Source organism: Rhinolophus hipposideros (assembly GCF_964194185.1).
Source record: "Rhinolophus hipposideros genome assembly, chromosome: 8".
In the NCBI taxonomy this organism is placed as follows: Eukaryota; Metazoa; Chordata; class Mammalia; order Chiroptera; family Rhinolophidae; genus Rhinolophus; species Rhinolophus hipposideros.
In genome coordinates, this window is record NC_138054.1 from 55807307 (window position 1) to 55951485 (window position 144179).

The 144179-nt window shown below is 39.7% G+C and overlaps 2 pseudogenes across 2 annotated transcripts in view; one reads left to right on the forward strand and one right to left on the reverse strand.

Annotated features, from left to right (window-relative positions):
* Positions 1-8541: 8541 nt before the first annotated feature.
* Positions 8542-82497, forward strand: LOC308501509 (pre-mRNA-splicing factor RBM22-like; annotated as a pseudogene). The gene is made up of 4 exons: positions 8542-8660; positions 79628-79731; positions 80642-81678; positions 82256-82497. The product of its transcript is annotated as a pre-mRNA-splicing factor RBM22-like (transcript).
* Positions 82498-88045: 5548 nt separating this feature from the next.
* Positions 88046-144179, reverse strand: part of LOC308501510 (pre-mRNA-splicing factor RBM22-like) — a 98724-nt pseudogene continuing 42590 nt past the window's right edge. Inside the window, exons 2-4 of the transcript in view lie at positions 106435-106529; positions 105014-105108; positions 88046-89091 (exon numbers count right to left, since the gene is read on the reverse strand). The product of the transcript in view is annotated as a pre-mRNA-splicing factor RBM22-like (transcript). The remainder of the gene's footprint in view (positions 89092-105013; positions 105109-106434; positions 106530-144179) is intronic.

Below are 144179 nucleotides of genomic sequence, written 5' to 3' on the forward strand. Positions count from 1 at the left end.
TGCGGGTGTGTGTGTGTATGCGTGTGTGTGTGTTCTCGATATGCTCTATGATTGATTTGCAATCAGTTTATTTTTTGAGAGCATTGTATCCAAGAAGATTGTCCTCTAAGGAGTAGTGAATACGTTACTTTCGAAAAACACAAAGCATTGGTGTTGCTAAGGAAACAAGCCACCGTACAGTACATCTCTAGTGCAGTGAAATAAAACTCAACACAATAATGCTTTCAACCCCACGCTTGCTCTCAGGTATCAAGATGACAATTAATGGATATGTCACAACAATCCTGTCCTTCAGTGAGAAAGGAAGAGTCAAATGAACTTATTCACGTTGATTCTCAGGAGGCCTCAGATACTTCACTATTTCTAATGACATAGAATGAAATAATGTGATAAATAAAACAATGGAAATTGTTTTCAACAACATTAAACAAAAGCCAGAAGAAAAATACGTATATGTAACTTGGAGGAGTGACGATATTGGAAGGAAATTTTATTCAATGGTCTAAACACCATGTATGATGAAAACTAATTATAGTTTGGTGTGGATCTGTAACTTGGAGCACAGAACTAGGAAAGAAGCTTGTTGACCATAATGGGGACAGTGCACCAGTTGTGAAACTTGTTACATTGTCTAGATGAATTATGGTGAAGTGGTCCCAGCTCCCTGTTTTGAAATGTGTAAAGCTGGTAATAGAGAAGGACATGGGTTGCTGTAGAATGTACATCTCTTTCTAAACCCCTTGTAAGTGTGAAATGACTGGGGTTCATGAGAACTGGCCAGGACACTGCTACACAAAATAGTGTGTCGAACAAGGGAGAGTGGTGTGATAACCCTGATAGCTCACACTTATTAAGGTAGGACGGCTCTTGGCATTTAACATGTATTAATTCATGTAAATCTACAGCACTCGCTGAAGTAGTAATACTACTATTTCCATCTTACATGTAACAGTTTATATGTAATACTTAATCATGATTTCCTTCCTCCCCTATCTTTGAGTTCCCAATCAATTGAGAGATAAAACAGGGAATGAGAGAAGCAGAATTTAATATATCAGATTATTGTTAAATATTAATATGAAAGAATAGGTTGGTCTATGACAAGACTCAGACTCCCTATTATGATCCTCCGAGTTCAAATGTATATGTGAAGAATAATGTAAGAGATGAATGCATTCTACAAAGATTTAAAAAATATTCATGTTACTACCATTCTTTCTCTACTGATACGAACCACCATCTGTGTTACATATGTAGTTCCCATCAATTATTGGATCTGTTTCTGAGCTTTCTAATTTGTTCCATTGTTATGCTCATCTATTCCTGGGCATATTCCACACTGTTTTAATAGTGACAGCTTAAAATTTTGTCTTAATAGCTGGTAGGACAAATGCAATCACATTCTTCAAATTATCTTGGCTATCCTCTGTTCTTCTTCTTCCATCTGGTAATCTTACCAAGTTTCATTTTTTAAAAAAGCTATGAAATTTTTAACCAGTGTCATAATATATTTACAGATTAATTTTGAGAGAACTGCCAAGTATATGGATTTCTCCAATAATTCAGGACTTCTTTTGTGTCCACATTTTTTTCCAAAAAAATGTTTTGCCAATCTTTTGTTATATTCTCATATTCCTCAGATAAGTCCTTTCTTCTTGCAGAACAATATTTTTTACTACTTTTTATGATTTTTCAGAACTTTTTATTGAAGTATAACAGACATACAGAAAAGGATATATGTTGTAAATATATATCTGGATGTATTTTTACAAAATGAGCACATCTATGCAACTGGCACTCAAAAAACTGAAAAATATTAAACTCCTAGAAGCCTATTGTTGCTCTTTCTAAACCTTGATAATTATAATTTAAACTCAATTTTAATTTACATTAGTGTTTAAGTGGTATGAAAGAAGTCAGAAAACCTCTTCCCATAGATTCTTGCTTAGACATAACTTCTGCTCAAGCCAACTATTTCTCTAGCCATTACAATTGCCTCTCTAAGAGGTTTTCTTTCTTTCTTCCTTCCTTTCTTCCTTTCTTCCTTTCTTCCTTCCTTTCTTCCTTCTTTTCTTCCTGTTCTTTCTTTCTTTCTGTTCTTTTTTTCTTTCTTTCTTTCCTTCTTTCTTTCCTCCTTTCTTTCTTTCTTTCTTTCTTTCTTTCTTTCTTTCTTTCTTTCTTTCTTTCTTTCTTTCTTTCTTTCTTTTTCTTCCTTCCTTCCTTCCTTCCTTCCTTCCTTCCTTCCTTCCTTCCTTCCTTCCTTCCTTCCTTCCTTCCTTTCTTTCTTTTAAATATTTTTTCAATTATAGTTGATACACAATATTATATTAGTTTCAGATGTACAACATAGTGATTAGATATTTATATAACTTATGGAGTAATCAGCCCCATAAATCTAGTACCCATTTGACACCATACATATTATGAACAACAGAGGGTGCCAAAAAATGTATACACATTTTAAGAAAGGAAAACTGTATTAAAATTGTAATATTCGGTATACACCGATAACAAAAGATGAATACAAGTCACATTTGACTTCTGCAATTACAAGAGGTGCTCAAAGTGGTTACCATCAGCGTCCAGACACTTCTGATTATGGCGAACTACTGCTTGAGCAACACTGACCAAAGCGTCCACCTGTATACATTTTTTTGTATGCATGTGTGCCATGTGTTCCCTGATCCCTGATTAGTACAGTAGAGGTTCAGTATACATTTTTTGGTACCCCTGGTATATTCCTTATGCTGTACTTTACATACCCAAACTTGGGAGCTACCAAGATGTTCTTCAATAGATTAATGGATCAATAGATATATTTTCCATGTTGGAATTTCAAAATTAATTATTTATTTTCATATCCCCATCTTGATTTTTCTTCCTAGGTTTCTTTTAGTAATGCATTATTTATATGGATATCATTTCTTCTTTTACCTCTTTGGGGATCTTATTAGCCTCTTTGGAGTTATTTTATTTAAACCAAAGAAAGTTAACTCCCATATGTTAATTTTGTTGGCTATCTTTCTTAGTGTCATTTTTTTGCAGATTTTTGACATACAAATTCATCTTGAGTAGTAGTTACATTAGTCATGATATGTTAACTGTCATAAAAATCAATGTTCAAATATTAGAGGCTCAACACAATAGCCATGTATTTCTCATATAACCATTTAATAACAAAAGTTTTGATAGTAGCCCATCATATAGTGATTTGAAGATGCTTCTTCCTTCCATCCTATGGTTCTGCTCTTTGAATTTGTCCCTTCATTCACCATGTCAATTCTCTGACTTTTAGTCTCTTCAGACATAAAGTGGATTTAGTAATATTCCCTGCTTCACAGCTGTGAACATGAATAATGTCCCTGTTTTCAGTAAATAGTAGTTATTAATATTAATAATGATTATATAACTCTATATGCAATGGGTATATTGTCACTGAGATATTAGGTGGAAGAGTGACATGCCATATTCAAATTCAGCAAATGCTTGAGTACCCAACTGATGTCGTGTATAAGTACTGAGAATAAACAAAAGATGGACTTTACATTCTAGTGGGAGACACACAATAAACAAGATTAATTATGTTTTAGAAAACTCACTGTGGCAGCAATGTGGAGGATGAATTAGAGAGTGACAGGTGGCTTGTGCAATAAATCAGATAAAAGATGCAAATGCCTACAGTACGGCAATCATAGGGATATAGAGGAGAAGACAGATTTGAGATAATTATCAGAGTAAATTAGCAGTTCTTGGTGACACAACCAAGGATGAAAGGGAAAGAGCTAAGAGACAGAAGGAGTATAGAATGAAGCCCAAGCCTCCAGTGTTTCTGATTTGGGTGAGTTGGTAGATGATGGCATGACGATTGGTAATAGAAGGAGAATAGCAACTTTGTGGGAACAAAAGTGTTCAGTTTTCTACCAGTTGTGTTTGACATTCCTATAGGATACCTAACGATATTTGCTTGGGGAGCAGTTCAACATATTTTGGTTGTCACAAAGCAGGTGTGCAGATTTTGGCCCTCCAGATCCATTCTCTACAAAGCTCTGTCCCCCAAAAGGCTGACCTGTGTGGCTGGCATCAATAGGCTTCCTTTTGCCCTATTTCTCCATGAATTTTGTCAAGGGTGGACATGGCAATAGATTGGGAGGAGAGCAGAAAGAGAATAAAGTTGGAGTATTTATTCCCTAGGCTTCTTCCTGGCAGAAGGTATAGATTGACTTTATCCCTCGACCGGAGGCCAAGCTTTCTGTCTAGTCTCTCCCTCTCTTTGTCTCTCTCTGGTTTTAGTAACTCTCCCCACTTGCCCCTGTAGGCCTAGAAGTGGCAATGAATCCTGTTGTTACTATATCCAGGATTCTACACTAATTTTTCCTAGGTTTCCTATATCATCCCTATAGTAAATTTTTTGTACATCATCCCTATATTAACTGGTTTTCAAATCACCCAATTTGTATGTGTGTGTGTACCATGTGTTCCCTGGTCCCTGACTAGGACAGTAGATGTTCAGTACATAATGATTAAACAAAAATTTTACAGATGAATAGATAGCTAGATTAATGGATGGATCAGAACTTGAGAAAATAAATCTCGTTTATTTATTTGGGTAACAATAAGTGTCATGAAAGGCTTACAGAGTCATTGCGAGTAAGAGAAAAAGAAGAAGACACGATCTGGCTGGGGCTGAGTAAGAACTTGAATAGGCAGCACGTTTCGCAGAAGGAAATTCCAAGGTACTGTGGGTAACATTGGCAAAGTATGTTATTAAGTTATTTAGGAATTCCCCCTCACCTAGTATGAAAATATATTGCTACTCTGGGATGAGAGGTGAGGTGGGAGGAGAATCAATGGCAGAAGAAAGGAAGTTAAAAACAACCCACCCACATTTCTTAATTAGCTTCAAGGCGAAGGGGGTAGTGGGAAGGGGGGGATTATTGCCAAGTGTAATGATGCTGTAGTTGGAATGTCTTTATTCCTCAGGGAGAAAAAAAAAATTCCTCCTTCTGCCACATCTTTCATCCATTTTAATTGGCTTCTAATTGTCTGTCAGAAATCTAGGCAATTCCAAACCAAATAGCTTACTTTCCCTATAACGAGACCAAAATAGCTCCAAATGGCTGGATGTGCTTCCATCAAACAATCTTGGCAAGAAATATTTGCCACGTAAAACACAGGTTGCTCTCTTTTTCTGCTCAGAACTGTAGGCCACACCTTTGAAAACGCAATGAAAGTTTTGGAGTAGTTGAAATTGGCTCTATAAATACCCTTCTAGGTATTCCTAAAGTAAGCAGAGGAGGAAGGAAACCCACCATAACAGTTATATGGGATGGTCTCCAAGTTCCTGGCAAGAAGACAGAAAAAATGTCCTCTGCCTTTACCCAACACAACATCCACCCAACCCCACTTTTAAAGCAGCAACGGGGTGATGCAATTAGTAAAATAAAAACACACCATATGAGAAACTATGGGTGTAATGGATATTTCACTAGCTTAGATATGATGATGGTTTATATACATACCAAATCTTATCAATTTGTACACTTTAAATACATGCACTTTATTTTATGTCACTTATGCTCAGTAAAATTGTTTAAAACAAATCAAGCAAACAAAACTACACCATATAAAACGGAAGGGTGGTCCTGGTAGGGAGCTAGGGGCTGGGAACTTATGAATAAGCCGAGAATATGTATATGGATTCCAGTCATGTTCTCCACATGACTGCCGGTGTGGTCCTTTACAAATGTAAGTCAGATCATATCCTCTGCTCCTCAAGACCCTTCATGGGCCCCCATTCCTCCATGAATAAAAGTCAAAACATTCATAACCCTCCTATGACCTCCTAGCCCTCCTAACACTCTCGAGACCCTGTGATCCCTCTGGCTTTGGCATCTGTGGTAGTCCCCCCCCTTGTCTATTTCACTTTCTGAGATTTCATTTACGAATGGTCAACTGTGTTCTGAAAATATTTAACGGAAAATTCCAGAAATAAAGAATTTATACGTTTTAAATTGGGCACCGTTCTGAGGCGTGGGATGAGATCTCACGATGCTTGGCAGATCCCACCCATGCGTGAATCATCCCTTTGTTGGCTGTGTATGCTACCACACTGTATACGCTACCCGCCCGTTAGTCACTTGGTAGCTGTCCGGATTATCAGATTGACTGTGGTGGTATCTCAGTGCTTGTGTTCAAGTAACCCTTGTTTTACTTAACAATGGCCCCAAAGTGCAATTGGGGCGATGCTGGCAATTCGAATGTGCCAAAGAGAAGCTGTAAAGTGCTTGCTTGAAGTGTAAAGGTGAGCACAGTACAATAAGATACTTTGAGAGAGAGACCACATTCACATACCTATTTAAACAGTGTATTGTTATAATTGTTCTATTTTATCATAGCTGTTAATACTTAATCTCTTACTGTGCTAATTTATAAATTAAACTTTATCGTAAGAACAAGTATGTATGTACAAAAAAAAAAAACAGCATATGTAGGGTTCAGTACTATTCGTGGTTTCAGGTATCCACTGGGAGTCTTGGGAAGTATCCCCTGCAGATGAGGAGAGACTACTAGGATTTAGCCACTTTAGCCTCTTTGTTACTCTTGATGGAGCATGGTAAGCTTACCTCAGGGCCTTTGCACTTGCTATTTCTTCTGCCTGGAATGTTTCTTCTCCTCAACATGTAAATGACTTGCTCTGACTCCTATACTTCTAGATTTTGATTCAGATTTTATATCCTAATGAGGTTTTCCTTGACCTTTCTATTAAAAATGGCACTTTCCTGCTCCCGCCTTGGTCCCAATATTTCCTGTTTCGTTCCCTGCTTTATTTTCCTCCATAATACTTTATCATCATCTGACATGCTCTATAGTCTACTTAATTTTTGTCTTTCTCGTCACCCTCTCACTGTAATCTAAACTCTCCAAAGGTAGGGATTATTGTCTATTTTGTTTACAATAGCACCTAGGTACAGGTAGGCACTCAAAATATTGTTTAGAAAATAATTCATTCAGGAAAAGCAAAAAAAAAACCCACAAAATTGTTATGGATTCATGTGCAATAAATACATTGTATGAAAATTAGAAGACTAGCTTGGCTACCATTGAAATACTAAAATTATTTTCTCCTCTTCTAAAAATTCTCTGGTGAGCTATGCCATCCCTAGACTCATGAAGTACACAAAATAGAGAAACCTTATAAGTAATTTAATTCATTCAGATATTTGAATAGCATTACAACATTTCATCCTACCTTAACTTGAACATCTGCAGTGTTATATAACTTACTATTTATTTATTACTATTTATTTATTACTATTTATTTATTAATAAATAGTTACTGTGAGAGTGAATTTTACGTGTAAACCTAGCTAGGCTGTAATGCCAGATATATGGCCAAACATCAGTCCAGTTGCTGCTGTGAAGGTATTTTTAAGATATGATTAAATCAGCAGACTTTGGGTAAAGCAGATTATCTTCCATAATATGGGTGGGTCTCATCCAATCAGTAGAAGACCGTAAGGAGGTCCTCTGAAGAAGAAGGGATTCTGCCTCCAGTCTGTCTTCAAACTCTAGACTAAAACATCAACTCTTCCCTGGGTCTCCAACCTGTCAACCTGCTCTGCAGAGTTTGAATTTGCCAGCCCTCACAATTGTGTGAGTTAATTCCTTAAAATCTCTCCTCTTTCTCCCGCTCTCTTTCTCCCTCTGTCTCTCTTTCTGTTACACACACACACACACACACACACACACACACACACTCGTCCTGGTTCTGTTTCTCTGGATAACCCTGACTAATACTGAGCCCACGTTCTGAGCCAGGCACTAGTCTGGATATGATGATGAATGAGACAGCTTAGAGTCTAATGAGAAAGTCAAAAATTAACAATTAGTGCAAAATTTAATAAATGTTATAAAATGGAATAAACAGTGTATTATTATGGGAAACTCTAACAGGGACATCTTAAATCTAACAGGGACAACTAATCTAGGTCAAGGAAGGCCTCACTTTAGGAATAAAAGAACCTGGTGATGGCTTGAAGGAAGTTTTAGGCCCTGCTGAGTCATCGCATTACACCTTTGTATGGCTTATACAGCGGCAATGTTGTATAATTCTTAAAAGTGTAGTTCCAATCTCTGCTTTTCCATTTATTTCCTATTTGATTTGAGCGAGTCACCTAATATTCCTGTCTCAGTTTCCTTATCTATAAAACATGGATGATAACAGTATATAACCCATAGGGTTGTTATGATATTAAATGGAATAATTTCAGTAAAGCATCGAGGACAGTTTCTGAATATTGATTGTGTTTGGTAAAAGCTGACCATACTGTTACCTTTTAAAAATTGAGTTGAAATCCCTATCTGTGTAGTTTTCATCAATTCGTTCATTCCCCATCCCCGAAACCACACAAAACTGCTCTACTCCCCCTTTCACACGAGAGCCCTTCCCATAGTTAGGGTGGTGTGATATTCCTGGTAGCCTGTACTCCCCATCTCCCTCTCAGTTAAACATCCATGCTTTCTTGCTTCTCCTCTTGTGAAATGGCTTCCATCTCACCATCTGACGTGATCTCCTCCGAGTACAACTGGGGAGTCTCTGCTTCTCCCCCCACACTCCGAGAACTGACCCTGATGCCAAGTGCGCTGGAGCGAGCGGAGAGGTACGTGCGCAGCACTGCTGCCTTCCTTGCTCTGGGTCCAGCATCTCTGTGCATCATCAATGGCCTTCTTTGTAGACCTAAAATCAGGCTAAGGAAACTCTGTGAGATACGGTGTACACATTTTCTCTTGGCATCTAAGCGGATCCCATCTTTAAAGATGTATTTTTCTCTTCTACTTTAGGAAAATAACCATTTTATTTGTTTATTTATTATGTCTACTTGTTTATTATGGTTTCACTGATTTCTGGAATATAAAAAGTCTGATTATAGCATCCCCTGTTTGAATACCACTGTAGCTTTCTTTTTGTGTGTGTGTGCTTACATTGTAAAAGGCAAACATTTAATTATGACTGACACATAAATCCAGCCTACTCTGTGTGAGGCAGAGTTCTTAGCACTTTACACATATTTGTAATGTACTTACTCCTCACTGCCTGGTATGGGAGATGCTCTAAGAGTATATGCATTTTACAGATGAGGGAAGCAAGACTCAGAGAGCTGAGCAACTAGCCAAGCCCACTCAGTAGTGAGTCGGAGAGTTGGGATTCACCCCAGGCCATTTGGTTCTAGACTCAATGCTGTAGATCCACTGTGAGGTACTGCCTCTCCAGATATTGTTCACTGCCCTTCCCCCGCAGTCCCCAACCAAGCTTCCCAACATCATGGCCCGCCAGTGCAAGCCTCCGCCCCACACCTACCAGGCCACACTCATAAAACTATATATATATATATAACTATTCTAAGCACTTTACATATATCAACTCATTTAACCTCACAACAACTTTGTGAGGTAGGCACTATTATTGCTTTCATTTTACAGATGAAGAAATTGAGGCACAAGGAGACATACACAGCTAGTAAGTGGTAGAGACAAGATTCTTATCCAGGCAGCCTAATGCTCTAAATCATTCACCTTTATACTTCTGTCGAGTCGTTTTTTAAAAATGTCAGTTCTCTCAAGCAGAGAGACAGGTTTTTGTTTGTTTGTTTGTTTTGTTTTTAGCATTTTTAATTTTTGATTGTAATTATTTATGATTTTCCCTCAGTAAACTGTGCCATTTTAAGGGCCAGGCCTGTAGCACCTACAGCAGTGTCCAATGTTCAATATCTATTTGCTGAATGAATGTATGAATGAGATATTGAGTCAGTACCAAATGAAGCACAGCGGGCAATTGTCAATAAAGGTAAAGAATAAAGAAGAGAGATTTGTTCTTTAATCCTTTTCCAGAAAATCAACATACAGGAACTTCCAAGAATCAAGGAAGAAAAAAAAATGCAAAAGAAGACACCAAAACCAAACCACAGATAAAAGAGAAAAATCTCTTAGCTAATAAAGAACCTAGAAAGACTCTTAAAGACTTCAATTTTAGAACTTTGGTATAATATTTCTCATTGTAAGATGGAGCTCCGTAATAGCCCCTTTCTTACATCCGTTTTCTTACTTCATTTCCTTTGCTAATATTTCCATGACCCTCAGTTTGTGTAACTCCTTTCCTGGTGCCATGTGTGCATTTGGGGCTCTTAGCCAGTTGCAGAAATGCCCTGTTTTGAATATTTACACTGAAGTCAGCAGTACATTTTCTTTTTCTTTTAAATGGGGTAAGTACATGAGAACTTTGGTTATAATTTCCTGATCCAGGAAAGCCAGCCACCAGGGATGGAAATTCAGTAGTAAATCACTTACTTGTTAAGTATTCTATTTTGTAGAGTGACTTAATAAGCAAGCCACTACAGATATAGACGTTCTCAAAATTTAGTGCATAAAAAATCATCTGTGGAATTTGTTTATAGTGCAGAGCCCTAGGCCCAAAGACCTCAGAGATTCTGACTCAGTATATCTGGGGGACAGGCTTAGATATGATAAATTTTAATCAAATCCCCTAGGTGATTCTGCTCGAGGATTGTCAGACCACACACTGAGAAAAGCCACTGTGATGGGAAGAGCTTGAGTTGTGAATTTTTTTAAAAACCCAACTCCACAATAAATAGCTTTTAAACGTGGGCAGTTTTCTTAAACTCTCTGAGTCTTAAATTCTTTATTTGTTAAAAGGAGACAATAACATATATCTCTATGCCACTAGATCATCCGGCCATGTTTCCATAGGATGGAAATTTTAGTCTATGTAAAGATTTCACTGGGTTTGGCTGCTATGTTGTGGAGGAATGATGGTGGTGAATTCATTCTAACACCACATTCATGAAACAAATGTATAGACCCTCAAACCACTGTGAAAATATCCAAATATTCCTTACAAATATAATTTAGCATAAAGAATGAAGTGATTACAAAGAATAATTTTATGTGAATACATTTCAGAAAAAATATGAATGGCCAAAATTGACTCAAGAAAAAATGGAAATCTAAAATGAACCAATAGCCATTAAAGGAAGTCAGATAGCAATCAAAATGATCCTCCTATAAAGTAAAAACATGTCCAGACACAAAAATACTAAATAAAATATTTGCATGTAGATTACAGCTATTTTTTTAAAAAAAAGATGTCATGAGCAACTAATGTTTACTCAGGAAGCAGGGACAGGTCACCATCAGAAAATCTATTATGTAGTATACTTCACTGTGTAGTATACTTCGCCGATATAAGAGAAAAAAATACACCACCATCTTAATAGATGTAGAACAAACATTTAAAATATTCCACACACACTCAAAATGAAAAAAAACGAATCCTAATAAACTCTGATTAAAAGCAGTGTCCTCAATCTAATGAAAATATCACCAAAACCTACAAAACCTCATGTTTGATTTGAAACAGAACTATTTCTACTTCTAATCAATATTGCAGTAAGAGTGCTACAAAATGCAATTAAAAGGGATTTTTAAAAAAATGGGAACAGAAATTATAGAGATAACTATCCTTATTTGTAGACAATATAATTGTCTTATTTAAAAAATCTTAAGAGATCCATAGACACTATATTAGATATAATTAAATAATTCAGCAATGTTGGCAGATACAAGATAAATATACAAAAATACACTTCTATACAAGTGCAACAGTCAGAAAAATGTAATAGAAAATACAGATCCTATTCAAACAGTGATTAAAAACTTTAACTTATATAGAAATAAGTGTAATGAAAATATATCTATGCCCTTTATTAGGAAAATTTTAAAGAATTATTGAATGATATAAAGAAAACCTGAGTAAATGGAGATATATTAACACATTCATGGTTGGAGAGACTCAATAAAAATGTCAACTTGCCATATTAATATCTAAATTCAAAACAAAATTTTAATAGTACTAGCCAAAAAACGTTAAGAAAAATTTGGAGGAACAAAACAAAGTACATGGACTACCAGATATCAAGCTTTATCATGAAGCTCTAGAAATTAAAACTATGCAGCATTAGGACAAGCCCACATGGACAATCAGACCAATGCAAAGAGTACAGAGCTCAGAAACAGAACCATGCACATATGGAAACTAGATACATTACAAGTGTAACACTGTAGATCAATAGAGTAAAAAGGATTATCCCAGTAAATGGAACGGATGCTATTGGATTTACTTACAGGGGAAAAAAAAATCAAATTACTTTCCCACTGTACATCACCCACAAAAGTCATTTATAAGTGGATTGAAGCCATAAATATGAAAAGGGAAACTCTAAAACTTCTTGAAGAAACCAAACAATTATTCAATAAGAAAAAAACATAAAAATTGATAGTTATTCACATTTCAAACAAAATAAATTTCTATTAAACAAAATACATTGTAAAGTAGGAGACTAACAAGATATTTGCAGGCAAAATATTCAATAATGTAATTGGCAAGAATTAGTACCGGAATATTCTAAGAATTTATTTAATCAACAAGAAAAGACAATTGAATTTTTAAAAATAGGCCAAAGATATGAGTAGAAGCAGCAACACAAGTGGCCAACAAACTTTTAAAAAGATGTTTAATTTGATTAATAACCAGAGAAATGCAAAACAAAACCACATTGAGATAGTATTTTACAGCCAGATTGTCTAACATTTAAAGGCTTGGCATTTCTGAATACCTGCTTCTGGTGATGATGAAGTAACAGAAAACAGACTTACTTTCTCACAGCAAACAACTAGAAAAATAAAATTTTAAAAAAATGTTTTATATTTAGCAACTGTAAAACAACTGTTCCAACAGAGAAGGCTGAAAGTTGCAAAAAGAATCCCAGAGAGAAGAAAATTATGCAGAGGAAAAGCTCCAGAGATGCAGACAAAACTACACTAGATTACCTTTAATATTCTCCATACAAAGTTACTGATGTGTAGGATGAAATTCCATGAGTAAGGGTAAAGAACAACTGGGAATGTGTAAACAGAGAAATTTTCAAAGCTCATATTAAGCAGTCTTCAAGTACCAATCCAGAATGGAGAGACATAATGGAATACCTGGGTCATTTACTTGAGATCCAAGAAGAAACAAGCCTTAGTTGGACAACAAAATTATACCTAAGGAAAAAGATCCTTAGTCTTATCCTAGCAAAGTTAATAATAATAATAATAATAATAATAATAATAATGATGCAGCCTGAAAGTAAATTAACCACTTGCAGAATAAATCCCTACATTCTTTAAAAGAAGGCAACAAATCCAGACATTCAACAGTGCGACATTCACCATATCCAACAGCCAATCAAAAATTAGTACACAGGCTTCCAGTTGCCAGGAGCTTGGAAGTCTCCACTCCTTCCTAACAACAAGTAGAAATTTAAATAGACTGAAAGATCAAAAACCCTTCTTGGATCAATAATAGAGGAGAGGACCCTGGACAAACCATTACCCCTAAGATCAGAGTGACAGAAAAGTGGATAAAAGGAGTCACAGCTTATGGAGCAGAGACTGACAAGTGGGAATCACCTCAGGAACCAGTGCCTGGGTAGGAAAATCTTAACTGTGATTTACGAATTGCTGGAGGTTCAGCGTGGACAAGTCTGAGAGTTTAAACTCCAGGGGAATTTTAGGGGGTCCTCCCTCCATAATATTGTTAGATTTACCTCCAGGAACTTGACCAAATTCCCACAGTAAATACTGGGCAAAAATCCCCTCAGACTTCTGGTAGGAATAGGAGCAAAAGAACCATTTTTAAATGCTCCAGAGAACTCTATTCTTCTTACAAGGCATGCCCTCAGGGAAAACTTAGTTAACCAGAGCCTGAGTTAGGGGAAGGGAAATACCCAACTCTAGCCCTTGTTAACCATCCTGTCCCACCTAAGGGGGTGGAGGGGAAGGAGGAAACAAATGAAAAACACTTGTTTAGAGAGTCTAAAGGGAAGACTCTCTAAAACACTGAGGCCTAACCCTTGGATTATAGGATGTTCCCCTTCCCCCACATCTCACCACCACATTACTAAAGGCCTATTTCCTGCAGCTCCTTTTATGCAGTACATCATGTCTGGCTATCAAGAAAACAAAAATTACAAAGCAGTTCAAAAGGCAAAAACACAATGTGAAGAGACAAAGTAAGCATCAAAACCAGACATGGCAGGGATGTTGGAATGATCAGACCAAGAATTTAAAAGAACTGTGATTAATATGCTAAGGAATCTAAATGATCAAGTAGACAGCATGTAAGAGCAGATGGGCAATGTAAGCAGAGAGATGGAAATCCTAAGATAAAATGAAAAAGAAATGTTAGAGATTAACAACAACAACAACAACAAACACTATAACAAAAATGAAGAATGACTTAGATAGGTTTCTTAGTAAACTGGATACAGATAGACAAAAAGAATCTCTGAGTTAGAGGATCTATCAGTAGAATCCATGAAAACCAGAAAGTAACGAGAACAAAAACTAGAGAAAAACAAAACAAAATTCAAGGACTGTGTGACAACTACAAAAGGTGTCACATGCATTCAATGGGAATGCTAGAAAGAGAGAAAGGATAGAAAAACTATTTGAAATAATAATGATTGAGAATTTTCCCAAATTAGTGTTAGACAGCAAACCACAGACCCAGGAAGCTCGACAAACAACAAGCAGGATAAATGTCAAAAAAATTATACTTAGACATATCGTTTTCAAACTACTGAAAATTTAAGACAAAGAAAATATCCTGAAATAAGCCCGAATGAACAACAATAATAAAAAGAAAAACACCTTTCCTATAAAGAAAAAATATAATAATTACATCTACTTCTCTTCAGAAACCTTGCAAGTAAGAAGAGAGTGAAGTGAAATTGTTTAAAATATTAAGAGATTAAAATCACTAATCTAGCATTTGGTACACTGGTAATCTAGCATTTTGGTATCCTTCAAAAATGGAAGAAAAAGGAGGACTTTTTCAGACAAGCAACAATTAAAGAAATCTGTTGCCAGTAGACCTGCCTTGCAAGAAATGTTAAAAGAAGTTCTTTAGAAAAAAGGTAAATAATAGAGGTCAGAAACTCAGATCTACATATAGTAGAAAAAAAAAAAGAAAGAAAAAAAGAAAAAGAAAAAGCATCCTAAAAGGAATAAATCAAGGTAAAATAAAAACTTTCATTTTTCTCATTCATAATTGAGATAACATAGTAGTTTATTCAAAATAATGATAGCAACAATGTAGTCAATTATGTGGACTTCTGTATATATCTAATGTGTATATACATGCTTATGTATGTTAATATATAATTCAAATGCCTGACAGCAATGATACAAAAGACAGGGAATTTTGTTATTATAAGGTACTCACACTACCTGTGAATGGATCGAGTATTATTTGAAAATGAACTTGGATCAGCTGTAAGGTATATTGTAAATTCTAGAGCAACCACTAAAAAAAGTTTTAAAAAGAGAGGAGAGAAAATGGAATTACATAAAATGTTTAATTAAAACTACAAAAGGCAGAAAAAGAGTGGAAGACAAAAGTAGGAACAAAGAACAAGGGAAACACAGAAAACAGTAGTGATTATGGTAGATGATAATCCAAACATATCAATAATCACTAAGTCAGTGGTCTAAATGTACCAAATGAAAATCCAGAGATTGTCAGAGTAGATCAAAAAACAAGAACTAACCGTGTTTCCCCAAAAATAAGACCTAAGCAGACCATCAGCTCTAATGCATCTTTTGGAGTAAAAATTAATATAAGACCTGGTATTATATTATATAAGACCAGGTATTATATTATATTATATTATATTATATTATATTATATTATCCCTGGTATTATATATTACATTACATTGTATTATATTATTATTATATTACATGACCCGGTCTTATATTATATTAAAATAAGACCAGGTCTTACATTAATTTTTGCTCCAAAAGACGCATTAGAGTGGATGGTCTGGCTAGGTCTTATTTTGGGGGAAACACGGTATATGCTGTCTACAAGAAACCCACTTACATATAAAGACACATAGACATTAAAAGTAAACAGATGGAGAAAAAGATATTATGATGAAACTAATCAAAACAAAGCAGGAGTAGCTATATTACTTTCAGATAGAGCAGACTTCAAATCAAGGAAAGTTATCAGGGATAAAGAAAGGCATTACATAATGATAAAGGGGTTAATTCTCCAAGAAGACATAATAATCCTTAAAGTGAATGTACCTAATATTAGAGTGTCAAACCACATCAGCAGGATGGAGACTCAGCAGAGTCAATGTTTCAGTCTGAGCCTGAAGGCCAGGAGGCTACTGTTAAAGAGGAAGAGCTGAGGCCGACCCGGTGGCTCAGGCGGTTGGATCTCCATGCTCCTAACTCTGAAGGCTGCCGGTTCGATTCCCACATGGGCCAGTGGCCTCTCAACCACAAGGTTGCAGGTCGAGTCCTGCAAGGGATGGTGGACTCAGCCCCCTGCAACTAAGATTGAACACGGCACCTTGAGCTGAGCTGCCACTGAGCTCCCGGATGGCTCAGTTGGTTGGAGCGCGTCCTCTCAACCACAAGATTGCCAGTTCGACTCCTGCAAGGGATGGTAGGCTGCGTCCCCTGCAACTGGCAGTGGCAACTGAACCTGGAGCTGAGCTGCGCCCTCCACAACTAAGACTGAAAGGATAACAACTTGAAGCTGAATGGCCCCCTCCACAACTAAGATTGAAAGGACAACAACTTGACTTGGAAAAATGTTCTGGAAGTACATACTGTTCCCCAGTAAAAGTCCTGTTCCCCTTTCCCCCCCAAAAAAGAGGAAGAGCTGATGTGGCAAATGAAGTCCAAAGTCAGTCTTTTGGAGAATTATCTCTTGTTGAAGGGAAGCTGGCCCTTTTGTTCCCTTCAGGCCTTTGACTGACTGAATGGGGTTCACCCACATTGGGAAGGGCAAGCTACTTTACTCAAAATTCAGTGATTTAAATGTTAATTTTATCCTGAAATACTCTCACAGAAACCCAGAATACTATTTGACCAAATATCTGGGCACTTCTGATCCAGCTAAGTTGACATATAAAATGAACCATCACAAAATACTAAAAGTAACTAAATTCAAAGGATATCAGGAAAGGGGTAAAATGGAACAAATAACTAATAGGACCAAAACAACAAACAAACAAACAGTTAATAGTAAATTGAAGCCCAATATGCTAATAATTACACTAACTGTAATGGACTGGCCAACACAGTCAAATTAAAATGAAGAAATTATCAGGCTGGATATTATAGATCCAACTATATTTCTAATAAGAAACCCACTTTAAATATAAACACAGAGATAGATTGAAAGTAAAAGGAGATACCATGTAAACACTAAGCATAAGAAAGCTAGAGTGGAGACAGCCAGTTAGCTCAGTTGGTTAGAGCTCGGTGCTCTTAACAACAAGGTTGCTCAAAACAACAAGGTTTGATCCCCACATGGGCCACTGTGAGCTGCGCCCTCCACAACTAGATTGAAATAACTACTTGACTTGGAGGTGATGGGTCCTGAAAAAACACACTTAAAATAAATAAAAGTTTAAAGAAGGAAAGCTAGAGTGGTTATATTAATGACACAGACTTCAGAACAAGAAATGTTACCAGGGATAAATAAAACATTTAATTCCCCAATAAATCAACCATCAACAGTGTTAGTGAGGATGTGGAGAAAATGGAACCCTAGTGCTCTGTTGGTGGTTTTGTAAATTGGTGCAGCTATTATGGAAAACAATATGGAGGTTATTCCAAAAATTAAAAAAAGAACTACTATATGATCCAACATTTCACTTCTGGGTATTTATACAAAGAAATCCAAAACACTAATTCAAAAAAATATATGCACCCATATGTTCATAGCAACATTATTTATAATAGCCAAGATACGGAGTCAACCTAAATATCCATCAATAGACAAACAGATAAAGAATGAAATCTTACCATTTGTGACAACATAGATAAACCTAGAGGATATTATGTTAAGTGAAATAAGTCAGACAGAGAAAGACAAATACCATATGATTTCACTTATATGTGGAATCTAAAAAACAAAATAACCGAACAAACAAAACCGAAACAAACTCTTAGATACAGAGAACAAATTGATGGTTGCCAGATGGGAGGGGATTGGGCAGATGGTTGAAAAGGGTGAAAGGGATTAAGAAGTACAAATTGCCAGTTATAAAAATAGTCATGGGAGTTTAGAGTACAGCAAAGAGAATATAATCAATAACATTGTAATAACTATGTAAGGTGTCATATGGGTACTAGACTTATTGGGGTGATCACTTTGTAAGATATATAAATGTTTAATTACTATGTTGTACACCTGAAACTAATATAATGTTTTATATCAAATGTAATTGAAAATAAATCTTTTTAAAAAGAACAAAAACAATTGTACCAAAAAAGGGGTCACTTCCTGATGATAAAGGGGTTAATTCATTAAGAAAATAACTCTTAAATGTTTATGTACCTTATAAGAAAACTTCAAAATATATAAGCATGCACTGAGAAAACTTCCAAACTTCTCTCTTGGCAATTGATAATACAGAAAATTAGTAAGAATATAGAAGATTTGAAACATTTTTAACCTGTTTGAACTAATTTACATTTATTTGTAAAATATTCCACCGAACTACAACATAATGTACATTCTTTTCAAGTGTACATAAAAATTCAGCAAGATAGAACATATGCCAGACTACAGAACTATTCTTAAAAATTGTTTTTAAGAATTAAAATCATAGTTTTTTTCTTGTCTCCTAGAAATTGACTTAGACATAAGTCTAATAACATAAGATAGCCTTATAAATCCCCAAATATTTGGAAATTGAACAATGCACTTCTAAAACTATCCATGGATCAAGAGGAAATCAAAAGTGAAAGAAAAATGAACATTGAGCATAGAAGAAAAATGTTTTCTGCCCTTTAGGATCTCACAATCTAACAAGGCAAATAAACGAACCGTTGAAATAAATATGGAAACTACTATAATAGAGAAAAAGTGTTGTGCTGACATAGATAAGGGAGTGACGTACTTTACAAAGTAAATGTCATTCGAGTGAGTAATTACATGATAATTCAAGTTTACCCACGAAAGAGAACAGTGTGTTCAAAGACAAGGTGACATAAAATGGCATGGCATTTCATTTACTGAGGCTAAAGGGAGGGTGTGTGGAAAGATGGTGGTAAGAGATATGGCTGAGAATGTTGGGAATCAATTGAAAACCTAGTTGGACATCTTGGACTTCATCCTTAGGCTGCTGGCAGCCACAGGAGGCATTTAAAGCAAAAAATGCCAGGAGGTTGCGGGGGAGCATTAATAGACTTCTGTGTTAAAAACAGAACTATCAAGGACAGCTAAGCTTATGACATCTTTGAACTTTTATAACCAGCTCTAAATACCTGTTCTTTGCTTGGAAAGTTCTTCACCTGCATCTTTATAGGCTGACTCCTTGCTGTCTTTTAGATATGGAAAAATTTCATTTCTTGAGGGGGAATGTCTCCAGCCTCCTAATCAAAGTGGTTTCCACTGGAAGCCAATACAACACCCTATTTCACTTTCTCGGTAGCATTTATTAATCAGTAGTTAGCATTTATTAATATTCAACATTTTCTTATCTATTTGCTGCCTATTCGTTTGTCTGTACCTCACTAAAATGAAAGCTCTGTGAGAAAACAACTTGTCTTTTGTTTCTCTGCACCTCCAGCATCTAGAACCATGAACATAAAGAACACTCACCAAATATTCGTTGAGTGTGAGATGTGATAAAACCCATTTCTTTTTATAATTGTCATGAGAGTTGCCTAAGATCACCCAACTAATAAATAGTAGACATGAACATCCTTGTCTTCTGATTTCCCGGTTCACTGACCTTTCCATGCAAGACGTCTGGTCTCTCATGTCACAGGGCAATAGGGAGGATCAAAGGATATACAGGGAAGAGCTGTAAGGTTTCTCGGAAGACAAGACTTAGAAGTTACCCCAAAAGGAAACAATGAGGCCTCTAGAAGCTGAGACCAATTCACAAAAGACACCTTATGGGTGGTGTCAAACCTAGCATCAGGTGCTGCTGAAACGAAGATTTCAGTAGGGATATCTCATAGGAGAGAGGTGGATGGGGCAAAGGCAATAGATATGGATCTATCTCATTAAAACACTACCGAAGTCCTGAGGTGGGCAGGATTCCCAATAGCTCATATCTAACGTACCCCTTCCTCTTTGGGCTCACTGACTTAAAGCTTACATCCTCCTGCATTTCTTCCACTTATAGAGCTGAAGAGATAAAATCTATTTGTGACTGAAAACGAGAGAAGACATGCCCTAGGCAATGGATACCTAAGAATTTAAATTTGAATTGATAGACTATTATTTAATGCATTTATTGCTCACTCATCTAGTATTTATTGCATACCAAATGAATTAATTAATGAAACAATAAGTATTGCAGTATTTTAGTCCAGGTAGAAGACACTAAATATAATAAGTATGGTGATAAATTGGTAGATAGGATAGACATGGGTTTTATCTTAGGGAGCTTTGAAGATAAGCACAGAACACATATTAAATAAATATGAGTATGATGAGTTCCCATTTTGTTGAGGTGACTGGGGATATCCTTACGCCTCAATGAGAATCGGGCACACACTGAACAATGATTATGAAAAAAATGTTTTGTTTCTTGTCATCTTTCTATTAAAGTAGAAATATAGCTCTAAAACAATTTGATTTTAATACCAAAGTTGGAATTTTGGAACAGTCTTCAATTGGAAAGGTACTTATTTTTTACATTTTTTTTTTAAGATTTGTGCATTATTTTTTTTACAAACATTTTTATTGAAGACTTTTTTCAGCTTGTTTTAGGTATCATTGACAAATAAAATTGTAAGATATTTAAAGTGTACATTGTGATGATTTGATATACATATACACTGTGAAAGGATTCCTCCCATCTGGTTAATCAACACAACCAACACCTTACCTCACATATTTCTCTCTATGTGTATCTTTTTTTTTTCTTTTCTCTTTTTGGTGGTAACATTTAAGTTCAACTATCTTTGCAAATTTCAATTACAATAGTGCTACCATCTATAGTCACGATGTCATGCATTAGATCCTCAGCTTTTATTCATTTTATAGTTGAAAAGTTGTACTCTTTGACCATCCTCTTCCTATTTCCCCACCCTCTAGCTCCTGGTAACCACTTTTCTACTCTGTTTCGATGAGTTTGACTTTTGTTTAGATTCTACATATATGTTGTAACAAGCAATATTTGTTTTTCTCTTTGTGACTTATTTCACTTAGCATAATGTCCTCAAGGCCCACCCATGTTCTTACAAACAGCAAGATTTCATTCTTTCTCATGGCTGAATAATAGTCCATTGTACACATATACATCACTTCTTCTTTGTCCATTCATCCATTGACAGACACGCTGTTTTTATATCTTAGTTATTGTGAATAATGCCAATGAACATGGGAGTGCAGATATCTGTTTGAGATCCTGTTTTCATTTCTTTTGGATAGATGCCCAGAAGTGGGATTGTTGGATCACTCTTAATTTTTAAGGAAATTTCATATTGTTTTCCACAGTGGCTGCACCAATTTGCATTCCTATCAACAGTGCATAAGTATTCCCTTTTCTCCACATCCTCACCAACACTTATTATCTCTTGTCTTTTTGATGATGGCCATTCTAACAGGCATGAGACTCTCACTGTGGTTTTGATTTGCATTTCTTTGATTATTAGTGATGTTGAGCACCTTTCATGTACATGTTGGCCAATTATATGTCTTCTTTGGGAAAATGTCTATTCAGTTCCTCAGTCCGTTTTTTAAATCAGATGGTTTGGATTCTTTTGCTGTGAGTTGTGTAAGTTATTTATATATTTTGGACATTAATCCCTATGAGATATATGATTTACAAGCATTTTCTTCCATTCCATAGGATGCCTTTTCATTTCATTCATAATTTCCTTTGCTGGGCAGAAGTTAATTTAGTTTAATGTAATCCCACTGTCTATATTTTCTTCTATGAATTTTACAGTTTCAGGTCTTAAATTTAAGTCTTTAATTCATGTTGAATAGATTTTCTGTGTTGTGTAAGATAGGGTTCCAGTTTTATTGGAAAAACTAGACAGTTTAGTTTTCCCAGCACCGTTTATTGAAGAGACTATTTTTTCCTACTGTATATGTGTATTATTGGCTTCCTTATCATAAATTAATTGACCATGTGTACATGGGCTTAATTCTGGTCTCTGTACTCTGTTCCATTCAGCTATGTGTGTTTTTATTCCAACAGCATATGCTTTCATTATTATAGCTTTGCAATATAGTTTGAAATAAACAAGTATGCTGCCTCCTGCTTTGTTTTGCTTTAGCTATTCTGGTCTTTTATGGATCCATACAAACTTTAGGATTGATTTTTTTTTTTTTCTGTGAAAAATGCCATGGGAATTTTGGTACAGATTGCACTGAATCTGTAGATTGCTTTGGGTAGTATGGACATTTTAACAATATTCTTCCCATCAATGAACATGGAATATCTTTCCAATTATATGCCTTTGATTTAATTCATCAATGTTTTATATTTTCCAGCATACAGATATTTAACCATCTTGGTTAAGCTAAGTATTTCATTCTTTTTAGTGCTTTTGTAAACAGGATTGTTTTCTTAATTTCTCTTTCTGATAGTTTGTTACTAGTGTACAGAAACACAACTGACTTTTATATATTGATTTTGTACTCTGAAACTTTGCTGAATTCATTCATTAGTTTTAACAGTTTTTTAGTGGAGTCTGTAGGGTTTTCCATATATAATATTATGCCATCTGCAAATAGAAAGAATTTTACTTCTTCTTTTCTAATTTGGATGCTTTTTACTTCTTTCTCTTCCCTAATTGCTTTGACTAGGACTTTGAGTAAAGTGGTGAGAGTAAGCACCCTTTTTTTGTTCCTGATCTTAGAGGAAAAGCTTGCAGCTTTTCACCATTGAGTATGATGTTCTCTATGAACTTGTCATAAATGGCCTTTACTATGTTGACGTAGATTCCCTCCACATCTAGTTTGTTGGAAGTTTTCATCATGAATGGATGTTGAATTCTGTCAAATGCTTTTTCTGCATCTACTGAGATAATCATATGATTTTAAGCCTCTGTTTTGTTAATGTGGTGTGTCACATTTATTGATTGGTAGATGTTGCATCATTCTTACACCTCTGAATCAAATCCCACTTGAGCCTGGTGTATGATCCATGTAATGTACTATTGAATTTGGTTTGCTAATATTATGTTGAGGTTTTTTGCATCTATATACATCAAAGATATTGACCTATAATTTTCTTCTATGTGCATTATTTTTTTTGTTGGGAAGATTCAAATCTTCCCTTGAATATCAGCCATCTCCAATTTGATGCAGTATTCTACTTCACTCTTGTTTCTTTGCTAATCAGACAAAAGTGAGGATCATTTCTAACTGGTCCCATAAGAGGACAGACCTAATACCTATCTCTTAGGGGTGGTGAAAGCAAAAAGAAACACATCCAGCCTGTGATTCTGTTTTTCAACTCTGGGACCCATAAAACAAAGGGTTCTTTCTTCTCTGACCAGGTAGGAAAGCCTCTGTTCTGTTGAAGAGCTATAGACTTGTCACAGAGGTAGAGTTGTCACAGAGGTTGATTTATGGATAGTAATGTGGATAATACTACCTTCCCTCCCACAATACAGGTCAGGTGGTGATGCTTAAGTACCAGAAGCCAGGAGTTTGCAGTTATCATAATGATTGGTAAAGTGGGAATGGCAGCTGGAGGGCTTGAGCTATGGACAGCTGTGAAGACAGTTAATAGAACACCACATCTCTAGGGGTAAAACAGATGGGCAGTCAGTGAGGATACTGCTTAATACATATAATCCACAGATAGCAAGAATGGAGGAGCAAGAGATTCAAGGAGGTTGTCCCCAAAAAAAGTGTCTCAATTTCTATACTTGAGTCCGTTTTCAGACTGAGAACTTGTTTACTGAAGACGTGGCTCATTCCCCATGAAGAAGGACACTGCCACATTACAATGGGTGTATACTGTGTTAATTCCCACATTCTTTCCCCCAAAAGAACTTCAGCCATTTACTTGGTTGACTAGGGAAGAGGGAACTCCAACAGACCTAGTGAATTATCACAGATCCCTGTTAGAGAAGGAGATATAAGAGGCCTGTAAATGAAATTCTGAACAAAGGTTTTCTAACAATCAGTCCACCGATTCCACAGGCCCATCTGGTGGTCCTTTCTCCAGTCCCTGAATATATAAATGAGATTGACGTACTTGGCAGTTGGAGTAACCCCTGCATTGGGTCTGTAGGCTAAGAGCTATCACAATGGAGGAACCAAGAAGAAGCCTTAACAATGCTCCACTCACCCTGGCCAAGATAGTAAATGAAAAAACAATATCACATCCACATGAGATGGAAATTAGTTTCACCCTAAGGATCTCAAGGATATAGGGGTAGAGGACTCTATCATATTGAATAAGTCTGGCCTCTGCTGAAATAAAACAGATCCTGGAGAATGGCTATAGACTATTGCAAGCTCAATCAAGAAGTAGCCCCAATGCTGCTGCTGTATTAAGTGCAGTATCTTTGATAGAGAATACTAACAGGGTCTCAGGAAGCTTTCCTGGGCGAATGTGTTCTTTCCTAGTCCAATCAGAAGATTTTAAAAAGCTAGCATTCGCATGGAAGAGACAAAATATTCATGTACCATTTTCCCCAAGTTCATGTTAATTTGTACATTGTCTATTATAATATAATCCAAAGACATTTGAACCTCAAGGACATTCCATGGAACATCATATTGATGCATTACATTGATGACATCATGCTGATCAAGCAGAATGAACAAGCATCTAGTACACTGGAGGCCTTGGAAAGACAAAGGTGCTCCAGGAAGCAGGAAATAAAACCTACAAAGATTCAGAAACCTGTCACTTCAGTAAAGTTTTAGCAATCCAGTGGCCAAGGGCATGCTGGGATATACCCTCTAAAGTAAAAAAGACAAATTCCTGGATCTTGTATCTGTTATCATAAAGAAGGAAGTAAAACACTTGGCAGAATTTTTCAGGTTTTACAGGATCACATTCCACACCTAGGAATAATACTCTGGCCATATACCAGGTGACAGAAAAGGCTGCCAACTTGACCATGGGATACCGAGTGACTATATGTCCGGGACTGCCTGTTAGTCATTGGATATGAGCAGCCCTGGGAAAGGTTTGACCTTGGCTGAGGTGGTGTTCTGCAGCTGAGATGACCCCCAATGGGGCTGACAGCTGAAGGCTGCCTGCTTATTACACCCCAAGCAGCTGGAACAACAAATTCTTTCTCGAAGAATAATCTGGGCATCACATCTCCATGTCCATCACATAGGGTATGGTATAATGGTTTAGAGCTGGATGACACAGATAGAGCGAGTTAGTGTTGAAATCTGGCTCCTTTGCTTTCTAAATGTATTAGCTCAGGAAATATATGTAAACTCTTTCAGGTTCAGTTTGATCATCTATAAATAAGGTAAAGATAATAATAGTACTTTGATTATGAGGTGACTTACATATAGGTGAGGTAATATATGATACAAACTTAGCATAATGCTCAAAAGTGCCACCTACCAAATCATTGTGTTCCTTAATTATTTGTAAACTGAGATTGAGCAGTTGAAATAATACATGTGTCAGGTTTAATCATGGTTAATTATGCCCAGATTATTTCTCCTTTTTTTTTTTTTTTGCCCCTTCTAATTTCTTTCTGAATAATGTTTCAAAGTCTCCCTATGGCTTTCTTTTGATGAATGTTTGGCACCGAAATTAGAAAGGTAAGATGGGTGGGGGACTGGGAAGGGAACATTCTTTGTTGTGTTTGCTTACTGCATCCGTAGGCCTAGCAGCTCAGCCACAGGTCTGCTCTGTGGACACCGCAGTTCAACTTAGATTTATGCTGCACAAGTTGCAGACATACATTAGAATGAATTCCCCAGGCTTCTTGCTATCCTAACACTCTTCGGAGACACCTACATATACTGATCAAAGGTTTCAACTTGCTGGAGAAGTGGAGCATAATTTGACCAAATCTAATTTTTGTGTGGCCATGGGTGTGTTTTCATTTCCCCTTCCATAAAGAAAAAAGAAAAAGAAAAATGGGAAAAGCAGCATATGTTATTTCTTTGCTGCCATCTGAAACAGCCAAGTTGAGAGCCAATTTATTCAGCCTAATTCATTCCAGATTTCCCAAGGAATAAACAGTGTTCTTGAGAATTCTCAGATGTATGGCCAATAGAGATCCAGTTGCCCAGGAGAACTAATGTCAAACATGCAGGTACCCTTCAAGTCAGGGCACAAGGCCCTGGGGGTGCAGGGTGGACTCAAGACACTGTTTGGAATGCCCCTGAGGCCTCAGAGCTGAATGACGTGACATCTCCTTTGCATACCCTAAGCAAAGACTTAGGAGAGCCCACGAGGGTTCCTGAAAGCAATATTATGTTTCAGTGCTCAAAACTCAAATCAAATATGCCGAGGGAAAAGGGATTTCTCACAGAGAGAAAAACAGAGGGAACTTTATTCAGACCCTTTCTCGATGAGTCCTACATATCCTTCAAGGACCCCCAAAGAGACCATCTTTTCTATAAAGCCTTTCTCGATGATTCCAGCCTACACTGATAAAAGATTTCTATTGAAACTCTTCCAAATCCCATTTCTCAGATGAGGAGATAGAGACTTTGCTATTCTGTGAACACCTTTCTTACTGAGAACTTGCAACACCTAATATGTGCAGAAGAAAGATTACATCCTTTGGAGGTGGGGGTTTTGTAGTTTCCAATTTTGCTTCACTTTTACTTGCTCTGTGAATTTGGGCAAGTTATCTCTCTGAGCTTGTTTCCTCATCTGAAAAATGAAGACAATAATTTCTAGGTTTCAGATAACATATGTGAATCAAATAGAATGACTATCATTATTTACATTTTTGTTGCTTCATTAATATGAGCCTGGTTTCCTCCAATGCATCATTAGCTCCTTCAAGGAGTAACAAGCACCATGGTGACAGTGCCCGGGTGTGTACTGTTTGTACTCAAATCCATTCCTCACTTTCCTCCTGCTTTTCTCTGTATCACTGAGGAGGACTCCAAAAGGCTGCATTCCCCAGGCTCCTGCTTGGAAAGCTTAGCCTGGGTTGGACCCAGGGAGGCACAAGCCAGAGATAATAGGCAGCGGAGAAAAAAATTCAGGTTGTCCTCGCTCCCTTCTCTGACTAGGTGTCTCTGACACTAGATAAGCCTGCCTGGTTCCATCATCCTCCAGATGACCTGACCACTGGGCTCTGGAAACATCAGCTTCTTCGTTTGTCCCTCCAGCCTAGACAGTGGTAGTAATTTCCTGCTGCTGCCAATCTTGGGGGGGTGAGGGAGTCTCACTGCCTTTTGTTTGGCCTCTCAGCTCGTCTTTCACCAGTGTGGTTTCCTCTAGGCTCAATATTCAGTGCTTCCTGGTTTAATCCCGACTCGTATGGCTATGCTGAGTATGGAGGAGGTACTCAATAAAGAATTGGCTACAGATTTGTTTTTAAGCCATTAAAGGGCCCTGGTAAATATAGAATATTGGAAATGGATGTATCTTCAGCATGTGTAAAATCCTGACACCCTCATTTTATAGATAAAGAAACTAAAGCCCAGAAAAGGGAAATGACTTCACAAGGCAACACACCCAGAAAACTATGCAGCATGTATGCTCATGTGAAACATGTATTTCTACCAAATCTATAATGCAGGTTTTCTACATCATATCTCACTTGAGGACAGGGATTCCTCTGTATATTCATAGTTCAGCATGCAGGGCCTGATATGGAATAGGAGCTGTAAATGTGTGTCAGATGGAACTCACTAGCTGGCCAACTCAAACTCCTTGGAGCAGGAGACATAGAGAAGCTACAAAGATGGTAAAATGTATCATAGTGCCCAACTTATGTTGAAAATATTGGCGTTAAAATATGACATACATATTTTCTGCCAGGACTCTGGAAGACAAATGTTACATGGTTTACAAAATAATTTCTCACATAAGCCACAGAACAACTTTGTGGGGTAATAGGCAAAATAAGTATTTATTAGGCTTGTTTTATAATTGAAGAGGTTAAAGTCTTGGGACTTTCAAGAAACTTATCCAAAGTAAGGTCCTAGTCTGAACTCAAACAGATCTTCTGATTGCAAAATGAATATTGCTTCAATTATACCCTGCCCTATGCTCCCTATCTAACATCTGAAATAGATACAACATCTGGAAGCCATAATATATTTAGCCATTATTGCAGCATTAACAAGTTAGAAATATCCTTCTCAAACTGGGTTACTTACAGCCCCAGGGAGTTCACAGAGGTGTCCTGGGGCTACTTGAAGCCAAAGAATAAACCTGCTGGATCTTCCTGAGCATGAAATTTATTAGAGGATTTGAGTAAATATGTACCTAAGTACTTTAAATAAAAAGTTGTTTCACATTAAACTCACACAAATATATTATGAGTAAGAATATAAAATTTTTGTGATCTTTATTATAAAATTCAAGACCTGAAAGCATTTTTTAGTTTGTCATCACAGTTTTAGTGCATGCCTACATTTCTAGGGAGGTGTCTTTATTCTCCATTCTAGAAGTACTTCAGTTAGAGTTTACTACTACACCTTGTTTTAAAAGAGAATTTGAAAAAAAAAATTAAAGTAATACATGCACATAATTAACTGATAAAATAATAGAGAGGGATTATAGTGAAAACCAATAGTTCTCTTCTCCATTTCTTTCCTACTCATCTCACTTTCAGTCCTCCCAGAAACAGTGATCTATTATATGTTTCTGTGTTTTATTATTTATTTATGAATCAACTTTAAATATTTTCCATTAACTTCTGCATATGAAAATGAGGATTTACCTCACTTAGTCACCCCTAGATATATTACCTCCCCTCTAAGGGCTCGCCGTTCATCCTTTTAATGGTGGTTTTGGAGTAACTATTTTTAATATTGTGATCAAATTTAGTAGTCTATTTTTTGTTCCCTGCTTAAGAAGACTTTCCTTACGTCAAGATACTGAAGATATTCTTGCATATTATCTTCTAAGAAGTGTATTGTTTTATCTTTTTTATTTAGAGCCATAATCTATCTGTAATTGATTTTTTAATATGGTGTTGGGTAGAGGATAAATTTACATTTTCTGAATGAAAGAACAATTTATAGCATAATAACCAACTGAAGGCTCTCTTTCACAATATATAAAGAACATCTATAAATCATTAAGAAAATGCTAACCATCCAATAGAAACATGCAAGAATGTTGAAAAAAGATTTTGCAGATGATGATATTCTAATGACCATTTAATATTTAAAAAGATAATTAACCTAATTTTTCAATTTTTATTAAATTTATTGGGGTGACATTGGTTAGTAAAATTACATAAGTTTCAAGTGTACAATTCTACAATATATCATCTATATATTGCATTGTGTGTTCACCATCCTCATTTGTAACCACAGAAATGCAAATTCAAACCATAATAAGAAACCATTTTATTTTTAAATGAAAAAATTAAGAAATCTTACAATAGTAAATATAGAACATCAGAGAATCTTCTGAAATGCTGGTGAAAATATAAATTATTAAAAACCATTTTAAAAATTATTTGGCTTTGTCTATTAAAGTTGAACATACATGTGCCCTATAATCCAGCAGTTTTACTCTTCGTTGCACAAAAGCACCAAAAGATGTGTATAAGAACTTTATAGCAGTATTATTTATAATAGTTCCAGATTGGAAACAACACAAAAGTCCATAAACAGTAGAATGAGTTAATACATGGTAGAATATTTTTATAGCAAAAAAAAGTGATGAATCTCACAATCATAATTTTGAGCACGAGAAACAAAACACACACACACACACACAGTGCAGTGCATGATTATATTTCTACAAAGATAAAAGAAGCAACAAATTATACTGATGGAAGTAAGTACAGAGATTATTGTTAATGGGTATTGAGGAACCTACAATAATGGGTGAATTAATTCTAGGGCTGCCATAACAAAACATCACAGACTGGGTGTCTTTAACAACAGAAATGTATTTAGTCACAATTCTGAAGAAGTCCAAGATCAAGGTGTTGGAGGGGTTGGTTTCTTTTGAGACCTCTGTTCTTGGCTTGTAAATGGCTGTCTTCTCCCTTGTCTTTACCTGGCTTTCCCTCTGTACGTGTCTGTGTCCTAATTTCCTCTTCTTATGAGGATACCAGTCACATTGGATTAGGGACCGCTCTAAGGACCTCATTTTAACTTAATTATATCTTTAAGATCACATTCTGAAGTACTGAGGGTTAGGACTTCAACATTCTAATTTTGAGGGGGCACAATTCAGCCTATAGCAAGGAGGAGAGGGTACAATCTTGTTTTTGAGGGCTGTAACTATTTCACCTCTTAACCTGGGTAATGATGATAACATGGGGTTTAATTTAGTGGTAATTTATGGCAGGGAACATTTGTTTCCTTTTTTGGATGTATGTTATACTTCATGATATAAGGGTTTAACTTAATACAATTAAAAATGCAAATTAGTTGGCTTTGCTTAGGGAACAAACAACCCTAAATTCTCAGTAGTTTATAACAGTCAACATCTATTTCTCACTCACATTAATTCTTGGTGGTTGTGGATCTGCTTGACCTAGGATGAAGGAACAGTTTTTATTTGGGACATGCTGTTTCTGTGGCAAAGGGAAAGGAGAAAGAGAGCTGTTAGAAACTCATAACGTCCCTTCAAACAAAAAATAAGTGTATACCATCATTTTGCAAAAATATTGGTGACCATTTGCCAAGTACACATCAGTGGCGAGGGATTTAGACTCCTTCCCTGAGTGGGAGACACTGTGGGAGATCAACAAAATCCTCTTATGGAAGAATAGGGGACAAATAACCTGGGACAACAAAATAATCTACATAATTATAGACCTGGAAGAAACCTTTTGAGATGCTGATGACAGATCAATTTCTGACAGGTCAAAGTAACTAAATACTTTAAAAAAATATGGAAGTGTGGGACAAAAAAAAATGGAAAATTTGTTTTATAACCTTAAAGTAGGGAAAAGTCTAAGTTTGACATGAAATTCTGAAGCCATAAATCCGAGTATATAAAAATTGAACACTATGAATTAGAAAAATGGTAATACACAAAATTAGAAGACAACTTACAAATATTTAAAACTCAAATCACAGGCAAAGGGGCATTTTTTTTTGAGAATATCATACACTTCTACAAATTAATAAGAAAAGGTTTAACAAATTTGTATTATTTTACTAACTAAACACAAGAATTTACCTATGTGTCGCCTTCATTCCTGAGGCCCTAGATAATCCAGGTGGACATTTCCAAAAGGAGATATGTAAAACAGCTCAAACACAGGAGAAGCTCCCCAGTCACAGGAGAAGATCCCCAGTCACATTTATCAGGAAAATGCAAGTTAAAACCATAATGAGGCACTATTTGTTCACCTATCAGATTGGCAGAGATCACCAACTTGGGTAATGATCTTTGCAGGCCAACAGGTAATTTTACATATTGTTGAAGGAACGTGCGTTATTACCTCCACTTCCACTACAACCTGGCAGTATATCTCAAAGTTTGTAATGTACATACCCTTTGGAAAAGTGGTGCCCAGATATTTAAATACTTAAATATGCATCTCATGCTTAGTACATGTAAATGTATAAGCTTGCACAAAGATATTTGTCACAGCATTGTTTGTAAAAAGAGCAAAATATGGACAAGAAACCTAAGTGTACTTCTATAAATCACTGGTAAAATAAATTATAGCACACCCATACAATGGAACAATATGCAGCCATTTAAAAAGACACTTTTATATTTATGTAAATGGGACGATCTCCAGCCTATATTAAGTGGGAAAAAAGGGACATGGAGAAAATTTTGTACAGAAGGCCATCTTATGGGGAAAAGAAAACCGACAGTCTCTGTCTGAAAACTATTAACTGCCTGGGGAGGAGAATTGAGTGGGGGAGTGGCTAGAAGACAACTAAGGGAGGGAGTCTTATGTTTTACCCTTTTGTATCTATTTATTTTTGTATCATGCATCTGTGCTACCTAATTATAGCCAGCCAACCAACAAACAAGCAATTGAACAAACATGAATGAACAATCCAGAAAAATTTGGAGAAATGCTATGAAGAACTGAAAAGATCCCAGGATTTATAATCAAATGGGTCTCAGTTTAAATCTTAGGTGTTACCTGTGGGCCCTTTGTTTCTCTGAGTTCTGTAAAATGTAAATCTGTGAAATAAAGATCATAATACCTAAGTAGCAGCATTGTTGACAGAATTAGAAACAAGGAGCTTGATGTGCCTGGCTCAGGGAATTGTCATCATTATCATTTGAGTTGGAGTCATCTCACAGTCGGGGGAATTAAAAACCGCTGAGAAGATTAAATCTATTCCGAGTCGCACAGGAAATTTAACGCAGAGTTCTTCCTCACGGGGCAGGTTTCGGCTTGCTGAATATGGCGGCACTCTCTTCAGGGCAGGACCGAGCTGGATCTGACGGACGGTGCAGTTTCAGATGCAATAGAGCAGCAGTAATGGGTCTTCTTGTTGTGTTTCCTCATTATCATCTCAAAGAACTCAACCAGCATTTGGCTGGGAGGGGGAATCTTCTGGGTGGTCCTGGGTCCCAAGAGGGTTGCCAGATAAAGTGACACTGGAATTTCAGATAAACAACATGTAATTTTGCAATACAGATATATCCCAAATAGGACAGGAGAACTTAAATGTGGCATACTTATACTACAAAATGATTTGTTGATTATTTGCAATTCAAATGTCACTGAGCAACCTGCCCTTTTATTTGTTGAGTCTGGCAACCCTACCCATGAGTGGGAATTCTTGCCTATAGGAGAATTCTTGCATTCATTTGGTAAAATGATGCACAGGTCCTCAGAGCTAGTCTTTGAGGACCACCTCTCCCTGAACACTTTGTGGCATAAATGTTGAGGCAAGACTTGAGGAAAAGGTGAAAACAAGGGAGGAGGGGACAGTTGTGCCTGATTAACCCACCAGGTAAACCTGCTGCCTCAAATACCCTCAGCTTTTCCTTTTCTTCCTAGATGAGATGGGTGCCTTTGAAGTGGAGGGTGAGAGGAGGGATGGGAAGGCAGGTGTTTTCCCTTCCTAATGCAGCTCCATTTCTTCCTGAGCATGCGCCAATGATGCTTGCCTTTAAAAGCCAGGGCTGGGCTGCTGGCTGGCAGCATTGTGGAGGGTCCTGTGCTCTGGGGAATGTGGGCTTGTTGTTTTCTCTGAGGGCAGGGCAGTGTACTATTTTTGTAGATTACCAGATTTATAATCAGATAGTGACTGGGGAGAAATGAAGAAATAGTATGTTTCTTTCCCTTTCTTTCTGCAAGAACTTTCCTTCTCAGTCCTACCTCCAGGACTTGGAAAGCTGTTTGACAAAAAATACTTTTCTTTTCACTTGACTTCTCTTACAAAGCCTTGTGTTTTCTCCTTTAAAAGAGAGTTGGCTCTTTGCCATAGTTCTGAACTAGTCAGTTCTCTAAGGGTTGGGAGACGGCACAACTCCGAAATGTTTTTCTTTTCTCTTCGGACTCTGCCTAACCTGCTCTAAGAGAAGTGGAAGCTTGAGGCAACTGTCTCTTAGGGCCTCCGGGAGGGAGAGGCTCCTAACTCTCATGGCAACTGCTGATACTCCCGCAATGGAAAGGGAGGTCAGGCTCGCCTAAAAGTCGGGCACAGAAACCTTCTGGGCTGTGCCTACCCCCAACGTAGAGACTTGGGGTATGGGGGTGGGCCCCTTTCCCTAAGCAGGTTGTTTCTAATCCGGGTATATAACCTCTTCATTAGAACTCTGCTGTCCTATTCCGGGGTTTCTCAAAGTAACAATGAAGGCTAGTGTTGGTATAGAGCCAAGCATGGCTTTCTGGAGCATTCTGTTCCCCTGGGAGAGGTTTTTCCCAAATATGAAGCAAGCCAAGAGCTCAAGAGGCACTGTGACTAACCACACTGCTTTGGGGACTCAACTGTTTGTGCTGAAATCTGGGCTCCATAACAGGCTAGGCTGATGCTAGCAAGCTACTGGAATCCATTTGTGTTCAATAGTTCGCAGTCAAGTACCAGCTGAATAGAGAGAAGTGGAATAAGCTACACTTGATGACTGTTTTTGGCAGAGGGAAGAGAAAGAAGTGAGCATGTTGTGAGAGGTAGCCTGTTATCTATCACTTAATTTCACTAGACTTTCTAGACTTCACTAGATACTAAGAGTTGGATGTGAAATAACATCTAGATATCACGTGGAACAGTAAAAGGGCTGAAAGTAAATTCAGTGCAAGCCTTAATGTCTTAATGGAGACCGCTGAGCAATGAGTCATTCAACAAACATGGAAACAAACATCCGGGGCTAGGCATGTCCATCTGATAGCTACACATAAGGCTGCTTCCATCAATGTTAAGCTGATTTTAAGGGCAATTTTTTTTTCACCCTCCCTATCATTAGGCCAATCCTTTACTCTGTCTCTCAGATAGTAAAACTCTGGTACCTCAATTCTGTTTTAAAATCAAATACCTGCAGTTGGTACTCTGAAGTGCTGGCTCTTGCTAATAGCCAGTGACTCAGCTGAAATCGTTAAAAAGGCCTTTGCCGCTAGTAAGGTACTGCAGCCCCTGAGTCACTCCTTCTGTGGGAGTGTATTGAGTGAACTAACTCGTCTTTAGCTACGACCCCTTGCAGTTGCAGAAGTCTAACTAAAACACTGAGTTAAGCAGTCCATAGGTCTAGAATCTTCTGGGGAATGTTTCTCTAATCTGCATGAGAAATGGTAGTTTAAGAATCTAAAATCTCAAGACAAATGAGCATAAGTTAAAAGGATCAAGCCTTCCAGTAGTCTTGATATCTAGTGTCAGAAAGCTCTTAAGAAGAGGTTGACTTTCCCTTTTTGACTCTGCCTCCCCACTTTGCACAGACTCAAGTTTCCACAGACCATGGCTAAGATCTCTTCCAATCGAGTGATTTATTTCTGCCAAGCAGAGTTAGGGCAACCAGCTGGTAAAACCATTTAAGAAGGACTGAATTGATTATTCTTATGACATGAGGTGTTGTAAGACTTATAACAAGTTTATAGACCTCCGTGGAAATCTGAGTCATTTTTCTTATCGCCCATATAAAGGTTTTAAGGTGAACAGATGATTGTATGGAGGTGATTATTTGGCAAATAAGGGACATCTGAGCTGTAGTCACAGCAAGTAAACCTCTTTAGCTGGTTGAGGGGGAGGAGAGAGAAAACTTGTAAGGATTTTGGAGAAAAAACTTTTTGGGTTAACTTAGTATCTCAACAAAGTCACGTTAACTAAAGATTCAAAGCTCTCAAATATTGCTACTTGATTATAGATTCTAGAAAGTTGCCTGGAGAAGTCTGTAATCACCCACAGTGGCTACATACTTCAAGTACTCAGCACTGAGAATAGTACTAGTGTACTTCCCACAAGCATGTCATGGAGAAATAGATCCCTGACGGAACTTGACGTAAATTCACCAGCTCTTGGTTGTATGAAAGGATTTGAGCAGAAAAGTTCTGGTTAAAGCCACTTAGGGAAGTAGTGAGCTGTCAACTGGCTTTTTGGAGGTTGGATAGAATTTACCTGGGTACAGAGCAGGTGGGAAGTGAGACTGAATATGGTTTGGAGGAATGAGGCTGGCGCATGGGGAGCAATTTGACATCTTTTTTAAAAGGAAAGATTTATACAACCTGAAAAACCGGAGTATTGGCATCCATTTTAAAAGCTATCTTCGCCTTCTGGTAGCAAATTGCTTTCATCTTTCTAGAACCATGGGTCCACTTAATTTTCACTGGCGCTGACGCCAGCCCAGAAGTTAGCCATGTTGGCCCAAATATGCCATCCACTAAATCCTGTGCCTCAGGTCAAGCTGTTGCCTCTGCTTCTAAAGCTCTTTCCGGCTCCTCTCCGTGGCATTCTCACACTTTGGCATCTAGTTTCAATGTGGCTAACTCCTCAGGCTTCTGTAGTCGCTGAAGGCTAGGGAGTGTACGAAGTCTAGACATTGAAGATGAATCTCAGGGCAACTTCAAGTGCTATGTGAATACGCTGGGTTCATCGTTGTGGGGACAGAGCCCCAGAGAGCAGTTTCCAGGCTCTCAGCCTCATGTGGAAAGGTGCTGGCTCGGGCCATCAGCTGTGACAAGCTGGCCATCAGCTGTAGCCAGTTAGTCATTGAGTGCTTATAGAACTGCCGTGGCTGAACTAGCAAGCGTGGATTGCAGCTAGCAAGTGGGGTTGGTGGGTTGGCAGAGAAGTGGAAGGTGGGTTGTGGCTAGCAAGTGGGGTTGGTTGACAGAGAAGCAGAGTGCAGATTGTGCCTCTTGTGGCTCCTGCTTCCTGTGTCTCCAGCCCAGCCGCCAGTGAGAAATCGTGGTAGGACTCCCCTATCTATGGCTCCATGGGTGTTCCTTTTTGGTCTCACCATATCCTGTGTTCTTGTGCAGGGAGTGGGACCAGAGACCCCCCCCCGCATGACAATCACTAACTCAGTTTCATCTGTAAAATGCGAATGACCACTTTGGGGGTTGTCTTGAATACAGGTAGAGCAACTATCCATGTCTGGTACATCTATTACATCTGACAGTATCTACTAAATGAGTTGAATTCTGTGATGGAGAGGAACTTCTTGCCTTTTTGCTACCCTGCATCAATACACACTTAAAATTAGTGTTTCCATTCAGTTTAGTGACTTTGAATTTCTAACACTAAAAATTGGGTGTAGCAGAGAAAAGTAGCCAAATATTTAAGAGTTGCCCCTAGAGCTTGTGTTGTAATGCTGATGACCAAAGAGGACATATGTGGCCCAAATGGGCAGAACAGATCTATAAGATAATGTGATAACTACTTGTGGTTCATCAACTTGTGTTACATCAGCGTGTAGGAGAAGCCTTGCAACTGCCTCAAACAAAATAGATAAAATGTCACCATGCTCCAGAACCCACAAGCAGCTGGTTTGCTAGCACTGCTCCTGCATACCTGTCCAAGCTTCCCTACTGAGCTGAGTCTGGGAAAGCAACTCCAGTAACCCTTCCTACTGTTTACCTAATAGTTGAATGGCAGGCCCATTGAAGTTGTGAGAACAACATCTATTCCAGTTTCAGCTGGTTTCCCTGTTCACAGCAATGAAAGATAGTAACATGAGGATATATCCCAACATTTCTCACATGGTTTGGGGCCTCTTTGAAATATTCTAAAGAAGAAAAACAGTTTTAATGCAATGCTTCAGCTGACACCAAATGTGGTGACACTATTCAAATGTGTCTAAACTTGAGGCCCAGGGCAAGTAAGTGCCTGCTTTCTCCCCCTTTCTTCCTCCTTTCATTGGACCAACAGCTGTCTGATCATGCTGCTATCCTTCAGATAATCTCAGGAGAACCGTTTCTCTACAGATGTTTAAATGCAGTTTACCTGTCCTAAATCAAAGACCTTGCCAATAGTCATGCACAAGGAATGCATTTGGCAACTTATTGTCAAATGCCATGTAATGTTCTTGTTCCCCTTGAAAAGTCACAAATATGGCCAGTGCTACTGGACTGTGGTTTTTCTCACTGTTACAATGTAGTCTCTTGAGGTAATGGAGGAAAATAGTTTTCTAACCAAGGAAGGGTATCCTATCTGTGGGGACAGAGCCAGGAGTGCAGTTTCCAGGCTCTCGCCCTCACGTGGAAAGGTGCTGGCTCGGGTAGTAAATGGCCATCAACTGTGATTGGATGGCCATCAGCTGTGGCTAATTGGCCGTCAGCTGTAACCAGTGAGCCATTGGCCACTAATATAACTGCCGTGGCTACGCTAGCAGAAAATGGGGCCAGCAAGAAGATGGTGGCTGAGCTAGCAAGCAAGGATTGCAGTTAGCAAGTGGGGTTGGTTGGCAGAGAAGCGGACGGCAGGTTGCACATAGTGTGGCTCCTGCTTCCTGTGTCTCCAACCCAGCTGCCATTGAGAATATAGTGGTATAACTCCCCTATCTGTGGCTCCGTGGGTGTTCCTTCTTGGCCTCACCATGTCCTGCGTTCTTATATGGGGACTGGAGCTGAGACCCCACATGACATCCTGCAGGACACTATCCTAAGTAGGAAGTTGGCTGCCCAAAAGCAAAAGTCAGTGTTCAAGTTTCCCGGAAGTTAATCGTTGAAGTGCAAGTCCATCTGATTCTGTGCATTAAAACAAGCTATTCTTGTACTAGGGGCTTTATAATATAACCCACCATTTCAATGAAGTGAGTTTTTTTTTTTTTAAATTACCTATCACCAATCTTGCCTCTTGTGAATGAGTTGCACTTTCTGCTGAATGGAGATGTCTATGAAGATTTGGGTAGTTAAGACTTCTGGTTTGGGGCCTGTAAGGTAAGGAGTTTAGAAGTGGTCACTCATATGCACACAACTAGGAATAAAGCTAAACAAAGTCAACAACTCTTGGGTCCATCAGAAAACTAGGAGTACAGGACAAACTGTTCCTAAAATTGAAGAGACAGGAAGATAATGAGAATAACAACCAGAGCAGAAACTCTGTAACAGACACCTTCACAGGACCCAGTAGTTAAATAGGAAAATGATTAAAAAAAAAAAAAAAAAAAAAACTGTAACTGATGGTTGCTAGAGGCTCAGTGTGGGCCAGTTGGAGAGTTTAAAAACTCCAGGGGGCCTGGTTTTGGAGGGCTCCACCCTTTTGTGAGTTTTACCCTCTAGGAGTTTTCAGGTTCTCCCAGTGAAGAGAAAAATCCCTTCTTGCTTTCAGCAGAAGGGGAGAGGAAAAGTAACCATCTTGAAATATTCCAGAGCATTGTGTTTGTAACAAGGCCGGCCCTCAAGAGAAACTATCTTACCAGTTACCTAACCAACTACTGGGAAAGGAAATACCCAACTTTAGCCCTCTTTAGCCTTCCATGTGGGAGGAAGGGAAATATCCAACTCTAGGTCTCTCTTAGACTTCCTGGAGAGAGGAAGAGAGGGAGGGAAGGAGAGAGAGAAACACTGAGAAGCACTGCCCAAGGGCACAGACTCACTAAAAGCCTGAGACCTAATTAATGGGCTAGAGAACTTGAGACTGATTTTCCTTTCCTCACACCTTGGCATCATATTATTAGGTTTCCTGCTATAATGACAGGGGAATACAACGGAAAGAAATAGGAATAGAGACAGTGGAAATGTAACGGCTATATGTGATGTCAGAGGGGTAGTAGATTGGGGGAGGAGGGTCATCACTTTGTGAGGGGTGTAAATGATAAAGGTCTATTACATTGTTTTGTATACCTGAAACTAATTTAAAAAAAAGTGTTGCCACACAGCAGCCTACCCGTCTGTCTCCTTGTACCTACACCCAAAGAAAGAGTCTGAGACAGATCCTTTAAGGGACTTGGCTTCACCTTTGTGCCTTGTACCTTATGTCTCCCTGTTTGGCCCCAAAGATGACTGGACAGTCAAAAGACGGGTACGACTTTCCACGTGGAAAGCAACCTAAGACAGGCGCAGTCGAGTGGGGACCCACTGGAGAACTCACAGGGTTCATAGAGGTGGGCACAGCCCCCCACCCTCCCCAGCTAAGGAGAGCCTCTGTCTCTGTGGCTGCATTCCTTCCCACAACCTGCTGGGGAATAGATTCAATGATGTGCTCTCCATCTATTCACATGCATAAAGGTTTTGTCCCTGGGGGAAGTACATACATCCTGAGACTTACTGTTCAGCTGCCTGCAGGCAAGGGTTATTGGCTTGAATCAGTTTCCTTTTATGATATATGGAATTCACAGATCTTGAGATTGACAAGCTTATCTCCTTTACTACCCCACCTAACTAATAAAAGCTAATGTTAGGCCTTATTAGGTGTGTCCAGTCCTTGAGGCTGGAGGGCCATGGCCCGGCTTAGGCTACTGTCTTTTCTTAACTCTGTGCTGCCCTCCTCACTCCCCACAACCCTCATCGCGCGGGACGCGACAGAAATGTAGTCTTACTAAAACAATAAAAAATAAAATAAAAAATGCATGTCTCAGACCTTACTGAAGAAGTCTCTAGGGAACACCAAAAACCACAGGGGAGACAAAACAAAAGATACCAGAGGAAAGTTTAGCCTCTGACACATACTATTACAGCAAATAGTAAACATAACCTAACCCTTAGCCAGATAAACATAAAACCTCACACTAAAGGCCTATTTATCTCAGTTTCTTTTACCCAGTTCATAATGTCCAGTTTTCAGCAACAACAAAAAAAATCTCAAGGCATACTAAAAAAAAAAACCCAACAGTTTGAAGGGACAGAGCAAACATCAGAAATAGATTCAGATGACAAAGATGTTGGAATTGAGACTGGTAATTTAAAACAACTGATAAGCTAAAGGCTCTAAGTAGACAACATGCAAAAAACATGGATAATGTGAACAGAGATGGAAACTTAAAGAATCAAAAGGAAATGCTAGAAATAAAAAAAAACAGAAACAAAGAATGCTTTGGGGCTCATCAATACACTGGATGTGACCAAAGAATCGGTAAGCTTGAAATGCCAATAGAAATTTCTGAAATTAAAATGCAAAGAGAAAAATAATGAAAAGGACAGAACTGAATATCTGAATTTTAGGACAATTACAAGTAGTGTAACATGTGATAAGACTATCAGAAGAGAGAAAGGTACAGAAAAATACTTGAACCAACAATGACTGAGAACTAATAATAGACACAAACAAAAATAAATCCAGGAAGCTTGAATAAATCCAGGAAGGTAAGAACATCAAGCCAGATAAATAACACTCCCTCCCCCAAAAACGCAACTATCTACGCATCTATGCAAACTGTAGAAAATTGTGAGCCAGAAAGAAGCCAGGAGTAAAAAATACACCTTGACAACAGAAGAGCAATAAAAATTACATTGGGCTTCTTTTCAGAAACCATGCAGACAAGACTGGGGTGAAGTATTTAAAGTCTTTAAAGTCTTTAAAGAGGGAGGAAAAAAAAACAAAACTGGAATTCTGCATCCAGTAAAAATTATTCTTCAAAAGTGAGGGGGAGACAGATTTTATTAGATAATACAAATTGAGACTTTGTTGCCAGTAGACCTGCCTTGTAAGAAATGTTAAGAGATTTTCAGAAAGAAGGGAAAACTCTATAGGTTAGACACTCAGATATACATTAGCAAAGGGCATAAGAGAAGGAATGAATTAAGGTAAAGTATTCTTGATGTGATTGTTCCAAATGTATTTGGTAACTATAGTTGATAAGTAAAATGAACTACAAATTATGATAGGAGAGAGGAATTAGGACTACACTATTATAAGGTAATTGCACTACCCATGAAGTGGTATAGTGTTCTTTAAAAGTATGGTACTAGTTGTAAATGTACATAGATGCAATCTCAAGAACAACCACTATCCTAAGAATTATAATTGATAAGGGAAAATGCAATAATAAAGAATGCTCAACTGAAACCAGAGAAAGAAAAATGGAATACAAAAATGAAAGAAAAGGGGGCAAGGGATAGAAAACCGTAGCAAATATTAACCCAACAGTATCGATCACTTTAATGTCATGGATCTAAATACAACAGATAAAAGAGACAGTCAGAATAGATAAAAAAAAAAGAAAAAGAAAAAAAAAAAACAAAACTCAACTATGTGTTCTATAAAAAGCCCAACTTTTAAATAAACACATAGTTCAAAAATAAAAGGATGGAGAAAGATCTATGCTAACACTAATCAAGAGAACTAGAGTAGCTGTATTCACTTCACACAAAGCCAACTTTATAGCAAAAAAAAAAAAATATGAGGGGGCATTACTTAATAAAGGGGTCTGTTTTTCTAAGACATAATTCCTAATGTGTAGTATCTAACAAAGCATCAACACACATGAAGCAAAAACCAAAAGAACCGTAAGGAGAAATGGATAAATCACTACTGTATTTGGAGAGTTCAACATCTCTCTATAGGTAATTGACAGATCCAGCAGGAGGAAATCCGCATAACTGAACAGCGGCACCAATCAATTGAATCTGTCTCCCTTCCTAGTCATGGAAGACCGTATTCTTCTTTGTTGGCAAAGCTGTCACCGTTTAATTGGTATCAGATTCTGACTTGTAAAAGTAACATTGTTGAAAAAATAAAATAAATTAAAAAATAAAATAAATTGAATCTAATTGATAGCTATAGAATAATTCAGCAAAGTAGAACACACATTCTTCTCAAAACTCACACAGAGCATTCATTAAGAGCACATTATGGGGCCGGCCCGGTGGCTCGGGTGGTTGGAGCTCTGTGCTCCCAACTCTGAAGGCTGCCGGTTCGATTCCCACATGGGCTCTCAACCAAAGTTGCCAGTTCAATTCCTCGAGTCCCACAAGAGATGGTGGGCTGCGCCCCCTGCAACTAAGATTGAACAGGGCACCTTGAGCTGAGCTGCTGCTGAGCTCCCGGATGGCTCAGTTGATTGGAGCGCATCCTCTCAACCACAAGGTTGCCGGTTCGACTCCCGTGAGGGATGGTGGGCTGTGCCCCCTGCAACTAACAACGGCAACTGGACCTGGAGCTGAGCTGTGCCCTCCACAACTAAGACTCAAAGGACAACAACTTGACTTGGAAAAAAGGCCTGGAAGTAAATACTGTTCCCCAATAAAGTCGTGTTCCCCTTCCCCAATAAAATCTTTAAAAAAAAAAAAAAATGAGTACATTCTGGGTTGTAAAACACACATCAACAAATTTGAAAGAATAGAAATTATACAAAGTATGCTCTCAGAGCGTAATGGAATCAATCGTAGAAGGATAGCTAGAATAAAACATTAAAATACCTGAAGATTAAACAACACACTTCTAAATAACACATGGGTCAAAGAAATCTCAAGAGAATTTTTAAATTTTGAATTGAATTAAAACGAAAATTCAATCTTACCAAAATTTGGGATTCAGAAAAACAGTGCTCAGAGGAAAATTTATAGCACAGAATGTATATTATGAAAGGTCTAAAAACAGTCTAAGCCTCCATTTTACCTTTAAAGATCTTTTCGCTAAGCAGTGCTCATAAGAGACACCTATTAACTTCTATTGCAATGAATTAAGTTGTTAAACTTAGTGTGTTTTTAAATCTTGATTTAGGATGCTGTCAGTTTCGAACTGCTAGGAAACAGAGGCCAAGATGGATTAAGTGTGTATTGGGAAGAATTCCAGTGAAAGGTAGAAGGGGAGGGAGCAGGAGTAGAAGAAACCTACACACAGCTACAGATCTGACCATGTGAAAGGAGAGGGGGAAGGAAGATTGAGAGTCTCAGGCTGCAGTGCATTTCTACAAGTCTCTGCAGGCCAAGAGGGGGAGCTTAGGTACAAATATTGCCTGAGCACCAATGGCTTGGAACTTCTCAGGAAGAGCATAATCGCAGTGGGGAGACCTTGGATTTAACCGGGGAATCAGCTAGAGGTTCATATTACTAGGCTCCCTTGAAGGAGAGCTGAGTGGTTGTGTGTCCCTGGTCACCACCGTCCATTCTTTGTGCTACAGCAAATCCATTTTTCCATGCTCAGGGAGTGATTCTTCCATCACTCCCATGGGTGCCTCTTCTTAAAGAGAAACATGAGGAAAGGGTAGCAGAACGAACTAGCTTTCTTTACAGCAGTTGACACCAGGGCAACAAGTAATGCTTCCTTCTTCCTGTCTTCACTCCCCACTCTAATCCCCCTCGCCCTCAGGTACCAGGTTAGCAGATCTTGGCTTAATTGATGGTGTGACCCAGACCTTCACTCCTAAGGAGTTTAATCACTTGGTAAGCACTCTTAACTGGGGGTAGCTGTGTGTTTCCATACAGGTACAGCAGCTCATGTAGAACCAGGACCACCTGGTTCTATGTGAATCCACCCTACCTCTCAGAAAATGACAACTGCTCTTCCAGGATGAGCCCAATTAAGTTAACTTACACCTAATGGGCAGAAGCGGATAAATCACTACTGTATTTGGAGAGTTCAACATCTCTCTATAGGTAATTGACAGATCCAGCAGGAGAAAATCCACATAACTGAACAGCGGCACCAATCAATTGAATCTGTCTCCCTTCGTAGTCATGGAAGAGCGTATTCTTGTTTATTGGCAAAGCTGTCACCGTTTAATTGGTATCAGATTCTGACTTGCACAAGCAACATTGTTGAAAAAAATAAAAAATAAAAAAATAAAATAAATTTAATTGATAGCTATAGAATAATTCAGCAAAGCAGAACACACATTCTTATATCCTTAAGAAATAAAGCCTCTCTGGGCTTCATGTGGGTCTTTGGTGCTGTCAAGTTGAATACCGTATTTGCCAGCGTATAAGACGACTGGGCGTATAAGACGACCCCCTAACATTTCCACTCAAAATACAGAGTTTGTTATATACTCGCCGTATAAGACTCCCCCCTCTTCTGCACACCTTCCACACAGCAAATAACTTTCAGTTTAAAATTTGCATCATACTTCTTTCTTTTGGCTGGTGCCATGATAGGGATGATAGGGGTTTGACTGGTCGACATTTTCTATGCTGTACTGTACAATGGTGCAGTATTGTGGTTGGCTGTTGGCTGTATACAAAGCCTGATTTGATTGGTCCCTGCTCCCTGTTTGCCCGCCCTGTCACTATAGCAGTCTGGTCCACCCTTGCATCAGCATCTCCCTGGGACCTCACTAGTGCGCAAGTACGAGCTCTTCAACATTCTAACAGGCACCATGATAGCGCAAAATCGCGAATCTTCAATGCATATGTAAAGAAATATACGGTAACCCGAATTTACCACACTCGCAAAATCGCACACAGCAGACCATACACCCAGTATGGTATCGCATTTCGCGATTTTGCGCTATCATACTGGGTGTATGCTCGGCTGTGTGCGATTTTGCGAGTGTGGTAAAATCGCATAACAGCAAAATCGCATAACAGCCGAGCATACACCCAGCAGCGCTGCTGATGCCTGAACGGTATGTGGAATGAAGTGGGCGGGCATCGGGAGGCCACTATGGCACGGGGCAAGCACTATGGGCAGTCTATCTGCAGTGTACCTGGCGTATAAGATGACCCCCCCACTTGGAGGCATATTTTTCGGGGCCAAAAAATCGTCTTATACGCCAGCAAATACGGTATTCAAAGGTGGTAGCAACTAGATGATGGCCTTCATAAAATGGGACCATGCTGTTGTGCCCACATGTAGGCATCTCTCTCTCTCAATGCTACACCTTTCAGTTGCCATTGTGCCAGCTCCAGGTGGCCAATGACAAAGGCTATCTAGTGTCAGTGGGCTGAGTTGTTTTGTCTACTTGATTATTCAGTGCTTCCTCTATGGTATACGCTTTGTGGGGAGGTGTTAATGTATGATAGAAAAACCTTCACATGGCAGTATGGGTGTCACATATCTCTACTCCAGCCCACCTTGTCTCTCTATGTCTCTCATCTCCCAGTTTTTCCCAGGCCTCAACATAGACAGCCAAGCCACTGGCCACTGCGTGGGAATCTCCACGTAGTCTCATCTTGAGCCACTTCTGTTCAAAATGTAGATGACCACATATGTTCCTTGTATCTGCCCATTGAGAATATTTCTGTTATTTTCTTTAAGGCCACCCCTGATACTAGCTAAAATGTAGCAGCTCTCCAATTTTGACATACCCATATACTGAGCCAACTCATCATAAACCAAGCTCAGCTGTCCTCCTTCAGCTGATGTGGACAAGACACATTGGGCATTGATGCAATGTTAGTACTAGGTAACATGGGTGTTTGAGCTACCTATTAACGCACATTGTGATCTCTGGCTATTCCATTTCTACCTTACAATAGACTGTTGTTGGTCCTGTCTGAACTGACGAATAAAATTGGCAAGTCGGGTGGAACCAAGCTCATAGTGGGTAATTCCAGTCATGGTCATTTGGAGCACCTTGGTCAACCTTTTGATCTCTACTCAGCAGAATGCTAACAACTGCTTGAAAGGCATCCAGTTCTCCACTGTGAATAGTGTGGGCCTTCCCACCCACTCCCCACAGACCTGCATAGCCTTAAAAAAACAAAAGTTTTGTTGTGCTGTAACTTGTACCATAAAACTGACCCCTTTTAAGTGTACAGCCTAATTTAGTAAATTCAGAACTGTGCATCTCTCGCCACAATCCAGTTTTAGATTATCACCCCCAAAATATTCCTCATACCCATTCGTAGTCAATCCCCATCCCTATCTCCTGTCCCAAACAACTATTGATCTAATTTTTATCTCCTAGATTTGCCCTTTCTGGACATTTCCTAGAAATGGAATTTGTATAATACATGGCATTTTTCTTCTGGCTTATTTTCACTTCACATGTGTTGGAAGCTCATCCATCTTGTAACATTCATCAGTAGTTCATTCCTTTTTATTGCCTAATCCAACTCACCTTATTCATCAGCCAACAGATATTTTTCTTTTTGACAATTAAGAATAAATGCTTCTATAGATATCTGTGTACAAGTCTTCAAGTATTTGTGTAGATAAACGTTTTCATTGCCTTTCCTTTCTTCCCCCCATGCATAACACAAAATTTATTTTAACTGTTAAGTGTACAATTAAGTGCTATTTTATATTCAGAACATTATACAACCATCACTATTTTGAAAACTTCTGCATTACTCTAAGTAGAAACTATAACCATTAAGCAATAACTCCCCACCCCACTTCTCCCTAGCTCTCGTAACTTCTAACCTACTTTCTATCTCTATGAATTTGCCTATTCTAGGTACCTAATAAGTAGAATCAATATTTGGCCTATTTTCTGTTTTATTTCTTTTAGCATAATGTCCTAGAGGTTCATCCATGTTGTAGCATGTATCAGAACTTCATTCCTTTCTATAGCTGAATGATCCATTTTGTGCATATACCCCATTTTGTTCAATCATCTGTAGATGGACACTTGGGTTGTTTCTCCTTTTTTAGCTGTTGTGAATAATGCAGTGAACTCTGGCTTATAAGTATCTGTTCGAATCTCTGCTTTCAATTCCTTTGGCTATATTTTCTGAGTGGAATTGATGGATCATATAGTAATTCTACTTATTTTTTTGAGGATTCACTAAGCTCTTAGGGTCTGCACCATTTTATTCTCCCACTAACAATGTACAAGGGTTTCAATTTCTCCACATCCTTGCCAAAACTTTTTTAATACCACTTCACACCCATTAAAATGGCTATCTCATTGTGGTTTAAATTTGCATTTCCTTAATGACTAGCAATAAGGAGCATCTTCATTTACTTATTGGCCATCTGTATATGTTCTTAGGAGAAATATCTATTGAAGTGCTTTGTCCATTGTTTCATCCCATGCCACACAAGGAGGGTTGTGGGGAGCGAGGAGGGTGGTGCAGGGTTAAGAAAATACAGTAGTCATGAATAGAGTGCAAGCAGGGCCAAGGGACTCCAGCCTCAAGGATTGAGCCCCGAATTGGGTCTACTCCTAGCTTTTATTAGTTAGGTGGGGAAGTAAAGGAGATAAAGCTTGTCAACTTCAAGATCTATGAATCCCATACAACTTCAAGATCTATGAATCCCATACATTATAATAGGAAACTGATTCAAGCCAATCACCCTTGCCTGCAGGCAGCAGAACCATAAGTCTCAGGATGTATGTACTTCCCCAAGGGACAAAACCTTTACGCATATGAATAGATGGAGAGCACATCATTGAATCTCTTCCCCTGCAGGTTGTGGGAAGGAATGCAGCCACAGAGGCAAAGGCTCTCCTTAGCTGGGGGTAGGTGGGGGGCTGTGCCCACCTCTATGAACCCCGTGGGTTCTCCTGTTGGTCCTCACTCGGCTCTACGTGACTTAGGTTGCCCCCCGCACCCCGTGGGGAGTTGTACCCATCATTGGCTGACCAGCCATCTTTCTGGGGCCAAACAGGGAGACATAAAGGTGTAAGCACAAAGGTGATGCAAAGTCCCTGAAAGGATCTGTCTCACAGACTCTCCTTGCTTTAGGAACAGGTACGAGGAGACAGACGGGTAACCTGGCTGCTGCGTGGCAACAGTCCATGTGTTACATTTCTTTTTTTTTTTTGCAATTCTTTATTCTGCATGCAAATTCCGTATGATTTACAAGTATCTTCTCTCATTCTGTGGGTTGTCTCCTCCCCATACTTAAATATTTGAAACGTGTCACTGGGTGGGGGCTTTCCCTTTATTGGAATATTTTCCCAGGTCACCAACTATTCAATCATGCCACCACTTCGTGGATTATCTTTGTCCTCAATTTCACTCAGGGTGGGGTTGTTCTTGCAGGCTAAGTAGTGAGTGAGTGAATCCTCAAACCATTCTACTACTTGCCTTCTCAAACCAATCCCTTATCAGTTCAGATCCTCAGAAGCAGAAGCCAAGATTGGATTATACTTATTTAGGGAAGCACATGTAAAACAAATAGGGAGGTGCTGGGACATTTTTTCCTGTGGGCACTGCCCTTAGGCCCTCCATCCCCCTCCTTCCACAATACCTTAACCTTATTATCGGAGCAGTCTCCGGCAGGCACTGCAGTTAGAGGCCTTCCGGTCAAAACAGTGTTGAGCGATCACAGCTGTTAGGGACGGACCTCCCCAGCACCCTGGCCAGATTTCCCCCCAACCCGGAGGCCTAACCCTATACGACAAAGCGCCCAACCCAGTATGTGCTCAGTCTTTGGGAACAATCCCACTGAGCCCGCCGGCGTAATACAGCTGTGTTCTCCCTGATCTCTGCCTGCCGCTTGAGTCTCTAGGTCCTCGCCACTTTTTCCGCAACAGAGGTAATAGGAATAAGCAGAGAAAGCCTTCACACACCAATGTGCTACTGACTCCTGTGAAAGGAGAGGGAGAAGCAAGATTGGTTAGGAAAAATCTCTCTACAGGTTAGTTCTAAAATTCCAGGCTAGGCAATGGAGTTCTAGAGCAATGATGGTCCATGTGAAGAGATTTACGTCCGTCCGAGTGCAGTCGGCTGGCTCTGGCAGCTCTCAATGCTTGGCCTTGCCGTGAGTGCTGTGGCAGGTCACTTAGGACGGTCCACTGACTGTGTTTCTCTGTAATGGAAATAGCAGTGGCACACCTCCGTGGTCACAGAACTGGGGGATGTTGGATAATTAAGTAGAGAAATTAATGTTGATTCCTGTTTCTTCACTATGGTGGAATTCCCCGCGAAATTTTTCTTTAAATCACTGGAAGCGCTTCCAGTTGAAGAAATCCAAATAACTAATGATTTTTCTGCTGGGTATTCTCATCTTACAAACGTAACCAATGTTACTTCAACAAACAGAAGGCAAACCGTATAAACTTTTAACCTGTGTTTTATATTCATCTGATCATGGTCACTACCAGTTTAGTGCTTATGTAGAATGATAGGTTTAAATGCCTTTTTTAAGAAATATTTTGTGTATTTACTCTGAGCACAAGGCTCCATAAAAGAGAACTTGACGTGGTTGGTCAGAAAAAGCCCAGCCTGTCGTTTGTATTGATACATGGTAGGTAACTTAGGACTTACATGAGAAGTAACTGCACAGCAGTGAAGATTAGTTCCAACTAAAGTTGGTTTATTTTGACTGATTGGTGTAAAGGCCTCTTAGAAGCTGCCATTTGACTTAGTTTTGGATGAATACTAACAAGCCAAAATTAGGAAGATGTAATTTATGAAGATGCATGATAAATGATGCTGGGAACAATAAGTAGTCCATTGAAGATTGAAAACCTGGAGACACTTAAATGCCAAAACCTTTATTTCCTTTTGTTATAGTTCAAATGCTTCTCTCTGGGGGCATGGAGAAATAACAATTATGTGAAATGCAACAGAAAGATTCTTTCAAGTCTAATCCCATTTGCACCTTGAGTTTTTGGCTCATCAATGAAAAGGATGGAAGATATTACTTATTGTTTTCATGCTCAGAAAATTGATTACTTCGGGATTCCAAGTTCTTGAAACTCCCCCAGTGGAAATTGATGGTGCCTCATATCCTATTAGGGGCCATCTGACATGCCCATCATGTAAAACTGAACAGAGGAGCTGACTAATCAGTTGTTCACATGCAAATTGTCCCCCCAGGACTGACAGTGATCCCAATTGGTGTTCTTACAGGCCTGGGAAGAAGACCATGAACGTCTCTCCTCAGCCATTTATGCCACTATAGAAATACCAGTCAAATATTGCAAGTCATAAAAGGTAATGTAAAACAGATGTCTACCTCTTGGAAGTTTAACTTGGTTTTGATCAATGATGAGCTTATGTTAAACGTAGTGGAAAGGACATGCAAATGTTTAGGTTTTTCTTCATGAGTACCAAGAATTTTTTTTTTAACACCTAAAGTATTGTCTAGCTATAACAAATTAAATGTTTAGAAATATGGACTCTTGGAATACAAAGCAAGAAAACTGACAACCTAGAAAATATGCTTAGCAATGAGCATATACCTACATACCTCACTTTCTACAAATGCAAATCTGAACTCTGGAAAGAGTCTACAAATATAGTTCTTAAGAAATGAATCCTCTTTTCAGGGAAACTTCTGGATAATATTATCTTTGGAACATATAAGTTACCTAATGTGGTAGCACCAGCCTAGAAAAGAGCAAATAATTCAATAGCAGCAGACAGCATCCCTGTTTTTCATGCCAAGCACTATAAGGTACCCTCATAAGCCCATATGGTAGATGCTATTGACATACCCACTTGACAAACGAGTAAGTTGAGGAACAGTAAGGAAATGACCTTTCCTCATATTACTGAGACTTATGAGTCTGACTCCAAAGCCGTTTCTCTTTAATACTCTATACTCTTTGTCAACTCTATACTCTCATTTGTTAGAGGCATTCTGACCTCTGCAAGCACTTGAAGTTACATAAGGAGTTATGTAGTTAAGCCTTATGTACTTGAACCCCTGGATAATTGTGAGAAACCTCATCATGCTGTTTGTCAACTGCGACTATCGCTCATTAGTCCTTTCTCAAATTGTGGACTGAAATGAAGATTTCAATAGTGGTAGAGAGTATAATGAAGAAACAGGGTACAGTGTCACACTCCCCCTAGGGCATCTTGGCAACTTATGTGGGCAATTTTAATTGTCATAATCATTTGGTGGCTGTCAATGCTGGCCATCAGTGGGCAGGACTCTGGTGACTCCAGAGTGCTAAGTATCAGGATGTCAGTAACTGTTAACTGTGCTACGTGGTGTATAACTTACATGCAGGTGAAAAAAAAAAAAAAACAAACTTTAAAATCTGAGCTTGGAACTTAACGATTGTACCGGTTATTAGTTATTGAGTTTGTACTGGTTATTGAGTTTTCTAAGCATGCAACATCTCTCAGGCAAGGTTGGCTTTTGGTAAAATTCTGAAAAAGTACATACAGTTTAAAAACATCTTATTAAAGCTAGCACTAGTGGTATGTGTGGCCACTTCAGTGCATTTGTACTGGTTTGCATTTGTAGTTGTCACCTTCTGGAGTTTCTACACACAGGTACAAGAATCTGACTACTTCATTACGTCTTCTAGTATAGTTGTCTCAGAAACAATACGTGTGTACTTTAATCTTTTAGCCAGTATTAATCTCCAGAAAATGTTGAACAGAAAACACTTGGGTAGTAGGAATCAAAATAGTTTAAATGGGAAAACAAAGCATTCCCAGCCTCTAAAATCCCAACCGATTTCTTGAAATATCACTAAAACACCCATAAACATATAAAAATCCACCAAGGATTTTTTATGACAATGCAGTTAAAATACCTTTAAACCCATGTATCCACTACTGGTTTAATTAAGTGTATGCTTGTACAGAATTAAGATCTCTGAACACTTCCAGGAGAGAACTTGGGACCCATAAGGGACTAAATGCTCAGGAAAAGTGGGGAAGATCGTGGTCATAAGACGCAATGCATTTAAATGTGAGCACAAGGCAGCACTCTCTCAGGAGATAACTGAGATGACTTGTGTACAACTCATGGTTCTGAGTAATTTGTAGGTCAACAATGTGAACATAAATAATCTCAAAACTGAGGAATGTTTGAGGATACAGTAAAAACATTTTTTTAAAGGTGCATTAAAATCTGTTCCACTTTAAACTAAAAGGAACATACATACTCTGCTTAAAAAACAGCGGGGATTCTTTTCCCCTCACTAGAGAAATGATTTTCATAATAATAACTTTCAACTGAAAATGACTTGAAACCTGACTCTTAATACTTGCCCTTCATGTGACTTTGGCAAAGTCACTTTACCTCTTCAGTTCCCCCATCAATAAGAGGGATTGTGACCCTCTAGGGGTGTCTGAGCTGAGTACAGTCAGGATGAGAATAGTTAAGCTATCACCCACCAAAAGTCAGTCTCCCAGTACATTAAGCAGATCTGTGTTGTGTACCCTAGACCTTTGCTTTTATCCTTGCCAGCACATACTAATCCTGTCATCTGTCCAGACTCACTTGGGTCGTGGACTGAAACTGGGGTTGTCCAGAGGCAGGTGAGAACTGAGTATGAAGAGCTGATTCCATGTCTTTGGAAGGAGTGCTACTCCACCCAGCTATATTGTCCTGGAACACTGTTCCACGTGGAAAGAGAAGCCAACTCTTCTAGTGAGTAGTGTAGCATTGATTCCATTGGGTCCGTGAACCCCAACCTGTTTGCTGTGATGACCTCATTCTGGTGTTGGTTTTTGTACTTAGGTGAGCTCTAGTGTCAAGCTGCCTGGATACTATGTTTCTACAGTGAAATTCCTTTCTTTTGGGTAGAATAACTGAGTCTCTAAAATAACAAGAATCTCTAAAGCAAATGGAAAACCCCACTTCTGTAAAAATGAAGCTTCCTGTAACTTCTCAAGAGATGCCATGTTCATTCTAGCGATATGTAATGAAACACTTCATCTCTTCCACTACAGCGTTCCCTTAGATTTCCCCCTTAGGCACTTAAGAGTTTTATAGAATGAACAACCTCAGCTATTGGTGACCCACCTCTTCTTGGGACTGTTGTTAGTGTAGCAAGTAAAAGTGCATTTTTCAGTGGTCTAGTCTATACCTTTAAATATGACAGCTTCCTAAATCAAGTAATTTTGTCAGGCATAGTTATTGCACTGAACAGAAAGATCTCTAGTGTTTACTAGAAAAGTTCTTAGCTATACAATTATTTTAAAATGCATAATTAATTTCTGCCTTTTTCTCTATTAATAGCAATAAATTGTGATCACTCATCTAGGCTTGAGTATTGGTGGCTAAATTGCTCATAAATAGTTCTGGGATATAGCCCTTTTAACTTAATTTATAACCTACACATTTTTCTTTTGTAAGCAATAATCACTGCTAATGTTAGTGTCATGAATTGAATTAACTAACTCAGGTCATCCTCTGGTTTGATTCCCATCCAAAGTTGCAGTGGTTTGATTTTTGTTACATAATGAAGCCTGGCCCAAACAAAAACAAACAAACAAACAAAAAACTGTTCTATAACTCAATGTCCTGGAACTGATTTGACCTCTTAAACCACACAGGTGGTATATACGTCTTGGTCAGGTATAACAAAGAGCCATTGGGCTTACTTATCCTAGCACCTTTCATGATGTCTATAGGATAAAACTGAACATAGCAATTAAGGTCACTAATATTTAGTGGGTATTTTCTCCAACACCACTTCTTATAGCAATGGCACAGGGACTCGCTTTTCTGTGCTTCTAATGTCCCCCAGGATGAAATGGTGCCATTCCTTCTATATGTTTGATCCAAACGCTCTTTGATAAAGAGTCCCAGGCCAGTTGCCTGGAGACTGAATGTTTAATAAGTATCTCACATGATTCTTATCAGAAAAACTTAGGTAATGCTGCAAGAAAGGAACAGGTTCATGATGGAGCATGTTCTTAAAAAATCTGTAGCAAATTTCACTGGTGTCCAGCCTTGCCACCTCATGCTTGAGTCCTATTTCTGAGCCTGGCTATGTGATGGATTATATCTTTGAACATAATTTGGGCACAGAATGAAGGCTGGTTCTTGGCATCAGAACGTGTAATTCTATAATCTTACGGTACTGCTTTCCCTCTAATGTACTATACTTGAATTTCTTTGGCATGACTTGTAGACGGACCCAGTCTTCCCCTCGTAAGCACAGGCTGGAAATTGCTTTGGGAAAGACTGTCCATCAGCAGTCACCGAAGGTAGGAGAACTTAAAACTTTGCGTCCAGTAACTCTTCTCACAAGAAGCAGTGAACATGATTTTTGTAAGCCTAAGGGTTATGTGCTTTATCGGGGGATTCAGGTCTGAGCACATTTTGCAATGCACAATTTAAGAGCTCAGGTTGGGTGTAAGGTGGGAGCGCCTCATCTAAAAACTTCCGTACACTAAAAAGCACTCGAGTCTTGAGGGACCCCTCAAAGTGACCGATATCCCTCCCAGATCAATCTGCATCCATCACAGCAACTTGTTTGTGGTCTTATCTGCCTCGCCTCGGGCAGGAGCATGTTTGATCTCTCTTCACTTAATTCTAGTGACGATGTCAATTTACACATAAACGCTGTGGAGGTGTAAACAAATATTCCCCATATCCCACATCCTAATTATCACTTGGTACAGTTTGACTTAACAATCTTGTGGGGGTGAAATGGTATCACACTGTGCCTTAAATGTTCACTTCCCACAAGTACACTAAAAGTGAAGTCGCTGAGGGTGGCTATAAACGTGAAGGTGATGGGAGAAGAACATATACATATTGTACCAGTGACTCAAATGCCATGGCACGCTTGCTATTGGTGATGAGACTTTTAAGAATGGTCCCTTAATTCTAAGCAAAGTCTCCCACAAAGCAATGTGAAGTCTTCAATGTACACAATAGTTGCATTGCAGGAAAACTGTGCATAGGTTAAAACTATGCCAAAAACACTTGATGTAAGATGGGAGTTAGATTTTAGACGTAGCTGTTTTTGCCCCATGCAGCCTGTATCAATCACAACCCTGGTCTATAGTGCCTCAGTAAAAATTTCCAAGGCAGAGCTTCACTTTAGGATTTGCTTCTTTCAACTTGGTCATCTCTAGAATGCTAAACACAATCCTTACTTGCCAGTTTAGATCTGAGCCTTAAATAAAAATGCCCAAATTGGGATGTTTGTATCATGGGAAAGTTTTCTTTCTTTCTTTTTTTTTTTTTTTTTTTTCAGAATACCTAGTCTTTTCTCACACTAGAAATGGAAGTTTTAAAGTTTTTTTCTTCCATTTTTTCTTCATTTCCTTCTGATAGGCTTTTGACTTACTCGAAGTCTGTGTCTCTTTACTCCAATTGCCTTCTTTGACATTTTTAATGTGAGTGCCTCTATTTTTAACCACTGATTGGACACCGTTTCTCTTTCAATTCTGAAATTTTAAAGTTCAATCACGTTACAGGATAAAACATAAGTGATTGTATAACAGTAATATTCACATCAACACTCTTCTGTTTAATGGAAAAAAAAACACGGATACCAAAAAATGCCCTATCTTAAGAGAATCTGCTTGCTCTTGTCTCCTCTAGTTTTCCTCCAAGGGAACTGAACACCCTAAATGAAAACCCCACTTCTGCCTGTGGTCAGGCGTTTCGTAGTATCTCAGGCAATGACATATTGGCAAATCTTAGACTAAGTTTTCATGAGTGGTGGTAAAGAAAAATGGACTGACACACGAGGCCTACTTTGAAGTGTGGGGAGACGTCTCTTGTTCTCACATTTCTCTAACGTGTGAGCAGGGAAGCTTTGCCCTATTTCAGTTATACAGAATAAGTGTCATATCGCAGTTTCCCATGCAAGTGGGCCCCTGCGATGCAAATTTGATTGCAAATAGTTCATTTGGGAGATGCAGAAAAGCTGGTAGAAGAGTAGGGAAGTGATACAGAGAGAGGAAAGCATTCAGTAATGGTGCATTATTCCATTCACCACTAACTTCATAAGAGAACTCTGGGAAATGGTACAAGATGCATCTTGGAATTCTCCCACCTCAGCTGCAAAAGGAGCCTGGGGTATTTATACACCAATCACTCAGTCACTGATGGGGGCTCACATGAGAGGCTCTTGGCAGATGAGTGAGCAAGTGGGTGACAGCCAGGGATACATTCCTCTTAGGATAGACGCCAGTCAATGGCCCACTATGGTGGCAGTGCACCATGGTACCAGTGTCACCCTAGGCAGGACTCTTTATGGGCTCTGAAGCTTCATATGGCACTGGCAAAGACTTAGATTAACATGGTTTGACAGTTCTCCCTGCTTAATCCAGCTTCCTCGCCTTTTCTATCACAGGTGATAACTTCGTAATAAACCTTACACATGCATAGTTCTTTCCAGTATCTGCTTCCGGAAAACCCCTTTTGCAACACCTTCCTTACTGGACCAGGGCCTGATCCAGTGTGATCCCCTATAGCTATTTAGGTCATCAGGTGCCCAGCTCATGATGGGCAGCTCAGGTTGCGTAGTTGCTGGGTATCAGGCTCTGCAAGGACCCAGCAACAATCTTGGAGTGGCTCTTCAAATGGAGTGTAATTGGTGGTAGAAGAGGACATGTGTCGTGAGGCTCCATTTAACATCCTCTCTGCAACAGCACCTCAAACTTCAGTGGATCTGCTGAGCATAAGGAGAAGGGAAGGGGGTCCCACCACCTGGATGAGCTGCAGAGTTTCACTTGTTGAGCTCCTGTTCTTAGCAGGCTGTGAAATTTAAAGCTACTAGTTTAACCGTCTAGAGGAATACACATGATATTGTATTGTCTTCCAGCTCCTACTATTGGATATCAGATGCCAAAAAAGTCATTATTTTGTTGTGTATTTCTCTCTAAAGGCTTATAAAAGAAAGCCCCCTCTACAAATTTTCCATAACATATACAGCTATTTCTTTTGTCGTCAGTCCTGCCTGGATTGACCTTGCAAACAGTCCTTTCAAATCAATCTTCAGCTCAGGGAAATTTGCTTATATTAGTTTCACTCGGACCTTTTCCCTTCAGGAATGCCTGTCTACATACTAACTTTCCCGTTTCTCCTGAAGCCTCTGCATCTTTCAATTTACTATTTCCTTCTTGTGTCTGTCAGGAAAAACCTTCTAATTTCCATATACTCATTGTGGCTCAAACATCCCTAATAACCACATTTGAATCAGTAAGTTCTCATTTATCCACAGATGTTCTTGTACCAGGAACGGCATCACTTCTTTCAAAGGCCACTAAGCTTTCTCTAAACTCTTGTCCTGCTGTTGGGTTTCCCTTGTACACAGTGAGCTATTTGGATCATAAGTAGGTGTTCCCTACAGAACTTCAGCTCCATTCCCCAGTGCTTGCTCTCGTCCTTCCCTGTCTCGGGGCATCAGTGACTTTTCCTGGAATTACTTTGCAGGCTTAGTGTCAAATTGTTCTTTTCCCCTCCTCCCATTGTCCTAACCAGCGGTGCTTTGAACACTTGCTCTTCAGTTGTTACTAGGAAACCTCTCGCCAATAGTCCTGACCTTACTTACAGTTAATCTCATTGACTCTAGGCAGTAGTGAAAGTGTCTAAATGCAGATGTCTGATTATCATCACACTGCCAGACGCATTGAGACACTTACTGTTTATATGATCCTTTCTAATGACTTCCCTTCCCCAGTCCTCACAAATCATAGCAACCTTGGACGGACAGCAATGTTAAAAGATTATTTAGCACTCCCAACTTGGGTTGGCGATCACAATTCATCTAAGAAACTGTATAGTTCTAATGGAGTCAATAGAATCGTAGGAATTTGCAGAGAAGTCTATTGGTCGATACATTTCACAATACAGGGATGGCTGGTTCCAGTTTGACTGGATCACAGGCCGCATTTAGGAGGGTGTGGCTTTCTCCTAGGGGCACTCTGTCTCCTGGACATCCAGGCAGCTTTGTGCAATAGACTGGGGACGTGGATAGCTCCTGACCTGAGGAGGCCTTGGATATGTGCAATATTCCATCGGGTTAGTTTCAAAGGTTCATCTTCTACCAGATCCCAATCGCAGGTATATGTGGCTTAGCTACTTCTGCTGCCTGTAATGTTTCAGCTTGAAGAGTCAACGAAAAATCTCACAACTGTTTTCTGAACTGCAGAAAAGTGTATAAAACACGGGAGCAAGATATACAGCAGCCAGGACCTCCTGTCAAATTCCCTGTTGCTGTGACGCAACGGGTGGGTGGAGTGCCGGCAGTATCAATAAGGAAACCAAAGTCACTGTCTCAGGGAAGCTATATTCTAGTGAATGTTGTGAAGAGCGTAAGGGCAGATCGTCTCATTGCCTGAAAACCATCAGTTTGGCCATTTGTATTCCTATCACTTTACCTCAGTCTCGACTTGGGTGGTGGGAAAGGGGCAGCTATACCTTCAAACAATGAATATTTGGTATGAGCTCCGCTCAGTACCTTTGGGAGATGCAAGTGGCAACTTTTTATCCAGGTACCTAACCATTATGTGATTATAAAAATTGATTCAGTGTAATGGCCTAGATGTTGCAATCTAAGCACTGCTTCCTGTGGGCCTGGTTTGAATTGAAGGCCTTGGCTAATATGACATATGGGCCCATATTCCATCCTGCTTCCTTTTCCCTGCTTGCACCTACATCTTCAATGGGATTAAAAACTTTATTTTTAAAATTATTTTTACTATCACTTTTTCTCTTCTAAGCTAAACTTCAGCTTATATTCGTCTGTACAGATGCCATTTATCCTGTTCCCTTTTTTATTCAAAGCTCTTCTAAGAAAACACTAAGGAGGATGCAGTACCTTAAATCCTTTTACTCCATTCTACTGCTTAGAGTTTATTCTTCAAAATAGACCATTTCCCCCAAAAGACAACTTTTTTCAGCAGAAATGTCAATGCTTAAGTTTCTTGAATTTCCACGTCAACTACCCTGTTTTTGTTTTTAGTGGATTTTGAACAGTGAGCCAATTCTTGTGTGTGACAGTGAGTGAGTGACCATGACAAACCTTAGACATGGCTCAGGTCTAGGGATTCACTATTTAGGGGAAGCCATAAAAAAGCTGTCCAGATAGGTGCTGATACAGGAAGACAAGGAAATCTATTCCTTTTATTTGTGACCTCCTGTGGGTCTAACTTCACACATCACTATTGGAGAAAATCTTGTCTTATTTCAATACAGGCCTGAGTTTTGTATTTATAGTGATAATCTAATTTGATATAAACTCTTGATGTTAGGAAGTAAGTTTGCTTTGCAAAGGCTCCGGCTCTATTGCATATGCAGGTGGTTCTATTTTTTTTTTCTTTTGTACATGCATAAAAATGCTGCTTTTCCTCATGCTTCCTTTCTGCTGCTTCTAACACTTGGGTTTCAGCATTTCTGATAGTGTTTCCTTAAATTCTCCTGTCATTGAAGGGACCTGTTTCTAATCTGTGGCTCAAAAGCTGCCTAACATTATGTGGCTGCTCTGGAAACAGACTAGCATGTCCTTCACTGTCCTTGAAGCCCGTCCATCTGTTTCCCACCCCAGGGAAGCCATTTGAAGCCTGCCTTTCCCACAGGGACCCATATAGCCCTTTTCTCTAGCATCTGGCTCTACAGGATCCTGTTCCTTCTCAGTAAAAGCAGTGCCGTCTAAGCACAGAAGTAGGGTTTTCTAATTCTACAGGCTTTAACAAAGATATCCTGCATAGTAGAAAGTGGTACAACTTAATGTCAATGCAGCATTCAGTCTTTCCTTCTTTGCTTCATCTTAAAAAGACACCCTCTATCTTTAGTATTAGAGCTCTTTAAAAATTTTCCCATTCTGGTGGGTACGTATTAGTACATTATCATGAGATTGTTCAGGTTTTTCTCTGTGTTGCATGATTAAAATACAATGTCTAAATTCTACTTAACAGCCAGCATTAGATTTTGAATGAAAGTAAAAAGTTATATGAACATTCTTGGCTTTAGTAAGAAACATACAAAAATACTTTACCTAGTAACATATAGTATTTAAATAAAACTTTAAAAGAAACCACGTTGAGTGTGTGTGGTATACTGACTCTATTTTGTTTTTGTCCCTGGTTCCTGGCTCAAAGCTCCTAAAAACTTCAGAATTTCTTGAGTGACTGGAGTGTCTTTGGTTATTTATAAAGAGACCCTTTTGATAACACCTGATTTTATGCTAAGGAGATGAGTGAGAGTGATTCCACTAAATAATCTCAGGATGGGGATGGTCTCTAGAAACACCATGTGATTAGGTTAGAAATTTTAGCCCTACCCACTGATTTCCAGAAAAGGGAAGTGGGGGCTGAAGATTAAGCTCTCTAACTCATGAACAATAAGATCTAATGAACTTCTGAGTTAGTAATTCCATGGGGGTCCTGGGAGGGTGGTACACCCACAGAGGGCATGGAAGTTCTGTCCCACTCCCCCCACCCCAAACATTGCCCTTTCACATCTCTTCAATTTGGCTGTTCTTGAGTTGTGTCCTTTATAATAAACTGGTAACATAAAGTGTCTTCCTGAGTTCTGTCAACTGTTGTAGTAAACTATTGAACCTGAGGAGGAGGATGTGGGAACCCCAAATGTATAGCCAAGTTAGACAGAAGTGCAGGTTGACCCTCAACTGTGACTGGTCTCTGAAGTGGGAACAGTCTTGTGGTACTAAGTTCTTTTTTTTTTTTTTTTAAGTGTAGTTGGTATATAATATAATCTTATACTGGTTGCATTAGTTTCAACTGTACAATATAGTGATTTAACATTTTTATATCTGATAATGTGATCAACCCACTAATTCTTGTAATTATCTGTCACTGTAAACTTGACTATATGCCCCTTTTCATCTACCCCGCCATCCTCTCCCTTTTGGTAACCATCCCTTTGGTCTGTTTCTGAGTCTGTTTTTGGTTTGTTTTTGTTTTGTTTTTAGATTTCACATACAAGTGAAATCGTACTGTATTTGTCTTTCTCTGCTTGACTTATTTTAATTAGCATAATACCCTCTAGATCCACCCATGGTGTCACAAATATTCCTATATCATCTTTTCTTACCGCCGAATAGTATTCCATTGTGTATATGTACCACAACTTCTTTATCCATTCATCTGTCGAATGACATTTTGGTTGTTTCCGTGTCTTGGCCACTGTAAACAAAGCTGCAATGAACATTGGAGCACACGTGTCTTTATGTATAAATGTTTTCAAATTTTTTGGGTAGATACCCAGGAGAGGGATTGCTGAGTCATATGGTAATTCTATTCGTAATTATTTGAGGAACCTCCACACTGCCTTCCATAACAGCTGCACCAGTCTGCATTCCCACCAACTGTGTATGAGGGTTCCTTTTTCTCCACAGCCTCTCCAACACTTGTTACTATTTGTCTTGTTGATGATAGCCATTCTTAACTGGGGTGAGGTGATATCTCATTGTGGTTTTTATTTGCATTTCTCTGATTAGTGATGCTGAGCATTTTTTCATGTCTATTTGGCATTTGTATGTCCTCTTTGGAGAAATGTCTCTTCAGGTCCTCTGCCCATTTTTCAGTTGGGTTGTTTGTTTTTTTGTTGTTGAGTTCCATGAATTCCTTGTATATTTTGGATATTAGCCCCTTATCCGAGGCACTGTTTGCAAAAATCTTCTCCCATTCAGTTGGTTGCCACTTTATTTTGTCGATGGTTTCTTTTGCTGTGCAGAAGCTTTTAAGTTTCATATAGTCCCATTTGTTTATTTTAGCTTTTACTTCCATTGCCTTTGGAGTCAAATTCATAAAATGCTCTTTGAACCCAAGGTCCATAAGTTTAGTACCTATGTTTTCTTCTATGCAGTTTATTGTGGCAGGTCTTATGCTTAAGTCTTTGATCCAATTTGAATTAATTTTGGTACATGGTGACAGATAACAGTCCAGTTTCATTCTTTTGCACGTGGCTATCCAATTCTCCCAGCAGCATTTATTGAAGAGGCTATCTTTCCTCCATTGTATGTTTTTAGCTTCTTTGTCAAAAATTATCTGTCCATATTTATATGGTTTTATTTCTGGGTTCTCAATTCTATTCCATTGGTCTACGTGTCTGTTTTTCTGCCAATACCATGCTGTTTTGATTATTGTAGTCCTGTAGTACAAGCTAAAGTCAGGGAGTGCAATACCTCTAGCATTGTTCTTTTTTCTTAAGATTGCATTGGCTATTCGGGGTCTTTTGTGGTTCCAAACAAATCTGATGATTTTTTGTTCTATTTCTTTAAAAAATGCCATTGGGATTTTGATGGGGATTGCATTAAATCTGTATATTGCTTTGGGTAATATGGCCATTTTAACTATGTTGATTCTTCCTATTCATGAGCACGGAATGTCTTTCCATTTCTTTGTGTCGTCTTCAATTTCCTTCAAAAATGTCTTATAGTTTTCAGCATATAAGTCCTTCACATCCTTGGTTAAATTTATTCCTAGGCATTTTATTATTTTTGCTGCAATTGCAAAAGGAATTGTTTTTTCTATCTCTTTTTCTGAGATTTCATTGTTGGTATATAGGAAAGCAATGGACTTTTGTACATTGATTTTGTAGCCAGCAACTTCACTGTATCATTGATTATTTCTAATAGCTTTTTGGTGGAGTCTTTAGGGTTTTCTATATATAGCATCATGTCATCTTCAAAGAGTGATAATTTAACTTCTTCATTCCCAATTTGGATGCCTTTTATTTCTTTTGCCTGATTGCTCTGGCAAGGACTTCCAACACTATGTTGAAAAGCAGAGATGATAGGGGACAACCTTGTCGTGTTCCTGAACGTAGAGCAAAGGGCTTCAGCTTTTCACCATTAATTATGAGATTAGCTGAGGGCTTGTTGTATATGGCCTTTATTATGTTGAAGTATTTTCCTTCTATACAATTTTAGTAAGTGTTTTAATCATAAATGGATGTTGTATCTTATCAAATGCTTTTTCTGCATCAATTGATAGAATCATATGATTTTTGTCCTTTATTTTGTTTATGTGATGTATCACATTGATGGATTTGCGAATGTTGAACCATCCTTGTGCCCCGGGGATGAACCCCACTTGGTCGTGATGAATAATCTTTTTAATGCATTGTTGTATTCGATTTGCTAGAATTTTGTTTAGGATTTTAGCATCTGTATTCATCAGAGATATAGGTCTGTATTTTTTTTGTGTGTGTGTTGTCCTTACCAGGTTTTGGTATCAGGGTAATGTTGGCCTCATAAAATGAGTTAGGGAGTACTGACTCTTCTTCAGTTTTTTGGAAGAGTTTGAGCAGGATTGGTATTAGATCATCTTTGAAGGTTTGGTAGAATTCACTGGTGAAGCCATCTGGTCCAGGACTTTTGATTTTGGGAAGGTTTTTGATGACTGATTCAATTTCGTTACTGGTGATCGGCCTGTTAAGATTTTCCAGTTCTTCATGATTCAGCCTTGGAAGGCTATATGTTTCTAAGAACTTGTCCATTTCTTCTAAGTTATTAAATTTGGTGGCATATAGTCCTTCATAGTATTCTTGGATAATCCTTTGTATTTCTGTGGTGTCCGTGATAACTTCCCCTTTTTCATTTCTGATTTTGTTAATTAGTGTCTTCTCTCTTTTTATCTTAGTGAGTCTAGCCAAGGGTTTGTCGATTTTGTTAATCTTTTCAAAGAACCAGCTTTTTGTCACATTAATTTTTTCTATTGTCTTTTTGTTCTCTATTTCATTTAGTTCTGCTCTGATTTTTGTTATTTCCTTTCTTCTGCTGACCTTGGGTTTCGCTTGTTCTTCTTTTTCTAGTTTTTTAAGGTGTAACATGAGGTTATTTATCTGGGATTTTTCTTGTTTCTTTAGATAGGCCTGTAATGATATAAATTTCCCTCTTAAAACTGCTTTCGCGGCATCCCAAAAATTTTGGTAGGATGTATTTTCATTGTCATTTGTTTCTATGTATCTTTTGAGCTCTCCTCTAATTTCTTCTTTGACCTAGTCGTTCTTTAAAAGTATGTTGTTTAATCTCCATGTATTTGTGTTTTTTCCTGCTTTCTTTTTGCAGTTGATATCCAATTTCAAAGCTTTGTGATCAGAGAATATGCTTGGTATGATTTCAATCTTCTTAAATTTGCTGAGGCTGATTTTGTGTCCCAATATATGGTCTATCCTTGAGAATGTTTTATGTACACTAGAAAAGAATGTATAGTCTGATGTTTTAGGATGAAGTGCTCTATATATGTCAATTATGTCCATTTCATCTAATGTGTCATTTAGGGCTGCGATTTCGTTATTTATCTTCTGTTTGGATGATCTATCCATAGCTGTCAATGATGTATTTAAGTCCCCTAGTATAATTGTGTTTTGGTCAATTTCTCCCTTTAGTTCTGTTAGTAATTGCTTGGTATATTTCGGTGCTCCCTAATTGGGGCCATAAATATTGATGACTGCTATGTCTTCTTGTTGTATAGTCCCCTTTACCATTATGAAATGTCCATCTTTGTCTCTTGTTATCTTTTTCACCCTGAAGTCTGTTTCATCGGAAATCATTATGGCTACACCTGATTTTCTCTGGGTACCATTTGCTTGGAGTGTCAATTTCCACCCTTTCACTTTGAGTCTATGCTTGTCCTTGTAGCTGAGATGTGTCTCTTGTAGACAGCATATGGTTAGGTTTAGTTTTTTGATCCAATCTGCTACTCTGTGTGTCTTTATTGGTGAGTTCAGTCCATTTACATTTAGGGTGATTATTGATATGTGAGGATTTCCTGTCATTCGGTCTTTAGTTTTCTGGTAAGGCTGTGTCTCCATTGTTTCTTTGCCTTTTTGTTGTTGTCTGTTATTTCTGTGTGGTGAGATTCTATGATGTTTCCCTCTGTTTCTTCTTTTATTACAGTATATATTTCAAATTTGGATGTTTTTTGAGTGGTTACCCTTGAGTTTATGTAAAAGAAAGTTTGATATTTAGAGTATTCCAGTTTCTTCAGTACGCTTACTTTCTCTATTCCCATATTCCAGTTCAGGCCTTTATGCTCCCCCTTTTTATGTTTCGGTTGCCACAAGTTGTCCCTGTTGATGGTGGTCTAATAGCCTCCTTTAGTATTTCTTGTAGTGCAGGTCGTGTATTAGAAAATTCCCTCAGCTTCTGTATGTCTGGAAAGGTCTTTATTCCTCCTTCATATCTAAAGGATATCTTTGCTGGATATATTATTCTTGGTTCATAATTTCTCTTTCAATAGTTTGAATATTTGGTTCCACGCTCTCCTGGCTTGTAGAGTTTCTGCTGAAAAATCTGATGATAATCTAATGGACTTTCCTTTGTAGGTTACTGTCTTCTTTTCTCTGGCTGCCTTGAGGATTCTTTCTTTGTCATTGATTTTAGACAGCTTCAATACAATGTGCCTTGTTGAAGGCCTGTTGGGATTGAGGTAATTAGGTGTTTTATTTGCTTCTTGGATTCGAGGATCCAGTTCTGTCCACAAGTTTGGGAAGTTCTCATCAATAATTTGTTTGAACAACAATATTCTCTGTTCCCTTCTCTCTTTCTCCTCCTTCTGGTATGCCCATTATTCTTATATTGCTCTTTCTGATAGAGTCAGAAAGTTCTTGTAGAGTTCTTTCATTTCTTTTAAGTCTGAAGTCTCTTTCTTCTTCCATCTGTGTAATTTCCAGGTTTCTATCTTCGATGTCACTGATTCTTTCCTCCAACTGGTCAAATCTACTACCTAAGCTGGTTATTTCATTCTTAATTTCTTCTATTGAGTTCTTAATCTCCAGAAATTCCATTTGGGTCTTTTTTAAAATTTCAATCTCTTTCGTAAAATGCTCATATTGTTTTGATTGCGTTTCTGAGTTCATTAAATTGCCTCTCTGTGTTTTCTTGCATCTCGTTCAGTTTTTTTAGAACTGCAATCTTGAATTCTCTGTCATTTAAGTCACAAATTTCCATATCTTGAAGTTCCTTTTCTGGAGACTTCTTAGTTTCTTTCTGAGCTGTCTTGTTGCCTTGGTTATTCATGGCTATTACTGATTTATTATTTCTCTTCCTAGACATATACAGGAGTGGCTTCTGCAACAGGTTGATAGGAAGAGGTCTTTCTTTTGTTTTCCAATATTTGTTGGTAAAATGTCTTATTTTCTGTCTGACTGCAGCCTTTTTTTTCCTCTCTCACACAGTAGTGCTATGTTTTCTCTGCACTATTCCAGTTTCTCACACAATGGGGGGATTCCCTGGGAAACGGTCTTCTCTGATAACAGTTCACCTGGGTCATAGGGCGCCACGTCCCTGTGGGGATGCAGAGAGCTTTTGAAGTTCCAAATCTCTTTCTGCACCCATATGTTCAGAATCTGGACCCGTAGATTCAGAGCCCATCTGTTTCAGCAGTTCTCTTTACTCCTGCAGGGATCCACACAGATAGGTGGGGCCAGAAGCAGGGTGAGTGTGAGAGGTGTCCCAGAGCAATGGTGGCGACCACCATCGCAGCCGGTCCCGCTTCCACAGCTCCCTCCCCTTTGCCAGAACTAGTTGGGCTACGAATCTGTGTCTGCACTCCACAGTTCTTAGAACAGCAAATATTCTGTTCTTTTGATCTGACACTGCTACTGTTCCGCTTCCAGCACCGGGCAGGTGGGGGCGGGGTGAGCTATGGGTAGGGAGGGGGCGGCTAGTCTCAGTGCCTAAGGCTTCCATTCTCTGCTTGGCAGTGAGGGCTTAAACCACCGTTTTCAGCCTTCTTCCCTCAGTCTTTGCTCCGAGTTCTCTGCCATGAGCGTTGGGTTCAGCCGTGTTATATGCTGCCCCCCTAGCCCTGTGGGCCATAAGCAGAGCCCTAGCAGTCCGAGTCCTTCCCTCTCCCACAGCTGCAGTAGTTCCAGGATGCAGCGAGCTCAGAGCACTGAGCTAGGTCTGCGTCCTGTGCCCGCGTGGCTCCGTCCCTGCACTTCTCCCTTCCCTCCTCCCCCGCTCGCGCCATTCGCCCACCTGGAGGTGAATTCAGTAGTGGATCTCTTTGTCTTGCCTGTCTGCTGTGCAGGGAGTCCTTTGTGGAGTTATTGTTGTTCGGTTAGTTGTAAATTCCAGGGGAGCTTTACAGAGGCTCACCTCACACCGCCATTTTGATCCATAATCCAAAATTACTCTTGGATATGAGCTCCTTATCAGTCATGGACACAGAGAAAAATGTGCTTTGCAGTCAATAGTCTTGATGTTTTATAAAATTTGAAATTGGTATTGAACCATGATTCTAATCTTTTAAGGATGAATTGATTAGCTTAGAATCATAAGTGTTGACAATAGAGGCAATCAAGTTCAAGTTGACAATCAAGTCCTTTGAACCTGTTACATCATTTTGGAGGGGATGAGCTGATACAGACTGGGCCAAGTTCTGTATCCTTTGAAGCATTTTCAGCCCATTGAGGGATCCTTCATATGCACTATTTTCCCTGATTGCCAGATCCTGTTGTACAAGATGAAGAGTCAATCAGTAGGTACCTACTATGTATCAGAAACCATTGTAGGTCCTGGTGACACTTTGATCACAAGAGAAAATACCTCTGGATGGATTTCTCCATCCCTGGTTCTATCCCCAAAATGGAACATTTTTAGACTTGAGGTTGCTTTGGAATATTTCATTAAACAGGAATTATTAGTACTTCTTAACAATGACTTTACAAGCTGTCTATGTAATACCATACATTTTAAGCTTTAAAATGTTGCCCATGCTCTATGCTACCAGAACAAAATCTATATAGTAGAGATTGTACATAATATGTCTTGCTATATATCTTAATCCTAGAAATTGTAAGCATAATTTAAATACCAATAAATACTTGTCTGAAAAAATGGACAAACAGCACTATATTTGGTTTAATCCCATTTCTTTTAAGCCCAAAGCTCTCTAATTTCCTGAGATATAGAAGTATAAAAAGTGACCTTAAGGAAAGGAAGACCCTGACTAAAGCTAGGCTGGTCCTGGCGTCAAATTCCATTGCCTGTTTTTTTGTCCTAAATATTACTGAAAAAGTTGTTACCTGAATGAAGGAACTTACATCTGAGTGAGCTCCACTCACATTCAGGTTGTTAGAGGACTGAGGTTTTGGTAGACTACCATACATCCTAGATGGATTGAAAGTGAAGGATCCAGGTGAGATCAATGAACCTTAATATACAGGAACCCTAAAGAAGCTGCCAGAACTTTGGGTAGTAATTGGGAAATAGATATCAGCCAAGCAATCTTGTGTAGAATCATGTTATACCAGTTAATGTGCGCTCTTTTCCTGACATACTCTCCCAATATACTGGTGTTAAGTATTAACAATTATCGCGTCCCGCGCAACAAGGGCAGTAAGGGTGCGAGAAGGGGTGGTTTGGGTTAAGTTTTTAAGCAAGAAATAAACAGACTTAATGCAGTTAAATCTCTCCGAAGGCCAGGGGTCTCTCAGTCTCAGAGGACTGGAGCCCAGAATAAAGCTGGCTGGAGGTTTTTATTGATAGGTCTACAACTACAAGAAAGCAACTACAAGAAAGCAACTACAAGAAAGCAACTACAAGAAAGCAACTACAAGAAAGCAACTACAAGAAAGCAACTACAAGAAAGCAACTACAAGAAAGCAACTACAAGAAAGCAACTACAAGAAAGCAACTACAAGAAAGCAACTACAAGAAAGCAACTACAAGAAAGCAACTACAAGAAAGCAACTACAAGAAAGCAACTACAAGAAAGCAACTACAAGAAAGCAACTACAAGAAAGCAACTACAAGAAAGCAACTACAAGAAAGCAACTACAAGAAAGCAACTACAAGAAAGCAACATTGTTTCTTACACGGTCTGTGAGGCTCAGACTTCATAACAGAAAATGTTTATTTCAATCACCCTTTGTCTGTAAACAGCTGAAGCACAAGGTTCCAGGATGTTTTTTACCTAAAGCATGTGCCTTTTCAGGATCAAGTCTCTCACATTGTAACAACTCTGTTGAGAGAAGTGGAAACAGGTGCAAGAGGAAAGCCAGAGCCGGCAATAGACTTTCCCAAGCAGGGGGAAGGGGAAGCAAGGCCCCTTCCCATACCTGTCCAAGGCAGCTCATTTGGGGTCCCCACTCGGTTCCGCCTGGCTTAGGTTGTATCTCCCGAGAGATATCTTACCCGTCTTTGGCTGCAAACCATCTTTTGGGGACCAGACAGAGACATAAGGTGTAAACACAAGGATGGAACAGAGTCCCAGAAAGGCACAATCTTACAAACTCTTCTTTCCTTAGGAAAGACATGAAGGGACAGTTGGCTAGGCTGTTGTGCAACTACAAACAATTAGAACACCATCTAGTGCCAGGGACCCTGTTCTCCACCTACCATCACTAATGAGGATCTCATTGTCTGCCAGTCAGCAAGTGATCCAATTCCAAAATCCTGTCCCCTTGAATGCTTTCTTGTCCACTTCTAGTAGTAGTGTTGAACCATAGGTTTCCCCTCAGATACAAATCTGATATGCAAGTTTGATATGCAAGATGTTAATTAAGGAGGCATACCTCTGTGATCTGTGCCTGTAGAAGACGATAGGAAAGGACAGAGGGGGAATATGTGGTATGATGTGATCCCAAAATACTCTCAGCGACCCATAAGGGATGCTCTAGAGCTGCATGGCCCTTCTGATTTGCCCTGAGGAGACTTACCTGGCCACAGCTTTATCCTCCCACATGGGTTGATCACTGGATGTGGTAACATGGGAAGAGATATGACCTTGGCATGAGGTGGCCCTTTACAGCTGAAGCAATCCATAAAAGGCTGATGGATAAAGGCTGTCTGTCGATACCAAAAGCAACAAGCCCTTCCCTGATGGGATCCTGTGCACTGTCCCAGTGTCTGCCACCCAGTGGTGCCACTTCTTTCACTGAAGGCCTCATTGCATCACATCTAGGACATGGTGAAAAGCCTGCCTGCAGGGGAAGTCTACAAATCAAGTAGACAAAAGCCAGCAAAATAATTGGGGATATTAGATTTGTTGAGGATTTAGCTGGCAATTTAAAAAATATTCTAACCTGTATTAACACTATATAGATGCGATATGTAGATAGACTTATTCTTTGTGGTTTTTTTGGTGGGCCTGTGTGTACCAATAGATAAACTTTTAAAGGCTATCGCTTCCTATCATATGGCTTATGCCAGATGGGTACAATGCTGGAGAGATATTTCAAGGCTGTGTTTAGGCCATTGTTGTCTGTGGTTTGAATGTCTTAGGAACAGACCTGCCCGATATTACCCCTGTAGCGAAAATGTCCATGTGGAAAAGTGTAATCTTCTTATTATTGGACAGAATAGACTACTGCTAGCCTGTTTATATCTATCATACCATTCCTCAAAGACAAATAATCATATTTAACACTCAAAGTTGAATGTCTTATTTGGAGTTCTACCCCAGGAGCAGAGCCTGAGAAAAGAATTTAGATGCTGACATTTAAAAGTGAGTAAAGGAATGGTAGGGTGAAGGAAAGAGACCCCAATATAAGGGTACATTGCTGAGGTCCTGACAAGGTGCACTAATTGGCTTTGCTCTATCCTTACCTGAGCTTAAATCTATTTCCTGAGATTTCTTAGGTCCGCCATTGAGTCTTGGCTCTTAAACTGAACTTATAGTTCAGACTCTTATACTATAAAATCAAGCTGGGAAATGTTACCTAGAAAACAAGGTCACACACAGCATCCTCTTGTTTCACATGTCACTTTATTTGGCCTTCTCCTCTTTCAAATTGTTGGATGTAACACAGGCTTTTTACTTTCTGATTTGTCAAAAGATGCCTACTAGCCTCAAGTGAATTCAAATTCTTGGGCCCCAATCATTGCTTTTGTCTATACAAAAGTGACCTCGAGAACCCAGCAAATTCCAAACACCAGTTAGTGTTTCGGGTACTTAGAAGGTGGTAAATGTTGTCACATTCCAAGAATAGGATCAATACATGTGCCTTTACCTTGAAGTCACTTTGCATTTCTCGTTAAACTGAGAAGGGCTGGCAAGCTTGTAGCTTTGTGGGCTGAAATATGAAATGATTGAAGATTTAAAACCTGTCACTCTGACTCTACATTAACAGCAAGAGCATATCTGAAACAGAACAGAACCAGATATTGTACAAAGGACATCATTTGCTTCAAGTCCCTTTGCAAAGAAGGGACAGGTTGTTTCTAGGGACGTACACTCTGATCCCAAGTGCCATTGTTGATTTCTATCCAAAAACCAAGAGAACACACTTCTGTACTCAAGATAGGGATAGTAAAACAGACAACTAAATACATTAATTTCTGTAAAAGGATATGTAGGCTACTGTATCAGGGAGCTCGCAGTTCTGAGTTCCATGTTGTATCATAAAATGTCTTGATTTTTAGACATCTGCACTTCAGTATACCTTTGAAAATCAAATTAGTCAGCTGGTATGTAGGAAGTCATGTAAGAAAACATAATTTTGGACAAAAACACCTGGTATTTGCTTCAACTAAACATCTACGTAAGAACTAGACATGGTAAGACATGTCTCCACAAGAAACTGAATATATTACTGTGGGAAACCACAAAATATTTTTCTTAATCTTAGTGTTCACATCAGTCCGGGTTAGACTGGGATCTGCAAGATCAGATTCCAAGATGAGATTAAATGTGCAAAGATCACATTGAATAAAAAAGATTGCATGAAAGAGGGAGGAAGCATGGGAAGGTTGGAAAGCCATCTCGTTGTGATGCAAGTGTGACCCCAGTGAAGGAGAAGGAGAAGTTGGAGTGGAAGCATCCAAGACAGCCACACAGTACAAGGAAGACTTGACAATGCTCTTGAGGGTGCTTGAACAGCCAAAGGGGTCCCCTATCTCACAGAAAAAAGTCTTCCTTAGCAAGAGAGCCATGTTGTCATTGGGCAGCAGCCCTTGGTACTGTGACCTTGGTACAAATGGAGAAAGAGATTTCAAAGAGTACAGCTGGAGCCTCAGTCCATTTCCCCCCTGAAGGAGGTCTGTGAGATCCATGATTGTGGCCCCCACAACTCGTTATTGAATATTAAAAGAAAATACGAACAAAAATATTCATGTGTACCCAAAGTCCTGATTATCAAAGCTTTGGACCTGGGGAAAGGAACTGATTCAATCTCATAGACTTCAAGTGACCAACCGTTCACCTTTGAACAAGTAGCACACGGTGATCAACTTGAACTTGTCTACCTTCTGTGGGCAGACCTACTTCCTGTATGACTCTGACTCCTATCACTGAGTGAAAGCCTTTGTAGAAAAAATAAATAGCCCCTGGAAATGTATTTGGAGCTGTTTATGGCTAAAACTCTTTGGGCATGCTGGCATGGCCCTTAAACAGCTTTCACCTCCCAGTTTCTTTGAGGCTTAGATGCAAGACACAGAAGCCCTGAGGAATAGTGTGGTTAAAGTGTGAATCGACCACAATACCTCCAGGTCAGCCAGTTTAGGTTTGGCCCAAGAGCAAGCTTACATCGTATCCTTCCAGATGACTTTTTAATGTTGTGGGTGACATGTATCAAGATTAACATCATGATTAGAGGGATTGTGTCAGCTCAGATCCTACAATAAGCAGGCACCAAGATGGAATTTCTTTGTGAAAATATCTGTAAGGATAACGGAAAGGAAATAGGAGTGCATGGGGAGAGACTTTGGAGTACCATGTAGGTCTAACACTGAAACAGAAAAAGAAGGATGATTAGGAAGAAGAGACTTAGACTACAGTGCAGGTCTGAGAAGGTTTTGGCCAACCACTGGGGAGCCCCAGTACAAAGATGCTTATAAAGGAGTCCTGTATCAGACAGGAGTGGCCAGGCTCCTGCAACTTTGCCATGCTTTCTCATTGGCTGGAGCATCCCAAGAAGTGTGACCTTGGTGGATGCTGCTGCAGGTTTGAAGGGGTGGCAGCTGGAAAATATTCCTACCAGCTACTCTCCTTGCAGAACATCTCTATGATTCCAAGGGTGACATCTTGTTTGGATAAATAGACCTGTAAAGTGCATGTGTGATAAACAATTCCTCTTTGGTTCCCATGGGTTCAGAGGTGTGACAAGAGCTAAAATCCTTGAGGACTGACTCAGATGTCTCCATCCAATGTTTCAATGCCCCAGGTTTTTCCCAACAGAGTTCTGAGCTTAGCGTAAGACACCTGCTTCAGCTGAGCATGCAGTATCTGTCAGACTTGGTCTCTAAGCTTGTCCCTTAGCTCTCTGCTTTCTTTATGAAGGAGCAGATGTCCTCTTGGTAAGCTACCATGTTTCCCCAAAAATAAGACTGGGTCTTATATTAATTTTTGCTCCAAAATATGCATTAGGGCTTATGTTCAGGAGATGTCATCCTGAAAAATCATGCTAGGGCTTATTTTCTGGTTAGGTCTTATTTTCAGGGAAACACGGTACCAGAGATGTCTGTTTTACACACTAAGTTTTCACTTGTTTGTTAACAACCTTCATTTACTCAGGATCCCCCTACAGAACACTGATTCCACTTAGGAACAACTAGACATCTCTACTGTCTTTCTAGATGTTATTACCCCCATCCCTTTCAATGTTAATAATCATTGTATTGTTAATAGCATCTTCTTCTAGAGGGACATTTTCCAGGTAACCTGCAGTGAAATCTTCAACACTGTACAACTACTGTGTGCCTGGTGGTTTCTGCATGACCTACATTCCATTTGAGGTCTTCAAACTCCACACTGCTGTTCTCTTGGATCACTCCCATTGTGTCCATCCAGACCTTCTGAAGAGTAGGCATCAAGATGGAAGTAAACACTTAAGAGATATTGAGGGAAATCTTATGAAGAATAAAAAGAAAAGTGAGCAGCAGTAAATGGGGTGCCATCCTGAGTTGAATGCTGGTCTGATTTCGGAGAAGACAAAGGGGAGGATCAGGTAGAAAGAGACTCACATTCTAGGACAGCTCGGCAAAAGTCCCATACAGGCTGTTGTGGTTTACAAGGGCAACGACTACCCAAAGAAGACACTTGGCATTGAGCAGGGAAGACCCAGATGTAGTTACCAGTCAAACTTCTTCATTGGCTGTGATCAGACTGGAAAAAGTGAAATGAATATTTTATGTAATGTGGAGGTGTTGTAGCTGGAGAGCATAACTATCCTCCTTGCAGGACATTTGCTTGATGAGTCTGCCCCTGTACAGCCAAGTATTCCTATGTCTCGACTGCTGTGCTGTGGAAAATGTATTAAGAAGGGAGCACATTCAGATTGTTTTGAGTCAGTTACTGGAAAAATCAAATCATTGTTTGCTAAGAGCTCAATCTAATTCAAAAAGTTTCTATTCAGAACACTGTAACTCGTAACCAAAGAAAATGGAACTACATGGTAACTAACAAAACCCAAAGAGAGCAGAAGTGATTCTAGAGTGAAAACATGCCATAATATCACTTCACCAAGTTAATCATCCTCCAAAACTAGCCATGGATATCTGGCTACTGATTCTAAGAATTAATCCCTATTCAAAGGGTGTGAAATTAGTACTACATCTTGCCTTTCCGGAATATTCCTGCAGAGGTAAAGCTCACTAATACATTAGCTCTGTTGATCGATCATTGCTGATAATCTGGACTCAGTGACTGACAGAAAGCTCCTGAGATCAGCTCACATATCACGAACCCAGAAACCTGTTCTCTTGCCAACATCATAATCCCAGGAGGAGGCAATTTACAGCTCTTTACATAGCTTCCTGATTAAAGATTATCAACAGAAAAGCCTCCTTCCATCATCTCTTAGGGTCAACTCTGTGAGAGGAATGAAGAAGGGATCAAAAATATAGAAGTGTGATGCTGGAATGTCAGGATGGAAAATCCATCAGCAGAATAGCCCAGTGGACAATTTTGTTTACCAAGCAATAAGGAATTCATTGTTGAGAGAGAATTAGCATTATTTGGTAGTAACTGTTTTCTGTAGGTCAGAGTTGATAACAGAGATGTCATTAAAAATCCAGATTTCTCAGAACTGGTGGGGATGATACAACCCAGAAGTAAAATCTAGGAGGCAGTGCTCAACCATCACAACAAAGTTTGGGACAGTTAATCATGAGAGACAAGATAAACAGGGCTGACCAGGAAGAATTAAGAAAATGGTTAATAAACAAGGCATTTTAGGGGAAAGATAGATGGAATGGCTGGCAACAATGCTCAATCTATGCAACCAGAATAAATGAAATATGAATAAAAAGGCTGAGGGCAGCTTGATAATAGTCGTGATTTCTTGCCAAGTGTCCAGATCTGAACTTCTTTTCAGACCTAGGAATCAAAGAATGAAAGAAGCTAGGCACCCAAGATGAAAGACAGTGTACACCATGGCAAGTGTACATGGTAATGATTTCTCACTTATTCCCCCACAGGCCTAGTCCTATTTACTTCAGTCTCATGCACTGAGTATTTATCTTTCCCAAACATTTCATGACTATTAGACACATGTTCTACTACAACATTGCTCTCTGGAGATTTACAGCATCATATGGTGCTATTAGAGACACTGCATGTTGTTGGCCAGATAATTAATGGAATCATGGCCCAAAGTCAGTATTCTTAGAGCCACCCTATGATCACTTATTTCCCTGCCATCATACTATATAACTAGAATGAAAATGCATGCACAGCCCTAATGCTGTGTTTTTATCTGTGGTATAAGAACTATCATCATGAGAAAACCAAATGGAAGATTCTAAAACTTATCCTCAAAAGGCCAAGATAGGAAGTCAAATATGACATCCTAGAAGGAACAGGCAAAGACAAGTTAGATCTAATTTTCAGGTTCTTTTGTGTAAGATGAGGATTCGATTAATCAGTGGTGCTTACTATGTGTCAGATCACTGTAAGTCCTGGTGACACTCAGCAAATGCAAGAGAAATATCCCTGCCATCAAGAAGCGTAACTTAATGTGAACTTAAGTAAATTCTCTGACCCTAAGTAAATTCTCTATTAGGAAGTGTACTTTCTAATACAGTGTGAAGGTGTACTTTCACACTGTAAATGGAGAGGGACAAAGAGGGATTAAGGCATGCCTGCATGCAAGGATCTAAATTTTAAATTGGGTGGTCAGGGTTGAATTCACTGAAGGGATTTGGAGCCAAAACTAAGAGGTTAGGGAGTAAGCTAGTAGCTATCTGGAGGAGGCAGGCATGAGCTGGATTCTGCTGGCCGCTTCCTGATAGGCAAACAGAGCAACTTGCACATATTCCCAGAAGATGGGAGGCAGAAGGCATTGTCCATGAGTGCCCGTCCCACGTCTATTGAAATTTGACACCACAAATGCTAAATTTTCAATGCAGTATATAAAGTTGAATTTTCAAGAGTTTGGAATTAGTCACTTTCTGACCCAAGCTATCTAATTATCTGCTTTACTAGACAAAATAAATTTCTGTCATCGTTCCATTTGAGGAACCTGGTAACCCTGTGGTTTCTACCCTGAGGGAATAAGCTACTCATTGGTTCCATTGGCTATTTACTCCTCAATTAGACAGTCTTTCAGATTCTACTTATGAGACTGGCTATCAAACAAACGTTTTTTTCTATTTTTTCAACTTCTTATTAAATTATAAACACAAAGGAAAAATGCAAATACACAGTTCCTTGAATTATCAAGTGTTTCTTTTCTCTATGGTGGTTCTTTGGAGTTTCCTGATTTGTTGAGACAGAGCCTGACTCTTTCTCCTTAAATATATTTATTATCTTCCTCATTAGCTCATCCAGGCTCTGAGTTTAACTGGCTAGAGCAGTTTGCCATGATGGCCAAAGCTTAGAAACCAAATTATAGGGTTCTTTTTTGTCTCTAAATTAGAAGGTATTCTGATACTCTGCAAAGAAGACACTACTGCAGCAGCCTATTCCTTCTTCTGACTTCATGAGATCTATAATCTGTTCAAGGATTAATGGTTTGTGCAAATGTTCTAAGTAGAAGAAATCAGCTCATCCTAAGGTTTAGCACATTTTGAAACTATGTTTTTTCCCCCTTGTAAGTGAAGATATTTCCTTATGTGAGACAGAAGCTTCCAAACTCGTTTCCGTATTACTATTTAATTTTTAACCCTTGAGTTTAGTGCTCTGTATGATGTAAGGTTGGGTTCAATTGTCTTCTTCCACATAATCAGCCAGTAACATAAAACCAATTTTGAAATGTCTTTCTAATTGAAACAGGTTAACAGTGGGTGGCCAGACTTCACAATTCATATCACAGAGCTTTATTGCATTTCAAAATGGTGGGAATGGCCAGTTTTCTCTGCGACTTCTAGGGTCAGGCCTGAGTGCTAGGGCTGCTTTAGTGCAAGAACTCTTGCCTGGGAAGGCATGACGTGGACCATGCCAAAGCCAAGCATCATCCTGAATAGGCCATGGTGAGACAGTGTGTCACAGGAGACAGGGAAGGCTAGGAACCTGGGGATGTACATGAAATATTCCCATGCCATCTTGGAGATTTCTCATCAAGCTTCTCATACTGATATCTCTATGTATTCTTGAGGTGCTACAGAAATCACTGATAATGCCCGGGTTCCTTTTGGTCATAAAACTTGGAATTAGTATATTAGGCTTCAATGTTCATTACTCAAGTAGACCAGAAATGGCAAATTGTTTTTAGCTAATGTGCAATTCAGAGCACATTATGTGCAAAATCTGCGCATTGTACATGTTAATATTTGCAGTACTCGGATACATATGGAGCAAAGGTTAAATAGACACCAATGTTAACTGTATCAGAGGTGACCAACAAGTCAAGGCTGTTGGTGGGTTAATTAAGCATGTATTTAGTCACATCTATTATGTGATCTCAAGATTATTTCTTGCAGAGTCCCCTAGAGAGAAACACAGGCCCCCAAAATGTGCTTTGCGCTTTCCTACTAGTACCTCACAGAAACCTAGAAGAGGAATCTGCCTCCTGGAGGTCACCTTTCCTATCTGGATTGCTACTGCCAGCTAGAAAGTCTTGTTCTGAGATCATCAACATTGGCCAAGAGGATAAATTCCTACCCACTTAACTCTACCACCTTTGATCTGCTCGTATGTGAGTCAGGATCTTCTGAGAAAGTGTCTCATCGAATTAGACATTTAAGAAAAGGGCCTCTAAGGGAAAAGAAAAGGAGCAGAAAAATGTGGGAGAGACTTCAGAAAGGAGTGCAGGTCTGACACCTATGAAAGGAGAGACAAGGAAGAAGGATGGAGCAGGAAGGGCCTTGACTAAGTGCCAACTCTGAGTACATTCGGACCAGGCCAGTTGGGAGTCCTAGTGATAGACTATCCATAGAGTCTTGCACTGGGCAGAATTAAGCCTTAGACTTGGAACCATGAACATGGCAGTAGATCCTGGAAGTGTGGCAGCTGGAGGTTTTTAGACATTTATACACCTCTATTATTGCCACAATCAGTATTGAAATAATACATAATCATTTACTCAGTTTTAAACCAGGAAAATGACAAACAGATTTCATCTCATGGGCCAATAGTAGATACCACTCATAATATGTTGAGAGATCCCAGTGGTTTTCTAAGCATCTGGAAAGAGACAGGATTGAATTATCAATGCCTTCCCTTGGAGAAGGATAGGTTCTATGCAAAGCAGTTATTTGCTTTGCCTGTTCTAGCCTTGTATCTCAATAATTATTTCCCTCAATTAATGAAATTACTTTTCAAGCCCCTACTATTTCTCAACCTTTGTCCAAACAATGCTAATAGCTGTTTTCTGGTAAATTTGATTTTTTTGTGTGTGTGCTTTCTGTATCTCAGAACTGGGTATACAAATTCCATGTTGTAGTACTATTCATTTTTAAAGATTTAACTACATAGCACAGTCATAGAATATACAGAGAATGTTAGCATTTATACTTTCGTGCTACGAGTTTTATTTATACTGACAGCCAAATTTGATATTCCTTATCTGAAAGTGATGGCTTTTATTTAATGTGCTAGGAAAACATAAGGAACGGAAACAGCAGAACCCCAGAATCAACCCTCAGAGTTCCTCAGTCAGTACATCTGGGATAGAGTCCAGGAATCTGTGTCATCTTAATTGATCAGAAGTTTTACTACCTCTCCACTGTGGTACCTTTGTCAAAAATGAAATTACACTTTAGTGTGGGCCTACTTCTGAGATCTTTATTCGTTTTCATTTACCTGTTTCCTGAACCTTATACCAGTGCCACACTATCTTGATTATAGGAGCTTTGTACTAAGTTTTGAAAACAATTTAAGTCCTCCAAATTTGTCCTTTTCCAAGATTGCTTTGAATATTTTAGGTCCTTTGTATTTCCACAATATTTTAGGGTAAGGTTTTTAATAGCTACCAAAAAGAACCTGGTAGGATTATGATTAGAACTTCATGGAACTTATAGATCATCTGGGAGAATTGAAAGCTTAATAACATTAGGTCTTTCAACTAATAAATGAGGTATATGTCTCCATTTATTTAGTCTTTTCAAATTTCTGAGGACAGCACTTCAGGGTTGGCAGCTTAAGAACATCTGAAAGTCCATACCTCCATACAAGTAACATGAACACTAGCAAACACTTGCCCAAAATCAACTTTTTGTACATGGAAATTAGGCATACACAACAATTTGAGAAAAGTTTATTCAAGAAAAAGTGAATCTTGGTAAGAATAGCAAAATTTGTGGTGCTTTAACTTGACCTATTTCCCATGACTCTCCCCCAGATCCACGATAGCCTTGAAAATTAACAGCTTTACAATCATGGTAGCCATGAAAAATAGTAGCCTATACTGGAAGAGCAAAATGGGATTAGTACGCACCCCCACCCGTAACCCCCAGATTCTCCCATCTCCCCAGCCCCGCCCAAAATTTCAATGTCCAGAGAATAGTCTATTTGGCCTGTCAATTCCCTGGAAATATTCAATCAGAGACATTGTCTATTTGACTTGACTCAGAGCTTAATCTTTGCAAACTGTGTTTCCCCTGTGCATTTGTCAAGAACAATCACAAAAATCACTTAATATCACATGGCCTGAAGTGGCTGATAGCAGTTGGTGTAAACAAGAAGCTGACCACCAAATTTAAAAGGAAAGAAGGGCAATGATGTGTTCATAAAGGGCTTGGCAAAGCTCCAACATGTTCCTGAAAGCCTAGAAGGCCACACACACGTGTCGAGTTGGGCACATCCCCAGAGGTGTGTCCATGCGCACCCAAGTCCTGAGAAGGTCTGAGGATTTCTTGTCTCTGGCTGACCTTGACGCTCTGCGTAAGCACGAGTGAAAGCTAAGATGAAGTTGTAAACTGCCTATCAGAGCATTGACGGTATGCCTCAAAACACACTAACTCCCTAACAGAGGGTGGGAGATTTATTTGGAGATTAAAGTGTGGACAAAAAAAGGGGTTCTATGAAAAGTAACCTCACAGGGTGATCTGATCACAGATTCCTAGCTTGGCAGATCCTGGTAGGTAGTCACACCCCAGGCCTATGACTTGAGTGAAAGGTTTATGTTTGCCTTAGGTTAGCCCTGTAGAATGTGCTTATGCATCTAGGTTAACACATCTTTGATATGCCAAAGTAATCCTCTTTTTTTCAGAACCCTCCCCAAGCAACCACCCTCAAGAAAACACATAATCTTGTTAACTATCCTGTAACCCCATCACCACCTTGCTTCCTCCCACCTTCATGTAATCTTCCCAACAGTCCCTCCTTAATTCCAAATGTATAAAAGAAATTGCAGGAGAATTGTGGCAGTCCTCTCTCCCAACTTGGACGCTGCCTCTGCCTCACTGTCGCAACGTGACAGCTTCCCCAGGTTCCAACACCTATAGCAGGCAGAAGTGGGAGGATGAAGACTTCCCCGTTCTTTGCAAGACATGTCTCAGAGAAAACCCATATAACTGAATGACCGAAAAATGTATGGGAGGGAAGGCAAAACCTGTGCCAGGCCATACACAGTGTTTCGCTGGTGCTCCAGGGTCCACATGCATTTTAAGAAGACTAAAGTGTGCCAAACCTGCAGTAAATGGAAGAATGTCTGTCAGACCTGTCTCTTGGATCTAGAGTATGGCCTTCCCATCCGGGTTCGTGATGCGGGATTTACGGATGACATGCTAAGGTCAGATGTCAACAAAGTCCACTACATACAATATGGAGAGAGCGATTTCTAACTCTGGCAGGACACGGCCAGTTGGCTCGCTGGGGAAAGGCACATACACCAGTAACATCTGCTCAAACTGGCCCGGACCACACCCTACTACAAAAGGAATCGACCTCACATTTGCTCTTTCTGGGTGAAAGAGGGATGTAGGAGAGGAGATGTGTGTCCATACAGACATGGGAAGCCAACAGATCCAGATGATCCCCTTGCTGATCAGAACATTAAAGACCGATATCATGAATCAATGACCCTGTGGCAGATAAGCTTCTAAAGCGGGTTTCAACAATGCCTCATCTGAACCCTCCAGAAGACAATACTGTCACCACACTGTATGTTGGTGGTCTGGGTCATACCATTACTGAGACAGATTTAAGAAATCATTTCTACCAGTTTGGAGAAATCCGGACAATCACCGTTGTGCAGAGACAGCAGTGTGCTTCCATCCAGTTTGCCACGAGGCAGACTGCAGAAGTGGCTGTGAAGTCCTTTAGTAAGTTGATCGTCAATGGCCAAAGACTCAACATGAAATGGGGAAGGTCCCAAGCAGCCAGAGGAAAAGAAAAAGAGATGGAATCACAGGTGCTGGGATGAAGCTAGAGCCTGTTCCTGGACTGCCAGTGTAAGGGCAAAATTTGGGAAATTAATAACTTAGTTAGACTTAGTTCAGTGACCTCATAGCTTGCTATTCAGCCATCTTCTCTTTTTGTCCCTTTCACTGCTTGATTTAATAACTCTGCTTAGTTCCCTTCTTAGACTGTACATGCATGTTATTGGTCTAATTAATTCATCAGCAGAGCACTAATCTGGAAAGAACAATTGTCAGGTCCCGGACCCCAGGATCCATGGATGCAATTCCCGTGTGGCTTTTACTGATGACACATGACTCGACCCAGGCCTACTGAGTTTGAGATAACCTTATGAACCAAGCCAGACCACAGGAGGCGATCTCTCAACTGTCAGCCCTGAAACTTACATGACCAACGTCCACCTTTCTTTGTTCTTTCCGCCCCCTGCCCTCCCCACTTGTCTGACTGTAAAACCTCTTCATTATCCTCAGTTTGGGAAAGGTAGTTTTATCTAGACATCAGTCTGCCATCTTCCCTAGCTGCCAGCATCTAGACCAACATACACTTTTCTCTGGAACAACCCTTTTCACTCAAGTTTTTGGGCCCTGGGCAACAAGCTGCTCCATAGCACCAGGAGCTTCAGCCTCTAGCAGCAGCAGAAGAAGCCTCTGCCAACTACTTCAACCTACTGCCCAATGGGCCTCCCGCTGGGTGAATATTGGCCCTGCCCCCACTCCCAGGTTTTGGGCCACACATATTCCGCCCAATGGGACCACCTCCTCCTTTCATAAGGGCTCCAGAGCCAATCCACTATCCTTCTGAGACCCTCTCAGGATGGGAGTTCATGCTGGGAAACACAGCAGCCCCTAGCACATTATCACCACTCTGGGGCTCTACAGAAGACAGGGCACTTAAAAATCCCAGCAAATGAATCTTTGAATCAATGTATTTTTTTCCTTCCTTTGTAGTTTCCGTGGTAGCTAAATGTGCTCAGATGTGGGCAGTCAGAGAATGGCACCCATGCTTTGATTAATGGACCTCAAATAAGCTGCCATGAACACATCTGGTGACTACTGTAACACTACTAATAAAACTTATTGCCTGTTCCCCTAATTCTGTGGGGAACAAGCAATGGATGAATTGGAATATCCGACGAGTGACCATCCCAATTACATGATCATTTTGTATTTTTTGGGGGGGGGGGAATTGATCTGCAGGAAAAATATTTTAACCATTTTTATGTCCATTGTATTTTCCTTTTTATCACCTAAAAAAAGATTACTAACACTAATCGTTTAGTGGCATGAGTGTGATTTAACACTTTCAAAGTCACACCCTCAGAAAGACAAGTGAAACCGGCAGGCAGCCCAACCCAACTCTCTTCTTACCTCTCCTTTCCTCACTGATTACTAAAGGAATCTGGCTGATAGTTTCACAGAAGTAAATTCTATGCTACCAAGAAAAGACAAAAATAAAGATTACTTCTTATTCCTATCAGTCGATGGAAACAAACAAAAAAGAAACTGCAAAACTGTCACGCTCCAAAGCTTTTGAGATCTTGTTTTGGCTCAAATAAACTTTTATGAAAATTCTTTACAGGTTTGGATGTTCCTTACATCGACAAAAGTGTTTAAGGAAGTCTCTGTTCAATCACTAGTTGCCCATTAAACTAACACAGCAGAGACTTCAGTGGCCGCACATTTAAAGTAATGGCTCTTTCATTTAACATGCTCGGAAAAAACAGGAACTGAAACTGCATAATTCCAGACTCAACCCTCAGAGTTTCTCAATCAGTACATCTGGGATAGAGTCCAGAAATCTGTGTCATCTTGACTGATCAGAAGTTTTACTGTCTCTTCAATAGGTCAAATATTGCGCATCAGTGATACAGATGGCTCATGGAACACATTTTTCTAAGTGGAACCATAAGTCCATTACCATTCTTAATTTATGGAATGTGGGCAAAAGAGCTGAGTTATAACAGGGGGCTGATTCAGCTTATTTCTGCTCTGAATACTGTGACATGCTTACAGGGTTTGTGTGGAGATTGGTGGCAGATCGATAAAGGATAAAGCTATGTCTTAAACTCCAGACTCACATAGCAATCTCTTACGAAGTGATGTCTGAAACTGTTAGAAATTACCAAAGGGGAATGAATAAGTTCCTTGGCTGGGCCACATTCTTTTGCTGCTTAAAAGACAATGCCATTTTCTAACAGTGAAGTGCACTGAAATGTATCGTTTCCTGGTAATCCTACTTCTAAAACGAGTTGGATATTATATAATTTTCTTTTAACCTCTATTGGAAATGGCCATTTTAAGTGTTCTTCCCTAACATGTTGCATAGCAAGAGTCATTGCTAGTCAGTCATGCATTTTATTTTTGATGTAGATTAACTTGTACACAGACACTGCTTTTTTGAGTTTAGGGGTTTTCTTCAAATATTTTATGCTAGAACATACTAGGTGCACACAAAGAGCAGGACCAGTACGTTGTTGCAGGTGGTTTCTCAAGGAAACAGGCTGAGATGAAAACGTGTCTGCAGAGTTTATTGGAGAGTGCTCTTGGAAGCAATGCCCTTGGGGAAGGGAAGGAAGTCCAACTGAGCAGAGAAAGAAGGTGATCTGGATTGCAATCACATCACAAAAGCTTTAGCCAATCCTACAGAGAACTCTCTGAGCTGCCATGGCCTTTCAGAGTCATCCTAAAGTGAAGCAAAAGTCCTGGTATTTTCTGTCCCCATGCCAAATAGTCACTGAATACAGAATGGCTCTAGAAGTATGATTTTGGGAAGGAAGCTCTCTTCAGCCAAGGGCAAGATGAAATAAGATTTAGCTGAGACCTGTTAGCTGCCAACATTTCTGTAAACTGAGGGAATAAGTGCTCAATCCTGAAGTGGGGGTGGGGATGGGGAGTCCAGGTGGCACAACAGCATCTACTACATACAGTTCAACCAATATGCTACTCAGATGAACTTGCCTCGTAGGTTCTGGAAGAAGTTTCTGTTGGGCTTTTTCTCCTAGGGACAACAGAAGAGTTAGTAGAATGAACTAGAGCCCCTGCAGCTGCAGCTGGTCTCAACACCATAAATATTTATCATTCCCCTCCCCTTACCCTTGTCTAGCTCCTCTGCTGACTCTGTTACTTAATCTACAATAGGCTGCTAGTGCTGGCCAAGACCCTCCTGGCAGCAAAGACGTGAGGGCCATTTGCCTCTGGTCACCATGCCTTCTCAGTCCAGGGTTGCTATACCTACCCATTTACCATAACAATCTGTCAAGGGAATACCAAGAGCTGCCCAGGTGGTCAACGAGATTCCATATCCTGGCTCCATTTTGTAACAGCAGGCCTACCTTCTCCTGATGATCAGCTTCAGGATAACTTTTCTAGCCTACTGGTCTCTTAGCAAGAGGCCACTGACATGGCTAGGTGCCAGCCATAGCTTGAGATACAATGGGATCTCAATAAAAGCACACCATTCTGGTAACCAGGCTCTCTAAAACGACAGAGTCCAAAGCTGCAAGGACTAGAAACACAAGTTATCAAATTGGTCATCAGGAGTGATAGAAGTGGGGCCACTTTTGCTTTTATGTTCCTGGGCCCAGGTATTTTATCTGTTGGTGATATAGCACTATATAATGGTTAATGATTTAGATTATACACTCACTCTGTGATGATGGGGTACTATCCTCCAGGATGATCATTTTTAATTAGGGATCACAGCTACACTTTGAATGGGCTGTTTCGTCACTTCATCAAGCCTGGAGCTCTGAATGTTGCGGTACGATATACGGGTAGGACAAGTACATCCCATGGTCATGTGCTCACTGCTACCCTACTTTGCTGTAAAATGGCTCTCTTGCTCCATGTAGTATACAAGATTCTCTGCCACTGGATCTAACACCCGATGAGCCTTAGGATACTAGTACTAGTTAATGCCCTGCCGGCAGGAAAAGCATACCTTTGCCTGGGGTATGTGTTTATTTCTGTCAAAATGAACTGCCAAATGACCAGTCGGTCTCCAGAAATGGTACCATATTCTCAGGCTCAAGATTTATTTTTGTTGCTAGCATTTTGTATATTTAGTAGCAGCAGTAGTTAGGTTACCTTTGATGAATGGGAGTCAGCGGGTTTGGGTGCATGCATAGCTTCCATCATTGTCACCATGACTACTCTACTTCTGTAATTATTGGGAAAGTGCTGAGTTCAATGATGAGAGCGACTGGTTGATGTCAACTGGCAGAACTATTCAGTCTACTTTATTGTAGAGTGTCTATTCAGTGGCAGGCATCTTAGGGTGGGTAACAAATAATACAAAGATTCTCATATGGTATGCCCACTACCACACGCCTCTTCCCCAGACCTCTTTGCCCTTCATCTTCTGATCTTTTTGCTTCCCGATTCTCCACTAGCTACCCACTTTTCCCAAAGTATCTAGGTACACCACTCACAGCTCTGCCCGCCTGGAGGGTTTTTCTCTCTTGTATCTGTACATAGAAGCAGTCCTTTATCGTAGCCATATACAAGGGGAGCCATTTGGGCCGAAACTTGATCATTTTACTTCTCTCACCTCACCGTAAGAAATACCCTACATGGCTACAAGTGTGAGATGATGGTGATATGTCAGTAAAACTCTTGTGGATGACGCGGTGGTCTTGGCCACATAATTGCGTAGCTCAATTGTGTTCGATTCTGGATGTACAACTTCCATTTTATGAGGGATTACTGTTGACCTACCTGAATTTTTGTCTTGGTTAACCTGACAGGACCTTACTCAGGAAAGGCCGTGCTGGCCATATGGTTTCTTGGTGTCCTGGATTAGTTGCTTTATCTCTATTGGTCCAATAACATACTAAGGGCTATTTTGTTAAAGGAATGCAGTTCTGATACAGATGGTATGGCCTTGTTCTAACACACCAGCGATGTATCCTGCGATTTTATTAGAATATGCCATTAATTCTATATGATGTTTTTCCTCTTATCATAGACACTTCTAATACTATAGGAGACGCCAGGTTGTATGGCTCATATAGAAGGGCCTTTAAAGCTGGCAGCCCTTTGTGTCATTTGGTATATCGATCAGAATATTATTCCCAAGGGTGGCATGTGATGCCTCCAGAAGCTGAAGGGGCATATCAGCCATTGATTGTGCTTCTTTCTACATGGTGAGAGGTGTCTTTTATTTTGAGGCTATGACCTGGTATGCCCCCAAAGCCACTGGACTCCTAAAAACTTCACTGAAATGACAGTGAATTTTCATGGCTTTTTAACTCTCACCCTCCAATATGTGTATTTGCTACATCTTGTTCATCTAGCCAATTGTATGATGTCATCATAAGGCTAATGATATTAGCCTAACTAATACAATATTTTACAGGATGTCCAGATGTACCAGCCCTTTCCAACTATTGGCAGAAGGTAAAATGGATAAAGCCTCAGGAAGACAATTATAACCTATCCCCAAGGCTGTGTACTTGAGGCTATATTAGCCAGCTAGAGCAAAATATCTGATGTAAACAAAAAGGGGCTCCATAATAAATCTGACAAAGCTCTGTGATGAAAAGTAACCTCACAGTGTGATCTGATCACAAATTCCTAACTGGGTAGATCATGGTGGCTGTCAGGCCTCTGGCCTATAACTTCCCTAGTAAACAATTTATCTTTGCCTTAAGCAAGCCCTGTCCATTGTTTTTGTGCTTCTGGGTTAACATCTTTGAAATGCCAGAGTAATCCTTTTTTCAGACCTCTGGGAGGAATAACTACCCTCAAGGGAGCACATAATCATGTTAAATATATTGTAATCCAATCATAGAGATTTCCCTTCCACCTTCATGTAATCTTCCTAATATTACCTCAATTCCAAACGTATAGAAGGAACTGCAAAAGTGTCATTCTCAGAAGCATTTTATCACTGTTTAGATCTTGTTTCCAGGTGTATTCTCTGTTTGGCTCAAATAAACGCTAATACAAACTTACAATTTTTTTCTACAGGTTTGGACATTCTTACATTGATACTCGTCTATTACTGAATTGAATTAAAATAATCCACTCTTTCTCAAGGAACTTTCTTCAGGAACCTGACTTTTGTAGGGGCCAGATTGATGGTTTAAGTTAAATATAATGGGGTAATGCAATTTTTAATGGTGGCACTTATGTTTTCCATTTCTTTCAAATATGTAATATTTGGTTTCTATCTTGGCTGTTTGAGGGCTAGTATTAGAAAATTCCCTTTGGACATCAATCTTTTCAAATTAGTGCTCTGCTGATTAATTAGATCAATAACATATATATACAGTCTAAGAAGGGAACTAAGCAGAGTTATTAAATCAAGCAGTGAAAGGGACAAAAAGAGAAGATGGCTGAATAGCAAGCTATGAGGTCACTGAACTAAGTCTAACTTAATTTCCCAAATTTTGTCCTTACACTGGCAGTCCAGGAACAGGCTCTAGCTTCATCCCAGCACCTGTGATTCCATCTCTTTTTCTTTTCCTCTGGCTGCTTGGGACCTTCCCCATTTCATGTTGAGTCTTTGGCCATTGACGATCAACTTACTAAAGGACTTCTCCACAGCCACTTCTGCAGTCTGCCTCGTGGCAAACTGGATGGAAGCACACTGCTGTCTCTGCACAATGGTGATTGTCCGGATTTCTCCAAACCGGTAGAAATGATTTCTTAGATCTGTCTCAGTAATGGTATGACCCAGACCACCAACATACAGTGTGGTGACAGCCTTGTCTTCTGGCGGGTTCAGATGAGGCATTGTTGAAGCCCGCTTTAGAAGCTTATGTGCCACAGGGTCATTGATTCATGATATCGGTCTTTAATGTTCTGATCAGCAAGGGGATCACCTGGATCTGTTGGCTTCCCATGTCTGTATGGACACGCCTCTCCTCTCCTACATCCCCCTTTCACCCAGAAAGAGCAAATGTGAGGTCGATTCCTTTTGTAGTAGGGTGTGGTCCGGGCCAGTTTGAGCAGATGTTACTGGTGGATGTGCCTTTCCCCAGCGAGCCAACTGGCCGTGTCCTGCCAGAGTTAGAAATCTCCCTCTCCATATTGTATGTAGTGGACTTTGTTGACATCTGACCTTGGCGTGTCATCCGTAAATCCCGCATCACGAGCCCAGATGGGAAGGCCATACTCTAGATCCAAGAGACAGGTCTGACAGACATTCTTCCATTTACTGCAGGTTTGGCACACTTTAGTCTTCTTAAAATGCGTGTGGACCCTGGAGCACCAGCAAAACACTGTGTATGGCCTGGCACAGGTTTTGCCTTCCCTCCCATACATTTTTTGGTCATTCAGTTATATGGGTTTTTTCCGAGACATGTCTTGCAAAGAATGGGGAAGTCTTCATCCTCCCAGTTCTGCCTGCTGTAGGTGTTGGAACACAGGGAAGCTGTCACGTTGCGACAGTGAGGCAGAGGCAGCGTCCAAGTTGGGAGAGAGGACTGCCACAATTCTCCTGCAATTTCTTTTATACATTTGGAATTAAGGAGGGACTGTTGGGAAGATTACATGAAGGTGGGAGGAAGCAAGGTGGTGATGGGGTTACAGGATAGTTAACAAGATTATGTGCTTTCTTGAGGGTGGTTGCTTGGGGAGGGGTCTGAAAAAAAGAGGATTACTTTGGCATATCAAATATGTGTTAACCTAGAGGCATAAGCACATTCTACAGGGCTAACCTAAGGCAAACATAAACCTTTTACTCAAGTCATAGGCCTGGGGTGTGACTACCTACCGGGATCTGCCAAGCTAGGAATCTGTGATCAGATCACCCTGTGAGGTTACTTTTCATACAACCCCTTTTTTTGTCCACACTTTAATCTCCAAATAAATCTCCCACCCTCTGTTAGGGAGTTAGTGTGTTTTGAGGCATACCGTCAATGCTCTGATAGGCAGTTTACAACTTCATCTTAGCTTTCACTCGTGCTTACGCAGAGCGTCAAGGTCAGCCAGAGACAAGAAATCCTCAGACCTTCTCAGGACTTGGGTGTGCATGGACACACCTCTAGGGATGTGCCCAACTCGACATGTGTGTGTGGCCTTCTAGGCTTCCAGGAACATGTTGGAGCTTTGCCAAGCCCCTTATGAACACATCATTGCCCTTCTTTCCTTTTAAATTTGGTGGTCAGCTTCTTGTTTACACCAACTGCTATCAGCCACTTCAGGCCATGTGATATTAAGTGATTTTTGTGATTGTTCTTGACAAATGCACAGGGGAAACACAGTTTGCAAAGAGTAAGCTCCGAGTCAAGTCAAATAGACAATGTCTCTGATTGAATATTTCCAGGGAATTGACAGGCCAGATAGACTATTCTCTGGACATTGAGATGTTGGTGGAGGTTTAATCCCATTTTTCCCTTCCTGTATAGGCTACTGTTTTTCATGGCTACTATGATTGTGAGGCTTAGTTTTCAAGGCTGTCATGGATCTGGGGAGTGGGACATGGGAAATAGGTCACGGTAAAGCACCACAAGAAATACATGGTACATACTTATACTAAAAAATATTTAGTGATCTGGTATTCAAATATAATTTGGTATCTCTTATTTTTATTTGCTAAATTTGTTAATCTGTTCCATAACGGAATACTATATAACAATGAAAACAAATGAACTATAGGTACATAAAAATGAATCCATAAAGCAATGTTGAGTCTACACAAAACTCAAACTCAGATAAAAGTCAATAATAGTTTAGAAAGAGTTAAAAGGTGGGGGAAGAAGAGGGTGGTGATGTATTGCGGACATGACGGGATCTTCTGAACTGCTCTTAATATCCCTTGCACTATGTGGGGATGTAATTACACCAAGATTTTCACTGAGCTGACTTACAATTTTTGTACTTTTTTGTATATGTTATAATTCAGTAATACGTCTTAATGGTGATTACTTTAGATTCAGGGTTTTTTTTGTGCTTCTCTATCTTCTTAATTTATTTTTTGACTTTGAACTTTACATTGGATTTGTTTTTGTATTCAAAGAACACTGAAGCAATGTTGTGTGTAATGATTGCAACTTTATCCTTTTTTTTTTTTTTTAAGATTTTATTGGGGAAGGAGAACAGGACTTTATTGGGGAACAGTGTGTATTTCCAGGACTTTTTTCCTAGTCAAGTTGCTGTCCTTTCAATCTTAGTTGTGGAGGGCGGAGCTCAGCTCCAAGTCCAGTTGCCATTGCTAGTTGCAGGGGGCGCAGCCCACCATCCCTTGCGGGAGTCCAACTGGCAACCTTGTGGTTGAGAGGATGTGCTCCATCCAACTGAGCCATCCGGGAGCTCAGCAGCAGCTCAGCTCAAGGTGCCGTGTTCAATCTTAGTTGCAGGGGGCACTGCCCACCATCCCTTGTGGGACTCGAGGGAATGAACTGGCAACCTTGTGGTTGAGAGCCCACTGGCCCACGTGGGAATCGAACCGGCAGCCTTCGGGGTTAGAAGCATGGAGCTCTAACCGCCTGAGCCACCGGGCCGGCCCGCAATTTTATCTTTCAATGACCAAAAAATATATATATTCTGCCACAAAGTTTGGTTGTAAACGCTTTTAGAATCAAGAGAAGTTTTAAAGAAAATTTTAAGATGACTTTATTTTTAACCAACATGTTCTTTTGTTTTTCTCCCAACCCCCACCGTGTAGGAGCCTGCCTCCTTTCCATTCTTCAATTTTGAGAAATCAGGGAAAAGAAAACAATTTTGTCCTAGTGGGCGATATGAGTTTTAGAAACATCAGGAATCTCAAAAAATTTGTCAAATTAGGTTTGGAAAGGCAGAAAAAAAACAAACCTTTCTCGGCACAGTTTCAGAGCCTGGAACTCTAGCAAAACTAAATTTGAATCCAGGTCTGATGGCAATCGACTTGGGCAAGTGATTAAAGCCCCCCCCTGAGCTTCAATTCTCTCATCTTAAAATCATTTAAGCCTCAACCTAAGTAGTGACATGCTCAGGCCAGTCCCTGGCACAGAGGAAACCTTCAGTTATCAACGTGATAAACCCATAGTTGCTCTACTGAAGTCTCGAGTGGAGAGCTCTGGCTTCAGCCTTGAACTTTCCATGGACCTAGGTTTGCCTGTCTCCCTCTTCCTGGCAGGATGCCTGAGGTTGATTTACTTGCAGTTTCTTCCCTCCTTGATTTCAGCAATAAAATACTCCATTACAATGGGAGGCTGATGAAATTATGTAAGTTAAGAGGATTCTTTTCCCAAGTGCTCTGAATCATTCCCAGAACAATCATCTGAGAAGAGTTCCTTGTAAGCTAGACCAGCATCTTTATACATTTCCTTGGGCAATGACTGTGAAACCGCCTGAACTCCAGGATGCTTATCTCTTAGTAAAGTAAAATATCTGCTCTGCCCACACCTAATTTAAAAGGGCTGATTTCATTAGAATACTGTGTCACTTGGCTTCCCTCCAGGGTCTCTATGTGAATATGCTAGGGAGAAAGGGACACGGGGATGTGCTTTATTTCATTTCTCAAGCTCCCATGAAACATCAAAATGGCAGAAACAGCAGCCTGAGATGTTGGAGATAATTGCTGTTTAATTCTGGGTTTGATGAGTTAATGAGCACTGTACAGAAGGCATACGATGGGGCCTCATTTGCAGCATAAATGGTGTCGCTGTGTGTATTGGGGGAATTTGTGCTGTCTGTGTGTATCCTTGCAAATTACATTTTTTAGCATAAGCAGTAATCCTGCCAAACAATTACAATGTTTACAGAATCTGATGCAATCCATCTGTTGAAAAGACTTTTCTGTGTTTAGGCTGATAAAATATAAAACAGTTGGTGAAGACAACAAAATCTATGGATCTTGATTTCGGAAGAGTGTCATGTTCCTTCCAGGCTGCAACGGCGAGTAATGGTGAAAAGCTTCCGGGGGCTCACTGGGCTCTGACAAATTCTGTGATGGAGAGACAGCAACACTGTTGGGGCTCAACTGCCTCCCTTAGTACACCACCTCCTCACTAGGAACTGACACCAAAGCATGGTCCCCTGCACTTGAAATGCAAAGTGTTCAAATGACATATTTGGTGCCCTCTGCTGCCATTCTTGCCTTAAAGCTACAGTGTTAATAGAGAGTGACTGAAACCGTCTTAGTTGATTTACGTTTCTCCCATGAGAGGTTGACTTTCCTATGGGGGTGAGCTGAAAGGCAATGAACTAGACGCTTTCAAATGTGAATGTTTCGAGACTCAGTGTCCCCCAGTTTGGGTTCCCCCTGATGTTGGCCCCAAGACAAAGATTCCACGCAAGTGGTTTATTTGGAAGGTGCAGGGAACACTGGCAGGGGAATGGAGAAGTAATATTGGGAAGATAGTCAATAATGGATGTATTAAGCTGTCACTGTGGGTGGCTAAACTTTAATCTCAGAAGTGGTGTAGAACACATCCCTCAGGGTTATTCGAACTGACAGGCAAGGGATCTGGGGTGTATATATTCCCACCCTCAGCCATCCTTGGTTAAGGACTGCTTCAGGGTGGTGGTTGGTCTCCAGCACGTCCAGCCTGCTATGCATGTGGCAGCGGAATAGCCTTCTGGAAATAGCAGAAATTCAGATACTAGAAACTGGGAAGCTGCCTGAAACCCAATTAAACAGTATATCCTGAGGGACAAAAGGTAGCACTGACAGGTGTCTGCCTCACGCTCTTGCCATTTTATTTTAGGGGAACTATTAATACTACCCATACTGACGCAGTACTATATTTATGAAAGTCATGTGGGAAGTAAAATCTAGTTTTAAGCAGGATGGAACCAAGAAGAGTTGTCGTGAAGCCGTCTTGGCATGGTAAGCGACCTGTCTTTTCTTAGAGGTGGAATCTCAGGAGAACATGGTTGGAGGTACAACTTACCCTCTTGAAGCTATGACTTTGTGTGCCTGCTACTTCTTTCATATGGTTGTTGTGAAGATTCTTTAAGTCCCTTCCTTAAGATCATACAACTGGTAAGTGGTGAAGTCAGGATTCAAACACAAGTCAATCTGATAAGAAAAGCCATGGCATAATTATTGCTTAATGAAACACCATACCCAAGAGCAATGGTTCTCAACCATGGTAGGGGTGGCAATCGTGGTCCCCAGGGGATATTTGGCAATGACTAGAGATTTTTGGTAATCACAAAATGGAGGAATGTTACTGGCACCTGATAAGTAGAGGCCAGTGATGCTGCTAAACATCCTACAACCCACAGGACAGCCCCTACGGCAAAGAATTGTCTGGTCCAAAATATCAATGGTGTAAGGTTGAGAATGGCTGCTCTAAAGGTTCAGGACATTGGTCCCGGCCTTGCTACCTATTAACAGTGTTATTTAGAGAGCTTCAAGTCAATTTCCTCATCTGTCCCAATAAGGGGAGGTATACATTTACTTGCTAGAGAGTCCAACACTTAGTGTGCCCGATTTTAGGGAGTACTTGTAAATGCACACATACTCGGCCTTATAATTTCTGTTTAAATAATTCTAGAGCAAGGATCAAAAATGTGTGTTATAAAAAATACCCAGGTATTTAAAGAGGACCGTACTTTGAAAAACTTCATTGTAGGATAGTTTCTAGAATTGATGAACAGTATGTTTATCATTTTAAGTACTTAACTTACATTTGGGGGCACTGAAAGCATGCAATCAGGACCAGCTCCAGCAGAGATATCAGATCATCCAGAATAAGCGGGTCAGGAAGCTGATAGAGGCAGACATCATAGGCAGGGATATGAAAACATATGGTGGCTATGAGAGATTTAATGCCTTATCTTGATGGTTTTGTTCCTGCAGTAGGCTGAGGCTTCAATTGTATAAAATCTTAGTTAATGCCGTCTATAAAATGCTGGGAAGAGAGTGCTTACAAGAGCAACATTGTTAGATTTATTTCCATATCTCCAAAGCATATAATGAGGTCTGCCACAGTCAAGATTTAATAAATGTTTTGACTTGATGGGTGGAATATGCAATGAAGCAATAGATATATTCTAATCTGACAGCTAGCTGGATTACCCAGATTTAGAAGTTATGATGGGGCATTTTCAAGCTTAATGACTACGACAGTCCTCTCAAGGTATTCCAAAACTTTCATGGGAGGGTGTGGGGACAAAGCCCCAAAAAACAGTTTCCAGGCTCTCGGCCTCACATAGAAAGGTGCTGGCTCCGGTAGTAAATGGCCATCAACTGTGATCAGATGCCAGCAGCTGTGGCTAGTTGGCCGTCAGCTGTAACCCATAAGCCATCGGCCACTAATATAACGGCTGTGGCTACGCTAGCAGAAAGGAATGGGGGCTAGCAAGAAGATGGTGGCTGGCAAGCGCGGACTGCTGTTAGGCAGATTATGTAGATCCTGCTTCCTGTGTCTCCAGCCCAGCCGCCAGCGAGAATATATTGGTTTGACTCCCCTATCTATGGCTCCGTGGGTGTTCCTTTTTGGCCTTACCGTGTCCTGCATTCTTATGTGGGGAGCGGGAGCTGAGACACCGCCGGACGCCCCGCATGACAGAGGGTTACAAGATATGGTGGAGTCAACTGTTGAGGCCTGACCCAGATGTTCTTTTCTGGGTCAGCATATCCATTACCCAGCTGATGTGAGTGTGGGATGCTAATAGCTCACAGATGTATATTTCTCTAGAAAACTGCCCTCAGCTGATGGGAACCTCCTTCCTCTGGAAAGGCTGTCCTCAGGGGTTCCCCAAGACCAATGATTAACTGACTTTGGGATACAACAGCATAGATTTCCTGTCTCAGGGTAGGACAATTCTATGGTGTCTTTCATGGTCCAGTGCTCGCTTACAGATCACGCTGCAGTAGACTTCAGTTGAAACCACATCTCTGCTTACCTCCTCCCCCTGCCCTAACCTGCTCTTACCTCCTTACAGATGTCTCCTGAAAGTACTCCCTCAACAAAGTGCTCCCTCCTCACTTCCACAAGAATCCCCGTGCTTAGGGAAACTGATCTAAAGCCCTTGGCACCAGGAGTAAAGGTCAAATTTATATGTGCATGTGTCTGTTGGACCCACTGATCACACCACATAATTTCCTACCCAGAAGCTGCTGGCCTGAAAGATCAGTGAAACAACTTCTTGAAGGTGTAGCTGAAGTGCCAGCTCAAGAGGATACCTGCAAGCAGGGGGCATTATCCTTCTGGACGCAGAGGGATATTGATTCACCTTGAATCATTTGTCACTATATGCTGCTGGTTTCCCACGAGTAAAGTGCATGGTTCTGGGAACCTAGAGGTGGCAGTGGGAATGGCCCTCAAGGTGGGACATCTCTGGAATACCATTCATACTCCAGTGCTGTTCACAGAATGAAAGCTAAGATTTCACTTTAGTTGAAATTCCATTTTGCTGAGTTTCTCCTGCTCTACACTGTTTCCTTCACTCCCCATCCAGGTTTCTCCTTGGTTCATTCCTTCACTAAATTATTTTCACAAGAATCCTCTTTGGCTCTGCTTCTAGGGAACCCAGCCTAAAGTTAAGACAAGGCACCTAAATCCAAATAATACAGAGATCATCTCATCCTTGCCCTACTTTTACAGATGTACAAGAAGAATCTGATACTTCATTTGCCAGGTCCATGAAACTGAGGTCCTGAGAGTGTAAATAAATTACTGATGATCATTTAGTTAGAAGCAAAGCTGATATGAACCTGGATCAGACCCTAGAGGCCACTTTACTGTTCACTGCAGCATTCTTGTTGGTTGCTCAGGCTAGCTGTTAATGCACAGGGGCTCACAGTACTTTTCTGCAGGATCTCACTACCCTCTTATTCTCCACTTCCTGTCCTGGCTGGTCGGGGAGAATAACATAAGACAATCATCAGTGGTTTCTTAGATGGGCCAGAGTAAGCTAGAATATCACTCTGCAAGTATTCCCTTTAGCCCTGGACTGTCCACAGCTATAACCTAGCTTTCCTTCTTATACTTTGGCTCATTAGGCTGGTGCTCAGATATTTCTGTTTGCCTCTTGGTTCCAATGATGTTAATGAAGCATGTTTCATCACTGTAATGATCATTCACTCAGAAAGTTGATTTGGGTCCATTTCATTATCATAGTCTCTTTTCTAGCCACGACTCTGAATCTAGTCAAAGTGAGCTATTTACATCTCTTGAAGTACCATGTTTATGTGGACTCACTGTTCTAGTCTTCTGAAGCGGACTTTGAGAGAGGGAAAATATTTCAATGGATAGAAAATATAGAGCTGGAAGAAGCACTGATGGAAAAGGTAACGACCCATTTCAGGGGAATTAGCAATCATTCAGTAAGCATGTGTGCTGATGCCCACTTCATTCCACCACAAATCCATTGCCAGACCAGCTTTTAGGCCATATTTGAAAGGTCTCAAAGGCAAAGGACTGGACATCCATCATGTGCATGGGCTTCTCTAGCCTTGGAAGACCTATTTTAAAAGTTTGAGGTAGGAGAAGCTATTTAAAAGATCAGTTTGGCAAGGAATGTGAAGAAATAACTAGAAGGACTTACAACACATCTGCTGTGAGCAGAGAATGTCCGTATCAGATAGAAATTACATGAACCTTCTCAGATTCCCTTGCCACTACCCAGTTTCTGTACTCACTGAAGCTTATAGGCTTGATCAACAAACCTAAACCCATCTGAAGCCAACGTCACTTGCCCTTGGAATGTCAGGGCTACCACCCCACAGCCAGGCTGACCTGCTGCATGCCTTAAGTTCTTGGCTTCTCCTACCATTTCTAGTCTAGGGTAAAATATCATGCCTCAGGGCATGGATCTGGCAGCCCAAGTAGCTGAAAATTGGAGCAGCTGATAAAATTCCTGCAAGGCAAATTTTGACCAAAAGGAAACAAGACATGGGAAGTAGCTGGAGAGAGAAAATCTCCACCATAAGCTATTCTCAGGTGCAATTTTTCCTCGTGGTCACCCTGGAGAAGTCCCACATGCCATACAAACACATCTGCCAAGTAATATGCTATGTCTCTTCATAGTTTATCACAAAGTAGTTGCCAACATCATAATGCGTCACTTCACATTGCTTCAATCTTTCCTTCCCTCACTTTTCTTTTTCCTCATCCTTGCTGCCTTGGCTTCGCGTCTCTTAAATAAATCATCCACTCTTTAATCCTTGCCTCAGGCTCTGCTTTCTAGAGAACACTATTTTGCTTACTCCCAGGTATATCCTAGGCAATTGAATGAGTACCCCACTAATCCTTCCTAACTTGTTTTTGGAGTCTCCTTCATGAAGAATTCTGATCTCCTTCCCAGCCTACTGAGTCAAACACCCCCTCTATATGATTATAGAACCTTGGACTTCCCTATCTCGTAATGCTTATATTTATTAGCTTTGGTATCTAATAAGGTGTGAAATCTCCCACCTTCTAACTAATCCCATTCACTCAATCAGGCCATCCCTACTCAAAAGAAATTAATATTTTTCTAGTTTTGCTAGCATCAACCATGATGATTTTCACAGCTCACGTGCTTAAGAATTATTTATAGAATGAGTGGGGCGCAAGCATAAAAGGAATATAACTAAAGTTAGTCTTCTAGTTAGCTCCTGGGAATCCAGTTAGCCATATAAGGGAGCTGGAGTAGTTTTATGTAAATAGGGCAGCTGGTTCATGTGCCAGGGTGATCAAATAGATTCTGAGGTGGGAATGATAAGGTGGCACAGAGCACCAGCGAAGAGAGGTCCCTGGGGAGGCACTGTGTGTGGTTACATAAAGATTAATGTTGTCCTTATAATGTGACAGAGCACCACTTCCCAGTCTACCCCGTTCTTACTTTGGAGTGCTATCTTTGCTGCATGAGGTCAAACAGGGGCTCTTAACATTCATTTTCCCAAAGGAAGGTGGTATCTTAATGGGCCATAATGAAATGAAAGGTCTACAAGGGCAGGGATTATCTGATCTCAGAATCTCCGAGACCCTCATGTTTGGTGCTCAGTGATTATTTCTTGCATTGATTACTACCAAAAGACTCCACTGACCAAATGCATCTTAATACTGTTGCTAACAGGCTTATCTGTATACTCAACTCCTAGTTTAATGCTTAAATTGCCAAGGGACCATTATATGCACAGTCAGGATTATTCTTCTCCCTGAAGGGATTCACAGTATCCTGAAGAGATGGACCTTTAAGACTAAAGCAAAGGGATTGTGATTATTTGTATATTAACATTTTCCTGTACCACAGAGTCGCACCTCTTCCTCCCTCACAGAAGCATACTTCCCAGGAAAATTGTCTTTACCAGCTTGGTTCCTGGACATTTATCTTGCAGGATTAGGGTAGTTAGTAAGGGAGAGAATTGAGAGATGCTACGTGATCCATGTAGTAATTTACATTGGAGAGGACAGGCATTTTGTGGCAGAAGAAAAATTAATACATCCAGAGAGTAACTTACAAAAATGTAAGCCCCTGAAGTCTGGATTTAGAGTGAATTTGGAAAAGAGACTATTGGACGGACAACTGCTTTGCATATAAGGGAGAAAAAGGAAAAGAAAAACTTAGGACACGTGACAATATGTCATACATGGACTCTCCTATTTGCATTTTGAAGTACTTTAAAAAATAATGTGAACAAGAATTATTCACTGATTTTTTTTTTTTAATGTGACATCATTTAAGGCTGGACCAACACTTGTCTCAATTTTATTTGGGTTCTACTTCACTCAGTTTAATCCTATCTAGGGAATTTGGAATCATGACCACAGTTTTCTTGAGGTGATTTTAACAAGTACCTACCATTGAAAGAAAACTAACCTATTATCAGATATTGATATGCACTTGTTTATTTACATTCTTTATATCAATTTCTTCTAACATCAGAGCTAAGGCCATTTTTAGCATTATATTTAACTTGACTATACAAGCCTATGGGTCTGATGCTTTTCATGGACCGAATTCTTTAAGCAAGGTTAACATGACTTGTGAATGTGACTGTTTCAATATGATTATTAAAATACGTTATAACTACCATTTGCTCTAAGTGTCTTGTGATGTGTTTGGCCAAAAGCAATATAATTTTGACTGGATCTGCTTCAGCGGAAACATTTGCTTAATTTTGTTAACGTTCTCACTAATGAACCATCCAATGATCATTACTACAAAATAGAGCCAAGTGTCCAGGTGTCTGTCATCACAGGTCTGGTTGTTAATATTTTCCAGTTCCGCTAATCCCATATAGCAACATGAGCAGGAGGAGCTTGAATGTGGGAGCAATCTGCACTTCATTTCATTGGTAACTGACTTCCTCTGACAACCAATTTAGAGGGGAAACATTTTTGACTTAAAGTCCAATTAGTCAGGGAGTTCCTCCTTTTTCTTTTCTATAGGTTAGAAGATTTGGAAATTCTTTTAGAAGATTTTCTGTCAATTAGCACTTCTACCAGAGAGTAAGCAAACAAGGGAGACAAAACAGAAATCTTAGCAATCATAGATTCTGTAACAGGCCTTAGACGTTGGAATAAAAATAATCAAACACTTGCAATGCCTAGGATAGAGCACTGCACAGAAATGTTAAAAAGATAATTGGAAGCAGGCATAGCAACATTCTAAAATTTGTTTGAAGGGATATTTGGGGGCGGGGAGGTGTGTTGTGAATAAAGAACACTGTATAAAGCATTCCTTCTCCCTCTACCCATAATCCAAATCTAAATCTTTACACAGTTGGCAGGATATCTCCTACCTCATGACTTGACATGGCCTGCCTAGTTAAAGCCTACTCATCTTTAAGATCTCTACATAGACTTCACTTCCTCGGAGACCCCCCACTAGCCCAGATTTAACATGTCTATGCATACACTTCTCTATACTTATCCTAATTGTGGTTTCATATTTGTTTACTATATATCTGTTTCATCTGTCAGTCTTTAAACTCTGTTAGGGCAAGAGTTCTCTCCCCACTATGTCACAGTGCCAGAATGAGTAAGAGGTTGGTGGCTTGCTGAAGAATTTCTTGGGGCCTAAATGTTCCTACCTTCAAAAAGAGGGGGTTGGAAGTTTTTAAGGAACTGCCCAACACTAATGTGATAGCTCTTCGTATTATAGGAAAGACATTCATCTGTCCTAGGGTATACCAACTTCCTCCTTAAAAGATGTTTTAGGCCATCTGGAATTTGCAGAGCAAGACTAATACAGACCCAAGGCTTTGATTGCTTATAAGTGGGCATCAGACACCGGCATTCCTGTAGCTCGTGGAAGACCTATTGAAACCCATTCCTGGGCTATTTTGTAAATGTGGGCTCACACAAGCCATATCAGCTTGAAAATATCTGTGTAGGATGTTACATGGATGCTGATAGAAATGGATCTACTATTTTTTAATTTTTAAACCCCAAACGTGCTCAAATAAACCTCAAATTAAAATTTTGAGTGACTGTTTCCTTAAATTCCTTAAACCTTTTTTTTTTTTTTTTTTTTTGGCATGTCAGTGACTAATACATTGCAGTAAAGCTTGAGTTTATACTAGCTCATAGGTGATTGCGCTGGGTAAGTAGTTTTCCCAAACCCTAAGGCCCCTTGGAAAATGAAATAACCCACATATGGAAGGAATCAGGAGAGAAAAGGGCCCCTACCTACCTGCATTCTCTAGCTGTTGAAATCATGTTTTGATAAGATAAGAGGAAACAGGGCAAGAAGGAACTGATAGACTCCTAAAAACTGAAAACTAAAGCTCTTATTGCTATGAATTGCACTGAGTAGATCAGCTAGGCCTGAGTGTCTATTGCAGGGTTGCTGAGCTTGGTCCTAATCTAAATTTTCAGTCTCTATCCCATCCCCAACTCTTACTACTCTTTACCCTCAGTCATGACATTATTCTAGAAACCATGTATTTCAGATGTTCCAGGAGAATCCCAATTTTAATTGTGTTGTCCCAATATCTTCATGACTGCTCACCTTTTCGTCAGACCAGGTGTTCTATTTTTGCCTTCAGAAGTGTGATCCCTGGGTGCTTCAGGGATGGGATGGGAGCTTCAGACCTAAAAGCTGATGGAAGCCAGCAGCTAACAGAAATGAATGAAGATGGCCTGCTATAATGGGGCAGTTACAACTAAAGCCCCAGACACTTGTTGCCAGGGAAAGGGAAGGCCTGATTTATTTACTTTTTTTTTTAGATCTTCTGACCTTTTAAAATGCTGAAAACCAGATTTTTCAGGTGAAATATCTTACTAAAAAAAAAAATGTTTACAACTAACTTGACTTGAAAAAGTTTTGAGTACGCCAAAGAACAAAACCAGAGAAAGTACAAATGCCCATTTGCCTATAGGCTCGCTGGGCCTCAGCCGGCCAGATTACTGCAATCTTTCTCTAAGTTCTCTGTTATCATTGTCTGTCCATGGAGGCCCGCATATAGCATTTCATCAAATCCTCCAACAACCTTTGAGATAGCTAGTAGTGTCCCCATTTTCAATTTGAGGGCATAGAGGCTCAGATCTTGCTGATTTGTTCATGGTTAAACAACTCAAATAGAAAATACATAGAGTTTGAAGAGTTCTTTCTGATCCCAATGTCTGTTCTTGTTTTGGTTATATCATTGTCTCCTGAAATACCAAATAATACACCCCACCCCCACTTTTTAAAGAACTAACATGATAGACCTGAAAAAGAAATCTATAAAGTGTCGACTGGCCCATAATTCTCCAGGTAATCCACCAAAAGAAAATGGTTTATTTGGAAAAAGAAAAAGAAACAGAACGAAGGAGTGCATGCACACTCGCTGGCCGGTCTTGCACACGGGCCACCCATGTGAGAAGGAGGAGCCCAACTTGGCTCCCTGTATTCGCATCCTCCCCCAGAAGTTACCATAGAGAACAATAGGAAGTCAAGACTAGAGAGTTAACAAGGCGCCCAGCTCCACCCATAGTCCTTCCAGCTCTATGGTTAAGCATCTTAAGATGCCAGTTCACTTTTAACAAAAGTAAAATAAAAATTTTAGCCAAGAATCATAGCTACAAGAATTGGGAGTTTGGGGTGAACAGTATTGAGAAGTATTGAACAGTATTGAGTTGAAGGGAGAAAGGGATAAGAAATAAATTAGACAGTCAAACGCCTAGTGGTCAAGTTAAGAATAAGTATATTTAAATACTCAAAGTGGGGTTGTGTTTGATGCTACTATAATGTGAGATACCCCTCTGTTGTTTAATCTCTCATTGAAAGTCTGGTGCTGCACAGCTGGTATCAGTGGTGTTTGGGGGAGTAAAGGATGGAGTGGTTTTCAGTGTGGGATGATGCCAGATGGAAAAGGGACTGCATGTGTTGACAGCCAGGTGATTGATAAATGGTCTAATTTATTAGAATCAAGAATTCATAGCCACAGCCATTATAACCAGGAGAAATAGAAACCTCTCCAGAACACTCATACCCTAGAATCCCACAGAGATTAAAAGGGCAGAGAGTTTCTCATCTTGAGATGGGAGTTCAAGAGAAATACTTTTGCATCTCAAAGAGCAGGGTGACTTATCCTTGTGTTTTCGTTATACGTGCAAATATATATATTATAATAAAAGTTCTCCATAACCACCCCCTGATGACAAGCAAAATTAATTGCTCTAGCATCTGTGTTCTCATTGCACTTTGTTATAACATGCATTGTATTGTGACTATAACCCTGGTGGAAGAGTGCCCCCTCATCCTCATGCCTCTAGTACATATCACGACATCAGGCATGACAATGCACTACAATAGTTGAAGATGTAAAATCTCACCATCTTCAAATTAGTAGTTGTGTATATTGTGTCTGTTTCCATCAATTCTGTTTACACTTAGTATCCTTTTGTAACTGAGTTTAATTTCCCAGATGGTACTAATTTTATTGCTTCCAAAGTGGTCAATTATTTTTCTGTTTATAAGACATTTTTCTGTTTCAATTTTCCTTCAGCTCCCTTTGCAGACACCCAATTGGGACACACACATGGTAACGTAAACCTAAATTAATTTGCACACTTTTGCTTGACTTGGATTTTTTTTTCTCAAAGTCACGCTCTATGAAAAATTCTAACCAGGTGAGCCTTGGCAAAGCAGCTGTTCCTCCCACAGTATGTAGGGAGGAATCGTCAAGGTCTGAGGTAAGAGGAGGCAGGTAATTGCTTGGACTACTTGGGGTCCTTGTCTAATATTGACTTTTAATTATGAAGGTCAAATGTTTGTTTTCTTATGGGATCCAGTTCTGCCCCTTGGTTATTGACACAGTTGGAATATGAAACATGTTTACTTTTGTAAATGGGGGGATAGATGGGTAAGTTTATATTACAGTAGTATATTCCTCAGGCCAGCTCTTGTAAACTGTGATCATGTGTTTGTCTTGTGCGAGTTGTCTGTCTTGGGCATGTGCTGATCAATTGTCAATTTTTATACTCAAGCTCACTATAAAATCTATTAAGAATTGTCACCTATTCTGCAAAATACTTTAGAAATATATACATATACATATATCAGTACCATAGTTTGCATTTCTTTAACACTGGGGCTGGCACGTAGGAGGGGCTTAAATAATTTGTCAAATGCTGAAGATGCAATGAGGATCAAAAGGCCCTGGCTCCTACCCGCGAGAACTTACATCTTGTGGGGATCATCACAGGTAATCACGGGCTATTACAAAGGGATATGCTAAGTGTGGCCATAGCAAAGGGCATGGACTATTTGGACCCAGAAATCCTACGTCTAAAAATCTATCCTTAGGAAATAATCGGAAGTGCAGAATGATTTGTGCAGAGATTGTTCACACCGTGAACATGGTTATGGCAGACACTATTCATGTCACTATGGTTCACACAGTGAATAATTTAACTGGAAAATTGTGGAAACAGTGGGAAAGTTGTAATTAGCCAATTTCTTGTTATAATAATAATAGAAAGCACAATGTGTTAACTGTTCTGTGTCAGGCAAAGTTCAAAGCACTTCATCTGGATTAATATATTAATTCTCTCAGAAACCCTACAAGGGTATAATTACTATTATCACCATTTTATGTATAAGAAAACTGACACCGAAAAGTTGAATAACTTGTCCAATTTTATTTAACAGGCAGATATTTGACAAGCAGTGTGGCTCTAGGGACTGCGTTATGTTACAACCATTAAAAATGTTTATATACTTTATAATAGGGAGACAAGCTTATGATATTTATGTAGAACTGCATATATACTACTAATCTTATCCTAGGTTCTCCTAGAAAGCATAGCCTAAGATAAGAGCTTGCTAGCATGTAATTTATTTTGGAGAAGTTATTTCAGGAAAGAGGAACGGAGGGGTGGAAAGAATGAGACAGGAAAAGTGGGAAAGACAATGCAAGGATACGTTTTTTTTAGCTTGTCACCACTGTAAGCAAGGGGGGCTCAGCCCCACTGGGACCCTCTGAAGAGTTGTGTAGAATGCTTAGCATCAGCCACTGAATGGACGGGAGAGGGGAGGATACGTCACTGACCCCATTGGTCAAGGCTTACCCATGGCTGTTGCCTCTTTCTGTGTCCAGGGCAGCATAAGCATAAGTATTGAGAGAGTTGCCATGGACTTCCCACTCTGAGATGTCAGGGAAGACCTGGGGCAAAAAGCATGGAACACAAGGTATTGAAAACTTATACACCTGTGTGAAGCTGATGCTGGAGCAATGGGTGAAGTGAAGGGAGAGCCGAATTACAGGAGGTGGGGCATAAATAAGAGGCATCTGAGACAGGCCACTCTTTACACCAGTCATGCCCATCACTATTTCTGCTCCATCTTGAGATTGTTCAGTACAAGAAATGGCACTTGACCTCCCATGAGCTGTGCTCAGTGCAGTCTCCTCAAGACTTAGTACAGGTGATTTAGTGGAACAAGCCCAGGCTCTACTATCGCAGGTGGTCCCCAGGTTGCATTGATAGTCAGCATCTTCCTCTTCCATTGCCCATTCCAGGTTCTCTCACACTCAGCCTGCACTTCGGCAGGCCTAGAGTGCTTGTCTAGTAGAGGGATCCAGAACCTCATCACTAGAAGACCCAGGCCTGTTTCAGAAGGGAATTGGTGTCTCTTCTGTACGCTGTGGGTTTTAGCACTGGGGCAGATGATTTTGACACAGAAGACCCATCCTTCCATGGTGGACACGAAACTGAAAACTTATAGACCTCTGAGCTATGGTTTAAAACAAGAGAGATCCTCATTCTTTGGGAACCCCACAGAAGTTGAGCAGGTGCTCTCAGTGACCCTCCCACATCCCTTGAAGCTTTCATGCTTCTCAGCAGATCCCATTCTCTATCTCCAAGCCTTTATCACTCTTATCAGGCTGTGGTTGCTGAAGTTGACCTTTTGCAGTTGTCACAGGCATGGAATTTCCAAGAGACATGCCCAGTTGTGATCCATAACCGTGGGGATGGGAAAAGGGGTACGAATGCCATTGAATTATACTCTTAAAAATTGCTAAAATGCCATGTTTTGTTATATACACTTTATCACACCAAACTGCTTATGCAGTTTTGGCTCATGTTTTTACTTAGTGCTTATATATAATGCCTGCCTTTATTTTTTATGTGCACACATACACATAATACTACCAATGGTTATATCTAGGTATTATTGATATGAGGGATTTTTATTTTCTTCCTTACATTTACACTTTTAGATATTTTACAAACTTTCTCCAGTGTTTCTACGGTGCAAATAATAATTAGCTTCTATAATATTGAAATCATCTAAAGGAAAACATTAGGTCTTAAGAAATGGCACCTGACCTTCAAAACCTAAAAGATGTGTATAGTGTTCCAGTTAGAACCCTCCTTTTTGATGCTGATTTCAGTTGAAATATTTTAGGAGCCATTCAAAGGGAAAACAGGTCCGTATGTCCTAAGTGTAAGGGGTTCAGATGATATCTTAGCCAGGATCTGCCCCTTACATCATTTTCTGACCAGCGCAGGCCGAGACAAGACGTACTTGGGTTCCCATGACCTTGGACTGTAGTCTCTGCTCCTTCTGTAGCTTCTGCTGCTGCTACAAACAGAGGGGTTTGCAGAGACCATCAGGAACAGAGGCAGTTCTCCTAATCCCTCAGATCCGTTGAGGGTATGCCCTGCTCGTGCCTGCCTTGAGCTTATACCATTATCCTATTGCCTTCTGCCCTGGGGCTTTTGTGTCACAGCTGAGCCACGGCAGGACCAACTTCCTAATAATCTTCAGTTGAACAACCTAGAACTGCCAGCGTTAACACTCCATTCGGCCATCCTTGACTAGTGGGGGATGGCTGCTGATGGACCAATACCTTCTTCCAGATGGACAGTTTTGAGACACAGAAACTATATATTGCCTCGCTGAAGATGCCAGAAGATGAGGGAATCAGTTTGCTGTCAATCTGTGGCAGTTCAGAAAGCAGTTAATTACATTTATTCTTTCTCCCCTGCCTTACTCCTCCTTTTTCCTCACTCCTGCTTCCTTGGAATCTTAAACCCGTGAAGTATTAACACAAAAACCTTAGACTCAGGCTTCTTTTCTAGGGTAACAGGGTCAAAACTCTACCCATGCATATTTTAGACTCTGTGTGTTGACTTGAAGTAAATCACTTAAACCTCTGAGCTACCTTTTAAGTAAAATGAACTTAACAGAGCTTCAAGATTGAATGTGATGGTTGTATATTATAACAAGGCTTGAATGTTTGTCTAATGTTAAAAGTGCCCAGCATATTTCCTGACATAAACAATAGACAAAACAAAAAGCAATCCCTTTCATTTTACCCTTGGCTATTTCATATTCTCACTGTGTTAACTCTGCTAGTGTGGCCGGTAACCTGCATCGTTAGAGGAAACTTAGTAAGGTGAATCAAAGTGAAAATTGTCAGCAGAGAAGAGTATAGGGTGATTTCTTGGGGCTAAGCTTTATACAGCCACCTAACCCACTGCAAAATGCCCTTGATCCCCTGAATCCAACCCCATTAGGCAGAAGCCAGTCTGTTTGGATCTTCTGGGAGAGAAACTGGGTCAGCGCTTTACCTAGTCGTTCTTCTGGGAGAGAAACTGAGTCAGCACTTTACCTAGTGGTTTTCTTTATAGGACTGAGATAGAAACAAGATCTCCTTTCTCCTCATCTTTGTTTCCCACATGTAGTCAAGTCACCTCTGCTAACCTTCTCAATTCCAAGCAAGGTCACCCAATGAGGCCCCGTGTGTTTTTAAAGGGCCAGATTTGTGTGTATTGCAAACAGCCCAAATGCTTGCGCCATCTCAGCTGGCAGACCCTATGATGTCGGAAGTGTCAGTACTGGAAAAAAGATGCATGTGGAATTTTTCTGGCAAGTCTCAGGGGAACAATTACAATACAAATCTCTGGGGATTTTTAGCAAGAAAGGACATATCATCTTCAATGACTAATTATACATCTTTTATTTATTTTTTTTTTACCAATTCAGAACTTTTACTTTAAAAAACTTACATAGTAAGGTAGTAAACATAATAGTCCCACGCAGTTACTGATTTCTTCTTTATTCTCAATAATCTATTTAGTAATCCCTTCTAGAATTTCTTGGAGGTTAACATTAAGTTCATTGGTCTATAATTTCTAAAACTACCTGTCTTGAAAGTTAAGGCATATTTTCTACTTATGCAACCTATTATTTTCCATTTCTCTGTGATTACTAAAAGGATTTCCGTAACGATTCTACGTGTCTTATTTTCTAGTTACCTTAAGATATGCTTTTTGAGCTTGGAAAAAATAAATTTCAATTTATAATTTAAATTTAGTTTATCTTATTATCTTTTCACGTAATTTTGTTTATGCCATCAGAAATATTTTGACAATTATTAACTTTGATAGAGAAAATGGAAGAAAAAAATAGATGCTGGGTTTGTCTGTTTTTTTTTCCTTTCCATTTTCTTTTTTTACTATATCATTATAGTGTTTGAAACTCCTCTCCTCTCCCAAATGGTGAATATGGTACAATATTCTTGTTCATCTTTTGCTGATCAGAGTCATTTTCAATGACCAATTTCTGGAAAATAAGTTCATTCTGAAATTTTGCCTTTTTGTTATTATTTTTAAAAAATTTCTGTTGTGCTCCTGGGCCCTAGTAGAGATGGGATGGTGACACCAAGCGATCCTGTGCCCACAGATGGCCCATGATGCACTGAATCCTGTCAGACCCACAGGTCATAAACATCAAATGATCCCAGCAACATTCCATCAGAAGATGGAAACGGTACGTTAAAGTTCAAACGTGGGCAGAATCAGAAGGTCCAAGCAATCTAATGAGCAAATGGCTGAGACCCACCACTGATGGACCAGCATTCTTCCCTCAGCCTATGCTTACAACCATGGCTTTAGCCAAGTCATGTTGGAGACAACCAAAGAAAAATTGTACATGTGATTCTAGTAATTGAGGAAGAAGTTTGTCAGATACCCAAGTCTTGTTGTTGACAACGATTCTGAAGTGCCCTGCAATTAAGCTTCCTAAGTTGATTTCTGTCCCTGTTACAACTCTTCGGGGTCAGTGAATGCCAAGGTGGCAAATATCAATCAAGACCTCACTTTCTTGAGTTCCGTCCTTCAACTCTGACCTGATACCTCTTGGCTAAGCTATGACCTACAACCACTGACCCTTGGCAACTGGCCTTGGGTTCACCTCTTTAGTTACTCTAAGTGCCTCCCAGATAATATCTGAAGTTCATTCACCTCTTTCCTGGCCCTGATCCGTGTCTTGACCTCTGTACCCTGAAGGTTTTTGCACTGCTTAGTTTTCATGATGGAATGAGGGGGTCACAGTCTCTTTCAAGGGCTTTAAAAAGCCAAGCGTTTTATTACTTCTCCCAGCTCCAATAAATGAATAGTAATAAAAAAAATCTCTTCAAACTTTGCTTAAATACTGACCTACAGATGTTTATCTTTTCCCCATTTCTGTTTACATTAAAACAAGCATACTCGTATGCAGGACTACTTTAGAAAGTATTGCGCTATGAGTTGTAAAATAAGTAAACATCAAATATTCCTAATATTATAACAAAACATAGCAGTCAGAGCTATCTATGGAAAAAAGGGCTGTCTCCAGAGGCAGCATGTCCCTAACCTTGGAAGTAGTTGCACAGACAGGATAGATTGAGGTTAGGGGTATTTTAGAGGTGATGCAAGCATTATATTTGGGCAGGAGTAGAGGTGACAGATAGAATCCAAATGAAAATCTAGTATATAGACTAGTCTATATAGAGAAAGTCTAGTATGGTTCTAGTATATAAAGGCCATGCTTAGGAGGGAGTTGACTGGCATAGGAACGATAGAATGACTGGTCTAGACTGGGTCCTCATGCTGATGTGCTAGAGCACCTCAATATAATGAGCCCCTAATAAGAGGTGGTAGTCTGCTTTGCCTTGTTTATGATCTTACTCCAAAACCATTCTCCTGAACCCACCTTATATTTTCCACTTCATTTTCTCAACGTATGAGTGTCTCATGTGTGCCAACCACTGTTCTAGGCACTGGAGATAAAGGAGTAGAAAAGATAGAAAGTTGCTGTCCTCAGACTTAGGGAAGTCACAAGGAAACAGATGTAGAAACAAAAACCTTTATGGTAAGTGCCACTGAAGGAAACAAACAAGGAGCTGAGACAGAATTGGAGAGTGGATAAAGAGACCTGCCTTAGGTGGATGATCAAAGAAAGCCTTTTCCTGCCCCTCGCCTCTTAATGTAATTTCCATTCTTGTCTTTTGAAGCAAAAGCTTGACATGACTCCTCTAACCAACATTCCAAGCTTTTCTTCTCTATCGTATGCAATCTCCTTCAATTAAGTGGCTGGCACATGGACATAAATCATTGCCTGGGACACCACAGCTCCTGGGAGGCCCTGTGACTGGCCTGGCAGCTGTGTTCACCTCACTCCATGAATCAGACCCAGATCTGATCATTTAGCCCAGGGTCCTATTGACGAATAAGTGGAGCTACGTGATCCAACCTGGATTGAATCCAGGCATTTTAACCCACCATCAGAAAGAACGGACCTTTGAGTCATTTTTTTGAATTGGTTGTGAATTTCAGCCCCTTGTCTTCTGAGAATAAAGGATTGTCTACTTTTGATTTACCAATGTCTCACCTTGGCCTTAAAATACATTTCAGCTGCACCTGCCTCAGCGCTATTGAGCCCTGTTGGAAAATTAGTAGAGAGCAGAAGGCTGAGGCTGGGCCGAGCCCTGCAAATCCATGTGTCCTCTTCTATAGCCACATGTGCCAGTCCTCTAGACAGCTTTGCCTCAAATTCAACATGCTTCTCAACTAATGAGTCTTTATCCCTAGTGTTTACCCTTCATCCCTGAATTGGCTCTTTTTCCTATGTTCTCTTTCTTTGAAAATTACCACTGTATTTCCTATGCCAAAAACCTTAAGAGTCACATTAGATTTTCCCTCTCCCTCACCCCCAGCTACATTCAAGTTTTACCAAGTCTACCTTTTCGCTCATTTTCCATGCCAGCACTTTTATCCAGGCTGTCATAATCTTATGCCCAAACTACTCAAGATGCTCCAAAATGATTTCCTGTCTATGTCAGTGATCTGGGGTTTACCCAAAGAAGCAAAGAAGAGACCTGGAAGAATGTTAAGAACCTGCAGAGCTTTCTTCTCATATTCCACCAAGGGGCAACATGTGCCCTGCTTTCTACATGCTGTCAGGATTCTATACCTTTTCTCATGTTAACTCCTGCCTAGATGCTCTCAACTACTACTATCCCCACTATGTCTGCCTTGGGTCTCATTTTCAGTGTTATTTCTTCTGAGACCTTTCCTGATCCCCTTAAAGGCACCAGGTGCTTCCCCTCCTGTACCCCCCCCCACACCTCCCTTCTCCATTATAGCATTTTTCACAGAGCACTCCAAGAACCAGTTTACATATTTTAAAAGGTATGGGTCCATATAGTCTTATCCCTGTATTCCTATTACTGTAGTTGATGCTCAGCCTGTAACCGGAACTTAATAAAAACTGGATCAAGGAATCTAACCCAAGCACTCTTGTCCTGGCTTCCATTTATTGGCTCAAATCCCTGAAACCATATGCAGAAAGGTTTGTATATGTTGTTTAGGATGTTTGAATTTTCCTGCCTCCATTTTTATTGAATCATCAGTGTGATTGCCTCTCTCATACCCTTTGTAATTCCATATTCTCAAATAACAGGTACCAAAAGAAATCCAGAGGAGCAGTTCTAGGACTCTAAAACCCTCAGGCAGATCAAGAGCATAAGAACGGCTAAGGATGGAAGGAAAATGAAGGATTTGTGAAAAAAGCTATTACTGTCTGGGAGAACCTATCTCCACCCAATAGGGGAATGGCAGTAGTAGGGATGCTGACATTTTTACTTCCAGCCTAATGTCAAGGAAGCTTCCATGGGACCATTGAGTTCGATTTGCCTTCCCTGAGTTGGGGAGACACAAGAATGATGCAGTACTCACACCTCAGTGAGAAAGATGAAGCCGCCCATGGCAGCAGGATAGAAGCGCTGCACCAAGATCAGTCTGTACCCCAGACTTTGTTGGGACTAGAGGTACAGGAGTGTTTCCTGTGGCCAGAAGTTGGAGAGAAACAGCTGTCTTCAGATATCTTGAAACCTGCCCAAGAGAGCTGCTGCTAGAGGTCTAGAGAACTCAAGAGCAAGAATCTGAAACACAGGGCGACAGGAGGGGCTCAGCAGCAGCCAGCTAAGAAAATGTGCCTGGCATGCATCGCAGGAATTGTAGTCTCAGGTGTACCCAGCAGGTAGCTCCAAGGACCCATGAAAGAGCCTAGGAGGAAAGGAGCTCATTCCAAACATCTGTCATGGTGGGAGAATGAGGACAGTTTCAGTAAGAACTTTGTTGTCTCCTCATATCTTCTTCCTGAGCTCTGACTCAGGTCAGGAACTGCTACCCAGGCTGGTCCAGAACTAAAGCGGGAAAATTCACTCTTAATCAAGTCTGGAGTTTGGGTTAAAATCTTGCTTTGGATATTCTGACTTCTGAGTTCAACCTGTATTTTGACCTAAATTTACCATAGGAAGAATATGACTCAGTAGTGAACAGAAAAGCCAGGGATCTGTTGAAGTTTGCATCTAGGTGAAGGGAAAAAACGTCCCCACTAACTTCATTGTAAAGAGATAGTGAGAGACAAAAACTAAAACGTTCGAATGTGGCTAAGACATGAATTACATTTATTTACCTTCTCAGGGTGCAGAGCTTTTGTCAGATTTCCAAATGGATCAGTGACAAGAGAAACGGTTTAAAATCAACCTTTTTACTTTATAGAGCAGGAAAATGAGCTGAAACAGGCTTGTGTAGAGAGGACCTGAATAAACATCTCCTGTCTCCAGCCTAGGTCATGGAGACCAAAGCCATAGGGTTTTAAACATCAAGTAAAATACAAAATTCTGTATCTAAAAAGATCAGATTTTATGCACTTTCACATTTCTCTCCTAATGAGCAATCCCAGGGCTGCAGACCGATTTGAAGTATAAGAAGAAAAAAAAAGAAAAAAAGAGGGCCTGGCTTTCTCCTAAGCAAAGCTCACAAGGATCATGTGTCTCCATAATGAGACTCCAGTAGTTTCTAAGCTATGGCCCCACTCCCTGCCGACCACATCTGTCTGCACTTTTGATGGACTGCAGGCTTCATTTGTCCTGGCAGCGCTGATTGCCCCTGACAGAACCAGAAACCCCAAGGCCCTCAGGCTGAGGGAGGCATGGGTGTCCTGAGAGCTTGGCTGTCCTAGGGGAGCTGTGTCCTCTGCTTTACTGGCCTTGCTCACGGCAGGGGGAGGAAGCAGTTTGTGGATGCATTTCTTTTAGTAAGAAAACAGACGTTTGAGGTCTCTGGTAACCATCCTGTTGGTGGTGGTAGAAGGGGAGGATTGCGCTGAAGCAGGGTGGGGTAGAAACCTGGTTTGAGATGGCTGTTTCACTCTTTAATTGGAGAAAGAGAGAGAATACATGGCAGAAATTACCACGATCCATTTTTAATAGTTCTCATTTCGCAATAGTTCTCAATAGCATGGTTGTTCTCGTCTTCTCCACTGAGGAGGAGGTCACAATTCCTCCTAGAGGCTGGGCTAGAGGCACAAAGACAGAGTGAGGAGGAGGCTCTTACAATCAAACTTTGAATAAGACCATCACAGTGCCTGCCTGTGATGCCTGGCTCATGGAAAGTGCCCAGGAAATATACGCTGAATGTCTTCTTTCCTGTGGATAATTCAGCACTATATATCGTCACTGTGCTACAGACACACATTAACTTCTAGAAGTTCCAGCCTCTGGGGAGGACAGACAAGTAAACAGATGAATGTAAAACGTGGTCTGAGTGTGTGGTGATGAGAAAGTAGGGGCAAAGTGCATCCCACCAGATAGGGTGGTCAGGGCAGCTTCCACAGGAAGGTGGTTTGTCAGCTAATGCCTAAAGGAAGAGTGAAAGCAAGCTGGGCCAATGGCTGGAAGAAAGGGCTCTCTTAGGAGAGAGAAGAGCGTGAACTGGAATGCATCATAGGAAAAAGCCAGATGTTCAGTGAGACTGGGGCATAAAGAGTCATGTAGGAGAGGCTGAAGAGGACGTTGGCACGCAACAACAAGAGGAGATATTCTAAGTGATGTGCGGCTTCGGTTTATGTTTCAGCATTTTTCTACCTGCTTCTTTGCTTTCTACTTTATCATTGGGGCTGGGAGGCTGGGAGCCACATTTCCTAAACTCCCTTGCCTCCAGAGTTCTGCATCAATAAGATGCATTCATGTGGGATTTGGAAGGCAGAGATGAAGCAAAAGTCGTATTCTCCAGCAGTGACAGTGGATACAGGGTTTCAGCAGATGTGCATTTTTGTAGCAGACTCTGGGTTGCCATGCCAGGAGGTCACAATTCCTCCTAGAGGCTGGGCTAGAGGCACGAAGACAGAGTGAGGGGGAGGCTCTTCCAATCAAACTGAGGGAGAGGAGGCCCTTAACGAGTACAGCAGCAATTGGGATGGAGCAGGAAGGGTAGATACAAGGTTCAAAAGTATAAAATGAGTATTGCGTTAGTAAGAGCAGCATTTGATAAGATTATGTGCAAACAAATCGAGAGCTAGCTCTCCACTATTTCCCTTACATTTAAGTCAAGGAGAGATTCTGGGGAAGTCTTTTGGAGAAAGTCACATATATTTCTTTGATGTCTGAGGAATGAGTATGCTTTAGAAAATTTCTTTTATTCTTTCTCTTCCACCTTTAGCTAACATTGATGGTGCACCTTCTATGTTACTAGGCAATCTGATAGGTTCTTTCACATGTATCATAAAAGCTTCACAGCAACCTACAAAGTAGGCATCGTCAGCCACTTCACTAGAAAATACACTAACTTTTCCCAGGTTACCCAGTTGAAAGATGAGAAATCAAACCAGGGTCTCCTAACTTCAAAGACAAATAAGTACTCTTTCCACTTTTTCCATGTTGCCTCCAAGTATAGTGTCACAGGAATGTCCACAAGATCTGTGAGGTTGTACCAGTCTGTCTGTACTGGAAAATGTGGAGTGGAGTGGCTAATTGATGGGCTCCCAGTGTGTTTTGGAGCAATTGCACTGTTCTTGTAGGAAATCTATATACTTCTCTCCCATGGCAACTTTGGCCTATCACATCTGAAGTTCAAAATGTCAAAATTTATTTTGGGGGCTATTGATTTTTACAAAGAGCTCTTACAAATCAATATGACCAAGGCCAAAAACATAATAGAAAATGTATAAAGATTGTGAAATGTGTAAAGATATTTTGCATTGGCCAAACCCAACCAGAGCCAGAGGACAAAGGAGATTATGGATGTGGTCCATATTGGTCAGCCTCCTAGCACATAGAGCAGAGAGATGGTGAGTGGAGAGCAGATTTAGAAGAGTAAATGGATGATACCCAGCAGTTCCCTTAATCCTGCAGATTCCTCTGAAAAGAGTTCCTTCATTAAACACTCCTCAATTACCACTTTCTATGTGCTGTGACAGGGCAAATACATATACATATAAACTTTTTTCATAAAATGAGAGAGTCCTGAACCTACCTTACTGTAACTCCTTAAAATTTGAGGAAATACATATAACATAAAATGTATCATCTCAACCATTTTTAAGTGTACAGTTCAGTGGTATTAAGTACATTCACATTGTTGTGCTATCATCGCTACCATCTAACCACTGATGTCTTTTGGTTTGCAAAACTGGAACTCTGTCCCTATTAAATCCCCATTCCTACCTCATTCCCTCCAGCATCTGGCAACTTGTTATGTAAAGTGGAACCCCCATAAGACTATAAGCAAATTTTTAAGCAGAAACTTTGCAGAACAAAAGGGAATGGAATAATATAATCAAAGTGCTGATTAAGAAAACTGCCAACCAAGAACACTCTACCCAGCAAAGTTCTTTCCAGAACTAAAGGAGAGGTTGAGAATTTTCCAGACAAAAGCTGAACGTTTATCACCACTGGCCGACCATATAAGAAATGTTAAAGGAAGTTCTTCAACTTGAAACAAAAAGATGTTAATTATTCACATGAGAACATATGAAGGTATAAATCTGATTGGTAAAGGTAAATATAGTTAAATTCAGAATACTCTAATATTGTAATGATGGTGGGTAAATCACTTATAACTCTAATATAAAGGTTAAAACATAAAAATATTCAAAATAACCATAACAACAATAATTTTTTAATGGATACACAATATAAAAATACGTAAATTGTGACACCAAAAACATAAAGTGTGGAGGGAATTAAAAATACGTAGACCTTTTGTATGTGTTCAAAGTTATCAGCTTAAAACATCTTATAGTTATAAAATCTATTTTATGTAAGCCTCATGGTAACCTCAAAGCAAAAACATAGTAAATAAACAAAAGATAAAGAAAAGGAATCTAAGCATAACACTACAGAAAACCATCAAATCACAAAAGAGACCAAGAGATTAAAAAAAGTAAGAGAACTACAAAACAGCCAGAAAACAGCTATCAAAATGGCAATAGTAAGTCCATACCTATTAATAATTACTTTAAATCTACAAGAACTGAATTGTCCAATTAAAGACAAAGAGGACTGAATGGATTAAATGAAAAACAAAAAGACAACCCAACTATATGCTGTCTACAAGAGTCGCATTTTAGCTTTGAAGATACACATAGACTTAAAATGATGAAATGGAAAAAGGTATTCCATGCAAATGAAAACAAAAAGAAAGGGAAAGCTCAACTTATATCAGACATAATAGACTTTTAGCCAAATACTATATTAAGTGACAAGGTAATTATATAATGATAAGGGGGGATCAATCCAACAGGAGGACATAAAATTTATAAATATTTATAAACCCAACATAGGAGCACCTAAAATTATAAAGCAAATATTAACAGAGCTTAAAGAAGACATAGACAGCAATACAATAATAATATGGGACTTCAATACTCAACTTTCAACAATGCTTAGATCATCCAGATAGAAAATCAATAAGAAAACATTGGCCCTAAACTACACATAGGATCAGATAGACTTAGCAGACATTTACAGAGTATTCCATCCAACAGCAGCAGAGTACACATTTTTTTTCAGGTTCATATGGAACATTCTCCAGAATAGGTCATGTGTTAGGCCACAAAACAAGTCTTAATAAATGAGAAGACTAAAAGCATATCAAGCATCTTTTCTGACCATGATGGTATGAAACTACAAATCAGTTTCAAGAGGAAAACTGGAAAACTCACAAATAAGTGAAGATTAAACAACATGCTTTTGGATAAGGTCAAAGGACACATTAAAATGAAAATCAAAAAATATCTTCACATAAATGAAAATGGAGACACAACATACCAAAACTTATGCGATAGAGCAAAAGCAGTTCTAAGAGGGACATTTATAATGATATATACCTAATATCAAAATGGCAATTGAGAAAAAAGACCTCAAAAAACTTAATTTTATACATCAAAGAACAAGAAAGAGAACAAACTATGCCAAAGTCAATAGAAGGAAGGAAATGAAGATCAGAGACTATAAAATAGAGACTAAAAAGACAATAGAAAAGATAAATGAAATAAGAGCTGTCTTTTTTGAAAGATTAAACAAAATTGACAAACCTTTAGCTAGACTAAGAAAAAAGAGAAGACTCAAAATCAGAAATGAAAAAGGAGACATTTCATCTAATAACACAGAAATAATAAGAACCATAAACTACTATGAACAGTTACATTCCAATAATTAGATAAGCTAGAAAAAAGTAAAATACTAATAACAAGGGCAGAGCTGATTCTCTGTGACACTTGGTGACATACTTGTTTTTCAAATGCAAACACTTTTAATAGAAAAGGAAGTTACCACTTAATAAGGACTTATATGATAGGGTTTTTACCTATATCATTCACTATGTGCTATGTTTCTATTCACTATTCACAAATTGCTAGCATTTTACTTGTTTTGTTCTATATTCCACTTGGCTTAGAAAGCAGACATTCTGATTAGATTTCAAACAATACAGATTCTTGGAACATTAGACCTAGAAGACACCTGGGATTCTTAATTGTGGAGAAATGTGCCAGTGTGTAACAATTAGTTTTTGACGTGTGTCTCAAGAAATTTTTATTTATATAGCTTGTACAAAGCTGAGCTAATCAGTATTTTCCTTTAGTATAGTGTCATTATCAGAAGAAATCAGATTAATGTCCAAAAATAATTTAAAGGGTAATTTAAATCTTCATTGCAGTCTCCTGAACAATGCCAAGTAAGGATCCCATTCACAGCATACAACAAAACATCATAAGTAAAATTTGTTCTCCTCTCAACTCACCTGCACACTTTTCCACAACCTAATCTGCTCATACACACATACACCCATTCAGCAACTGTACCCCAATTTTCATTCTCTAAACCTTTTCCAAAATTATCTTCTAAAACCCTACCTAAAACCATGACATCAATCCTCTGTTGTCCCCAACCCCTACCCCTATCTTCTCACCTACCTCTGAATCACTGTCCAGACCTATTCAATCCTCTCTGGGTCGGGGCCCATCTGTAAGATGGAACCTAACTCAGGTTCTTCCTGTTTCCCATGGTACTTCAAGACAAAACAAGAGAACATGTGTGAAAAGGCCTTGTAAGTTGGAAAATGCTACAAAAGTAATTTAGTATATATTAGATTTCATAGTTTTAGAATGTATAGTAATGCATTCCAAGTTTTTTTAAAATGAACTACAAAGAAGCAAAACCAAAATTTGAAATAAGTGTATTAGGAAAATGTGGTCCAAAACCATGTGAAGACCCTTCTGATACTGCCAGGCTCCCGACCAAGGGCCATGTGTTGACATCTCTGAGCCTGAGAGATCTACCCTGGTACCTCTGGGTGGTGTGTGCTCTGGGGAAGAAGTGTCCCTCTCTGAATTCCCTCAGGCTTTTTAATCAGAGCTCTGGCTCACAGACTAAGAGGAAAGCTGTCTTTTCTCTGGTCTCATTGAGTGTGTGAAACACTGAAACGAAGTAAATCTGCTTCAAAGGGAACCTAGTGTTGGGCAGTCAAAAAGAGAATGGTAGGAAACTTGAATTAATTCTTACAGTGAACAGGACATCTGTATTTGTTTTTCTAAATATATCCTAACTCATCTTGAACAGCTTGAAGATAATTAATTGTAATCACCCCTATTTTACTAAAGAAGAAACTGAGGCTCCAAGAGCGGAAATAATTTTCCCAAGGACATAGGGCTGGTAACTGGTAGAACAGGAATTTAAACTCAAGCCTATCTGGTTATAAGTAGCATGGTCTTAACTTCTGTCCCCTTTTCATTCCTGCTCTCTGTCCCTCTGACCCGGGAAGCCCCGGGATTCCGAGGAAGGCATTGTACTGTGTTTCCCCGAAAAGAAGACCTAGCAGGACAATCAGCTCTAATGCGTCTTTTGGAACAAAAGTTAATATAAGACCCGATCTTATTTTACTATAAGACCAGGTCTTACATATAATATCATATAAGACCCAGTCTTATTTTACTATAAGATCAATGGCACATCATGTAGCCTCATGAATCCTCAGCTCCCTCACTTAAAAGTGGATACAGTTTTGTGATTAAACCACATACCATGTATGGTAATCCTATGAGGATGCCATAGGGTCTCGGTATCAAATTATTAAATAAGTTTAGAGAAAATGCTTTTTAATGTGTGTGAAAAATTATGCTACTTTATTTAATAATAAAAATAGCCTTATTTTTCCCTGTTATGTAAGTAATAAAAGTCTGTATCTTTAAAAATGCATGGGATATTTAATTAGGAAAACATGTAAGTATAATGGACTTGCCTGTTCTACACTGCAAAATTTGGGTCCAGTTCCAAGTCATTAGCTGTTGATTTTAGGCAAGTTATATAACTGCTAAACAATCTGCAAAATGGGAAGCTCAAATGAGATCTGAAATACATTAAATCTCCCAGTCCATCCTGTGTGTATGGCACACAGTAGGTGCTTACGACAAGTAAACTGAATTGGGTATCTTATTCTAAGTACCCAGTGATCAAGCATTCCAATACCTGAATCTAAGAATACAAAAGGATGGACATGTATTGTTAGGTATATAAAAGGCCAAATCCAACTACTCTATCACATTTGTTTACTTTTCTTCATCACTTCTGCCTGTGCTGTAGTCCAATCCAATCATGTTTCTCAACTCGTCCATTTTAAGAATCTCCTCCAAGTCTCTTTTTTTCCTACTCTTGCCCTCTTCCAAACAAATCTCCAAAATGACACCTAATGATTCTTGTGTCCTGATTTTGAAGCTCTTGTATAGTCTCCATCTGTGAAGACTAGAGAACACTGTGCAGGCATCACAAAGGTGCATGTGCACACACACGCGTGTTCTTAAATCAGGGCTGGTTTGTGCCACCAATACACTGTGATGGAGGTGACAACGTGTGATGTGCATGCTAGGTGATAACACCATTGTAGCATCTACCTTGATCGCTTTAATCCTGTGCATTCTTGGCATAAAGCATCCGCAGTGCTGTGTGAATGGTCGAGACTCTCACATGTGAAGGAACCGAGGCCTCCCATTGACAGAGAGCCAGTGCCAACTAGCCAGCCATGAGTTGAGTGAGTAGGGTATCCAGTCATCCCAGTTTGCCTGGTACTGTCCTGGATTTAACATTGGAAGTTCTACATGCTTGGAAACCACTCCATCTCACGCAATGCAGAACAGTTGCCCACCCTCTGCGGGAGTCACCTTGGCAGTGGATCCAGCAGCTTCTGCTGACATCTGACTAAACCTCCTGAAAAAAAAGCTGAGCCAGAACTGCCTCGCCAAGCCACTTCTAAATTTCCGACACTTGAAAATTGAGAGATGGTAGTTATTCTTGTTTTATACCACTGAGTATGGAGGTAATTTGTGAGGCAGGAAATAGGAAACTACTAAACAAGTCTCATTCTTGGAACAAAGTGAGTGACATCACGTAAGCCATCACCTATCATTGTGCATTGCACAAAGGCCATTTGGGTACAAGGGTAAAATGCCATCCTATGTCCTGTTTACCAAGTCCTTGGGGGTGGGAGTTTCATCTGCCCAAAGAGGGAACCTTTTCTAATTTGCACAGAGGCTACCTAGAGACGAGCTGCAGCCTTAATGGGAGGGCTTACTGCCCTTCAGGCCTACCTCTGCCTCCTTTCCACCTTTCATACTACTCTCCTAGAATGTCTTTGCATAGACGGGCAAAGTACCTTATTTCAATTCCCCAAATGAGCCAAATAACCTTAAGTTCTTTCTGCCTTAAGACCTGAACACATTCTACTTCTTCTACATAGAACATGTTTTTCTCCCCACCTCCCAAATTTCCATCTGCTAATTCCCACTTGTCTTTCAGGTTTCTGTTTACACTGCTTTCATTAATTCCTTGATCTACATTAAGTTTTCTGCCACACTCTTCCATGGCTACTGCTCTTCTCCTTCAAGCAGCTGTCACAATTGGTGATGCACATTTGTGTGTTTATTCGGTGCCTACTCCCCTACCACAGTAGCAGCTGCATGAGGACAAAGGGGCTTGGCCCTGGTTCCACTGCAAATCTGGGTCCAGCATAGCCCTGGGCCCTAAAAGGTGTACAGGAAATATTCTCAGAAATGAATCCACCAAGTCCTGTGCAGAGATTAATGAGAGACTAGAGCTTGTAACACTGGTTTTGGATATCCATAACGTCAAGCTATTTTTACATACATAAATACTAATTTTTGTATGTGATACCATTGTTGCAGAGTTTCACAAACTCTGAAATCCTAATCATGTCTGTCTTGTATATACCCAGATGGCTATATGTGACATTTAAATTTCAAATCAAACAAAATTATGCCCATTTAGAACATGTACTCTGGCTCCTTAATCGGCAGGAGCCTGGGAGGAAGAAGGAAACGACAGTAACAGATGCTTCTAGGGCAGGCACGAGATTCTTACTCCACGTGAAAAATTGCCAAATGTGTGGAACACAAAGATAACAGCAATGAAACTGAAAAAATTGAGAACTTATCTGAACAATTTTTCTCAGGTACTGAAACTCGAGAGGAAGCATTTTTTGGTTCTTTGTAGTTATAAGCTAGCTCCTTCAACTTCAAATCATCCAGCCTTTCCTTGATACAGCTTTTCTGCATCAGAACATAAATAACCATAAATAAAACTAAAGACAACTATCCCCTCATCAAACACTGCCTTCCCAGCCAATTTATAAGTGATGCTGTTTTGAAGATTATACTTTTTGTAATTCAGATTTCATTTCAAATTTTTATGAACAAATTTTCTTGTGTACGTGTATAGTTTTTCATTGTTTTTATCTAATTGGTTAGAATGGTATATAACTTATTTAACTTGATTTTTATTATGCTTCTAAATATTTGTATTTAAAAGATATTAAATATTCAGTTTGTTCACAATATAAAATTTTAAAACATTCTTACAAAATACTGTTAATACCAGCATTTCATTACATTAAAATAAAATCCTTAAAAATACAAATATATATATAAAATACATATATAAACAGTACGTATATATTTTTGGAATTGTAATTACTAAAGCATAAAATCTCTTCTATCCAGGAGTCCAGGATTTAGCAGAGATAAGAGATCTCTGAGAGATCATCTAGCCTTAACCAAATCTTGGAAGGTATAGGAGTTAGATGGATGACATTCAGGAGGAGGGGACAGCAGGAGTAAAAGCAGGAAGGCGAAAAATGACAATGCCTGTTGGAGTGAAACTAGGAGGCAGGCAATGGCAGGAAGTGTGTGTGGCCAGGCAGGGTCTGCACCCAGCAGCTGCCAAATGACTTGTTCTCGCAACACTGACCCCTGGTTTCGTCAGCTACTAGTTGCTTTTCCTCTAGCCGCTATTGGGAACGATTTTATAGTGAATATGTGCATGTATGTGTGGGAACCATACACATATGTGGCTTGTTTGAGTCTTGTCTAAGTAGCTGACCCTTAGGCCTCTGTTTTATCATGATTTTTACATTGTACAGCAGCCCAGACATCCGGAAGATACGCTATAGAAATTGCAAAGACGAACATAGAGAAAAGTTATGCTTGGCTCCTGGGCCAAAATGGATTGCTTAATGGGTATTGAAATCAGGCCCCAATCAACGGGTCCAGTCTCTGGGCCAGGTGATGAGATGCTGACACGTGCTCTGCTGCAGTCCAAATAAACACAAGAGGCTGCACTGCATCTTTTTGATGCCTGCACAGTGTTCTCTAAACAATGGCTCTCCCTCATCCATGCATTTATGAGTACATACTACTTCTCTCTCTCTCTCTCTCTCTCTCTCTCTCTCTCTCTCTCTCTCTCTCTCTCTCTCTCTCTCTCTCTCTCTCTCTCTCTCACACACACACACACACACACACACACACACACACACACACACACATTCTAAAAAGAACTTGAACTGACCATCAAAAAGTTTGTTTTGATCTTGGCGGAGTCCAGTATACCAGAAGTTAAGAGGGTGGGGAGGGAGGAAGAAAGGAATCTTGTCATTGATTCAGCATCAACTATATTCTAAGACCAATGCTGGGTGCTTTGCCAGTATTGTCTCCAGTCCCACGATTACTCTTGCAAGTCCCAGTCTGTAGTGGAATGAACTGCAGTTGGAATCTTAGTCCTGTTACTAAGGCACTGTGTGGCCCTGGGTGAGTGGTAGAAACAGGAAGCAGCTTGCTTGGAGGTAAAAATGTAATACACGTAAAGAGTGGATATACACATACACTCTTATTGCAGATCCAGGTGCATGGTAGAATCCCATTATATTCATTTAGGTTTTTGTCCAATGTTATAGAATTACAGCTTTTTAACTCTCCTGCCACATAAATAAAAAAAAAAAATCCTATTCTCAACCCATGTTAAGCTTCCAATTTAAAAACAAAATAACCATCTTATTGTCAACCATCTTCCACAACCAAAGGGAAGCCAACAGATGCAGTCTTTTAGCTAGAACTAAATCAGTATTCTGCTTATAAAGCAGAGTGGAAACTGGATTAGGATAAGCAACTAGCAGTTTCTACTACCATGGTTGACAGGAACTTCAACTGCTCATTGTTTTGTTGTAATTTTTCAGGAGTAAAACATGGATTGTTAACAATTGCTATTTCTGGTAGTGAGCATGTGAATGGAATTAAAAGCAAAACAAATAATATATATTTTGGAGAACTTTAGGAATTTGTCTATGAAATGAATACATGCATTCAAATATGCAGCAGATTTCTTCACCTAGAATGACTGCATAAAATTCTTCATGCCCAGCTCTTTCCCGTCTCCTTGTGAGTTCACGTCGACTGTTTTCTGTTGGAGCGCCTTGGTGAGCCAGTCAAGCAGTGTACTGCACCCCGTCATATTCTAGTGTACTAGAACATACCGTTGCAGCAGTCGTCACACTGTAGGGTACTTGGTTAAACATAAACCAAGTCCTAACCTCTGTGCAGGTTGCCATTGCGTTGTATGCCACGCTCTGCCCATTGGCTAGCAGAGCAACTATCATGTAGTGAGTGGTCAACAAGTATTTGTTGAATTGATTTAAATGTCAGTTTTGTCTCTGAAACTAGATTTCTTGCATCATTTAGTATGGTGCCTGGCACAGAGCAGGCACTCGGGCGACACACAAGTTAATGAATAAATTACATGAATGAATGAAGATTAAAAAATATACACGAGCAAGGAAGTAAACAAAATCAATAAACACCCTTTTATGTTGAAATTATTTCAATTTCATAGGTAATGGCCATCAAACAAGTGAAAGATATCTCCAAACTTAAAAGTGATGGGGTTGAGATTTAAATCCCAGCATGACTGACTTTACTTGCATGCCCTTGATGCTTAAGACTTTTTGGCTTAGCTCTTAAGACACCCCCCCCCAAAAAATAAGGATAATTCCAAATATGCTTTTCTTTTTTGCAAAAGCATATCATAAATTTAAAAGTCCCTTGAATAGCCTGATATGTGCTCAACTTCCAGCATCTGCCTTGGGAAGCTTTCAACTAGAAAGGGAGTTGAAATTCTTTGCAGAATAAGGCTATTTAATAATAAAGATGCAATTAGCAGAATGCTACACTCATTTCTAATAGATCTGGCTGTTAAAGGGTTAAAAACTATGAGGTTCACCCTTTGCCCCTAAGCAATTGCCCCAGCATGTTCCCCTCCCCCGAGGAATAACTGGTGCGGTAATTACTGGGGTACAAGGATATATCCTTACTCTCTCTAGAGCCCAGAGGCAATGGAGCTATTTTCTGTTAAGAGCACAGATGATTCCTTTATGCTTGTTCTGTGACCCAAGCAGACAGACCATTCACAATGTCAAATTCATGGGCCCCTCACGGTGACCTTTGAGCACCAAGGTCAGCATATGCTTGCTCCCTGTGAATGCATATATTATGGTGGGTGCTCCAATATACAAGGTCTCTCAAAGGTCCTAGTTTCAGAACATGTCGCTGCCATCCTCAGGACTCATGGTCCTTCAGCATCATTAACGATCCCAGGATAGCCAAAATATAATGGGTTGCTAGGAGGCTTAGACTGTGAAGCCATCTGGAATGAGTTTGGAGCCAGGACCCACCTGTGATGCATTAGGCTCCAACCCCAGAACTGGCTCAGTAGAGAAGAGCTGCTGAGGCCTGCTAACTGAGGAACCTGGGGGAGTGTAATTGGAGAAGGGTGATTTTGGAGCACAGAGCTTGCCAGGTCTTTGTGTCTCCTGAGAGTGTGCAGGCAGGCTGTCTGCCGAAAGGGTTTAAATTTTCCACATTGTAGAAAGAGAAAATAGCTACACATAGAGATGGTTTGTCTTTTCCTAGGCGATCCAGTGATAGAACAGAATTGCCTTTCAGATACACTGCTGGGCCTGGTGTGTTGGATCTGAGGTTTGGAGGTCAAGCAGCCTAAGTTCTAGTCTTGGCACTTTCTCCATTTGCCGAGTGATCTCTGTCCCTCAGTTTTCTCATCTGCTTTATAACAGCCACTGTCTTAGTCTGCTCAGGCTACTGTAACAAATACCATAGACCAGTGGCTTAAACAACACTTGTTTCTCACTATTCTGAAGGCTGGGAAGTCTAAGAGCAAGGTGCTGGCAGATTTGGTTCCTAGTGAGAACCTGGTTCCTGGCTTGCAGATGACCACCTTCTCATTGTGTTCTTACATGGGAGTGGGGTGGAGAGAGAGAGAGAGAGAGACTCTATCTCCATAAGGACACTAATCCCCACCCTCATCAAAAATAATTATCTCCCAAAGGCCCTGCCTCCAAATACTATCACTACATTGGGGGTTAGGGCTTCAAGATATAAAATGGGGGAGGGAGTTATACAAACATTCGGTTAGTAATAGCCACCTTGTGAGAATCTACTATATTCCGGAAATTGTCTTTACACTGGTTCTAATTTTCTGAGCAATCTATAAGGGAGATACTAACTTTGTTATTTTGTAATTAAAAACACCAAAGCCCAGAAAGGAGCAGTAACTTGTACAAAGTCACACAGCTATAAAGAATTTAAACACAAGTCTGGCTCCAATACTCCTATTCTTCCACTATAGCATGCTAACTTGGTTTTAAAAAAAATAGGTTAGATTATATAATCACAGATTCTCTTCCTCTGAATATTTTGTGAAAGAAAACAAAAACAAAAAAAATGTCTGACTGTATTAGAATGGGTTGATTTTTATTAGCCTCTTACAAAAAACAAAGATAGATTACCTAAAGGGAAACCCATAGTAAAACTTTAGAGTATAATGACTAAAATGACCTATGCCCATCTGACTTACCTCTCTGAGGTAAGTGAGGAATTAGAGGTGCAGAGAATAGAATGGGACCTGCATTTACATCCACACTACATGGTCAGATTCAGAATTTAAACCCAGAATTCCTGGACCCATTCCCAGATCTCTTTTCCCTAATACTATGTCTACTTAGATAGAATGACTTGCTTCTCAGATAAAATCAGAGTCTACAGACTGAGTTTTAAGTTCCCAAGAAGAGTAATGTATTTTGATTATTGTTTAAATGCAAGTATCTCTCTAATAGGTCAGAATTCACTGAGCTGTTTTGTTTTCCAGGTTTAGGGTTTTTACTTAGTAATTTCAAGTTGGGACTTTTTCCCTCTGAAGTCCAAGAACATCAGTCTAGATTCAGTTTCCCACTCTAGATGCCCCCACTTGGACAATGGTCCAAAAAATAATAAATAAATAAATAAATAAATAAATAAATAAATAAATAAATAAAAGGAACAAGAGCCACGACCAAATCATAGGCGTAAGTACATATTGAATAATCTGGTTTAAAAAGAATGTCAAAATACAAATCAGAAGTTCTACCTTTAATCTCCTGTCCATCACTAGCTCATGACTTCTTTCCAGTCCAAACTAATTACTCCTGCAAACTTAATAATGTATCAAAATAAGCAAATCATTTCACTTTTTTTGAACCTCAGTTGCCTCACCTATCATGTGGGAATAATAAATTCCTACACCTATAATGTAGGAATACTTTCTCTGCTGATTTCACAGAAAATTGTAAAATTCTTATGAAACCATGAATGTAAATGTGCTTTCAGAATTATAAGAAACTGAGAAATTATTTTATTCTTAAGGTTTTGGGATGGAAACTGAGTACCCAAATCTTAACTCTCATTCCTGTGCTGGCATTTCTTAGTAAAGTTCTAGTAGAGTCCATACAATATAGTCAATAACCAAGTTTGAAATGAAGTATCACATGCCTCACAAGTACAAAATTTTCTGGTAATATGAGATTAGATTTCTACATAAACAATCATGCCAACCACTAATAGACTATTTTCTTTTCCTTTGCTAACATTTATTATTTTATTTCTTTTTCTTTATCTCAATGGCCAGACCTCCAATATAACATTGAACAGAACTAGTGAGAGTGGCATACTTACCTAGGTACTGATCTTATTGGGGAAAATGTTCAATATTTCATCGTTAAGTATAATATTAGCTCTAAATGTCTTTTTTTTAATTTTTAAATTAAATGTATTAGAATGACCTTGGTTAGTAAAATTGTATAGGTTTCAAGTGTACCATACGTCATCTACATATTGTATGGTGTGTTCACCACCCAAAGTCAGTTCTTCTTCCATCATCATATATTTGACCCCCTTTACCATCTATAGATACTATTTATCAGATTAAGGAATTTCCCTTCTATTCCAGTTTGTTGAAACTGATAGCTTTTTAGAATTTGATTTTTATCAGGAATAAAAGGAAAGGGAAAAGGCAAACTATAAGTTAAAGGTTTATATTTGGGAAATGATCAGTAGAATTTTAATAAAGCTATTGTTTCCTGTAAAACAGCCCCTTTATTTGATGATGAGACAGCTAAGTCTTTAGATTCCTTAAAAAAAAAAAAAAAAAAAAAGTGTGATCATCTATCTTACTTTGCCTGAGAAAGTTCTGGTATATTTCTATCGTCTCAGGAACATATCCAGTTTAGGATTTCTCCTGGATTTTTTATTTTTAAAAAGGTGTAATAAACAGTTGCATTAAAATAACCTGGGATGGATCTGGTAGAAAACCACTTTGTTCTTCAAGTTTCTGCCATGGTCTTGTCAAGTATGTGTGAGATAAGTTCTCACTTTAACACATGGTGAAATATAAAATCACAATGACCCATATGATAACTTTTTTCCCCTCACACTTTTCAGATGAAAGGTAAATAAAAGGTTCTCTAAGAACAGTTTGCTGGGTACTCCTGGATAAAACAGAGTACATTCAGTTATGATTGGGTAGGAACATCTAACTCCTTTAGGTTTCAGGTACGGGATTCAGAAGGGATTTATTCTGCTTCCCCTGGCAGCTATTTAGTGTAGTCGGTTGTGTTATGGCCCTTGCCTTGGCCTCTAAAATACATGAAGCTGCCAGGCTGCCAGTCAATGGGGTCAGCAGGAGGTGTGTGAAATTATAAAGTGTAAGTGAAATATATGTAGGGGGAAAAAGAGGCTGAGCAGTTCTTGAGGTAGAGTGTATATACAGCAGTCGAAATACCCTTGTTACAATGGTCTTGTAACTAATTATATTTTTTAATAAACACTTAAGCAGCAATAAAAAAATAAAAACACATGTTTAATGAAAAATTAAGTGTTACGTATTTAGTTGTCAAGAAAATTGATAATGAACATGTAATTTTCATAAAATGTTTTGTAACATAGGGGCTGTCTACCCTATGTAACATCTACCATAGGGGCCCTGGTGATATCACCAACTGCATGAAGACCAGAACACACAAATCTGCATGATAATAATTTACTTCAATCTTTACTTATTTTAAGAAAATATGTAAGGACCTCTGCCTGAAGTTGACACGAGCAGCTGTAGACAATACTTTTGCATATCATTCTGTGAAGCATGATTTTACATTTAGATCAACTTTCTCTTCTTAAAAATTACTTTTGCCTACTTTCAATTCAAGATTTTCTTGTGCTTGTATGAAAAATGAAATGACAAACGTTATTGGCTCCATCAGCAGAAGAAAACTTTTGCAAATAGTTAATGCCAGTTTTATATTAGTGTGATAAGATGTTGCAAAAAGAAATGTATTAATTTCAAAAATGGGCATTTTTTTCCCACCAAATTCCTAGACTCAAAGTAAAATTTTTGGAAGTCCATTCTGACAAAAACGGAATGTCTAATATTGCCATTTTACACTCAAAGTTAAATAGTAAAGATAAAAGTATTTTTGTGGTTATATGAATAAAATTTTGTAGAACATAGCATTGTGATAAAAACAATAATCTTAGTAAATTAAGAAATCTATGGTAGTGTGCAATTATACTTGGAACTGATTGTGATACACACATTTTACATTTATATAAGTCACTGTCATATCCTACAATTGGAATAAAATCTGTAGTTATCAAAATTTATTGTTTTAACAAATAAAGAGAAATTGTATGCCAAGGTTAATGTTAAGTACCAAAAACTTTTAACGTGTGTGTGGGCATTGTCTCTCTTTGCTGTCTATTAACTGGATTCTAAAATCCAATTAATATTCATTTACAATATTTGATAAATATTCATTTACAAAATAAATAATGTAAATTTTGATTGCATTTGTTCAAAATCAAATAAGGATCTTTTATATAACCCTTCAAAGAAAGTATGAAATTCAGCTTTTAAAACTTGTAGTAAATCACAATGATAGAAAACAAAGCTGGCAAACAGGAAGAGACTGAAATTTATTCCTATATAAGCAAAGGAGGAACTGAACAAATTAGACAATGAGAGATCAAACAGTGTAATACTCTTGAAGTGTAGGACAGAAGGAAACAAACAAAAACAAAACAAATATTCTGGGATAATGCTTTGAAAATGAAGCCAAACAGGATTCTCTCAAGTAGGGGGGAAGAAAAAAACAAATGAAGATCAGTTTATAATAAAAAGTTTAAAAACATGAAGAAATAACTGATTATTAAACAAAAGTTATGCAAAAAAAAAAAGATCAGACAACTCCCCCTGAATTAGAAATAATATAATTTTAAAATTTTAAAGAGTAAATGTAAATGTTTAAAATGTATAAAAACACAGAAATCACAAGTAAACAGAATAAAACATGCAGTAGCCTTTGGCACTGTATACGATACCTTCTTCTCCTTCCCGTCCTAATCCCCAGGAAGAATATATTTCCTAGTCACATTATAAGTGAGTGGTTAAATGGGACTTGTTATGGCCAATCATCTGTTATGAGAAGCTATGTGTATCACTTCTGGGCCAAAGTACTTAAAAGCTGGTGCATAACTTTTCATGCAGCACTAGTCGTCTTGGGCTGCCATAACAAAATACCATAGACTGGGTGGTTTAAACAACAGAAATTTATTTTCTCACATTTCTGGAAACTGAAAAGTCCAAGATCAAGGTGCCAGCCAATTCAGTTCCCTGGTGAGGGCTCACTTTCTGGCTTGCAGATGGCTGCCTTCTTGCTCTGTCTTCACATGGCAAAGGGAAAGAGAGAGGGCAAGCTCTCTGGTGTCTCTTCTTATAAGAGCATCGTTTCCATGATGAAATCCCCAGCCTTATGACCTCATATAACTAATTATCTTCCAAAGCCTCATCTCTAAATACCATCACATTGGAGGTTAGAACTTTGACATATGAATTTGGGGGTGACACAAACCTTCAGTCCATAACACATACTCTGTTCCCCTGCCACAGTGACTGACAACCCTCATGTTTCAGATGAAGCAAAAAGAAATTGTTTGTGCTTCAATGAGCCTGGACTTATGAGGAGCTGTGTGGAGCAGAGCATCCCACCAATTTTTTCTGGACATTTAGCATAAAAAATAAGATTCTGTTGTTTTAAGCCATCTAGAGTTTGGGATTGTTTGTTATTGCAGCATAACCTAGCATAATCTAAGATGCTATGGAAGAAAAGGCCAATTTGAAAGAGAATCATGAGAATCAATGAAGAAATATGAGATTATAAACACAATGAACAAAATGTAAAAGATAAAATGCAAATTAAGAGTTAGTAAACTAGAAATTAGTCTGACAAATGACTCCATATGCAGCACAGAGATTGTACTAGAGGTCCTAGCCACAGCAATAAGTCAATAAAAACAAATATAAAATATCAAGATTGGGAAAAAATAATAAACAAAACTGCATTATATGCAGAGAAAAAATTACTTAAAAATTAAAGAGAAGGTACAGAAAAACTAAGTTCTCAATAAACAAAATTCAGTTGTCACTATAAATCTGTAAATCTACAACAGTTTAAAAACTGTAAACACCATTTACGATAACAACAAAAATACACGACACTTAGGCATAAATCATTTAAAACATATGTAGGCATCTGTTAACATTTTTATAGAGGAAATTATAAAACTTTATTGAAGAATGTAAAAAAGAATCTAAATAAGTGACAATTTAAATCACATTCATATTTGGGAAGACAATCATATGGATCACATTTCCCCCTAAATTAATATAAAAATGTACATAATTCAAATTTTAAGTCTCTGCAATGGACTTTTATGCAAATCAATATGTTGATTCCAAAATTTTACAAGAAAGAGTGAAGGGTCAGGAATAATTAATCTAATAGAGGGAAGGGTGGAGATTTACTTTATCACATATGAATATTTATCAAAAAGATATGACTGGGCCGGCCCAGTGGCTCAGGGTGTTAGAGCTCCATGTTCCTAACTCCGAAGGCTGCCGGTTTGATTCCCACATGGGCCAGTGGGCTCTCAACCACAAGGTTGCCAGTTCAATTCCTCGAGTCCCACAAGAGATTGTGGGCTGCGCCCCCTGCAACTAAGATTGAACACGGCACCTTGAGCTGAGCTGCCGCTGAGCTCCCGGATAGCTCAGTTGGTTGGAGCGCATCCTCTCAACCACAAGGTTGCTGGTTCGACTCCCGCAAGGGATAGTGGGCTGTGTCCCCTGCAACTAGCAATGGCAACTGGACCTGGAGCTGAGCTGTGCCCTCCACAACTAAGACTGAAAGGACAACAACTTGAAGCTAAATGGCACCCACCATAACTAAGATCGAAAGGACAACAACTTGACTTGGAAAAAAAAAGTCCTGGAAGTACACACTGTTCCCCCAATAAAGTCCTGTTAAAAAAAAAATCGTCAAAAAGATATAATGACTTAAAAAGTATGGTATTGCCATAGGAATAGACAAAGAATAATAAAGGTAGTGTTTAGAAGTGGATCTGCACGTATAGAACCATGAGTATGAGAAAGGTCATTGGTTGGAAAAAGGGCTAATTACTAACTGATGCCAGAGTAATTGGCTGTCTATGTGGGGAAAAAAGGAAAGATAAAATTAGATCTTTTCTTCAAAATTGATTAAAAAATAAATAAATAAATTTCAGAAGGTTTAAAGCCATAAGGTAAAAGCGAAATTCTGAAACAACCAGACGGCAGCAGAGAAAAATATCTCATGATTTCAGGGTAGGGAAAGATTTCTTTAATCAAAAAACAAAAGGTGTATCTGAAAGAAGAGATTAATAAAATTGAATACATTAAAAATTAAAATACATGTTCAACGGAAACCAGCATACATGAGGTGAAAAGAAAGGCTATAGACTATGAGAGTACATTTGTCATGCAGATGAAGTAACAGTTTTAAAAATGTTTGGAATGATACCAAATTCAAGAGAGCTCTGATCTCTGAGAGAGACTGGCTGGAGCAAAGAGGCGTTATGTGCAGGTGTCGTCGTTGAGAGAGAGAGAGAGATTCAGCAAATATTGCAACATTTTTACATTAGACTGTTACATCTGGATGATGGCTATTCATGGGCATCTATTATATTATTTTCTCATTTTTATATATTTGGAATATATCATAGTTAAAAGATAAACCTTGTACATATATAATAACCATTCCTCCCTCTTTGCTCCCCCTGCACCCTTTCTCTTGTTACGTTCTGCTTCTGTGGACATAGAGATGAGAAGCAACTTAGCTTTTAAGTTGTTCACAGTCGTGGACAGAGTTTCCCATACCTTTATAGTACCTGGTATACAGCAGGTGCTCAATAAATGCCTATTGAATTGAAATAATGGATTTCTGCAGTTCCCAGGATTTCCTGTGTTTTCTTTCCTTCAGACCCAGGGCTCCCAAAGTTCCCTGCCCTTTCCCAGTCCACCCACCACTCACCAGACTGGACTATATCCAGTTAGTATCTTCTTAGCTCTGTGAGGGCAAGAAAAGTATCTATGGTCTATGGTACCCAGGTGACAGTACAGTGCCTGACACTTATTAACTAAAAGAATTCATTAATAATTCCACAGCATAAAGGTCCCACTATTCATTTTTTACTGTTGGTAACTACCCAGGATTAGCTCATTCCCACCACACCAGAGATGAAACATGAACTGGGTTTCCCTTGCCACTTGCCTTCTAGAACAATGTTCCAGGTCTGCTCCTCCCCTGGTCCCTCTCCCTAAACTCTGCCTGACTGAGGACCACCTTTGCACATTGATTGTACTGAGGTTACCCTTTGACTTTGGTGACTCGGCTCTGGACCCAACTCCTCAGCCCTTGTTCTCAGATCCACCTGGAATCTTTTTCATCGTCCTCTGGCCTTTGGCCACCTAGTCAGAGTAATTTGGCTCGAGGGTAAGTCTGTGCTTGGGTTGATTCTAGTATTGGGCCACCTGCATTTGGCAGCCTGCCTATAAGGAAAGTGGCTCAGTCACAAAGCCACTGGACTGAGCAGGTCATGCGTTTAGGGCCCTCAGACAGCATTCAGCGTTCCTCAAAACTGAATCAATCCCAAACGACCATTTTCTGACCCACAGGGAAACTGCCTGGTGGCCAGAAATGACTCTGGGGATGCCTGAGCTGGTCCCCAGGAGCTGGCCCACCTTGGGCAGAAACAGTAGGCACACAGTCACCATAAGTCAGGGCTTAACGGTGAGTGCCAGCGCTGAAACCCTACACTGGGCCGCTGAGGCGGGTTATGCCCTGACGGCATTCTCTTTAGACATGGATTAGATGAGGGGCTTGTCTTGTTTTCTTTCCAGTAGCTGAGGTTCAGACACTCCCATCTCCTAACACTTAACATTCCTACCCTGGGCCACACTACTGCTATATATCACTTACACTCCCTGCTGACATTTTATGGGGGGTTTAAAGCAGTGGTGTGTGAGATAGAAGCCATTGTCAACCATTGTGTTAAAAAAAGCTCCACCCTTTCAAACCCGTAATCAGCAGGTTTGATGGGTATGCAGCTGGCAGAAAGCTTTCGAAGCAAATAGCCCCACCCAACTTTGGGAAGAGACAGGGTGGAAAGCTGGAGAAAAGGGCAACTGAGAAAGCCCCATCAAGGCCAAGGCACTACGGCCTCATGGTGAAAGTGGTGGGAGTGCCAACCAAAAGGAAGTTGGCATAACATGGATGGCCCTGCCTCTGAACTGCTGCTGTTTGTATGGCATTCATCATGGGGAAGGCTCCATGCAGAGGAAAGTAGTGGTAGGCAGCGATGGATTTTCTATTTAGATAACCTGAGGGAGTCCCCGCTGAGGGTCTTGCTGAGGTCCTGGGCTCCTCCATAGCGTATATTGGTGTATTAAATGAAAGAGCGGTAACTGACCCACTTCATAATAGGGTCCAAATAGGCTATAAGATTGCTTCTGAGTTTGGTCGTTGGATAAATTGAATTCATTCAGCTTATGTCGGGCTCTCTCTCCCTCTTGCTCTCTATCTCTCTCTCTCCCTCTCTCACAAAGCTTTTGGGGGCAATACCACAAGCAATGCCTTGGTAGTAAGTCCTTGGCCTTTCATCAACTGCAATAGCCCAGCCAACACTCACTTTTTAATTTCAATGATTTAAATAACCTTAATTTTTAATTAAAAGCTCTCCAAATGTACTTTAAGTGACCTCTTTTGATCAAGACTGCTGTCCCAAATTCTGCTTGTTTATAAATACCATCATTGTATCAAAATCAGGGGACCATGCCTTTAAGTCAAGCTAAGGAGCACTGGGGTGGGGTGGCTTTGGGCCTTTGTCACCATCACAAGATATTTGCATGCCACTTCACGGAGACCCACTGAATAAATGTGAGTCCCTGTCAATCCCAGTTTTGGACTTGCCTCTCAGACGCTGACTCTCCATTGTGTCCCTTCTTGGACTTCTCGTCTCCTTCTGCCAAATTCACTCCTGACCTCAGTTTGTCCACTCAGTGGGTTCTGTATATGCTTTGGGTGACCTGCCTATGACCCCAGCATCTGACCTCAAGTTCAAATCTTGTTTCCATCTTCCATTCTCACTTGATTAATAGCCTCCCTCTGGAAGTCCTAGACGGTCTTTCAGCCATATTTTATCAATAATAACTCAAATACAAAGTGGATTCTCTTGTTAATCTCTGCATTATCAGTCACCAGACCTCTATCATAGCACTTATATAGGATCCAACTTCAGTGGGCTCTCCATCTTCAATGACTAGAACCCCCACCACTAAAAGAAGAGCTGATACTGAAAAGACAGGAAGAACCTAAGCTGTGGAAGACTTTCAATGCCAATGTAAGCATGGGGTTGAAAGAAGACAACTCTACAGGACACAGAACTTCAGTCTTTTCCCCCACAGCATGTTCAAACCCATTCTGTTTGGCTACTTCTTCTCTGCCAACTGGGTGAAATCTAGGTCAGCTCCCTCTGATCCTTTTGCTCACTCTTTTTCACCTCGGGGTTGGGGGGGAGCCATTCAATAGCCAAGAATTCCAAATGTTATTGAAAGTTAAAACATCTTTTTTTTTTTTCCATAGATTTGAGGGGTTAGCATCTTTTCTATGTCTGGTCGCCTACTCCCCTTTTTCTCCCCAGCTTGCCAGCCCAGGGTATAGGGGGGTGTGGGCAGAGTCACAAGAAGGAGGAATGAGAAGGCAAGGTCTTCCTACATTGGGACTTTTGTGATCTTCCATTGGTGCCCTCTGGAACTGAGAAATGGTCAAAACTGACATTTCTCTAATGGGCTGTTTGTGTGGACTCTTCAGATCACCTTTGGGGAATATTTGACTACAGCTCTCTTAACAAGAAGTATTAGTTATCTATCATCACATAGGTAGATATAAAATACCCTAACACAGAGCAGATTAAAACAATAAACATTTGTTATCTCACATGGTTCCTGTGCTCAGGAATCCAGGATGAGCTTAGCTGAGTGACTCTGGGCCTATCAGAAGGCTGCAGTCATTGGCCAGATAGGTCATCTGCAGGCTTGCCTAGGGCTGGAAGATATTTCCAAAATGACTGTTGGCTCCAGGCCTCTGTTCTTAGCTATGAGAATCTCGTGTTAAAGCTGCTCCGGTGTTCTCATGACAAGGAAGCTGGTCTCTTAGAAACCCATCCTCCAACCGCAACATGAAGTTCTCTTGGGTGAAGTCCCTTTTAAAATAATCCTCAAAGGGCCAACCTAGTTTATGACATGAGGGATGGGCAGCTTGCTCCCAAAGCAGCCACTGTGCTCTATTCCACACTGGGGAAATAGGAAAACCTCTTCTCTTCGGGACTTCTCAGATGTGGGTCAGACACAAGGGCAAAGAACACATACGTGTCTCTCAGTGGACGCCCTGTCACCCTCCTCACTAGCCTGTTGGTGAGGAAACATCTATGTAGGAGTCAGAGCAGGGAAAATGCCACAGCATTATAAATTCTTCTCAGCCCAATACACACCTCAACGGTATAGAAACAGTTGATACTGAACTGGCAGGGAGTCAGAAAACCTCCTTAGAGCATCCCCTTTGCAAACCCTGCGTAAAGTTTGGGTCACTTGTATTGTACCCAGCTGTTCAAAGTTCTATCCATAACTGGGAGGAAACCTGCCATTTTAACATTTTGTTATACCAGGCTGAGGACTTTATCCATGCCAGTGTCAGCCCAACTCGTGCATTTTTAAAGTCATTTGTTTTGGGGTTTCCCCAAAAGCAGACCCCAAGACAAGGCTTTGAGGGCAACCAGTTTATTTGGGAAATAATGTCTGGAAATGCTTGTAGGAAAGTGGGGAAAAGAAAAGAAAAATAAAGGAGCAAATAAATGTTGCTTTATCAAATTAGTTATTACCGTGGACAAGTAGAGCTTGATGGTGCTGAGGAACTCCTGGACGAGGAAGGAAACACACCCACACTGTCCTCTACCAAGGGACAAAACACCTGGGTATTTATCCACCAACTCCCCGTTCCTCCTCGTTTGACATCTGCTTCCTGGGCATTAAGTAGCTTGATGAAACTTCTGGCTCTCCCTGTTTGGAGGCTGAATATTGGCAAAAAGAGATGGTAATAAAGGGACTTGCTGAAGTACCAGATATTGAAAGCTCCTTTTGGAGTTGAAATGTAATCTTTCTATAATACATAACTCATTTTTCTTTTTTTCTACTTGTCTCCATGACCTAATCCCTGATAACATCTCTAGGTCCCAGGTTTCTTTTATCTACTTGTTTAGTCACCTAATATTGAACATATACGATGTGCAAAGCTCTGTATTAAGTGCCAATGAGGGTGGGTGATTACAGATGGGTATTATGAGAACCCTGCCCGCAAAGGAGCTTGAAATACAGCAGGGTAGACATTTCCAAACATAAATAATTTTTTAAGTGATGAATGGAAGGTAAAGTTGGGGTGCAAGGAGATGGTGGAAAGTTGATATGCTCAGTGAAGCACAGTCTACTGTATGTTAGCTCTCCAGTGCCCAGACCGGAGTTGAGGCCATTTTGTCATTTTTCCCCAGTTACAGTTTTCACAGACAGGTTGTCTTAGGCATAGGAGTTGGGAACAGACTGCTTTGGAAAGCCACTTTCGAACATGCATCATGCAGTGCAAGGAGAATTAATCCTATAGCAGCACTCCCTATAGCAGGAGGGTGCTCTGTGAAAATACTCAGTCTTACATTTGAAGGCCTCTTGCTTTGACTCTAGCTGCATTTTCCAATCTTATCTTCTGCTATTCTCTTCCTTTGAACCTCAATTTTTCAGGCCAGCCTATTTTTATGCTTCTCCATGAGAGCGTCCTAAATTGTCTCTCTTCTACGCTTTTCCTCTTTTTCTAAAACTAGCCTATCTTCTTTCCTGGAAGAAATGATGGAGCAAATTTACGGGGATTCCTGTAGTCTGAGGTGATCAAGGGGCAGGGTGAGGGTTGTAATCCTAAACTCAAAATATAGAGACCAGAATTCAGTCTCCTGCAACAAGGCTTAGAAATCACTCAGTGGACCTCAGTTTTCTTACCTGTAAAATATAAAGTGAGCTCTGCCTACCTGGCAGGGTAGCTCCAAGACTCAAGATAATGGGAAAATGCTTTGCAAATTGTGAAGCAATCCCTTATGCGTGTGTTTGCTTATGCAAACGTAAGGGATTGTCATTAGTATTCAGGATCTTCATCGCTGATGTGTTTTTGCAAGAGTTTGGCTAGAAAGATGATTAAGATATGTCCCAGCTGAGTAGCTTCTTCCACTGTAGCTTCATCCAATAGCCACAAAGGGGATAAAATGGGCCTTTTGTGATTGTTTTTTACATAGTTGGAAGCATTTCAAAGCATCAGACCGTTTTTTTAAAAAGTGAACTCTATTTTATTTGCATTAAATCCACTTCCACAAGTGCCAAAGAAGCAGCACTGTAAACGTATAGTTCCAAACTTAGTTTAAAATAAAAGATACATAACCTATTATTTAAAAACAAATTTCAGGATTTGCAAAGAATTCATATATCACTGACAATACTGATGACTCGCATTTGAAAAGAGAATGGAGGAAGCAATTTTGCTTAAACAGGAAGTTTTTCTAGTCTGTTAATGAAGTGTAGCAGCTTTCTTCTTGACTGTTGTAAAAATATAACTTAGATCCAGTTAATTAATTAATTAATTAATTAATCCACGAGCAAACAAACATAAACTAGAAAGAAAAAACAAAAGAACCCCAAGCTTTCAGGAGAACATTCCTAAGTGAAGGACATTGGAGGAGGAACAGGTTGGGGGAAAGTATGATAAAATCACTTTGAAACATTGATTTTACAGTATATTTTAGAGAGGCCATGTTGGAGATTGGGTATGTAAAACTAAAATGCAAAAGTGGTGAGTAGAGCTAAGATACAAATATGGCAGATTTTGCCATATAGATGGATTGTAACCCTGGGAGTAGAGGTGATGAGTGAAGGAATGCCAGCATTTAAATACCAGGACAAAGATGAGTGTCCAGCAAAGAGTGGTAGCCAGAAAGGTGGTAAGAAAATCAAGTGAATGTGATGTCACAGAGCCAAGGTAAGAGTAAGTCAAGACAGTGAGTCAGTGGTCAGCAGTGAGCAATGCTGCTCATCAGCCTAGTACAATAAGAATAATTGAAAGTGGTACATTGGATCTAGCAACATGAAGGTAACTCTAGAGAGACCCATTTTTGTGCAGTGATAGGGCAGAACCAGATTGGAATGGGTTGAAGAAAGAATGAAAAATGAAGTGGGGACAAAGCATAAATATTTTTTTTCCCCAAGAAATTCAGCAGTGAAGGGAAAGAAAAAAGATAGCAGAACCTGGGACGGCTCCTGAGAATACTTTTATAAGTTGGAAGAAACTGGGGCATGCTTGATTATTGATAGAAAGGGTCCAGTATAGAGGGAGAAGTTAAAGACACGGGGGAAAGAGGCCTACGATTTCTAAGAAGATGAAAGAACACATTTACCAAAGCACAGATCAGAGTCACCTATCCCATTGGATGGTTAAGGGAGGCTTCCAGCAGGAGATAACACCTGAGACAAGCTGCTTAAAGAATGAGTGAACTTAATCCAGTCAAGAGAAGTGGATGAAGAAAAAGAGGGCATTTTTCATCCAGTGCTCTTTTAATTTCACCATCGGGGCCTCTCAGACTTGCCTGGATTGAGTAGAAGAAAGTGCTCTTGAGTAACATTGTGTGGAGCTGTAATTTTTCTAAACTCATTTTTATAAATAAAATGTGGGTTTGCTTACACAAGGCTTATATTGCGTGTCTCCGCCCGAGGTATATTTCTCATCTGGGTTATTTCCTTTAGAAAATGTGCAGCCAGTGGTAGGGAGTCTTAACTCTCAAGCGCCTGCAACTATTTATATAATGCAATCGGTTGTCTTACTCCCGATCACATTTCCCCTGCATTTCATAAAGTGAATAATTATAATCATGATGCTGCCTAATTAGAACCTATCCATCTCAACTGAAAAGGAGAACTTGGCCTTTTAGGTGGTCAGGTCTGAACTCACTGATGAAAGACATATTTTTCAGTGGTGAGAGGTTGGGGGTTGGGTCTAGATTGAGAAGGAGACTTCAGATTCAGAATAGTTTTCGAAAGGCACTATCCACAAGGAAACCTAAGCTATTAGAGATTTTTTTTTAAATGATTTTTTTCAAAGCTAATTATTACACACTAACTAAAAGTTAATAGACATGAGAAGAAATTCAATTCGCAAATAAAGACAAGGAATACATTCAAACTCTCTAGTCACTTAAGAAATGCTTGTTAAGTTGAACTAACATTTTCACTAGTTAATTAGCAATAATTTCTTTTAAAATACTAGTAACCAAAGCTAGTGAGTATATGGTGAAAGTAGTACCTTCAGTCGTTCTTGGTATCAGGTAAACGACAGTAATTCTACTGGAAAATGATCTGGAATTATGAAACAAGAGATATAAAAATGTTTATATATCTTGACCCATAAATTCTTCAGGAAATTTATCTTGAAAAGAAAATAACTAAAGATAGGTATCACATACTCATCACATACTCATCACATACTCAGGATGAAAAAAATATCCTCATTTTAAAATAACAACTCAATTTCTGATGTTCAAACCTAATTCTTTGATGATCCTGGAAAGTTGAATTTCAGTTATTGGGGTCATCCTGAATACAGGGTCATATCGGGATTGGGAAGAGTTTGGAGTTCAGTTATCAATCATCCACCCTCGCTGCCTTGGAGCTCTGTCTTTCTGTTGCTTCTGAATCATGCATAAGGTAAAGCGATCATTGCTAAAGCTAAGAACTCTTTTTTCCACAGTCCCACATCACGCATAACTCCTCTCAAGAGGGTCTTGCTCCCTTTCCAATTGTTCTACCAGGATGAAGACTTTGGATGTTTGCTTTATTGGTGTTCTTGGTTATATAATTTTCCCTTCTCTCACTTGCCCTCAGCCCAGGAGGTTTGAGAGAATGCCTCCCCCCAAACAAACAAAAAGCAGAGGAGAGGAGAAGGAATTATGCCCTTATGCTATTTTCCAAGACACTCTGCCTCTCCCCAGGTCCCCTGACTACCCTCTCTTTTCATCCCACCAATACCCACACATCCACTTCAAGCCTTTGAAAACAAAAGTTAAGAAGAAAAGAATTTTATGGAAGGCTGGACTGGTAGCCCACCCACAAGCCTCCTCTAGGCTGGAATAAGAACAATCTGTCTGTCTGTGCTTGGATGGGGAGTCATGGGCACAGAGAAAAAAAATTACTTTCTCAAAATATTATCCTAACATAAAATAAAATTAGAAAAAGTGGTGAAGGAATTGGAAACAAAAATATATCCAACAGTGGGGACATGATCATGTAACCAGTCACCAGAGCAGACATTCCCCTCCCCACCAAGATTACCTGAATTTAATACCCATAAAAATCTTTTATTGCATATCATGTAATCACTAAAACTAATTTTGAAGATAAGGCATCAACCTGGAATAATATTTAATATTATGTTTTATAATCTCTGATTATATACAAAAATATTTTATACTATTTTATAAAAAACAAAAGTCACCAACAAAAATGGAAATATATGATGTGTTTGGGTGGTGGGATTTTGTGTGAATTATTTTCCTATTAAGGATTATATAACAACATTAAAAAGAAACAGAAACTAGAGGAGAAAATACTTCTTTCTAGATTTGGACTGAAAAATGAAGAAATGCTTGGGGATTTTGTCTTAAAGGGTATTGTCAAGATCCAGTTCCAAGAATTTGAAGCTATTACAGCTGCTTGCATCGTTAATGAGTTGGGATTACAAAGACAATTGATTTCTCTCTTGATTGAACTTTCTCTGATTCACTAAAACCTATTCTCTGCCTCTCCAGATTCTATCCATCCTTTAAAGGCTGAAAAAGTTCAGAATAAGAAAGAATTTGGAAATAGTCAATAAAGCTTCTGATAAGAGGTAAGCCATGTCTGGACCCTGTAGTAGAGCATTTGTTTCTAAGGAAGAGGAAATCATACTTGTTGAGCACCTTTTATGTTCCAGAAACAGGGGTAAAAATTTTACCATCCCATTTAATAGACTCTATTGGTTCCATTTTACTAACATGGAAACTGGAGCCTGGAAAGGTTAAGTCATTTGCCAAATGCCATTCAACAATTTTGTCAGAATTCAAACTCAAGTCTGGCTGAGCCCAAAGCCCCAGTTATTTTCCATGGCACTGTTGTCTCTCTTCTAAGTGGCTTCTCAGTGTCAAGATCATTCTGTCTGCCTAAGGTAAAAATTTAAGAACATAAAAAGCTTCATTGTCATCATAAATTAGTGGAAATACTAAGTCATACACTATTCTTGCTGAAAAGCAGTAATACCATAGGTAAGCATTTCCTAAAAGTAGTCCATGCAATCAATGGTCCTTGACAGAAGTGTTCCACAACCAAACAACATGGGCAGAAGCTGAACACAACAGGCCCCTTTTGGAGAGTCACAGTCCACTGAAAGGCTCTGAGTAGTTACAAAAACCTTCCTTTTTATCTTTTTAAATCCATTGTTCCCCAGACTCATTTAATCGTAGAACCCTTTTCATCCTAAAACTCCTGGCCCACTTGCACCAACCTGTGTCAGAGATCCTGGAGGAAGTCTCCGGGGGAGACTAAAGGGCGCTATTTTCTCAGGGAATGAGGATATTCTGTAAGACACTGGGATAGCTGTGTTTAGTGAGATGGTCACAGTAGGAGAAAGGGGTGTTCTCCACTCTGAGCAGACCTGAAAAGCCATCAGCATAGTGAAACCTCTAGGAAATGTGACTCCACATTGGCACAGCAAGCACCTGCAGCCTTGGGGACATCAGGAGACAGGCAGCACCATGACACAGCCAAATGGAACCCAGCCTTAATGAGAGGTTCTCCAGTGGCTTTCCAGCCACACACCTCAATGAGGGCAGTTAAAACAAGAGAGGAAGGCTGGTGCCGGGCCCAGAGCAAACCAGCAATCGATGCTAAACATTTGCTTGAGTAGACTCAAGTTCCACTGAGATTCCAAGAAGTACCTGTATATATTGCCTTGGCCTTGGAAGGAAAGAGATGGCAAACTCAGCAGGGTTTAACTGAACATGAATTTAATAAAGGAGCTTTTTACAGAAACACGGAGAGTGAAGGGGACCAACAAAGGCTGGGGAGTCACCTAGGGGTGAACAACTGCAGGAAGCTTTTTCCAATGCTGGATCAAAAGGGGTGGGGGGGCAGCAGTGTCATTGGAGCCTGGTGGCAACCAGAGCCCTGGAGGCCCCACTGGACAGGGGCCATGGTGGGGGACAGAAGAGCCAGCCCAGCGGTAAGACATTTGGGGTGGGCTAAGGAGCCTACAGGAGCAGATGGGGAAAAGGGCCAGCAAAATATGGGTAATTATTATTAAGAGGTCACAACCTATGTCCATAGACTGGGGAGGCCTAGAGACGTAGCAAGTACACCAGAAAAACCTCAAAATCTAAGAATCTCAGAATTTTAAAATACAGAAACTGACAGTTAACCTA